Raw genomic sequence first — 144,179 nt, 5'->3', positions numbered from 1 at the left:
CTTCAATATATCCACATAATTTTCTGAAGTGCACTAGTCCCTCCTGGAGCAAAGCACCCCCACAACATGATGCTGCCACCCTCGTGCTTTGCGGTTGGGATGGTGTTTTTCGGCCTGCAATACTCCCCCTTTTTCCTCCAAACATAACGATGGTCATTATGGCCAAACAGTTATATTTTTGTTTCATCAGACCAGAGGACATTTCTCCAAAAAGCACGATCTTTGTCCCCATGTGCAGTTGCAAACCGTAGTCTGGCTTTTTTATGGCGGTTTTGGGTCAGTGGCATCTTCCTTGCTGAGTGGCCTTTCAGGTTATGTCCATATAGGACTTGTTTTACTGTGGATATAGATACTTTTGTACCTGTTTCCTCCAGCATCTTCACAAGGTCCTTTGCTGTTGTTCTGGGATTGATTTCCACTTTTCGCACTAAAGTACGTTCATCTCTAGGAGACAGAACGTGTCTCCTTCCTGAGCGGTATGACGGCTGCGTGGTCCCATGGTGTTTATACTTGTGTACTATTGTTTGTACAGATGAACGTGGCACCTTCAGCCGTTTGGAAATTGCTCCCAAGGATGAACCAGACTTGTGGAGGTTTACAATATATTTTCTGAGGTCTTGGCTGATTTCTTTTGATTTCCCCATGATGTCAAGCAAAGAGGCACTGAGTTTGAAGGTAGGCCTTTTAATACATCCACAGGTACACCTCCAATTGACTCAAATAATGTCTATTAGCCTATCAGAAGCTTCTAAAGCCATGACATCATTTTCTGGAATTGTCCAAGCTGTTTAAAGGCACAGTCAACTTAGTGTATGTAAACTTCTGACCCACTGGAATTGTGATACAGTGAATTATAAGTGAAATAATCTGTCTGTAAACAATTGTTGGAAAAATTACTTGTGTCATGCACAAAGTAGATGTCCTAACCGACTTCCCAAAACTATAGTTTGTTCACAAGAAATTTGTGGAGTGGTTGAAAAACAAGTTTTAATGACTCCACCTAAATGTATGTAAACTTCCGACTTCAACTGTATGTTTCTAACTCTGCTTTGCTCGACACCAAACAGTGCCCATTGATATGACTAAATGCATGATGATATCAGTACATCTAACTCCGAACTGTCTGCAATAGATCCTTATTTTAATCTAACGTGACAACCATATTTTTGTAACTACGAGGCAGATGACAAACTCCAGAAAAAAGAGCAGTAAATAGAAGCGTATCATTCAGTCTGTAGATAAGCTAGCAGGTCTGACACAGATAAGGAAACAGAGAAGAGCAGCAACACTGACGCTTCTCAAACTAATCCGCCATCATGGCTGATAGCAACCATGTTCGATGAAGAGAGGAGGGTTTAAAAAAAATCGGAAAAGCTTTCTGTCAATGTTACAAAACCCTGAGGGAAATACCTTCACTTCATACAGCAGCCTTCATGGTCATCCTCCACCACATACTGCAGCCTTCATGGTCATCCTCCACCTCATACTGCAGCCTTCATGGTCATCCTCCACCACATACTGCAGCCTTCCTGGTCATCCTCCACCACATACTGCAGCCTTCATGGTCATCCTCCACCTCCACCTCATACTGCAGCCTTCATGGTCATCCTCCACTTCATACTGCAGCCTTCATGGTCATCCTCCACCTCATATTGCAGCCTTCATGGTCATCCTCCACCACATACTGCATCCTTCATGGTCATCCTCCACCTCATACTGCAGCCTTCATGGTCATCCTCCACCTCCACTCATACTGCAGCCTTCATGGTCATCCTCCACCATCATACTGCAGCCTTCATGGTCATCCTCCACCACATACTGCAGCCTTCATGGTCATCCTCCACCTCCACCTCATACTGCAGCCTTCATGGTCATCCTCCACCACATACTGCAGCCTTCATGGTCATCCTCCACCTCCACCTCATACTGCAGCCTTCATGGTCATCCTCCACCACATACTGCAGCCTTCATGGTCATCCTCCACCACATACTGCAGCCTTCATGGTCATCCTCCACCACATACTGCAGCCTTCATGGTCATCCTCCACCTCCACCTCATACTGCAGCCTTCACGGTCATCCTCCACCACATACTGCAGCCTTCATGGTCATCCTCTCCCTCCACCACATACTGCAGCCTTCATGGTCATCCTCCACCTCATACTGCAGCCTTCATGGTCATCCTCCACCTCCACCTCATACTGCAGCCTTCATGGTCATCCTCCACCACATACTGCAGCCTTCATGGTCATCCTCCACCTCCACCTCATACTGCAGCCTTCATGGTCATCCTCCACCACATACTGCAGCCTTCATGGTCATCCTCCACCACATACTGCAGTCTTCATGGTCATCCTCCACCTCATACTGCAGCCTTCATGGTCATCCTCCACCACATACTGCATCCTTCATGGTCATCCTCCACCTCATACTGCAGCCTTCATGGTCATCCTCCACCTCATACTGCAGCCTTCATGGTCATCCTCCACCACATACTGCAGCCTTCATGGTCATCCTCCACCTCATATTGCAGCCTTCATGGTCATCCTCCACCTCCACCACATACTTCAGCCTTCCTGGTCATCCTCCACCTCCACCTCATACTGCAGCCTTCATGGTCATCCTCCACCTCATACTGCAGCCTTCATGGTCATCCTCCACCACACTGCAGCCTTCATGGTCATCCTCCACCTCCACCACATACTTCAGCCTTCCTGGTCATCCTCCACCTCCACCTCATACTGCAGCCTTCATGGTCATCCCCCACCTCATACTGCAGCCTTCATGGTCATCCTCCACCTCCACCTCATACTACAGCCTTCATGGTCATCCTCCACCACATACTGCAGCCTTCATGGTCATCCTCCACCACATACTGCAGTCTTCAAGGTCATCCTCCACCTCATACTGCAGCCTTCATGGTCATCCTCCACCTCATACTGCAGCCTTCATGGTCATCCTCCACCTCATACTGCAGCCTTCATGGTCATCCTCCACCACATACTGCAGCCTTCATGGTCATCCTCCACCTCATATTGCAGCCTTCATGGTCATCCTCCACCACATACTGCAGCCTTCATGGTCATCCTCCACCTCATATTGCAGCCTTCATGGTCATCCTCCACCTCCACCACATACTTCAGCCTTCCTGGTCATCCTCCACCTCCACCTCATACTGCAGCCTTCATGGTCATCCTCCACCTCATACTGCAGCCTTCATGGTCATCCTCCACCACACTGCAGCCTTCATGGTCATCCTCCACCACATACTGCAGCCTTCGTCTCCTGGAGATTAATGTATTTTGGTGCGAAAAGTGCAAATCAATCCCAGAACAACAGCAAAGGACCTTGTGAAGATGCTGGAGGAAACGGGTACAAAAGTATCTGTATCCACAGTAAAACGAGACCTATATCGACATAACCTGAAAGGCCGCTCAGCAAGGAAGAAGCCACTGCTCCAAAACCGCCATACAAAAGCCAGACTACGGTTTGCAACTGCACATGGGGACAAAGATCGTACTTTTTGGAGAAATGTCCTCTGGTCTGATGAAACAAAAATAGAACTGTTTGGCCATAATAACCATCGTTATGTTTGGAGGAAAAAGGGGGAGGCTTGCAAGCGAAGAACACCATGCCAACCGTGAAGCACGGGGGTGGCAGCATCATGTTGTGGGGATGCTTTTCTGCAGGAGGGACTGGTGCACTTCACAAAATAGATGGCATTATGAGGACAGAAAATTATGTGGATATATTACAATGCAAGATCTCAAGACATCAGTCAGGAAGTTAAAGCTTGGTCGCAAATGGGTCTTCCAAATGGACAATGACCCCAAGCATACTTCCAAAGTTGTGGAAAAATGGCTTAAGGACAACAAAGTCAAGGTATTGGAGTGGCCATCACAAAGCCCTGACCTCAATCCTATAGAAAATGTGTGGGCAGAACTGGAAAAGCGTGTGCGAGCAAGGAGGCCTACAAACCTGACTCAGTTACACCAGCTCTGTCGGGAGGAATGGGCCACAATTCACCCAACTTATTGTGGGAAGCTTGTGGAAGGCTACCCGAAACGTTTGACCCAAGTTAAACAATTTAAAGGCAATGGTTCCAAATACTAATTGAGTGTATGTAAACTTCTGACCCACTGGGAATGTGATGAAAGAAATAAAAGCTGAAATAAATCATTCTCTCTACTATTATTTTGACATTTCACATTCTTAAAATAAAGTGGTGATCCCAACTGATCTAAGACAGGGAATTTTTACTAGGATTAAATGTCAGGAATTGTGAAAAACTGAGTTTAAATGTATTTGGCTAAGGTGTATGTTAACTTCCGACTTCAACTGCATCCGCAGGGACTGCGGGTTATGAGTCAACCCGCGCATCACTAATCTGCACAGTCAGCAGTACAGGAAGTAAATATAGAAAGGGAACAACAGTACTCCTGACGCATTGTTTGGCAAACAGTCAGTCACAAAAACAACTTCCTGAAATACACACCACCAATGAACACACACTGTTCATTTTGAAATGAGGATCTCAAAGTGGCTAATACTGAGCTACCAATACAGGGGAGAGAGAGAGAGAGGTATACATTTTAAATGGCATGCAAATTACAGGGCGCTTTTGAGATTTGAATAAGACGAGCTTACAAGCTGACTGTTATGTGCGTACCGTTGTTGTTAACCCACCACTGAACCTGCATTGCTGCTGTCTACACATCACATCACCCACACACGGATGACAGCCATTGTAATGAGCTATATCACATACTGCTCTCCCTACAGCTCAATAATAGGACTATACTGGTAATATGGTTTAATAAGCAACAGCACAGTAGTTAGACTTTTTATGTGGTGTGTTGTGGTGGTGTGGTGTGTTGTGGTGGTGTGTTGTGTTGTGGTGGTGTGTTGTGTTGTGGTGGTGTGTTGTGTTGTGGTGGTGTGTTGTGGTGGTGTGGTGTGTTGTGGTGGTGTGTTGTGGTGGTGTGTTGTGGTGGTGTGTTGTGTTGTTGTGTTGTGGTGTGTTGTGGTGTGTTGTGGTGTGTTGTGGTGTGGTGGTGTTGTGTGGTGTGTTGTGTTGTGGTGTGTTGTGGTGGTGTTGTGTGGTGTGTTGTGGTGGTGTGTTGTGTTGTGGTGTGTTGTGGTGTTGTGTGTTGTTGTGTTGTGGTGTGTTGTGGTGTGTTGTGGTGGTGTGTTGTGGTGTGGTGTGTTGTTGTGTGGTGGTGTTGTGTGGTGTGTTGTGGTGGTGTGTTGTGTTGTGGTGTGTTGTGGTGTTGTGTGGTGTGTTGTGGTGTGGTGTTGTGTGGTGTGTGGTGGTGTTGTGTGGTGTGTTGTGGTGTGGTGTGTTTTGTGTTGTGGTGTGTTGTGATGTGTTGTTGTGTGGTGGTGTGTGGTTTTGTGGTGTTGTGTGGTGTTGTGGTGTGGTGTGGTGTGTTGTGGTGTTGTGTGGTGTGGTGTGTTGTGTGGTGTGTTGTGTGGTGGTGTTGTGTGGTGTGGTGTGTTGTTGTGTGTTGTGTGGTGTGGTGTGTTGTGTGGTGTGTTGTGTGGTGGTGTTGTGTGGTGTGGTGTAGTGGTGTGTTGTGGTGGTGTGGTGTGTTGTGTTGTGTTGTGGTGGTGTGGTGTGTTGTGTGGTGTGTTGTGTGGTGTGTTGTGTGGTGTGTGTGTTGTGGTGTGTTGTGGTGTGTTGTGGTGTGTTGTGTTGTGGTGGTGTGTTGTGGTGGTGTGGTGTGTTGTGGTGGTGTGGTGTGTTGTGTGTTGTGTGGTGTGTTGTGTGGTGTGGTGGGGTGTGTGGTGTGTTGTGGTGGTGTGTTGTGTTGTGGTGGTGTGGTGTGTTGTGTGTTGTGTGGTGTGGTGTGTGGTGGTGTGTGGTGTGTTGTGTGGTGTGTTGTGTTGTGTGGTGTGGTGTGTTGTGGTGTGTGGTGTGTGGTGTGTGGTGTGTTGTGGTGTGGTGTGTGGTGGTGTGTGGTGTGTTGTGTTGTGGTGGTGTGTTGTGTGGTGTGTTGTGTGGTGTGTTGTGGTGTGTGGTGGTGTGTGGTGTGTTGCGCTTTATAAATGCTTTATCATTTATAAGCATTTGTTATGATGAATGAATATTGAAAATAATGTCTATGGGGACAGGGGTTTGACTAGGTGTTAAAGGCTACAGCTACGACAGGAAGGGACCTTTTCATAGCAGGTTAGGAAAATAAGGTTAAGGTTAGGAAAATGGTTAGTGTCAGCTAAAATGCTCTCTGAATCTGCGACGAAAAGTAACTTCCAGCCATAGCTGCAGTGTTGCCATGTTTGTGGTTTTCCTGCTAATTGGGCTACTTTGAAAAGGATGTCACGGGTAAATATGTATTGGTCGCTGGTTGTGGGTTTTTGGGCTATTTCTAAGTCGCACCCCGGCCGCCATGGCATTTCAATTAAAATATATATACGTCACTGTGACCTGCTGCTGATTGTCAGGCAGTGAGGCAGTCTATTACCGAGTGAGTGGTGGGGAGGACCGGAGGGGTGTGTGTGTGTGTGTGTGTGTGTGTGTGTGTGTGTGTGTGTGTGTGTGTGTGTGTGTGTGTGTGTGTGTGTGTGTGTGTGTGTGTGTTGAAAGAGCGTGAGGAGAAGGAACTTTTGCCCATTTGCAGGTAGGCTATTTAGATTGTCATTATGGAGACACCGGTTCCCAAACCTTTTTCCGTATAACATATTAATATGTTGGAACTGATGCACATCAAGAAATAATGGAGACAAAGCACTGGAAAAGCACTCTGGGCGCACCAGAGCGAATTACACAAATTAGCTCGGAGGTGGTTTTGACTTTGCTTAAAGAAAATGGTATCAAGAGAAGTGCTTTATGCATGCTCAGTTCTTGGGTCTCGGGGGCTGCCCGAGTATGAATTTGAAATGGAAGTTATGGAACTACCCTCGCTTGGTTCTTTTTAATGGGGGAAAAGTCCTCAATGAAACTGACATTAAATGTGGAGAATGATACATTTGCCTCCGTTGGCCATCAAATACCCTATTCATTTATATGCCATTGAGGCCTTACATTTGATACAATACATATGTTGAAATGACGATATCACTGGAGTCATTGCAAATTAATTTGTGCCACTTGTGTAGCCTACCTGGAGCTGGCAAATAATAAATAGCCTGTAACTTCAGTTTATTGTTGTTGTAGCCTTGTGTTATTATGCAATTATTAATGGACATGTTTAGTTAATTCAATTGGGAGTTATCAAAGCTCTGTCGCAATTACCGATCAGTCGTTGGAACGCAATAGATTGACGGTAACATTTGTCAGATTAGGCTACAGGTAATTAATATTTAATATATTTCATTCTACATCTTGTCTAGGTGACTGTAGACTATCTGAAATGATATGTAGGCCTGTCAGGGGCTATAGACTACCTGCCTTTATCCAAGCAAACCATGACAAAGTTGAATTACAATCATAAATCCAGATTTGAGTCTGTAGCCAATTGAAATGACATGTCAATCTTGCAAATGGGCCATTTATAACGGTTTGTAGTCTTAATATCTGGCACATAATAACAGCACAGTTGCCAGAAAATAGCCTAACATTAGTTTATGCTCTTCCAAGTGTTTCTTGCTCAGAGATTTCGAGATCCTCTGTCCAACTTTCATCACTCAAACTCTCCTGTCGGATTTATCTAGTTATGCACATGCCCAAAGGGGATTTATTTACAATTATAAACCTGGTTTGAGCCCTGAATGCTGCTTGGCTATTAGCCGTGGTATATCAGACTATAGCAATAAGGCATACTGGGGGTTTGTGGTATATGGCCTATATACCCAGTGGCGGTTCTAGACCATTTCAACTGGGGGGGCCAAGCTGGGGCCAGTTGTACTGTTAGAGGGGGCCAGTTACATTAGACGTTATTGTTGTCATATCGTTTTCTTCACTGCATTGCAGGCATTAGCAGGCAAAATACCATGTTCATAATCATCATCGTTGCCACTGTCTAATAACGGATGTAAAAAAAAAGAACGATAGCAAAAATTAGTTATGTTAAAATTATTTCATTCTCCACATTTAGGGGAGTATTAAACCGCCCCTGTATATACCACGGATAACGGCTGTATCCAGGCACATTGTGTTGTGTCATGCTTAAAAACAGCCCTTAGCCGTGGTAAATCGGCCATATACCATACGCCCGTGTGCCTTATTGCTTAATCATACCAGTAAAACGAGTTAAATTGACATCCATTGATGGACAATTGTCTGGCGAGTTTAATGAGGGCGAATTATCTTTTCTCCTGCGACATATTCAAATTCCTTCATTATGTCATCTCACAATAATTATGTTGATGAAAACCGAATTTTGCTCCTAACGTCGTTACAAGTTACTACGATATTCGTTTTTAATTTACTCGATAATGTTATGGGAAAAGGGTTTATTATATAAATACGTCAACTCCTCTTTCGCTGTAAAAAGAAGAAAAAACGTCTAGTTTTAAGGCCTTTTGTTTGGGTTTTGAGTGGTCAATCGGCTAGAAATGTCAGTAAACCCTGGCAACCCTGTTTAGCTGTACCCCATCTAGTCACAACAGAGTCCATCTACGTTGGATCATTATAGGCTAGGCTACTGCACAAAGTGCACATCATACCAGCTACATCACTGTGTGAGCATGGACGCGGACAGACAATGCATTGGGGGAGTATGCTGCTTTAGCATACTGAATAACATTATCTTACCTTGATACGCCAACATTGTGAGAGCGATCTAATAACGGGCGTGTGTATGGCAATGATCACACGTCATAGATCGTAGCATACACATCAATTGCCTCTCAAGGCGCTACTACGGTACATTGTAACAAAGGGCCGGCGTGTTCGTCCGCTATAAACGTTGTTTTGACATTTCAGACAGAGAATAAATGTGTCAAGAACAGACGACAGCATAGGAAACCGGTACAGTGCCCTGCACATGGTATAGGTAGCCTACTGATAATGAATGATGACCCAGGTTCTTTTGTTCCGAATGCTGCAATACACATGTGTCCATACCTAAGCCCGCAAAAGAGTAGGAAAGCTTTGACATGACATTGTGGGTGAAGAAATATGTCCAATGCTATTTCAAAAAGTTTCACTCACCGGAATAGGAAGTCTGCCTGGACCAATGTTTTGGAGAGCCCGCGAGCACTAGATTGATGTCCCGGGTGGAACCGTGGAAAATACTGTTACTGTCACAGCGTTCAATCACTACATTAAACACAGAATAATAATACAACAACTGACAAGTACTCTCTGTCGGACAACCCCTTTTATAAATCCACCCTGAAACACACCCGCATCATTCCATAAACACGCCTCGTCCCTAGCGATCTATAGAGCGTTGAAATGTGTCCCATCGTTCACACCCTCTCTTCCGCAATACACTGTATGTGGTACACATTGGCGACAGCGCTTCCTTCCACTTGCTTTCACTTTAAAGTCCCTCTGTACAAATAGCCTACAGTAGGCTATCCTACACATATTTGTGTTAGAATATGGAGTCAGTCTTTAGAACGGATAGGACCTTTGCTGACCTTGGTACGCGGTTCGCATGTCGACAGTAGCCTACACGCATAGAAATAATACAACGAACTTTTATGATTCGTCAAACATTTCTGTAGGATAGTTGTCATGTTGGGTCCTATGAACCGTCATATTACGGTATGCGGAGTTTATTCGTTCACATTGTATCAGACTTAAACAGCTGTTTCTGTAGGTTTTTGTAGGCTATCAACCATAGAGAAACAGTGTGTGGCCAAATGCTTTCGGAATTGTGGGAAAGAAAGCTCCATTTGCAATATCACAAATATTAGGTTAAACGTCTGACATGTAAAGGATTATGGGTAGGAATAACTTATTCGGCATCTATGGCTCTACTCAATCAAAACCTGAAAGTGGACTTTCCAGATATGTAAGACAGTAACTTCGTTGAATTGTGATGTGTAAAGTAGGAGGCTAGTTAAAAATCAAAGGTCCAATGCAGCCGTTTCTATCTCAATATCAAATCATTTCTGGGTAACAATGAAGTACCTTCCTGTGATTGGTTTAAATTAAAATGGTCAAAAAGAAACAAAAATAGCTTCTTATCAAAGAACAACGTTTCAAGCAAAAATGTTGCTTCGACTGTCTGGGAGTGGTCTGAGTGGGGAGGGGAAAACTGAAAACTGTCTGTTATTGGCAGAGAGGTTTGGAACTCTCTTTCTCATTGGTCTATTAACTAATTTACTGCCTGGTGATGTCACCAAAACTCCACCCACCAAAACAAGCTGACATTTCAGGTGTCCTTTTCAAACAGCTCTTACACTAAAAGGGCATTATCATCATTTTCACATTTCAACAGTATTATTCCAACCACATTGTGGATACATATATATGTGTGTGTGTGTGTGTGTGTGTGTGTGTGTGTGTGTGTGTGTGTGTAACTCAGGTAAATCATGTGTTTGACTGCACTGGGCCTTTAGTACTTATTGAAACTGTCAGTGCGGGAAGAATGACCTTGCTGGCGTCACCTGCTCTGAAATGTATATATACTGTATACTGTGTTTGATTGAACATCGCCCAGGGCCATGAGTCTGTAGCTGGCTACACGATTCAGCTAATCTATTGGGATGAATCACGTAGCATTGAATGACATGCAGAGACTGTGTTATTATGAAGGAGATCTAGCAGCCTCCTCTGCTCTCCTGCATCAATAGGATGTTACCTCAGCAGCTTGAGTCACAGGTGCATTTCTTTGTTCATCAGTCTGAATAACGGGTTTGGCCGGACACAGCGAGCACTCAGACACACACGCGCACTCGCACACACACACACACACACACACACACACACACACACACACACACACACACACACACACACACACACACACACACACACACACACACACACACACACACACACACACACACACACACACACACACACACACACACACACACACACACACACACACACACACAGACTAGAGAATCAACAATGCAACAAGGGACTGAAGTCAGAAAGTGCAGGAAGTAAGTTTGATGTTGGTCAGAACTTTCTCTGTCGTTGCCGACCATCACCATGAGGGAAGTTCATACAGAGTTCACCTTGGTTCCTTGGCAACAACCCTGGCTTCAGAGAACACAGCTCAAGGACTGACATCATGGGTTGGATGGAGAGAAAACTGACTGGCCCTCCTTGTAGCAAGAGATTTGTATCTCCCACCTTTGAACACACACAAACACACATCCGGGCACACTGACGCACACATGCCATGCACCCACACAGTCTCTCACACAGAGCTGGAGAACTTCAACTGTCAGCTTGTCTTTGGAAACTGGCCTCCACACACAGGCCCAAGCCCTACACAGTGGGCCTAGAAATAGCCTGTTTACTTATGTGAGTCATCGCGTCAATAATTTACTTCACAGCTTCCTCTGTACTGCCTAAAGTCTGAGGCGGAGGTCTAGGCAGAAATTACAGTGTGGCTGGGCCTGAATAACAGTGACTGGGACATTTTCCAGCAAAAATACCCAGACATCAGTGGTGCAGTCCTGGTGCATGGAGAAGTGGGTATACTCTAATTTAGCCGAACATGTCCTAAACGGCTTGCCTGGCAAATGAAAGGCGCCCTGTGTGAAAAAATTATATGAGAAACAGATGTAATTTTACATTTCTTTATTTAACTATGCAAGTCAGTTAAGAACAAATTCTTATTTACAATGACGGCCTACCGGGGAACAGTGGGTTAACTGCCTTGTTCAGGGGCAGAAAGACATATTTTTACATTGTCAGCTCTGGGATTCGATCTTGCAACCTTTCGGTTACTGGCCCAATGCTCTTACCACTAGGCTACCTGCCGCCCCAACTAGGCTACTCTGAATGACCTAAAATCATGGCAATGCGAATTACATCCACCATGATATCCAGAATTAGATAACAGGGCTGATATGTTAGGCTACGAGACCAGATAAGCGTGGCGGTAAGACATGGAACAGCTTTATGTGGTGTTGCTTTACATGACAACAGGATAGTGAGGATATCCTACACTTCACAGCAGCTATTCGCTGCTTATTCATCTCTATAATTGTGCGTTTTGCTAGAGGAGATTTATGGGTTACCAAAAAAAGGCCTTGGCTACATTCAATTCCATACACCATGGTTTCCATACATTTTTACCCTAATATTACTATTCTTGTATAACTTTTCTAGACTGTAGACTTTTCCACATGTAGGCCTAGGCTATATCGTCTATAGGGGAAATGGTGATCGCTACCGGATCGAGGCAGGGCCTAAACCTCATAACCTGTCCCTAAACCTCATAACCTGTCACTAAAGCTCATAACCTGTCCCTAAACCTCATAACCTATCCCTAAAGCTCATAACCTCTCCCTAAAGCTCATAACCTGTCCCTAAACCTCATAACCTGTCCCTAAAGCTCATAACCTGTCCCTAAAGCTCATAACCTCTCCCTAAAACTCATAACCTGTCCCTAAACCTCATAACCTGTCCCTAAACCTCATAACCTGTCCCTAAAGCTCATAACCTGTCCCTAAACCTCACAACCTGTCCCTAAACCTCATAACCTGTCCCTAAAGCTCATAACCTGTCCCTAAACCTCATAACCTCATAACCTGTCCCTAAAGCTCATAGCCTGTCGCTAAAGCTCATAACCTGTCCCTAATTCTCATAACCTGTCCCTAAAGCTCTTCTGTCGAGAAGCAAAACAAAGATGATAGGCTAAACTGTAGAACTCACCAGACCTGAATAAATCCACAATTCTCCTTGTCTATCAGGAGTTAGCGAACAGAGCAGAGCTGTCCGGTGCTGAAATCTTTGATCCCGACATTCGCCGGGCTTAGCCAGCGCCAGCTGTAATGAATGTAATTCACTGGATGTAACCTAATGTACTTGAAAGCACACAGTCATATCAGGTTCAAGCTGTTTACTGAACTAAACAGGTTACCATACATTACGTTGCATTTCATGACACCGGCCAAGCTGCATTAACAGCCTGTGGTGCTGAATATTACAGGCCTATGCTATGGTTTACTTTTCAAACCCATATTGTCAAATATTTCACATGATTTGTGTTTGTATACGTTACTTTGTGCATGATCTCTATTGTGCTATATAACCGATACGGCCGTCTCTACCTCCACTACACTACTTTGATCCGCATCAGTGGGGATTAAGATGTGAGTACATGCAATGCACACTGAAAAAAGTTTATAACCTCCAGTACACCACTACCCGAAATATTTAAGTGAAAATTAGTGCAATCATTTAACACATGACGCAGGATAAATGTGACTAACAACAACAAATTTACCTTGACAAACAAGGCCGTTATTATTACCAAGTAGGCAGCGCAAGAGCGCAACTACACAACTGCTTACAACAACGCTGACAAAAAAAAAGGCCGACTGTCCAAGTCAGACAGTAAACAAACATAATGAAATACACAGCGTCTATCACCTAGCGACTAGGTCCTAGTCAACAAATATTCAGATCAAAAGAGAAAGAGAGATTCTACAGCGGCAGACAAGTGCAGTGATAAAAATACCGTCACAAAATATGTGTTTAGTACGTCAGACCAACCTTTATGAAATAATCGTAATGTCCACAATAACTTAAGTTGATAAAAAAAGATCTAACACATCATTAGGTGATAATATATGTATCATTATGGATTTATAATCAGCTATAATGCAGTGGTCATTTTGGAGCGGGAACACAGAATGAATTAACATGAAACGAACACAACAGGAGGGTTAACGGGAGGATCTTCATGTTCTTTCTGAATGCGTAACGGACTGTGTTAACTTCTGTACTGACGATGTGGTGCCAAGCAAAACTGTGAAATGCTATGCAAATAATAAGCCATGGGTCACAAAATAAATCAAGGAGGCACTGAACAGGAAAAAAGAAGGCTTTTGAAAATGGAGATGGGATGAGTTGAGAGGAGTATAGAATGAGATTAAAGGGCTGATCAGGAAAGGCAAACATGAATACAAACTGAAGCTAGAACGTAAACTGCAAACGAATAACATGGAGGATGTCTGGGAAGGTATGAAGAAGATAACAGATATATCACCAGGGGACAACTACAGAGTGATGAGGCAAGGGACAGAGCTGCAGAGTTTAACCAGTCTACCAGATTCAATAATACGATTTCTCAGCAGAGCAACAGCAGATAGGAGAGGTGCTGGACTCTGATCTGGGAAGCACTGAGCCCATGAGCTTGTTAGCTAGCTCGCGCTCCCGCTAGTGTTAGCACTACCGTTAGCATTTTTGCATTGGCATTAACATTTTAGCACGACCTCAACGGTTTGGGATGAGTTGGACCGCAGAGTGAAGGAAAAGCAGCTAACACGTGCTCAGCATATGAGGGAACTCCTTCAAGACTGTTGGAAAAGCATTCCAGGTGCAGCTGGTTGAGAGAATGCCAAGAGTGTGCAAAGCTGTCATCAAGGCAAAGGCTGGCTACTTTGAAGAATCTAAAATATATTTTGATAAATATTTTGGGGGTTACTACATGAATCCATATGTGTTAATTCAGAGTTCTGATGTCTTCACTATTATCCTACAATGTAGAAAATAGTACAAATAAACTCTTGAATGAGTAGGTGAGTCCAAACTTTTGACTGGTACTGTATATCGTTCATTGTATTTATATTATGTATGCATTTCAACAATACTGTAATGTTTATTTGAGCACATTTGCCTGAGTTTCATGTGTACAAGTCCAACAAGCTGTTTAGTCTATTGCCATGTGTCTAGACCTTATGCCTGCTGTAGTGTGAAGCCCTTGCTGTTACAGACTTACCTGTGCTAGCTTATACAGCCATGCCATTCCTATTAATTCAGTGCTATAGTCTAAGTTCTTTCTCGTCTTTCCTTTCAGAATCACATAGTTAATGTCAGTTTCCACTGGACATGATTCTCCGTTATCTAAACCATGAGTGGTCAGGTGTGTGTGTGTGTGTGTGCGTGTGTGGATATCTTCCATCTTAACCTGGACATCTGCCTCATCCTTGTTCTGACCAGACATTCTGTAGTGGTTACTACCGACCTCAAGCCAGCACCTAAGGTTTCTTATTATATTCATGGTCCTTTGATTCTCTGCAACCCTACCCCTTATATTTCATGTGGTGAAGTAGCTGAAGAGGATCAATCCCAGTAAGTCTGCAGGGCCTGATGAGGTTTTAAAGCCAGAGCTAATCAACTGGCTTTCATACTGCAGGATATTTTCAACCTGTCCCCCTAATACTGTCAGATATTCCTACTAAATGGAAAACATCATGCATAGTGTCCATCTCAAAGAATACAGGAGGGACTGCACTGATAGACTTTAGACCACTGGATTTGACATCACAAGTGAGGAAAACCTTAAGGGTATTAAAACCCGCTCTAAGACGAGGTGTAGGCCTAACTGCATCCTGGTGGTGAAGACGATCTACCTCCACAGAGCATACTGTATGAGCACCTGGAGAAGCCCGGCTGCGTGGTGAAAACAAATGTTCTTTGACTTCTTCAGTGCTTTCAATACCACACAACCCCACCTGCTGGCCCAGAAGCTAAAGGACATTCACGTAAACCCAAACAAAATCAAAAGGATTGTGAACTACCTGAGCAATAGACCACAGTTGGTAAGACTGAACCAGGAAGTATCAGATCGGATATGTACAAACACGGGGGACGCCGCAGGGGATGATCCTGTCACCTTTTCTGTTTACCCTCTACTCACATGATTTCACACACAACAATGAACTGAGCCACTTACAGAAATTCTCTGACAACTCTGCTATTAGTCACCTGTGTGATGAGAGGAGACTCTGCTGTAGTCAGCTGTGTGATGAGAGGAGACTCTGCTATTAGTCAGCTGTGTGATGAGAGGAGACTGCTATAGTCAGCTGTGTGATGAGAGGAGACTCTGCTGTAGTCAGCTGTGTGATGAGAGGAGACTCTGCTGTAGTCAGCTGTGTGATGAGAGGAGGTTTGTACACATCCACAGAGTCTCCTCTCATCACACAGCTGACTAATAGCAGAGTCTCCTCTCATCACACAGCTGACTACAGCAGAGTCTCCTCTCATCACACAGGTGACTAATAGCAGAGTTGTCAGAGAATTTCTGTAAGTGGCTCAGTTCATTGTTGTGTGTGAAATCATGTGAGTAGAGGGTAAACAGCTGTGTGATGAGAGGAGACTCTGCTGTAGTCAGCTGTGTGATGAGAGGAGACTGCTATAGTCAGCTGTGTGATGAGAGGAGACTCTGCTATAGTCAGCTGTGTGATGAGAGGAGACTGCTATTAGTCAGCTGTGTGATGAGAGGAGACTCTGCTATAATCAGCTGTGTGATGAGAGGAGACTGCTATAGTCAGCTGTGTGATGAGAGGAGACTGCTATAGTCAACTGTGTGATGAGAGGAGACTCTGCTGTAGTCAGCTGTGTGATGAGAGAAGACTCTGCTATTAGTCAGCTGTGTGATGAGAGGAGACTGCTATAGTCAGCTGTGTGATGAGAGGAGACTCTGCTGTAGTCAGCTGTGTGATGAAAGGAGACTCTGCTGTAGTCAGCTGTGTGATGAAAGGAGACTCTGCTGTAGTCAGCTGTGTGATGAGAGGAGACTGCTATAGTCAGCTGTGTGATGAGAGGAGACTCTGCTATTAGTCAGCTGTGTGATGAGAGGAGACTGCTGTAGTCAGCTGTGTGATGAGAGGGGACTGCTATAATCAGCTGTGTGATGAGAGGAGACTCTGCTGTAGTCAGCTGTGTGATGAGTGGAGACTGCTATAGTCAGCTGTGTGATGAGAGGAGACTGCTATAGTCAGCTGTGTGATGAGAGGAGACTGCTATAGCCAGCTGTGTGATGAGAGGAGACTCTGCTGTAATCAGCTGTGTGATGAGAGGAAACTCTGCTATAGTCAGCTGTGTAATGAGAGGAGACTCTGCTATTAGTCAGCTGTGTGATGAGAGGAGACTCTGCTGTAGTCAGCTGTGTGATGAGAGGAGACTCTGCTGTAGTCAGCTGTGTGATGAGAGGAGACTGCTATAATCAGCTGTGTGATGAGAGGAGACTCTGCTGTAGTCAGCTGTGTGATGAGAGGAGACTGCTATAGTCAGCTGTGTGATGAGAGGAGACTGCTATAGTCAGCTGTGTGATGAGAGGAGACTCTGCTGTAGTCAGCTGTGTGATGAGAGGAGACTCTGCTGTAGTCAGCTGTGTGATGAGAGGAGAGTCTGCTGTAGTCAGCTGTGTGATGAGAGGAGACTGCTGTAGTCAGCTGTGTGATGAGAGGAGACTCTGCTGTAGTCAGCTGTGTGATGAGAGGAGATTGCTATTAGTCAGCTGTGTGATGAGAGGAGATTGCTATTAGTCAGCTGTGTGATGAGAGGAGACTCTGCTATTAGTCAGCTGTGTGATGAGAGGAGACTCTGCTATAGTCAGCTGTGTGATGAGAGGAGACTGCTATAGTCAGCTGTGTGATGAGAGGAGACTGCTATAGTCAGCTGTGTGATGAGAGGAGACTCTGCTATAGTCAGCTGTGTCGTGAGAGGAGATGATGCTCATCACAGGGATATAAAAGAGTCATTTGTAAAATGGTGTGATTTCAATTACTTTGACCTGAATGTACTGAAGACCAAGGAGCTCGTGGTATATTTTAGGTTAAAGAAAGATGTTTTTAATTCCATTTCTATGAATTGTGAAGAGATAGTAATAGCGGACAACAAACTGAACTTGAAGGAGAATTTTCACAGTGTCTACAAAAAAAGCAAGATCAAGACTGTACTTTTTAAGGAAGCTTAGATTTTTTTTTTTACTGTACAGTATGTGGCAAAATGCTTCGTATGTTCTGTAGCAGTATCGTGGCGAGTGTAGTGACCTAAGCCATTGTGTGCTGGAAAGGGAATTTAGCCTAGGAAGACAAACACGCTAACAAAGCCAGTGCTACAATTGGCTGCAGCCTGGAATCAATGTCGGACATGTTCATGAAAAGACTGCAAGTAAAAACACACATGATCATAGACAATGACACATACCCACTCCACAAGGCTCTGATGACACATACCCACTCCACAAGGCTCTGATGAAACATACCCACTCCACAGGGCTCTGATGAAACATACCCACCCCACAAGGCTCTGATGAAACATACCCACTCCACAGGGCTCTGATGAAACATACCCACTCCACAGGGCTCTGATGAAATATACCCACTCCACAGGGCTGTAATGAAACATACCCACTCCACAGGGCTCTGATGAAACATACCCACTCCACAGGGCTCTGATGAAACATACCCACTCCACAGGGCTCTGATGAAACATACCCACTCCACAGGGCTCTGATGAAACATACCCACTCCACAGGGCTCTGATGAAACATACCCACTCCACAGGGCTCTGATGAAACACACCCACTCCACAGGGCTCTGATGAAACATACCTACTCCACAGGGCTCTAATGAAAAACAGGAGTAGCTTCAGTAGCAGGTACATCCTGCCCAGATGTTCCACAGAGAGGTTTAGACGATCATATTTACCCACAGACATGAGGTTTTTTAATGAGTGTAATTCATTAAGTGTTTTATGAGATCTTTCTATTGTAAAATGTTGTTGCCTGTTTTCCTCAGAGTAAGATAGAAAAGAACACTTAAATCAGACTAATATTTTAGGGATACTGGGATATTTGTGTCAATGTGTTATAATTGTATTTTTTATCATGTGTTGGTTGTTGAGTGTTCTGTCATTGTAAGTAATTGATGATGCATGCTATGATAAAACAATTTCCCATATAGGGATTAATAAAGTAATACTTTACTCTATATCCATCTCTAACAAATTAACCTTCCATAGTGGCCTCGAGGAAATGTCTACAAGTTTGACAAAAAACAGCGTCCCTTGTTGAACAGTATTCCGACCAATAAAACTGTCCATACCACTTCCATGATAAACACAACGATTTTCCATTGATCAAAGTACTGGGGGAACCTGGAGCGCACTGGAGCCCTGGGTGGAACTAACTACCTCACACTGGTCCTGATGAATAAGGGACCCACTTCCTCCCTCCTCTCTCTCTCCCCAGGAACAGTGACGCCGGCTGGGCATTGGGACGGAATAGTAATACCCTGGGACGGTGGTGTGTGGTGTGTGTTTAACACGGCATGACAGAGCATATGCACGCACACACACACACACACACACACACACACACACACACACACACACACACACACACACACACACACACACACACACACACACACACACACACACACACACACACACACACACACACACACACACACACACACACACACACACACACACACACACACACACACACACACACACACACACACACACACACATACACATACACATACACATACACACACACGTCAAAAAAGTCATTTCCTACCAAATCTGAAAGAAGAGTTTACATTAAAAAACCCAATTGGAGCCATAAGCCTAAATGCACAGCATCATATCAGTAATTTTATATAAGCAGCGTTTAAGTTCTTGGCAGCTGCAGCAGGTGAAAATATCCACCAGTCCTTGAACTTGGAAGTGTTTATAAGACTGAGCACTGAGGGGGAAGACACGTTGCCATGGGGAGGGGGAAGACACGTTGCCATGGGGAGGGGGGAAGACACGTTGCCATGGGGAGGGGGAAGACAAGTTGCCATGGGGAGGGGGAAGACACGTTGCCATGGGGAGGGGGAAGACACGTTGCCATGGGGAGGGGGAAGACACGTTGCCATGGGGAGGGGGAAGACAAGTTGCCATGGGAAGGGGGAAGACACGTTGCCATGGGGAGGGGGAAGACACGTTGCCATGGGGAGGGGGAAGACACGTTGCCATGGGGAGGGGGAAGACACGTTGCCATGGGGAGGGGGAAGACACGTTGCCATGGGGAGGGGGAAGACAAGTTGCCATGGGGAGGGAGTCTCAAACATATCACATGCAAATAATGGGATGAAGAGAGAAGAGTAAACAAACGGAGACGAGAGAGGATTTAAACCACATGAATAAAACCAGCCAGCCACCATGAAACACACAGACAAGCTTCAGCTTCTATATAATATCAAGCCAGATGCACGTTCAGTTGAACAAACTGAGAAGAGCCATCAAGTGAAAGTACACAAACTGTGATGAGAGAGGAAACATACAGACATCCTTGTCTATACCAAGTATAAGAGACTCTCTTTACACTAAACTAGTTCCAGCACACATATTTTGTTGTTGTTGTTGTGTAAACCTCGTAGGACACTTCTACCACATACTGTCCTCCCCTCTGATTGGTCTAGTCTAAAGCACGTGTCAAAATTAATCCACAGAGGGCTGAGCATCAGCGTGTTTTGGCTCCTCTCTTGTACTTGATTGATTAATTAAATCAAAATCAAATTGTATTTGTCACATGCGCCGAATAAAACAGGTGCAGACCTTACTGTGAAATGCTTACTTACAAGCCTTTAAGCAGCAATGCAGTTAAGAAAATAGAGTTAGGAAAATATTTACTAAATAAACTAAAATAAGATTAAAAAAAAATAAGAAACACAATAAAATAACAATATTGAGGCTATCTACAGGGGGTATTAGTACTGAGTCAATGTAAAAACAAAGGGGGGGGACTTAATGATGGTGTTGGAGTCGTGCTTGGCCACACAGTTCTGGGTGAACAAGGAGTACAGGGGGGACTATGTACACACCCCTAAGGGGCCCCCATGTTGAGGATCAGCATGGCAGATGTGTTGTTGCCTACCCTTACCACCTGGGGGCGGCCCATCAGGAAGTCCAGGATCCAGTTGCAGAGGGAGGTGTTTAATCCAAGGGTTCTTAGCTTAGTGATGAGCTTTGTGGGCACTATGGTGTTGAACACTGAGCTGTAGTCAATGAACATCATTCTCACATAGGTGTTCCTTTTGTGCAGGTGGGAAAGGGCAGTGTGGAGTGCGATTGAGATTGTGTCATCTGTGGATCTGTTGGGGCAGTATGCGATTTGGAGTGGGTCTAGGGTTTCCGGGATGATGGTGTTGATGTGAGCCATGACCAGCCTTTCAAAGCACTTCATGGCTACGTGAGTGCTACGGGGCGGTAGTCATTTAGGAAGGCTACCTTCTCTTTCTTGGGCACAGGGACTATGGTGGTCTGCTTAAAACATGTTGGTATTACAGACTCAGACAGGGAGAGGTTAAAAATGTCAGTAAAGACACTTGTCAGTTGGTCCGTGCATTCTCTGAGTACACGTCCTGGTAATCCATCTGGCCCACAGCCTTGTGAATATTGACCCGTTTAAAGGTCTTGCTCACATCGGCTACCGAGAGCATGATCACACAGTTGTCCGGAACAGCTGGTGCTCTCATGCATGCTTCAGTGTTGCTTGCCTCGAAGTGAGCATAAAAGGCATTTAGCCCATCTGGTTGGCTCGCTTCACTGGGCAGCTCACTGCTGGGTTTCCCTTTGTAGTCCGTAATAGTTTGCAAGCCCTGCCACATCTGACGAGCGTCAGAGCCGGTGTAGTAGGATTCAATCTTAGTCCTGTATTGCCGGTTTTCCTGTTTAATGGTTCATCTAAGGGCAAAGCGGGATTTCTTATAAGCTTCCCGATTAGTGTCCCGCTCCTTGAAAGCGGTAGCTCTAGCCTTTAGCTCAGTGCGGATGTTGCCTGTAATCCATGGCTTCTGGTTGGGATATGTACAGTACGTACTGTCACTGTAGGGACGATGTCGTGCACTTATTGATGAAGCCGGTGACTGAGGTGGTATACTCCTCAATGTCATTGGATGAATTCTGGAACATATTCCAGTCTGTGCTAGCAAAACAGTCCTGTAGTGTGCTATCCACGTCATCTGACCACTTCCGTATTGAGCGAGTCACTGGTACTTCCTACTTAGTTTTTGCTTGTAAACAGGAATCGGGAGGATAGAATTGCGGTCAGATTTGCCAAATGGAGGGCGAGGGAGAGCTTTGTACGTGTCTCTGTGTGTGGAGTAAAGGTAGTCTAGAGTTTTTTACCCTCTAGTTGCACATGCGACATGCTGGTAGAAATGAGGTAAAATAGATTTAAGTTTGCCTGCATTAAAGTCCCCGGCCACTAGGAGCACAGCTTCTGGATGAGCATTTTCTTGTTTTCTTAGGGCCTTATACAGCTCGTTGAGTTCGGTCTTAGTGCAAGTTTGTGGTGGTAAATAGACAGCTACGAATAATCCACATGAGAACTCTCTTGGTAGATAGTGTGGTCTACAGCTTATCATGAGGTATTCTACCTCAGGTGAGCAATACCTTGAAACGACCTTAATATTAGACATTGCGCACCAACTGTTATTGACAAATAGACACACACCCCCACCCCTCGTCTTACTGGACGTAGATGTCCTGTCCTGCCGATGCACGGAAAACCCAGCCAACTGTATATTATCTGTGTCGTCGTTCAGCCACGACTTGGTGAAACATAAGATACTACAGTTTTTAGTGTCCCGTTGGTAGGATAGTCTTGAACGGAGCACATCCAGTTTATTCTCCAGTGATTGCGTATTTCCTTCTTTTCTTCATGCGAATGACGGGGATTTGGGCCTAGTCCGGGAGCACCATTATATCCTTTGTGCCAGTCATTAAATAAAAATTATTTGTCCAGTTCAAACTGAGTAATCACTGTTCTGATATCCAGAAGTTATTTTCGGTCATAAGAGATAGTAGCGTCAACATTACGTACAATATAAGTTACAAACAATGTGAAAAAACACACAAAATAGCACAATTGGTTAGGAGCCCATAAAACGGCAGCCATCCCTTCCGACGCCATTCTTCACTGATTAGTAAGGAACGCCCCTCACTTGGTTCTCTAGGTCTTAATTGAAAGGAAAAAACAAAAACCAGCAGACGCTAGGTTGTCCATGGAATGAGTTTGACACCCCTAGTTTAAAGACAACGGCTCTCTGATACCACATGCCCCCTGCAAGAATTACCTTAATTACCCTAATACCGCTGGACAGCATTTTTGTTGTTAGTCAAATGGAAAATTATAGGCTTTTTAAAATGTCCCAATATTAGTGAATTTTTGCATTAATAAAGTGTGCAATATTATGTGCAATATGGTTTAGATGAGAAGCTCTTGTATAGTTTGAAAAGATTTCCTTATTTTGTTTGTGTATATACTATGGTATTTACGGTAAGATAATAGCTGCACACACACAAAGCAGGAATGTGGCCACATCACATCCAAGGCTAATGGAAGGATAGTGTAAAACAGAAAAGTTGCAAATCTGAAGAAAAAAAATTAACTAATGGAAAGATGCACTTTCAGTTGAAGTTTCGTGTGAATGAAAAGAGTAACGCTTCAGTGAAGTACTTCATTCTCTCATGTACTGTCCTCACTGTCGTCTCTCTAGTGGAGGCAGAAGTGGATCCTCTATCATTATGAGTCCCCTTTCTTTAATAGAGCGCAATGATCCTTTTCTAAAGACACCATACATTCACTTAGGGCTAATGAAAATGATGTCAAATTCTAATCGAGAGGTTTTCTTGTGGGGGGGGGGAGTTTGTAGTTTGGGGCAACAAAAATAAAAATCACCTGAACTTGCTAATTTAATTGAGAATTGACAGCGTAAGAACTATGTTTTGCATACCTTGTTTCTCAGGGGAAAGCTATTACTGGTGACCAGGGGGGAAATGTATAAACACACCATACAGAATAAAAGAGGCCTCTAGTGGCCAAAAGGCCATTTAGCATGGGCAGCACCATTGAGGGACCACAACCATTTAAATGTAGGAAACCGGGTGGGACTTCCAACTTCATTGGCTGATTCCTCCTGATGACCCTGTTGGAGTCATGTCCAACCGGGTCATCAGGAGGACTCAGCCAATCGTGATGAAGAAAATGGACTACTTCAAAATGGAGATTGCCTCAATGGTGCTGGCCATGCGTCACAGACGCTGTAAAGACGAGTCATCTATCTATCTCTATGAAACACACCCACAAGGCCTGTTGATAGAAAGCAAAGATTATGGATATACTGACAAGATACATGTCTCTCCGCCCTAAAAATGAGAGTCGTCCACGAAGCGGCACTGCGGTTTGTCTAGCTCCCGCCAATCCTTTCTTTTGATTGGTAGATACATCTCATTATTTGAATATTAGAAGAGGGTTGTTGACGTCAACCACCTGTATTCAATGGAGATGCTATGCTACTAGCCTCGTGCTATGAATGTGCATAGCCATCTCGAGACAACTCTGATATAAAGTGTTTTTTCTCAAAGTTGCTAGGATGGCACGTGTCCTACTTATATCAATACACTCCTAACAACTTAAGCATTACGAAACTTATATTCAATCAAATTAACTTCACATAGCAAATAACTCATTCTAGTTTTCCTGACAAAATTCGAGACCCATTGACCTCCATACAAAAACTCATTGCTTGGTGGGCGAAACAACAGGCAAAACGCCACCTGCTGGAGGGAGACAGATTTTCCACTGAGTCGGGCCTCTCTCTTCCTCTCCTCTATGTAGAGAGGTCCATCTCTAGTCTGTTCACCGTGCTGTAATGCTGGTTTGATGTGTGTTTAGGGCAACCATTTTATGCAGTCTGGTTGAAGATAAATATTTGGCGTGGTCAGAAAGAGAAGTAAGTGTATGGAGGGAGAATAGTATTGGGTGTTTTGTTTGATAATTGGAGATTGTGACAGTTAGCTGGCACCGTCAGAGTGGTCGACTTCTCTCAAGCTATACCGAGTACAATAGGATACAGGTGCTAACCAACCCTCAGTCATCACACACAATAACCCCTCCCCCCCACTTGAAAGTACAAAATGTTTGGAAGTCCGTAAAGCTACACAAACAAGTCGTGGTCTCTGGATGACACAAACACTCCAATGTCGAATTTTCCAGCGCCTCTTTCAGCTAAAGATGTCACTGTCTGCTATTATTCGATCCCTGTCCAGTGGTGCATTCAAAAGTACTGATTGATTGGTTAAAATGGGCAGTAGTGTGAAGGCTGATTGACAGGTGATTGGGGTGAGCAGAAACTAGCATCAAGTTAGGTGGAGAGGGCTGGGCCTTTTTAACAATGTTTGACAAAATTCCAAATGTGTGTAAAGTTATACACTACAAAAGTATGTGAACACCTGCTTGTCCAACATCTCAGTCCAAAATCATGGGCGTTAATGTGGAGTTGGTCCCCCCTAACAGCCTCCACTCTTCTGGGAAGGCTTTCCATCAGCTGTTGGAACATTGCTGCAGGGACTTGCTTCCATTCAGCCACAAGAGCCTTACATGAACCCAAACCGGCTGCGCCATCGTGTGTCATCGTGCATAAATGTATTTTGTCCCACCACACCAAACGCGATCATGACACGCAGGTTAAAATTTCAAAACCAACTCTGAACCAATTACATTAATTTGGGGACAGGTCAAAAAGCATTAAACATTTATGGTAATTTAGCTAGCTAGCTTGCATTTGCTAGCTAATTTGTCCTATTTAGCTAGCATGCTGTTGCTAGCTGATTTGTCCTGGGATATAAACATTGAGTTGTTATTTTACCTTAAATGCACAAGGTCCTCTACTCTGACAATTAATCCACACATAAAACGGTAAACCGAATCGTTTCTAGTCATCTCTCTTCCTTCCAGGCTTTTTCTTCTCTGGACTTTATATTGCGATTGGCAACTTTCATAAATTAGGTGCATTACCGCCACTGACCTCGTTCGTCTTTCAGTCACCCACATGGGTATAACCAATGAGGAGATGACACGTGGGTACCTGCTTCTATAAACCAATGAGGACATGGGAGAGGCAGGACTTGCAGCGCAATCTGTGTCACAAATAGAACTAACTTCTATTTTAACCCTTGGCAACGCAGACGCTCATTGGCGTGCACGAACAGTGTAGCGGTGTTGTCAGGGTATTAGTGAGGTCGGGCGCTGATGTTAGGTGATTAGGCCTGGTTTGCAGTCTGCGTTCCAATTCATCCCAAAGGTGTTCGATGGGGTTGAGGTCAGGGGTTGAGGTCATAAGTGAAATTATTACACACCGATCTCGACAAACTATTTCTGTATGGACCTCGCTTTGTGCACGGGGGCATTGTCATGCTGAAACAGGAAAGGGCCATCCCCAAACTGTTGCCACAAAGTTGGAAGCACAGAATCGTCTAGAATGTCATTGTTTTATTTTTATTTTTATTTCACCTTTATTTAACCATGTAGGCTTGTTGAGAACAAGTTCTCATTTGCAACTGCGACCTGGCCAAGATAAAGCATAGCAATTCGACACATACAACAACACAGAGTTACACATGGAATAAACAAAACATACAGTCAATAATACAGTAGAAAAAAGAAAAGAAAAAGTCTATATACAGTGAGTGCAAATGAGGTATTGTATGCTGTAGCATTATGATTTCCCTTCACTGGAACAAAGGGGCCTAGCCCGAACAATGAAAAATAGCCTCAGACCATTACTCCTCCTCCACCAAACTTTACAGTTGGCACTATGCATATGGGCAGGTAGCATTCCCAGATTCGTCCGTCGGATTCGTCACTCCAGAGAACGTGTTTCCCTGCTCCAGAGTCCAATGGGGGCGAGCTTTACATCATTCCAGCTGACGCTTGGCATTGCGCATCGTGATCTTAGGCTTGTGTGCGGCAGCTCGGCCATGGAAACCCATTTCATGAAGCTCCCGACAAATAGTTATTGTGCTGACGTTGCTTCCAGAGGCAGTTTGTAACTCGGTAGTGAGTGTTGCAACTGAGGACAGACACTTTTACTCTTTATTTTTTTAGCTAAACTTAGTACGCATTGTAATGAAGTTTTTCCATGGTAAATGTTGACTTATTAAAGATGTTTGTTCTTAACAAGAAAGTTTATTAAATAATGACGGCATAGCCTAAACAAAATACTGTTTTATTATTGACAGATTTATCATTGACTGTGTAGCCAGTTCTCATGTAACTTGTCTTTGTGAAAACATTACAAATCTAAATGAAATAAGTGCAAGTGGCTGATTGACTGTGTAGTGGAATTACCTTATCAAACCTAAAGAGAGACATTTGAATGTTTCTCCAGAATAATAATGTCCCATTATCCTCTTCCGTGACTTGAGGCAGCCTAGCGTATGAAATGCTATGATGGGGGGGGGGGGGATGATGAGAATTTTTTCTCTTTTTTTTGCCTAAAGATGTGGGCCTCCTCTCACTCCTCAGAGGGGAATAGAATGTTAAGCTATTTAGTGGTTTTCAAAATGGTGAACTTAATTCTGTGCCCTGCACCACAGCATAGTAATTGTAAACCAGCCTGAGCAAATGAAGTGCAACTGACTTTGGTTGTGTGTCAAATCTCTGATTAATGATCTGACCTCTGGGATGTCATTTATCGTCGCTGTCAGTCAGAAATCATAGATCTTTCACAGTAGGATTTACAGGTGCACTTGTGTCCGAGTAATACTCAGGCTTAATTCCACACTTCATGCTCAGTGTGTGTGTGTGTGTGTGTTTACCTTCTAATCTGGTCCTCAGAAGACAGCTCAGGTAGTGATTCATCTTTATCTTCCATGTAACACACTCCGTTCTCCTCATTATAAAACACCTATTATGACCTGACATCTCTACCTAGTATATGGTTCCATTGGCTCTTCTAGTGACGCGTCAGAGACATTTGGCTCCTCTAGTGAAGTGATGCGAGTCACAGACATCTTCAGCGATGGGAAAATGATACAATCCCTCCCTCTGCTGGTAAGATTTAATACAGGCTCTATCACATTGATAAACACAGGAAATATTGAAGAACCAAACTTATACTGAACAGATAGCGTACAGATCTTGTTTGTCTCCCCATCAAATGTTCTTTAACAACCAAATCCAACCCACCGCATTGAACATATAGTATTACAAAATAAAAGGAAACACAAACCTCTGAATAAATAAGATAAATAATCTTTATTTCCATGTATTTGTCACATATAAAATTGTGTCCACATTTAATATTAACAAGGCAATAAAGATAATCCTATATTTCTGAGTGGTGGGATTCAGGCTCCAGAGGCTTGTGAATGTTTCCTATTGGTTGACAGGGAGAATGGTCCAATGGGAGCAGAGCCAACTCTAGATTGGTGACTGCCTGATTGATAATACGCACATGGGTGGCTATTTTATCAGAGCACAAGATGCCAACCATTAGCCTGACGGTCCCAGATCTGTGTCTACGGTCAAGTCAACCGTTATGGTCGTTATCAATTGGAAACTTGGCAAGACAGCGCAAACAGATCTAGGACCAGGCTATCCAAGCGTACCATGGTTAGAAGAGGACCACCTTCCTAACTGTGACCCAAATGTCTAATGGGGGGGGGGGGGGGGGGTCTCTGGAGCCTGTAGTCACACCAAGCCTTTCAACACACATAAAACTTAATTACCCAAGATTCCTCCCTGCTCATCACTCTGTGTAAAGACAATTCATTTAGAAATGCTCAAACATTCTCAAACCAGATTACTATCACTGAAATTAATTATTTAATCATCAAAATTATTATTCTCATTATGATTATTTTTGTTTATTTTAGTCAGTTTTTTCTCTCCTAGCAACCGTTAAAAACAACAGCAATGATAAATAAAACAACCTTTTTCTAGTCTACAAGAAAATGGAGATCCTTAGATGAAAAACTGAAATTGTTTCTTGCAGTTGGTTCTCTTGCTGTTGGTAAGTAAGTAGGTTTCATTGATGTCATGTAAGTTATCAGAAAAAGTAATATAATATACAGCATAGGGTATTAATTACACTGACAAAGTATCCATGCGATCGTTCTTCCTCGTTTTTTCTGTACAAAGTTCAAGGATTCAGTAGTAAATAAGGTACTGTACAAACCCACATCACTGCTGGACAGCCCGAGTACCATCGTGATCTGGGGCTGAGGACCAGCTAGGAAGCACACCGGCGGTCCCAAAGCCTTCTGCCACTGTTAGCCAATAGATACACTAGCTAGATCTTCTGCATCACCTTGGTATATATTTCCTTGATAGAAACCAAGCATGGCTACAGTGTTCTAGATCTTGGCTCTCTACACTAAGCTGAAAGCTGTGTTGTGTGTAACAGATGAGCTAAAGAGTTAACTGGATGTCTAACCTTTAAAGAGCCGGTCTTTCTTTGCACGTTACAACGGAAGGCTATGCTGTTCCTTGATGAAATCAAAACTAACGTGGTCAGAAGTCGCCTGATCTGGAGTGATAGGACTGACCCAAGACCAGTCCAGTAGTTCTACTGGTTGGTGCTCTAACCAAGGATGACCTATAAAAAGGTGTCAGGAGGCTCAGTATGGACGAGACACTGATTAGAGTCTTCTTCCCTCCAGCTATCCCACACAGCACGGCTCCACAGCGACCCCCCCAAAAAGCTAAAGACACAATCCAAAACCTCCTGGGTTCATTCAGTCAAATATGTCATTATTACTAGTTTTCAAAACAATACACAATAGTTAACCTGTAAGGCAAAAACGCATTGGCAGTAGCATGGAGAGCAGCACAAAGATCAGAGATGAGCTGGAGTCAACGTGCCTTACTGGACATTCTTTAAGGATACTGATGGGGTGTTATTATTACTCATTAATATCAAAACTAAAAGGGATAGACTGGGTTAATAGTGTAAACAAGTGTTTGGAGGGGTATGGCCTGGAAGTAGAGTGGGATTGGTTGGGGGGGTCTATGGGAAAAAAATACATGAATTATTTGACCTTACTAGGTCCAAATGGAAGTACATCATGTTGGGAGTGTTAGAGTCTTGATATGATTGACATGTGTGCATGTTCTTATGGGTGGGAGACAAAGGTCTCTGATATACCTCTATGAAGGCTAGCCAATTCAGCTGCCTTGCTTGTTAATTCTCCTCCTCACCCTCCTCTAAGCATCCTTTCCAAAGCAGAAGTATATTTTGTGCAGCTACAGCTGTGATTAAGGTAAAGAGTTCTTCTAGAATGGACATGGGATGAGGGATGCACTGAAGGTTGGCTGTGAGGCTGGATGGGCTTGTCACAACAGTCTGGCCAGAGTGGGTTTGAACTCAGTGGGTGGAGTCATCATTTCATCTTGGTTGGCTTGTCTCTGGGCTGACCCCGGCTCCCCCAGCAGCAGCTAAGCAGCAGAAAGCTATTCACACATTCAGGAGATAGAGGCCTACACTACACAACACTGCCCAAGGCTGAATGAGTCACAACTCAGGCCCAATGATGCCTACCTGCCTCTTCAACAGAGAGAAGGGAGAAAGGGAGAGAAGAGAGTTAGAGAAGAGAGGGAAAGAAGAGAGGGAGAGCGATATAAGAGAGAGGAGAGGACAAAATCAGAGCCAAAGAGCAGAAATCAGCTCAATATACAGCAAGCAGACGTCCATGTGGAAAAAAAGAGGGATGGAAGGAAAAGGAGGAAGAGAGGAATGTGGTGATCCAGTTAAAGGAGAGTAGTTACATCACCCTGGCAGAGCAGCACAGACCACTGACAATACTGTGGATCTGAAAGACAGAAGCCTTGGCAGACCGAGGGGTTCATATGGTGTGGGATGGACACATGAGTACTGGATACACCCAGAACAGTCTGCCACAGATATCTGGCCTGGGGGTGGGCAGACACCTCAGGACGAGCAGTGTGGTTCTTCTTGCTGCCCGTTGGTAGCATCTTCTCCTGCATGCCAGTCTCTGTCTGTTGTTGGTACCATCAAGTCTGTCTGTAGCCTCCAGGTGTTCTCTCTCTCTCTCTCTCTCTCTCTCTCTCTCTCTCTCTCTCTCTCTCTCTCTCTCTCTCTCTCTCTCTCTCTCTCTCTCTCTCTCTCTCTCTCTCTCTCTCTCTCTCTCTCTCTCTCTCTCTCTCTCTCTCTCTCTCTCTCTCTCTCTCTCTCTCTCTCTCTCTCTCTCTCTCTCTCTCTCTCTCTCTCTCTCTCTCTCTCTCTCTCTCTCTCTCTCTCTCTCTCTCTCTCTCTCTCTCTCTCTCTCTCTCTCTCTCTCTCTCTGTGTGTGTGTAGATAATCCCCCACTCTCCTCCTACCTCTCTCTCTCTCCATGGTCTACCTATTGCACCACTATGTTACTGTACAGAGTCAAAAGCGATGAGTGGAAAGTTTAAGTCCTGGATGTGTTTTGTAGTTTTCATCACGCTTTCCTGGGCCTACGTGAACGTGTGTGTGTGTGTGTGTGTGTGTGTGTGTGTGTGTGTGTGTGTGTGTGTGTGTGTGTGTGTATGTATGCGTGTGTGTATGTGTGTGGGAGTCTTAATATTTTAGCTGCCTGTTCCTGTACTTCTTGTCGTCGTTGTCTGTTGAGGAGGAGAAACAACACATCAATAATAATAATACCACATGAACGTCTACAGTACATGGATGTCTCCATGCATAGGGCTTAACCCAGAGCCAGAAAAACTCATGGAAACTAACTAAAATATAGTCCACAAAACCTAGCAGGTTTTAGATAAATATGTATGTTCCGAGAGGTGGAAGGAGGAAGCAGAGGGGGAGAAAAGACAAAGGAAAGAATACATTTTCTAGAAGAAGAGAGGAGAGAGTTTAGGCTGAATAAAGAAGGCAGAAAAAGAGGGCAAAGCAAGAAACCGTCACTTTGGGAGATTTTTCCAGTAAGCCCTAAAAGAGAAGCTATCCTTAACTCTGTTGTCTCACCAAAGCCCCGTTACAGTCTCTATGGAAACCAAACAATCACATTCCTCTACAGGAAGCTCATTTTAGAAACTGTGAGTTGTACCGTCTAAGTGGTTGCGGGAGATGTACTTGAGGGCCTCGTCCAATAGGATGACAGGGAATGATATCTTTAGGACCACGATCCACTGGCACCAGGTCAGAGGGGTCACCTGGAAGATCAGCTAGATAAAGAGAGAGGTCAGAGAGAGGTCAGAGAGAGGTCAGAGAGAGCGGTGAGAGAGAGAGAGAGAGGTCAGAGAGAGAGAGCGGTCAGAGAGAGAGAGAGAGAGCGGTCAGAGAGAGAGAGCGGTCAGAGAGAGAGAGAGAGCGGTCAGAGAGAGAGAGCGAGAGAGAGAGAGAAAGAGAGGTCACAGAGAGAGAAAGAGAGGTAACAGAGAGAGAAAGAGAAGTCACAGAGAGAGAAAGAGAGGTCACAGAGAGAGAGCGGTCAGAGAGAGAGAGAGAGAGAGAGCGGTCAGAGAGAGAGCGGTCAGAGAGAGAAAGAGAGAGGTCACAGAGAGAGAGAGAGAGGTCACAGAGAGAGAGAGAGCGGTCAGAGAGAGAGAGAGAGCGGTCAGAGAGAGATCACAGAGAGAGAGAGAGGTCACAGAGAGAGAAAAAGAGAGGTCAGAGAGAGATCACAGAGAGAGAGAGAGAGGTCACAGAGAGAGAAAGAGAGAGGTCAGAGAGAGAAAGAGAGAGGTCAGAGAGAGGCCAGAGAGAGGTCAGAGAGAAAGAGAGAAAGAGAGAAAGAGAGAGAGAAAGAGAGCGGTCAGAGAGAGAGAGAAAGAGAGGTCACAGAGAGAGAGAGAGGTCACAGAGAGAGAGAGAGCGGTCAGAGTGAGAGAGAGCGGTCAGAGAGAGAGAGAGAGAGGTCACAGAGAGAGAGAGCGGTCAGAGAGAGAGAGCGGTCAGAGAGAGAGAGCGGTCAGAGAGAGAAAGAGAGCGGTCAGAGAGAGAGAGAGAGAGGTCACAGAGAGAAAGAGAGAGGTCAGAGAGAGGTCAGAGAGAGGTCAGAGAGAGAGAGAGAGAGAGAAAGAGAGAGAAAGAGAAAGAGAGAGAGAGGGATACACAATAAGTCATACTCTTGCTGACAGACAGAGATAGCCATCCAGATGGACAGACTGTATATATACACACTGTACTCACAGGCAACGGCTCAACATAGAGGATGAGGAAGTGGAGGGACATGGAGAGGACGATTGCACCCAGCAGCCAGAGGTTGACCCACGGAGGCATCCTGATCATGGACTGGTTCTCTGACAGACTAGGGTCCAGAGGAGGAAGAGCCACATTAGAACAAAAAAACACACCAACTGTAACGCCCTGGCCATAGAGAGGGTTTTTTGTTCTTTATTTTGGTTAGGCCAGGGTGTTACATTGGGTGGGCGTTCTACGTTCATTTTGTTTATTTTATAGTGTTCATGCGATTCATTAAATCCTTTATGATGAACACATCCTCCGCTGCACCTTGGTCTCTTTCTGACGACGGCCGTTACAGCAACACTGTGTTCACTGTATTAATATTCAAAACAACTACTGATCCCAGACCTGGGCAGCAAAACATGGTCTGACATGCTGGTCCCGTGTGGCTCAGTTGGTAGAGCATGGCACCAGCAACACCAGGGTTGTAGGTTTGATTCCAGGGACCACCCAGGTGTAAAACTTAATGCACCCATTAATGGGTGTCACTTTGGATAATAGTATCTGCTAAATGGCAAATATGAATGATATTACCGTAGTTATTCTATACTTTACCCAAACGTCTCTTCCATGGACGTGTTCCTTCCTCATCTGTTAACGCGGTTACATCATATGGATGGAGTTCTAACCAAATGAAAACAGGCTTCCTGAGCCAACTTAACCTAATGTGCTCCATCGGTCAATTATACACTGTCTAATTTTGGCTTGGAGAAATGAACCACAATTTACTTTTTTACTGACCCTAGTACTATTAATAATAATATTTCCTTCCCAAAGAAATGTTTCCTACTCATGAGAGAGAGAGAGATTAGGCCTATGGGTTTGTGGGGAGCTTCTGACAGGGTTACTCCATGGGAAACCCTGGCAGAGAGAGAGTCAGACTTTTCCCTACCTCCCTCCATCACAAAATACCACGATGACATCTCTCCATGTTCGAGATGTGGAAATAGGCCTGATGCCATCCAGCAACCCAGAAATAACACGCTGACGCTGGGGAAATGGTGGGAAAACAGTCATAACCATAGTAACATGGATGTGACTGACTATCGTTAAGCAAATAGAATCATCTGTACTTATAAAAGGCTTTTAAAGTTGAAGTGGGAAGTTTACATACACTTAGGTTGGAGTCATTAAAACTCGTTTTTAAACCACTCCACAAATTTCTTGTTAACAAACTATAGTTTTGGCAAGTCGGTTAGGACATCTACTTTGTCCATGACACAAGTCATTTTTCCAATAATTGTTTACAGACAGATTATTTGAATTATAATTCACTGTATCACAATTCCAGTGGGTCAGAAGTTTACATACACTAAGTTGACTGTGCCTTTAAACAGCTTGGAAAATTCCAGAAAATGATGTCATGGCTTTAGAAGCTTCTGATAGGCTAATTGACATCATTTGAGTCAAATGGAGGTATATCTGTGGATGTATTTCAAGGCCTACCTTCAAACTCAGTGCCTCTTTGCTTGACATCATGGGAAAATCAAAAGAAATCAGCCAAATATTGTAGACCTCCACAAGTCTGGTTCATCCTTGGGAGCAATTTCCAAACTCCTGAAGGTACCACGTTCATCTGTACAAACAATAGTACGCAAGTATAAACACCATGGGACCACGCAGCCGTCATACTGCTCAGGAAGGAGAAACCTTCTGTCTCCTAGAGATGAACGTACTTTGGAGCGAAAAGTGCAAATCAATCCCAGAACAACAGCAAAGGACCTTGTGAAGATGCTGGAGGAATCAGGAACGAAAGTATCTATATCCACAGTAAAACAAGTCCTATATCAACATAACCTGAAAGGCCGCCCAGCAAGGAAGAAGCCACTGCTCCAAAACCTCCATAAAAAGCCAGACTACGGTTTGCAACTGCACATGGGGACAAAGATCGTACTTTTTGGAGAAATGTCCTCTGGTCTGATGAAACAAAAATAGCACTGTTTGGCCATAATGACCATCGTTATGTTTGGAGGAAAAAGGGGGAGGCTTGCAAGCCGAAGAACACCATCCCAACTGTGAAGCACGGGGGTGGCAGCATCATGTTGTGGGGTTGATTTGCTGCAGGAGGGACTGGTGCACTTTACAAAATAGATGGCATCATGAGGCAGGAAAATTTGGTGGATATATTGAAGCAACATCTCAAGACATCGGTCAGGAAGTTAAAGCATGATCGCAAATGGCTCTTCCAAATGGACAATGACCCCAAGCATACTTCTAAAGTTGTGGAAAAATGGCTTAAGGACAACAAAGTCAAGGTATTGGAGTGGCCATCACAAAGCCCTGACCTCAATCCTATAGAAAATGTGTGGGCAGAACTGAAAAAGTGTGTGCAAGGAAGGACGCCTACAAACCTGACTCAGTTACACCAGCTCTGTCAGGAGGACCCACTGGGAAATAAAAGCTGAAATAAATCATTCTCTACTATTATTCTGACATTTCACATTCTTAAAATAAAGTGGTGATCGTAACTGACCTAAGACAGGGAATTTTTACTAGGATTAAATGTCAGGAATTGTGAAAAACTAAGTTTAAATGTATTTGGCTAAGGTGTATGTAAACTTCCGACTTCGACTTGAAATACATCCACAGGTACACCTCCAATTGACTCAAATGATGTCAATTAGCCCATCAGAAGTTTCTAAAACCATGACATCATTTTCTGGAATTTTCCAAGCTGTTTAAAGGCACAGTCAACTTAGTGTATGTAAACTTCTGACCCACTGGAATTGTGATACAGTGAAATATAAGTGAAATAATCTGGTCTAAACCAGATTGTTAACAAACTATAGTTTGTTAACAATAAATTTGTGGAGTGGTTTAAAAACGAGTTTTAATGACTCCATCCTAAGTGTATGTAAACCTCCGACTTCAACTGTACATATAATCATATAGCTATGTCCCCTCTAAGTAGGAGAGGCTGCTGATTGACCTGTTGAGGGAGTTGAACATCTCTATGGTGACCAGCACGGAGAGGGCCATGGTGGTGGGGAAACGAGACTCAAACACCTCACAGTCGATGCCCTGGAACATGGGGTTGTCCTCTGAGCACTGCATAAAGTGTCTCTGTGAGGAGAGAGGACAGGGGTGAGCAGGCTTCACAGCATATAGACAACAGAAAAATACATGATAGCACAGTGGAATGGGCTTTGTGCTGCCCCATTCAACTTCATTCTCTTAAATTCTATATACGGTGCATTCGGAAAGTATTCAGACCTCTTCATTTTTTCCCCACATGTTGTTATCCTAAAATTGATTCAATTAAAACATGTTCCTCATCAATATCCCATAATGACAAAGCGAAAATAGGTTTTTAGAAATTCTTGCAAATGTATATAAAAAAAAAAAGCAGACATACCTTATTTACACAAGTATTCAGACCCTTTGCTATGAAACTGGAAATTGAGCTCAGGTGCATCCTGTTTCCATTGATCATCCTTGAGATGTTTCTACAACTTGGAGTCCACCTGTGGTAAAATGTAATTGATTGGACATGATTTGGAAAGGCACACACCAGTCTATAAAAGGTCCCACAGTTGACAGTGCATGTCAGAGCAAAAACCAAGCCATGAGGTCGAAGGATTTGTTCGTAGAGCTCCGAGACAGGATTATGTCAAAGCACAGATCTGGGAAAGGGTACCAAAACATTTCTGCAGCATTGAAGGTCCAAGAACACAGTGGCCTCCTGGCCAAACTGAGCAATCGGTTTGGCCAAGAATCCGATGGTCACTCTGAATGAGCGCCAGAGTACCTCAGTGGAGACGGGAGAACCTTCCAGAAGGACAACCATCTCTGCAGCATTCCACCAATCAGGCCTTTATGGTAGAGTGGTCAGACGGAAGCCACTGTTCAGTAAAAAGGCACATGACAGCCTGCTTGAAGTTTGCCAAAAGGCACCTAAAGGACTCTCAGACCATGAGAAACAAGATTCTCTGGTCTGATGAAACCAAGATTGAACTCTTGGGCGTGAATGCTAAGCGTCACATCTGGAGGAAACCTGGCACCATCTCTACGGTGAAGCACGGTGGTGGCAGCATCAAGCTGTGGGGATGTTTTTCAGTGGCAGAGACTGGGAGACTAGTCAGGGTCGAGGGACAGATGAACGGACAAAGTACAGAGAGATCCTTGATGAAATCTGCTCCAGAGGGCTCAGAACCTCATACTGGGGTTAAGGGTCATCTTCCAACAGGACAACAACCCTCAGCACACAGCGTAGACAACACGGGAGTGTCTTCTGGACAAGTCTCAATGTCCTTGAGTGGCCCAGCCAGAGCCTGGACTTGAACCCGATTGAACATCTCTGGAGAGACCTGAAAACAGCTGTGCAGCAACGCTCCCCATCCAACCTGACAGAGCTTGAGAGGATCTGCAGAGAAGAATGGGAGAAACTCACCAAATACAGGTGTGCCAAGCTTGTAGCGTCATACCCAAGAAGGCTTCAGGCTGTAATCGCTGCCAAAGGTGCTTCAACAAAGTTCTGAGTAAAGGGTCTGAATAATTATGTAAATGTGATATTTCCGTTTTATTTATTTTTATTTTTAAACATTTGCCATTATGGAGTATTGTGTGTAGATCGAGGGGGAAAAAACGATTTAATATATTTTAGAATAAGGCTTTAATTTAACAAAATGTGGAAAAAGTCAAGGAGTCTGAATATCTTTCAGATGCACTGTAGATACATTCATTATATTTTTCAGTATTATTCCAAAGCTTCTTACACAGTCTTAGATGAACTTGACTGACTTCCACAAGTAAATGATCAGAACATTCAGAGAACACAGTGTGTGTGAATGTGTGCTGTGTCCACAGGAAGTGACCTAACCCCCCTGAGACAGGCTGTGTTCACAGATCATATCCGACCCCACAGCAGCTGCAGGAGAGCCTTGGACTCAGTTCCTGTCATCCTCCTCTGTCCCCCCCCCCCCCCTTTCCTTCTCTGACATTTCTCTTTCTGTGGACCCTTGGACTCAGTTCCTGTCATCCTCCTCTGTCCCCCCCCCCCTTTCCTTCTCTGACATTTCTCTTTCTGTGGACCCTTGGACTCAGTTCCTGTCATCCTCCTCTGTCCCCCCCCCTTTCCTTCTCTGACATTTCTCTTTCTGTGGACCCTTGGACTCAGTTCCTGTCATCCTCCTCTGTCCCCCCCCCTTTCCTTCTCTGACATTTCTTTCTGTGGACCCTTGGACTCAGTTCCTGTCATCCTCCTCTGTCCCCCCCCTTTCCTTCTCTGACATTTCTCTTTCTGTGGACCCTTGGACTCAGTTCCTGTCATCCTCCTCTGTCCCCCCCCCTTTCCTTCTCTGACATTTCTTTCTGTGGACCCTTGGACTCAGTTCCTGTCATCCTCCTCTGTCCCCCCCCCTTTCCTTCTCTGACATTTCTCTTTCTGTGGACCCTTGGACTCAGTTCCTGTCATCCTCCTCTGTCCCCCCCCTTTCCTTCTCTGACATTTCTCTTTCTGTGGACCCTTGGACTCAGTTCCTGTCATCCTCCTCTGTCCCCCCCCTTTCCTTCTCTGACATTTCTTTCTGTGGACCCTTGGACTCAGTTCCTGTCATCCTCCTCTGTCCCCCCCCTTTCCTTCTCTGACATTTCTCTTTCTGTGGACCCTTGGACTCAGTTCCTGTCATCCTCCTCTGTCCCCCCCCTTTCCTTCTCTGACATTTCTTTCTGTGGACCCTTGGACTCAGTTCCTGTCATCCTCCTCTGTCCCCCCCCTTTCCTTCTCTGACATTTCTCTTTCTGTGGACCCTTGGACTCAGTTCCTGTCATCCTCCTCTGTCCCCCCCCCTTTCCTTCTCTGACATTTCTCTTTCTGTGGACCCTTGGACTCAGTTCCTGTCATCCTCCTCTGTCCCCCCCTTTCCTTCTCTGACATTTCTCTTTCTGTGGACCCTTGGACTCAGTTCCTGTCATCCTCCTCTGTCCCCCCCCTTTCCTTCTCTGACATTTCTCTTTCTGTGGACCCTTGGACTCAGTTCCTGTCATCCTCCTCTGTCCCCCCCCCTTTCCTTCTCTGACATTTCTCTTTCTGTGGACCCTTGGACTCAGTTCCTGTCATCCTCCTCTGTCCCCCCCCTTTCCTTCTCTGACATTTCTTTCTGTGGACCCTTGGACTCAGTTCCTGTCATCCTCCTCTGTCCCCCCCCCCTTTCCTTCTCTGACATTTCTCTTTCTGTGGACCCTTGGACTCAGTTCCTGTCATCCTCCTCTGTCCCCCCCCCTTTCCTTCTCTGACATTTCTTTCTGTGGACCCTTGGACTCAGTTCCTGTCATCCTCCTCTGTCCCCCCCCCCTTTCCTTCTCTGACATTTCTCTTTCTGTGGACCCTTGGACTCAGTTCCTGTCATCCTCCTCTGTCCCCCCCCTTTCCTTCTCTGACATTTCTCTTTCTGTGGACCCTTGGACTCAGTTCCTGTCATCCTCCTCTGTCCCCCCCCTTTCCTTCTCTGACATTTCTCTTTCTGTGGACCCTTGGACTCAGTTCCTGTCATCCTCCTCTGTCCCCCCCCCTTTCCTTCTCTGACATTTCTCTTTCTGTGGACCCTTGGACTCAGTTCCTGTCATCCTCCTCTGTCCCCCCCCTTTCCTTCTCTGACATTTCTCTTTCTGTGGACCCTTGGACTCAGTTCCTGTCATCCTCCTCTGTCCCCCCCTTTCCTTCTCTGACATTTCTCTTTCTGTGGACCCTTGGACTCAGTTCACTCTAACTTCTCCTCTCCTGTTCTTCCTGTTTCTCTGACATTCTTCCTGTTTCTCAGACCACGTGTCTCATTCTCCTCCAATTCTATTGCTCTGTTTGTATGACCCCAGAGACCGTCGTCACAGCAAACAGCTGATGGGGTAACCTGGGGCTGACCATAAGAACAACCAAATGCAGTCCAGATCAGCCCTACGTAATAAAGCACTATGGTCTGAAAACAGACACACACACGAGGTGATTGAAAAGTGACTTTTCAACATAACATTTCTAGGATCAGCAGAGATAAAAGGTGGACTGTACAGTACCTTATAAAGCCATGACTTCATGGAACTCTTCCACATCAAGTAACTCAAGCTGTCAGTAAAATCAGATTTTAAAAAACAACAAAACGGTATAACGCGGACCGTGAAGAGAGACAATCTCTCAATGTTATATTGTTACTTTGTAATAGAGTTAATGTAATAATGACTTTATAATGTTAAGTTTATATTTATGTAGGCTGCTGTTTTGTTGCGATGTCATTGTTTTAACCCTGTTTGGACCCTAGGAAGCCTAATTGGGATCCTAATACATATTCAATACCAGGTCTTACTGTACTCATTAGGACACACTGTAGCAAAACATTGTTTCTTATTGGACAGTCCCTCCCTGTTTCAGTCTGTTTTCTTCCACTTGGTGTCTAATGAATAAGGCCCTAATGAAGTCTTTGTAATGGTGTGTTTGTTTCCACTCACCAGCTGGTAGAAGGACACGTGAGGGCCTTCATCATCAAACAAGTACCACCAGGTGGCAGCACCCACCGTGCCCAGACCAACATACCCTGCAAGGACACAGTCAGACAGAAACCCAGCAGCAGTGAGATCCAAGTCCATCATGATTTAATCCCCAACGAAATGGATAATCTTTAAGTAGCTAGCGTGAAACTTTGATTATAGCTCGCAAGAATACATTATGGATAGAAAGAGTGTGAATGAGCTGCCGATGGGTAACTTCCTGTTGTATTCTAACCAGTGTCCAGTGGACCAGACAGTGTCTCACCTCCGATGGCCAGGTATCTGAAGAACAGCCATCCAGAGATGAGTGGCTCCTTGGGGTTGCGGGGCGGCTTGTCCATGATGTCCAGGTCTGGAGGGTTGAAGCCCAGGGCAGTCGCAGGGAGACCATCTGTCACCAGGTTGACCCACAGCAACTGGACCGGGATCAGAGCCTCAGGAAGACCCAAGATGGCAGTCAAGAAGATGCTTCAGACAGCGAGGGAAAAAACATCAGAAATACATAAAGACAAGAGTCAGCATTCCTGAGAACTCTGGTCAGGAGACTGGACAATGTGTGTGTCTGTCTGATGTGGTGGGCTTGCATTACTATCGTCATGGGTACTGGAAATCCCCCAGTCCCCACAAGGATAGTAAAACAAGGACATTTCTGCCTCGTGGGGACATTTCCCAGGTCCTCACGAGGACAAAGGCTATTTTAGGGGCTAGGTTCAGGGTAAAATTTTATTTTTATTTTATTTAACAAGGCAAGTCTTATTTTCAATGACGGCCTAGGAACAGGCCTCCTACGGGGACGGGGACTGGGATTAAAAAAATAAATACAATATAAATATAGGACAAAACACACATCACAACAAGAGACACAACCCTACATGGTTATTGTTAGGGAAAATAGCATTTTGAATGGATATCAGTTTTAGGTCCCCACAAGATTAGTAAAACCTACGTTCTGTGTGTGTATGTGTGTGTGTGTGTGTGTGTGTGTGTGTGCAGTGCATGCGTCGGTGCTTACCAGACGACCTCTCCCACGTTGGAGGAGATGAGGTATCGTATGAACTGTTTCATGTTGTTGTAGATGGCCCTGCCCTCCTCCACAGCCGCCACGATGGTAGAGAAGTTATCGTCAGACAGAACCATCTCAGATGCTGACTTGGCCACAGCTGTGCCCGAGCCCATGGCAATGCCAATCTCTGCCTTCTTCAGGGCTGGCGCGTCGTTCACCCCGTCGCCAGTCTGTGGAGAGAAGGAAGAATAGTGAATCATTTCTTTATTTAATAGGGTTAGACTTATGGGTTAATAAGGTGTTATACAGACATGAGATGGGAAAGTTGACCTATTACAGAACTCTTTCATTGTCAAGGCAAATCAGAATAGATTGGCCCAGAAGTGAATTAGCTCGAACATATCTATGGATTAATTTATTCATTTGCACACCAATGAAATAAAGGTCAATATGAATCTAGATCAAGTCAGGATTATAATGAAATAAAGTCTATATTAATCTAGATCAAATCAGGATTATAATGAAATAAGGTCAATATTAATCTAGATCAAGTCAGGATTAATGAAATAAGGTCAATATTAATCTAGATCAAGTCAGGATTATAATGAAATAAGGTGAATATTAATCTAGATTAAGTCAGGATTATAATGAAATAAGGTGAATATTAATCTAGATCAAGTCAGGATTATAATGAAATAAGGTCCATATTAATCTAGACCAAGTCAGGATTATAATGAAATAAGGTCCATATTAATCTAGACCAAGTCAGGATTATAATGAAATAAGGTCCATATTAATCTAGATCAAGTCAGGATTATAATGAAATAAGGTCCATATTAATCTAGATCAAGTCAGGATTATAATGAAATGAGGCACTGAGCCCCCACAGCCATGCAGTTAAAGGACTCCAAGGGGAGGAGCTGTGTGTCAACCCTCTTCTCACCATGGCAGTGATCTCATCAAACGACTGCAGGTAGCCCACAATCTTAGACTTGTGGGCAGGCTCCACGCGGGCAAAGCACCGTGCCCGCTTCACAGCATCTCTCTGGGAGTCTATGGGCAGGTCATCAAACTCCCGGCCCGTGTAGGCCTTGCCCGCTACATCCTCATCCTCGCCGAAGATACCGATGCGTCGGCAGATGGCCACGGCCGTGCCCTTGTTGTCCCCGGTGATCATGATGACACGGATGCCCGCCTCGGCGCACAGCTGGATGGAACCAATCACCTCCTTCCTGGGTGGGTCCAGCATACCCACACAGCCAACGAACGTTAGGCCCGTCTGGGGAGGTAGAGAGAGAGACACAGAGGAGGAGAGAGAGACAGAGACAGGAGACGAGGAGGAGCAGCGAGCGACAGAGACAGAGGAGACGAGGAGGAGAGAGAGACAGAGGAGGACGAGGAGGAGAGAGAGAGAGGAGGACGAGGAGGAGAGAGAGAGAGGAGGACGAGGAGGAGAGAGAGAGACAGAGGAGGACGAGGAGGAGCAGCGTGCGACAGAGACAGAGGAGACGAGGAGGAGAGAGAGAGGAGGACGAGGAGGAGAGAGAGACAGAGGAGGACGAGGAGGAGAGAGAGACAGAGGAGGACGAGGAGGAGCAGCGAGCGACAGAGAGAGGAGGACGAGCGAGAGAGCAAGAGCGGAGGAGGGAAGGGTAGAGAGGAAAGACAGTAGAATGAACCAGTAAGCACAAGATGGATGAACGTCAAACCCCCAGTCAAGCATTCAAATACAACCTGGATGTAGCGAAAGGATCGATGACAGGCGTCACCGTAGAACTAAACCATTTCAAATATGGTGATCGTTATCATTTCTTTCAATGTGGATGGTCTTTCCCAACAGTAACCAGTTCAACTTAAAAAATAAAAAAAACATTCTTTGCTTTTTGAGAGAGTAATCTCCTTGCCTAGTCTGTCCACAAGTCTGCCATTCACCCAGCTTCTTGTTCATCTCTGACTGACCTCATACTCAGCAAACTTGGTGGAGTTCTCCAGATCCATGTCCTGTTGTTTAGGTGGCGAGTCCCGTGTGGCCATGCCCAGGCATCTCAGCGTGTCCCTGCCCGTGCCCCAGTCCCTGATCAGGGAGGTGAGCTGCTCTTTCAGCGGCATGGTCAGTGCCACCTTCCCTGTGCCAACACGCAGATACTGGCAACGCTCCATCACACTCTCTGGGGCACCCTGTGGCAGTGGAGGGCGGGATATAGATTTAGTGTGAGAGAGAGAGAGAGAGAGAGAGAGAGAGAGAGAGAGAGAGAGAGAGAGAGAGAGAGAGAGAGAGAGAGAGAGAGAGAGAGAGAGAGAGAGAGAGAGAGAGAGAGAGAGAGAGAGAGAGAGAGAGAGAGAGAGAGAGAGAGAGAGAGAGAGAGAGAGAGAGAGAGAGAGAGAGAGAGAGAGAGAGAGTGAGAGAGTGAGAGAGAGAGAGAGAGAGAGAGAGGGGTCAAAAGGTCACAATGGACATCCAAGCTCCTCTCCCACTCTGGCTTATAGAGAAAATGCATAGAGTCAGACTCTGTAGTATTACAGCGTGTGAAAGATCTGTTGATTGAGGTGTCTGTCTGTCTGTCTGTGTGTGTGTCTGTATGTCTGTACCTTGATGAACATCTTGCACCCAGAGCCTGGTTTGTTGGTGGGGGTACAGTACACAGACATGGACTTGCGGTCACGAGAGAACTCCAGAGTAAACTCTTTCTTCATCAGCTGTCTGATCACCTGGTAGGAGAGAGAAAGAGGGAGGGCGAGAGAGCACCAGATGAGATGGAGGGCGAGAGAGCACCAGATGAGATGGAGGGCGAGAGAGCGCCAGATGAGATGGAGGGCGAGAGAGCGGGGCAGATGAGATGGAGGGTGAGAGAGGGTTAGATGAGATGGAGGGTGAGAGAGGGTTAGATGAGATGGAGGGTGAGAGAGCGGGCCAGATGAGATGGAGGGTGAGAGAGGGTTAGATGAGATGGAGGGTGAGAGAGCGGGCCAGATGAGATGGAGGGTGAAGAGGGTTAGATGAGATGGAGGGTGAGAGAGGGTTAGATGAGATGGAGGGTGAGAGAGCGGGCCAGATGAGATGGAGGGTGAGAGAGGGTTAGATGAGATGGAGGGTGAGAGAGCGGGCCAGATGAGATGGAGGGTGAGAGAGGGTTAGATGAGAGTGAGAGAGGGTTAGATGAGAGTGAGAGAGGGTTAGATGAGAGTGAGAGAGGGTTAGATGAGAGTGAGAGAGGGTTAGATGAGATGGAGGGTGAGAGAGGGTTAGATGAGATGGAGGGTGAGAGAGGGTTAGATGAGATGGAGGGTGAGAGAGGGTTAGATGAGATGGAGGGTGAGAGAGGGTTAGATGAGATGGAGGGTGAGAGAGGGTTAGATGAGGGTGAGAGAGGGTTAGATGAGGGTGAGAGAGGGTTAGATGATATGGAGGGTGAGAGAGGGTTAGATGATATGGAGGGCCAGAGAGGGTTAGATGAGATGGAGGGCCAGAGAGGGTTAGATGAGATGGAGGGCCAGAGAGGGTTAGATGAGATGGAGGGCCAGAGAGGGTTAGATGAGATGGAGGGTGAGAGAGGGTTAGATGAGATGGAGGGTGAGAGAGGGTTAGATGAGATGGAGGGTGAGAGAGGGTTAGATGAGATGGAGGGTGAGAGAGGGTTAGATGAGATGGAGGGTGAGAGAGGGTTAGATGAGATGGAGGGTGAGAGACCGGGCCAGATGAGATGGAGGGTGAGAGAGGGTTAGATGAGATGGAGGGTGAGAGAGGGTTAGATGAGATGGAGGGTGAGAGAGGGTTAGATGAGATGGAGGGTGAGAGAGGGTTAGATGAGATGGAGGGTGAGAGAGGGTTAGATGAGATGGAGGGTGAGAGAACGGGCCAGATGAGATGGAGGGTCAGAGAGGGTTAGATGAGATGGAGGGTGAGAGAGCGTTAGATGAGATGGAGGGTGAGAGAGGGTTAGATGAAATGGAGGGTGAGAGAACGGGCCAGATGAGATGGAGGGTGAGAGAGGGTTAAGTGGGTTTGTTAGTGGAGCTGTCAGTGTAAGCCGGTGCCCAAGATGTTTATTCCAGACAGGCATGTTAGTGGGCAGCTGTGGGAGACTGGGGGGGGCTTGACTCTGGCTTGGCTGTGTTGTTGTTGTGATAAAGGGGGCTCTTATGGGCCAGCTGGGAGACAGAGTGGGAGGTTTCTCTGGCTGCTGACACCTAATGGATAGGGCTCAATAAGAGGGTGATGGCCGGGGGAGGGAGTCTTGGCTGGGCTGCTGACACCTAATGGATAGGGCCCAATAAGAGGGTGATGGCCGGGGGAGGGAGTCTTGGCTGGGCTGCTGACACATGAGCTGCGGTTCAGTATGACAGAATGGCGTGCAGCGTTGAATTCAACGGAAAACGGTACTGTACTGAACGACCAGATGAAAAACTTGATTATGGTGGCACCAGAGGGCAATTAACATATGGTGTGGCTGCACGAGTTTTGCGATTTCAGACAGTCACACCCACATTGGTCCGGCCACACCCACATTGGTCCGGCCACACCCACATTGGTCCGGCCACACCCACATTGGTCCGGCCACACCCACATTGGTCCGGCCACACTCACCAAACAGGAGCACATGTACCACAAGGCTGTTGAAGAATGGTGTGCACCATTTTGGGGGAAACGTGTCATTCAGTACAGAGTGTCACGCAATGTAGCGAACAATGAACCCAACTGAACCTACCCATGAAGGATGAGACACCAAACACCATTTCTACTCTTGACTGGGAGGTTTGACTGTGTTGTTGTGATGGAGGGAGGGGTCTATCAGACCAGGTGGGGGACTAGGACTGGGAGGTTGGACTGTGTTGTTGTGATGGAGGGAGGGGTCTATCAGACCAGGTGGGGGACTAGGACTGGGAGGTTGGACTGTGTTGTTGTGATGGAGGGAGGGGTCTATCAGACCAGGTGGGGGACTAGGACTGGGAGGTTGGACTGTGTTGTTGTGATGGAGGGAGGGGTCTATCAGACCAGGTGGGGGGACTAGGACTGGGAGGTTGGACTGTGTTGTTGTGATGGAGGGAGGGGTCTATCAGACCAGGTGGGGGACTAGGACTGGGAGGTTGGACTGTGTTGTTGTGATGGAGGGAGGGGTCTATCAGACCAGGTGGGGGACTAGGACTGGGAGGTTTGTTGTTGACACCTGGGGTGTAATCATTAGTCTACACCGTAGCTAACTGCCTCGCAACATAAATCAATTTGCAACAAAACCAAGAGTTTCTATTGGACAAATTAAGGTAGGCCCTTCCCTGTTTGGTTCCGTTTGGTTCCTAGTGAAAACACCCTGATGGTGCTCCAACATCCTGTCTGAACAGTCAGCCAACTGCACCAGACGGACATTTTTACATTTTACATTTTAGTCATTTAGCAGACGCTCTTATCCAGAGCGACTTACAGTAGTGAATGCATACATTTCATTTCATGCATTTTTTTTATTCAATTTTTTGTACTGGCCCCCCGTGGGAATCGAACCCACAACCCTGGCGTTGCACAAACCATGCTGGCGTTGCAAACACCATGCTCTACCAACTGAGCCACAGGGAAGGCCGATTGGGCAAGTGTGTATATATGAAGTACCAGAATCAATGTGGGCCAGACGGGACCCTCCCAGGACCCTCCGGCTGTGAAGCTCCAGTGACAACAGATGATACAGCAGTAAAGGGACTGTGATGTCACAGAGGACCCTGACACCACTTAGGCTTTACAAAAGTAGCCCAATTATTGGCAAAAGAGCTGATCCGATTGGTCAAAAGACCAATTAGTTAAAGAAATATATATATCAGAATTAGGCTGCCTGTGTAAACACACCCTTGAAAAGGTACAACTCAACTTGGCCTTAATTAAGCTTGTAGTGAAGTGTATAGTTACCAGGGAATGTATACAGCCCTGCGTTCACACCCTTCAAAATCTGCCAAATAAAAACTGCTATAAATACATGAGAATATACCATGTTAGTCTTAAATGGCTGTATGGTATAGTGGCTTCTGATAGAGCATTAACAGTAGGGGTCACCTGAGCTCCAGTTACACAGCTCTGAGTTATCAGGCTGGTAGTCAGGTAGAAACAATATCATCCACTGCTCCTCTCCCAGCATCTCCATCTCCCTGTGTCCCTCCTCTCCCACTCCCTTCTCTTCATCCCATAGCATCTCCCTGTGTCCCTCCTCTCCCACTCCCTTCTCTTCATCCCATACCATCTCCCTGTGTCCCTCCTCTCCCATTCCCTTCTCTTCATCCCATACCATCTCCCTGTGTCCCTCCTCTCCCATTCCCTTCTCTTCATCCCATACCATCTCCCTGTCTCCCTCCTCTCCCACTCCCTTCTCTTCATCCCATAGCATCTCCCTGTCTCCCTCCTCTCCCATTCCCTTCTCTTCATCCCATAGCATCTCCCTGTGTCCCTCCTCTCCCATTCCCTTCTCTTCATCCCATACCATCTCCCTGTGTCCCTCCTCTCCCACTCCCTTCTCTTCATCCCATAGCATCTCCCTGTCTCCCTCCTCTCCCATTCCCATTCCCTTCTCTTCATCCCATAGCATCTCCCTGTCTCCCTCCTCTCCCATTCCCTTCTCTTCATCCCATACCATCTCCCTGTCTCCCTCCTCTCCCATTCCCTTCTCTTCATCCCATAGCATCTCCCTGTCTCCCTCCTCTCCCATTCCCTTCTCTTCATCCCATAGCATCTCCCTGTCTCCCTCCTCTCCCATTCCCTTCTCTTCATCCCATACCATCTCCCTGTGTCCCTCCTCTCCCATTCCCTTCTCTTCATCCCATAGCATCTCCCTGTCTCCCTCCTCTCCCATTCCCTTCTCTTCATCCCATAGCATCTCCCTGTCTCCCTCCTCTCCCATTCCCTTCTCTTCATCCCATAGCATCTCCCTGTGTCCCTCCTCTCCCATTCCCTTCTCTTCATCCCATAGCATCTCCCTGTCTCCCTCCTCTCCCATTCCCTTCTCTTCATCCCATAGCATCTCCCTGTGTCCCTCCTCTCCCATTCCCTTCTCTTCATCCCATAGCATCTCCCTGTCTCCCTCCTCTCCCATTCCCTTCTCTTCATCCCATACCATCTCCCTGTCTCCCTCCTCTCCCATTCCCTTCTCTTCATCCCATACCGTCGCCTCTCTCCCTCCCACTCACCCCCACAGCCTCCCTCCCAACATCCCTTCTCCCCAGCCTCCCTCCCTCCCTTCTCTCTCTCTCCCCTCCCTCCCTCTCCCTTCATCCCATACGTCACCTCTCTCCCTCCCACTCACCCCTTCATCCCTACCGTCGCCTCTCTCCCTCCCACTCACCCCTTCATCCCATACCGTCGCTTCTCTCCCTCCCACTCACCCCTTCATCCCTACCTTCTCCGCTCTCCCTCACACCCTCCTCCACAGCCTCCCTCCCAACATCCCTTCTCCCCAGCCTCCCTCCCTTCTCTCTCTCTCCCCCTCCCTCCCTCTCCCTTCATCCCTACCTTCTCCTCTCCCTCCCAGCTCCGACAGTTATGTCCTGGAGACATGATGCCAGGGGACTCAGACACTTGACAGATGTCCTCACAGAAAGACAGACACTGAGCCAAAATTCCTCTTCGTCCCATCACAAAAACCAAAAGACAAGGAATGTGAGTACAAGTCGATCTAGTGATGGCAGAACATAGTTACACACACTTTCACCTCAAAATCCTTCACCGTCAACTAGTGCATTAGTAGGAAACATCTTCCTTTTTCCCCCCTGTTGAAAGCCCTAACAGAGAGCTGGAAAGTTCAGCTAACCTCCTCATAAACCCCCGGCTTGTCTAAATATTATCTTCTCTAGCCTCTGAGGACAGGACTTGTGACAGGTTTTTATTCTCTTGTCATTGTGGGACTGTTGGGGATATGAATGGAGTTCAGTGGAAAAACCCACTGGTCATTGACAAGAAAACAGGGAGTTTGTCTCTCACTCTCATGTCTTCCTGTCACAGTGTCATTGGTCAAGCACCGAGAGAAGGACAGACGCACCACTTCTCATTGACAGAGCCAGAGCGGGGGGGGGTTTGATTAGTTGTTCAGTAGTCTCATGGTTTGGGGAAAGAAGCTGTTAAGGAGCCTTTTTGGACCTAGACTTGGAGCTCCGGTACCGCTTGCCGTGCGGTAGCAGAGAGAACAGTCTATGACTTGGGAGACTGTAGTCTGACCATTTTTTGGGGCCTTCCTCTTTATGTATCTATGTGGAAGCAGCAGCACACTCCATTGTCCATGTCAAATTTCCCCTCAGGGACAATAGAGTGTATCATACTATAGAGGTTGAGGTAATCTAGGTGGAGATTGTCCCATGCGTTGAAAGCCAATAGGTACCTGCTACCATACTTTCTTTGAACGTGTTGTCCAGTTGTTTAAATCACTTTATGACAACATACACCATTAAATACTGTATCTGAATAATGCAAGCAGTATGTTGTATGTTTAATACACCCTGGACATCCATGGATAGTGGTGTTGTATACATTCCATCCCCTCAGTGTTTCCCCTAGTTGCTTACTGAGTTACAGGCGCCGGCGCGCTCCACCTTGCTGAGGCCTGACATGTCAGTCTTGAACACGTTCATCTTCTCCACCAATGTAGTGAGGGCCGTCTCTGTCGCCTCACCCACCTTCTCATACACTCCTTTGACCTGGGACAGGAGAGAGGATAGGTAAGTCGAAAGCTTTGAAACACACCGTCATTCAGAAAGACAGAGACATAAGAACAAACACCATTGTAAATACAACTCATATTTATGTTTATTTATTTTCCCATCTGTCTGTCCACCTAGCTGAACCACACCACATGTAAACTCAGCAAAAAAAGAAATGTCCTCTCACTGTCAACTGTGTTTATTTTCAGAAAACTTCACATGTGTAAATGTTTGTATGAACATAAGATTCAACAACTGAGACATAAACTGAACAAGTTCCACAGACATGTGTCTAACAGAAATGGATTAATGTGTCCCTGAACAAAGGGGGGGGGGCAAATGAAAAGTAACTGTCAGTATCTGGTGTGGCCACCAGCTGCATTAAGTTCAGCAGTGCATCTCCTCCTCATGGACTGCACCAGATTTGCCCGTTCTTGCTGTAAAATGTTACTCCATTCTTCCACCAAGGCACCTGCAAGTTCCCTGACATTTCTGGGGAGAATGGCCCTGGCCCTCACCCTCCGATCCAACAGGTCCCAAGCGTGTTCAATGGGATTGAGATCCGGGCTCTTCGCTGGCCATGGCAGAACACTGACATACGAGCCGTATGGCTGGTGGCATTGTCATGCTGGAGGGTCATGTCAGGATGAGCCTGCAGGAAGGGTACCACATGAGAGAGGAGGATATCTTCCCTGTAACGCACAGTGTTGAGATTGCCTGCAATGACAACAAGCTCAGTCCGATGATGCTGTGACACACCACCCCAGACCATGACGGACCCTCCACCTCGATCCCGCTCCAGAGTACAGGTCTTCGGTGTAACGCTCATTCCTTCGACAATAAACGCGAATCTGACCATCACCCCTGGTGAGACAAAACTGCAACTCGTCACTGAAGAGCACTTTTTGCCAGTCCTGTCTGGTCCAGCGACGATGGGTTGGTGCCTATAGGCGACATTGTTGCCGGTGATGTCTGGTGAGGACCTGCCTTACAACAGGCCTACAAGTCCTCAGTCCAGCCTCTCTCAGCTTATTGCAGACAGTCTGAGCACTGATGGAGGGATTGTGCGTTCCTGGTGTAACTCGGGCATTGTTGTTGCCATCCTGTACCTGTCCCGCAGGTGTGATGTTCGGATGTACCGATCCTGTGCAGGTGTTGTTACACGTGGTCTGCCACTGCGAGGACGATCAGCTGTCCGTCCTGTCTCCCTGTAGCGCTGTCTTAGGCGTCTCACAGTATGGACATTGCAATGTATTGCCCTGGCCACATCTGCAGTCCTCATGCCTCCTTGCAGCATGCCTAAGGCACGTTCACGCTGATGAGCAGGGACCCTGGGCATCTTTCTTTTAGTGTTTTTCCAGAGTCAGTAGAAAGGCCTCTTTAATGTCCTAAGTCTTCATAACTGTGACCTTAATTGTCTACCGTCTGTAAGCTGTTAGTGTCTTAACGACCGTTCCACAGGTGCATGTTCATTAATTGTTTATGGTTTATTGAACAAGCATGGGAAACAGTGTTTAAATCCTTTACAATGAAGATCTGTGAAGTAATTTGGATTTTTACCAACTATCGTTGAAAGACAGAGTCCTGAAAAAGGGACGTTTCTTTTTTTGCTGAGCTTATAAACCCCCAGGCTCCTCCACCTCCAACATCAGGGTCCACCACTCTCCCTCTCCACACAGCTGCTCTACCTCCATCCCCTAAATGCCTTTCTCCATCATGTCTAGTTGGGAAAGCCAGGGTTTCATTCTACTGGTTAACTGTCACAAAATGGCATTACATACTAATTCAGTTATACTAGGCTTCATCTCAGCGTTTGAGCGTCATGCAATTAGACTGCCATGTCTTCAGCTTCCCTTTACACACAGCATGGTTACCATAGCACCATGGTGATGACAGAGAGGTGAGAAAACAGAATCACACATCAGAGTAAAATTGGATTGGCAATTGTAGAAGACTCCTGTGTGTGTGTGTGTGTGTGTGTGTGTGTGTGTGTGTGTGCCTTGGTCATGATTCATGCATTCAGGGCAATGTAATAGGTGGTTTGTATACATAGCTAAGTCCATGAAGACATTTGCCAGCTTGTCTTACTGGCACAAAGCCCCGTCTCTAAGAGACAAGTCTGATTTGCTTAGCAACCACACTCATTTGTTAGTCCAACTCCACATTGATGACGATATCAGTCAAACATAGGAGAAAGCAACAACAGATGTGCAGCCATGTCTCTGTGTGTGTGTGTGTGTGTGTGTGTGTGTGTGTGTGTGTGTGTGTGTGTGTGTGTGTGTGTGTGTGTGTGCGCGCGCATAAATAGGGGATGCTTATATTTGTCCTGTTTCACTCATCTACAACTGTGTAACCTGTACAATTGTATGGTTTGAATTGGAAATGTGTTTCATTTGCATATCCAACTCCCCCTGAGACTCTCAGAGAGTAGGGTCACGACAAGGGTCACCATATCCCAACTCCTCCTGATACACCCTCAGAGAGTAGGGTCACGACAAGGGTCACCATATCCCAACTCCCCCTGAGACCCTCAGAGAGTAGGGTCACGACAAGGGTCACCATATCCCAACTCCTCCTGATACACCCTCAGAGAGTAGGGTCACGACAAGGGTCACCATATCCCAACTCCTCCTGATACACCCTCAGAGAGTAGGGTCACGACAAGGGTCACCATATCCCAACTCCCCCTGAGACCCTCAGAGAGTAGGGTCACGACAAGGGTCACCATATCCCAACCCCCCCTGAGACTCTCAGAGAGTAGGGTCACGACAAGGGTCACCATATCCCAACTCCTCCTGATACACCCTCAGAGAGTAGGGTCACGACAAGGGTCACCATATCCCAACTCCCCCTGAGACTCTCAGAGAGTAGGGTCACGACAAGGGTCACCATATCCCAACTCCTCCTGAGACTCTCAGAGAGTAGGGTCACGACAAGGGTCACCATATCCCAACTCCCCCTGAGACCCTCAGAGAGTAGGGTCACGACAAGGGTCACCATATCCCAACTCCTCCTGATACACCCTCAGAGAGTAGGGTCACGACCAGAGATCAGGCATTATTGACGGCGACCCTGGAGCAGATTTTTCACCTAGTCAGCTCAGGATTCAAACTTGCTTTCGGTTAATGGCCCAACGCTCTCACTGCTAGTCTACCTGCTGCACAGGTAGCCTAGCACGCACGCGTGTGCCACAGCTGCTTAAAAAAAAGGGAAGGCTTTTTATTGCTGAGGAAAACAGGATTAAAGGATAGGGACAGAGAGGATCAGGCTGAAGTGACAGAACAGTCCCATAATGACTTACAAGACCATAGTGTGTGTGTTGTCAGTACTGACCTCATTGTAGTCCAGTGAAGAGTCGTTGCACATGGAACAGACAGTGGCCAGCTCCACAAGTCCATCATAATCTCCACACTGCACCACCTTGTCCCCTTTCAACCTGGAAGACCGAACACACACACACACACACACACACACACACACAATATTTTTTTTTAAATTTAACTAGGCAAGTCAGTTAAGAACACACTCTTATTTAAAATGACGGCCTACCCCGGCCAAACCCGGACGATGCTGGGCCAATTGTGCGCCGCCCTATGGGACTTCCAATCATGGCAGGTTGTGAAACAGCCTTGAATTGAACCACGGACTGTAGTGGCGCCTCTTGCACTGAGATGCAGTGCTTTAGACCGCTGAGCCACTCAGGAGCCCCACATACACGGACTGGACTTTTTTTTTCATCATCTCAAGTGGCGTAATTGACTCTCATAACAAATAATGGAATACTGCCACTGTTTTTCCTGTGAAACACACACACACACACACACACACACACACACACACACACACACACACACACACACACACACACACACACACACACACACACACACAAGCTACGTCTATGTGTTACAACTAGTGTCTTAAGATGTCTCATAAATAAATGTTCAAAACATTCAATACAGCTGGCAGGTTGGAGAAGTTGCCAGTCAGTGTGTTGTTTGTGGGAGCTCAGTGCTCAGGGGGTAGTTGTTGTGTGTGTGTGTGGCACTCTTACTCTGAGATGCTTTGTGGATACGAGCCCTGAATAGTGATTAACACATCATCATCACTTGGCATTACATTGGATATAATGATGGGGTTTTCATCAACTTCAGTAGGGAAAATATATGAGCCTAATCTTGTATAGACTGAGCTGACTGAAGGGGAACATTAAGACATCATGAGAGCATTGTAGTTAACAATAAATAACTCAGCCGTTCGATGTCACAACACAGGTTGTTATTGACTAGTCAATGTAAAGATCATCTTTTACCTGGTAGAATAAAAGCCATGTAAAGATCATCTTTTACCTGGTAGAATAAAGGCCATGTAAAGAGACTACAGCACTTTTCCTCAGAGGAGAACAACACTGTAATAGATCTGTGTCTGTCCCCAGTCTGGGCAGGTGTACTGTAGTAGATCTGGGTCTGTCCCCAGTCTGGGCAGGTGTACTGTAGTAGATCTGGGTAGGTGTACTGTAGTAGATCTGGGTCTGTCCCCATCTGGGCAGGTGTACTGTAGTAGATCTGGGTCTGTCCCCAGTCTGGGCAGGTGTACTGTAGTAGTTCTGGGTAGGTGTACTGTAGTAGATCTGGGTAGGTGTACTGTAGTAGATCTGGATCTGTCCCCAGTCTGGGCAGGTGTACTGTAGTAGATCTGGGTAGGTGTACTGTAGTAGATCTGGGTCTGTCCCCAGTCTGGGCAGGTGTACGGTAGTAGATCTGTGTCTGTCCCTAGTCTGGGCAGGTGTACTGTAGTAGATCTGGGTAGGTGTACTGTAGTAGATCTGGGTCTGTCCCCAGTCTGGGCAGGTGTACAGTAGTAGATCTGTGTCTGTCCCTAGTCTGGGCAGGTGTACGGTAGTAGATCTGTGTCTGTCCCTAGTCTGGGCAGGTGTACTGTAGTAGATCTGGGTAGGTGTACTGTAGTAGATCTGTGTCTGTCCCTAGTCTGGGCAGGTGTACAGTAGTAGATCTGTGTCTGTCCCTAGTCTGGGCAGGTGTACTGTAGTAGATCTGGGTAGGTGTACAGTAGTAGATCTGTGTCTGTCCCTAGTCTGGGCAGGTGTACGGTAGTAGATCTGTGTCTGTCCCTAGTCTGGGCAGGTGTACTGTAGTAGATCTGGGTAGGTGTACTGTAGTAGATCTGGGTCTGTCCCCAGTCTGGGCAGGTGTACGGTAGTAGATCTGTGTCTGTCCCTAGTCTGGGCAGGTACAGTCAGGTCCATAAATATTTGGACATTGACCAAGTTATTATTATTTTAGCTTATTGGAGTTGAAATTAAATAATGAATATGAGCTGAAAGTGCAGACTTGGAGCTTTAATTTGAGGGTATTTACATCCAAATCAGAGGAACGGTGTAGGAATTACAGCACTTTTTATATGCAGCCCCCCTAAACAAACATCAGAGAGAGAGGAAAAACATTAGGTGTGTCCAAATCAACTATTTGGTACATTCTTAAAAATAAAAAAACGCACTGGTGAGCTCAGGAACACAAAAATGCCCAGAAGACCACAGAAAACAACTGTGGTGGATGACAAGAATTATTTCCCTGGTGAAGAAAAAACCCTTCACAACAGTTGGGAGACCAAGAACACCTTCCGGGAGGTAGGCGTATCTGTGTCAAAGTCAACATTCAAGAGAAGTCTTCACCAGTTTAAATACCAGAGGGTTTACCACAATATGTAAACCATTGGTAAGCCTCAAAAACAGGAAGACCAGATTAGAGTTTGCCACAAAAACGAATCTAAAAAAGCCTGTACAGTTCTGGAACAACATCCTATGGTCAGATGAGACAAAGATCCACTTGTACCAGAATGATGGGAAAAGAAGTGTATGGAGAAGGGCAGGAACTGCTTATGATCAGAAGCATACCACTTCATCTGTGAAGCATGGTGGAGGTAGTGTTATGGCGTGGGCATGTATGGCTGCCAAGGGAACTGGTTCCCTTGTATTTGCTGACAGAAGCAGCAGGGTGGATTCTGAAGCATTTAGGGCTTCATTGTCTGCTCAGATTCAGACAAATGTTTCAAAACTCATTGGACGGAACTTCACAGTGCAAGTTGGACAATGACCCGAAGCATACTGCGAAAGCAACCCAATACTTTAAGGTAAAGAAGTGGAATGTTATGCAATGGCCAAGTCAATCACCTGACCTGAATCCAATTGAGCATGAATTTCACTTAATGAAGGCAAACTGAAGGCGAAAGGCCCCAAGAACAAGCAGGAAGTGAAGACAGCTGCAGTAAAGGCCTGGCAGAGCATCACCAGGGAAGAAACACAGCATCTGGGGATGCCAATGGGTTCTAGACTTCAGGCAGTCATTGTATTAAGTATTAAAACTCACAATTTAAATGTATGATTGTTAGTTTGTCCAATTACTTTTGAGCCCCTAAAATTGGAGGGCTATGTATAAAAATGGTTGTAATACCGAGACAGTTCTTACAATAATTTTGACAAAACCCTTCAATTAAAGTCTACACATCTTGGTTGTATTCTTTCAAATCCATTGTGGTGGCATAGAACCAAAATGATGTAAATTGTGTCACTGTCTAAATGCTAATGGAACTGACTGTATACTGTAGCACCCTCAAACTCAACTCTGGACTTTGAAGTCAGTTCCACTGATTTAAAAAAAAACGGATCCCCTCTAAATTAGGGACTGATTTAGACCTGGGACACCAGGTGTGTGCAATTAATTATCAGGTAGAACAGAAAACCAGCAGGCTCCGGACCTCGTATGGTAAGAGTTGAAAACCCCTGATGTAACAGATCTGGGTCTGCCTCTGACTAGGCAGATATACTGTAACAGATCTGGCTCTGCCTCTGACTAGGCAGATATACTGTAACAGATCTGGCTCTGCCTCTGACTAGGCAGATATACTGTAACAGATCTGCCTCTGGCTAGGCAGATATACTGTAACAGATCTGGCTCTGCCTCTGACTAGGCAGGTAGTCATTTGAGGCATTAGACTACAGTGGGCACTCCAGAGAGCAAGAGATGAGGTTATACTAACAGAAAGGACAGATCTACTGCAGATCCTATCCACGCTACTGTAGGTCCAGAACTGGGACACCAGGACTTTGGCCAAACTACACCACATGACCAAAAGTATGAGGACACCTGCCTGTTAAATATCACATTCCAAAATCATTGGTATTAATATGGAGTTGGTCCCCCCTCTGCTGCTTTAACAGCCTCCTCTCTTCTGGGAAGGCTTTCCACTAGATGTTGGAACATTGCTGCTATAACAGCCTCCTCTCTTCTGGGAAGGCTTTCCACTAGATGTTGGAACATTGCTGCAGGGACTTGCTTCCATTCGGCCACAAGAGCATTAGTGAGGTCGGACACTGACGATGGGCGATTAGGTCTGGCTTACAGTCGGCGTTCCAATTCATCCCAAAGGTGTTCGATGGGTTTGCGGTTGGGGCTCTGTGCAGGCTCGACAAACCATTTCTGTATGAACCTCGCTTTGTGCACAGGGACATTGGCAAAAAAAAATAGGTCCTTTCCTGCATGACAAAGTCGGAAGCACAGAATCGTCTAGAATGTCATTGTATCCTGTAGCATTAAAATTTCCCTTCACTGGAACAACGGGGCCTAGCCCGAATCATGAAAAACAGCCATAGACCATTATTCCTTCTCCACCAAACTTTACAGTTGGCACTATTCATTGGGACAGGTATCGTTCTCCTGGAATCCGTCAAACCCAGATTCGTCCGTCGGACTGCCAGATGGTGAAGCGTGATTCATCACTCCAGAGAACGCATTTCCACTGTTCCAGAGTCCAATGGCGGCGAGCTTTACACCACTCCATCCCATCCAACGCTTGGCATTGCGCATGGTGATCTTAGGCTTGTGTGCGGTTCCTCGGCCATGGAAACCCATTTCATGAAGCTCCTGACGAACAGTTATGGTGCTGACATTGCTTCCAGAGGTAGTTTGGAACTCGGTTGTGAGTGTTGCAACCAAGAACAGACGATATTTACGTGTTTCAGCACTCGGCGGTCACATTCTGTGAGCTTGTGTGGCCTACCACTTCGCGGCTGAGCCGTTGTTGCTCCTAGACTTTTCCACTTCACAATAACAGCACTTACAGTTGACCGGGGTAGCTCTAGCAGGGCAGAAATGACAAACTGACTTGTTAGAAAGGTGGCATCCTATGACGGTGCCATGTTGAATGTCACTGAGCTCCTCGGTAAAGCCATTCTAGTACCAATGTTTGTCTATGGAGATTGCATGTCTGTGTGCTCAATTTTATACACCTTTCAGCAACTGGTGTCGCTGAAAAATGAGAATCCACTAATTTGAAGGGGTGTCCACATACTTTTGTTCGCTCGCTCTCCTATTCCTTGAAGACAGTAAGACTATTTTAGTTCTTGTCACATTTGTGTCCTTTCCTCCCTGCCCTCTCTGTGCTATGTGTTATCATGGAAGAAGTTCACATGCTTCAGGAAAACATAATTGCCATTCTTTCTAAACTTCCCAAGAGCCATTAACCACAGTGAAGAACAGAGTAAACCTTTGGGGAGCGGGTAAGGAAAGAGACTTCAAATAAACACTTTACATCAAATGGAAAAAAAAGGAGGTTAGGGGCTTTTAACAGCCGGCCGGCCGCTGGAGAGTGGTGGTGGTGTGACCAAGGCTTTTCCACTGCCGCCTGTAAAAATAGTTGTCTGTCTGGAGCCAGGGAAGGTTAACACAATGGCTGGCCATTACTTTCCTCTGAAGGTCAGTGTGTTAACAGTATGGACCACGCTCAACACAACACTTACTGGGAGGTGGGGGAGATAATAGTGTGTTTCACACTGTGATTCCACAGTCAGAGAAACTACGAATTGTAACCTGAAATCACACTACATTTGCACTCTGTAGACTAATCCCCTAGAGTCTAAGGGCACAGAGCTGGGTTTCTACTAAGCTAACATATGTGATTGTTTTAAGGTCATACCAAGGAACATTTAGCTATTTGATGTAGAATTTTAGGACCCCTTTAGGTATCAAAAAATATATTCAACAATTTGATAAAACATTGAATTTGGCCTATAGAAATGCATTGAATAACAGATTCATACATTGGGAAAAAAACAGAGTCAAAAGGAATGTTTTGAAGCATCTGTACTTTATCCGAGAGATACAAGAATGCAAAAAAATATATAAAAAAGTAATAAATCTTTTACCGTGGGATTATCCGTATACCTTTGACGTAGAAATGCTTTATCCACTTCCATTCATTTCTCGCACCCAGTACCAGGTTACCTTCAGACGAGTCCCTAAACTGTTCGGACGCTACAGATGTTTTAGTGAGAAGACCGATTTTCAGGATGTCTCATGGTCTGACAAACAGCACTGTAGCTCTGAAACCTTCCACCGCAGATGCAGAAGGCCGACGCAGGCGGGTGAGGCGGCTTGAGACGCAGGCGGGTGAGGCGGCTTGAGACGCAGGCGGGTGCGGCGGCTTGAGACGCAGGCGGGTGCGGCGGCTTGAGACGCAGGCGGGTGCGGCGGCTTGAGACGCAGGCGGGTGCGGCGGCTTGAGACGCAGGCGGGTGCGGCGGCTTGAGACGCAGGCGGGTGCGGCGGCTTGAGACGCAGGCGGGTGCGGCGGCTTGAGACGCAGGCGGGTGCGGCGGTTTGAGACGCAGGCGGGTGCGGCGGGTTGTTTAAACAGAGGGATTTTGATGGGGGTTGTATATATTATGCTAATTCAATTTCCGGAGGGGCACTGACATGGAGCTAACAGAAAGGTGGTAGGATGGGACACTCACACTTGTCCTTCAGGGGCGTAGGTTGAGCCAGTTATAGAGAACTCATGGACAGCACAGCTGGAATCCTCCACCTTGTCCACCACAAACATCTGGAGAGGGAAGAGAAAGAGAGTTGGGATAGTTAAAGCAGGGTCAAGTAGACTAGGCTATCAGCAAAGCCCCAGGGTAGGAGTAGGCTAGGCTATCAGCAAAGCCCCAGGGTAGGAGTAGGCTAGGCTATCAGCAAAGTTCTTACAGTGCTTTCAATGGGAGGCCCAGGGTTTCCCAGGGTTCTCTACAGGGCCATGGGAGAGGTGAATGTGGCCCACCGGCCACCGACGCAGAGGGAAACACACACACCCTCCCGCACTGCCTAGCCCACAAAACACAGGGATTTCCCACCACATACAGCCAATCACTGGCTTCACGTCACAGCTGTTTACGAGAGATTGTTGATTTTCTATTTAACTTGCTTTGGCAATGTAAATAATGTTAACCATGCCAACAGAGACAGACAGAAAGACTATAAATCATACTCTTGCTGAGACAGACAGACCAACAGACAGATAGACAGAGCTTGTATATATACACTGTAGTGGATGAGTATATGGGCCAAGTTGTTGCCCAAGTCGTGTTGACGTTGGTCTGTCCTTCCCTGTGCTCAGAACTCCTGTGTTGCCAAGAGTTTTGTTTTGTCTGTGCGTCTGGCCTTGTGTTAATGTACTGATTTCCTGCGTGGAGAGGCCGTCCCAGAACAATTAGGGTTTGGCCACACTGGTAGGTATTTTAGGCTGACAGGTCTGTTAGGCTGGCAGCCCAGCAGTGGATGGTGAGGGTCCTAGCCATTTCTCTCCTGTGAGTTTGTGTGAGTTGGTCTGTGATCTGGCCCTTCTCTCCTTTGTGTTGTTCATCCTGCAGCAGTGATGAAACAGGTGGAATGGCTCTGCTCTAGTTCATTTGTGGGAGTGCATTGATTGGTTCACCACAGGAGGGGGTCTGTTGTTTAATGCACACTGAAGTGGAACGCCAAGGAGAGGATAGATGGGGTCTGGAGAAGAACAAGCTGTTCAGAACACTAGGATAATATGGCGAGGAAACAAAGTACCAAGGGTTTATGTAATTGACCTGTTCACCATTTAGGGTATTGAGTAGTCAAAGCCCTACTTCGGTGCACGATTCTTCAAAAACAGAGAACGATAAGAGGTTAACCCTCCTGCTGTGTTCCGGTCGAATTGGAACGATTTACAAGTTCTCTCTCTGAAATTGAGTTCATTTAATCTGATTGTCAGGAGGTTCCATGACTTTGTCCACACAGGGCGTCTGAACACACAAAATACATCAATGATTTTCATTACATTTTGGGTGTTTTATTTAAGTTTTGTACACCTGTGGTGTTCCAAGTCAAAAATGACCGGTCATTAGAAATGAATGGGTGAGACTACAATTAGTGTATAAAATTGAGTTCAGGCACATGCCCATTCATCAGATGGACACACTTTCTCTCCCAGACCCACACATGCATGTGTGTTTGAGCGAACACACACACCTCACTCCCCTTCCATGGCAACACCCACGGGAACCTTTCCCCAATAGAATCTTTCCCCCACGTGAACCACACCTGTTGGCATTCTCACAAACAATCACAACATTGTTTCAATAATATATAGAACTTTTCTTGCAGTTCTGGTATATAAAGCTTTTTTGAGGCCCTGCTCACAATTCATTCTGTGGCGGCACAATGACCAAACGATAAAGTATGTGAGGCTCTTGATCATATCTTTGATCATGAAACTGGTGAGGAGGAGAGAGTCCTTGTTAAACTTTGACATAAAGTAGTCTGTGATAAATAGCACAATATGTTTCATCTGAGTATTTGTTATAGTCAAAATAATCCACATTCTGCTTTTTTTTTTAACTCAAAAACTAGTTGTATGAGCTCAGGTCAATGAGGCCTACAGGCCATAAATACAAAATAAAAGTTCCAAATGCGTAATGTTCCCAATAACTTAAGTTGATTAAAAAAATGATCTAACACATCATTAGGTGATAATATATGTATCATTATGGATTTATAATCAGCTATAATGCAGTGGTCATTTTGGAGCGGGAACACAGAATGAATTAACATGAAACGAACACAACAGGAGGGTTAAACAGGCAGTGTCCGATTAAAAGAAAAAAGGGGCAATCAGCCGTTTAAAACAATAAAGCGTACTCTGCCTGTTCCGGTCAAAATGCTGAGGAATTAGGCTGGAGGAATGGAATTACTCTCAAATTCATAGACCAAGATATGGATGCAAGGACTAACCATCCATGATATCAAAACGTTTCATTTTAAGCATGGTTTAAGGCTATAAAGTGTTTGTTTACATTTACTTTGTTTAAAAACATTGGAGTAAAACAAGCTTATATATTTTGGGTTCTGTTGGGGTACGACAGTTGAACTCAGCTCACGAGACATTTATAAAGTTTTATTCTTTAAGAATCAATGGGTTCATCTCATTAATTTAAAGGGGTGCACCTGCAGATTGCCCCTTTAAAGAACGAATGCAGTCAGACAACTTCTCCCTTCAGTATATTGTGGTATTTTGAAATTGTATTAGGATCTCCATTAGCTGTTGTGAAAGCCGCAGCTACTCTTCCTGGGGTCCACACAGAACATGACATACTACAGAACACTGATAAACAAACACAGCACAAGGACAGAACCACACACACATACACGTTAAATACTTGGTTAGAAGGGCATTCTAGAATGGCCATCCAAACCAGATAACGGGACAGTTTGCAATAATGACGCAATATGCACCTACACAAGCAGCCTGTATTTTTATTTAATCTAACCTTTATTTAACTAGGCAAGTCAGTTAACACTCTAACCACTAGGCTACCTGCCGCCCACAAGGCTACCTGTACTGACTACAAAGTGACAAGAAGCTAAACCACAAACAGAAATTGGATACATTGTAAACGAAGGTCCAATGGGGGGAAAAAACATAGCTAGCATTGATTTCTTGCTGCAGAGAGATTTTTTGAGGCGCATCTGATGACCTAACGTGGTGGTGAATGAGGAACATAACATTTCTCCCGTCCCTCTATGCTGCAGTCATGATGCAAATGACACTATGCTGTCAAATCCTCCCACATGTTTGTAGTTTGACCAGCAACTGGTATTTTTGAATTCAGTTTTCATATTTTCATATTGGCAGGTTTGCTAGCAACAAACTATTTAGCTAGTTTCTAGCCTAGTGTTTGATATGCAATGTGATCTCCTCCTAATGAAAAAAGTGTTGTGTCCTGATATGGCAAACATTTCTAGCTATGCCAGGCAAAAATCGGGCATCAGCTCATTTTTATGGATCTATGTAAATGAATGTCAATAGAAACAACAAATGCATAAGCAGCTACTTCGCTGTTATTCTGGCTGCGGAGGTCGTGACTGTGTTAGCTGTAACTAGTTGGCTAGCTAGCAAGCAAAGGACAAGAACAACGGAACATATACTGTAGAATAAAGAAATGGGTCACGTCCATAAATATCGAACTAAATGGAACAAACGGCTCGCGTCTCTATCAACCAAAAGATGAGAAAGTATTAATTCTCTTATAAAAAAAAGTGTATATGTAAATGTGTTCATTAGTATTGTTTTCTTTGGCAACTGTGGTACATGCAGGATAAAAACACCTCCTTTCTGTACATTACCTAGGAAAAATGAACTCTGAAAATGGACTCTGCCTTGTCCTGCTGTATCGTCCATTATTTACAAGGTAATGTACAGAACGTCTGCATTTAGTCATTACATAACCAAACTGCAGAACGACAATACAACATTAATAGATGCTCAATATTCACAAAATATCCAGGTCAAATAGGGGAGAGGCATTGTGTCTTGAGGTTTTTCTATCGTTTACATTTTTTAAATAAATATAACCAGGTTTGTTGTTCACTTGACCAATCTGAGATGGAGGTCCATGTAATCATGGCTCTATATAATACAGTACATTTTCTGGAATTTGGGGGACTGTGAAAAGACTCCTGGCTGCACATCTGGTAAGTGTGTGTCAGAGCTGTGTAAACTGACTATGCAAATACATTTGGAATTATCAACATATGTCTCTTATAAGAAGAAGAAGTGATGCAGTCAGTCTCTCCTCTACTTTTAATGTTTATATTAGCCCTCTGGTTACAGTGAGGAGCAAGACGTGCCACTCTGTTCTGGGCCAGCTGCGGTTCTGGGCCAGCTGTGGTTCTGGGCCAGCTGTGGTTCTGGGCCAGCTGTGGTTCTGGGCCAGCTGCGGTTTTTCTAGGTCCTTCTTTGCAGCACCTGACCAAATGACTGGGCAATAATCAAGATAAGATAAAACTAGAGCCTGCAGGACTCGCTTTGTGGAGTGTCAAACACAGCAGAGCATCTCTTTATCACAGACATACCTTTTCTTTACAACCATTGAATCAATACGTTTTGACCATGACAGTTTACAATTCAAGGTAACACCAAGTAATTTAGTCTCCTTCACTTGCTCAACAGCCACATTATTTAATATCAGATTCAGCTGAGGTCTAGAACTTAGGGATGATTTGTAGCGGTCGTTAAGACACGGTCGTTAAGACACTAACAGCTTACAGACGGTAGGCAATTAAGGTCACAGTTATGAAAACTTAGGACACTAAAAGAGGCCTTTCTACGGACTCTGAAAAACACCAAAAGAAAGATGCCCAAGGTCCCTGCTCATCTGGGTGAATGTGCCTTAGGCATGCTGCAAGGAGGCATGAGGACTGCAGATGTGGCCAGGGAAATAAATGGAAATGTCCGTACTGTAAGACCCCCAAGACGGCGCTACAGGGAGACAGGATGGACAGCTGATCGTCCTCGCAGTGGCAGACCACGTGTAACAACACCTGCACAGGATCGGTACATCCGAACATCACACCTGCGGGACAGGTACAGGATGGCAACAATAACTGCCCGAGTAACACCAGGAATGCACAATCCCTCCATCAGTGCTCAGACTGTCCGCAATAGGCTGAGAGAGGCTGGACTGAGGGCTTGTAGGCCTGTTGTAAGGCAGGTCCTCACCAGACATCACCGGCAACAATGTCGCCTATGGGGACAAACCCACCGTCGCTGGACCAGACAGGACTGGCAAAAAGTGCTCTTCACTGACGAGTCGCGGTTTTGTCTCAACAGGGGTGATGGTCGGATTCGTGTTTATTGTCGAAGGAATGAGCGTTACACCGAGGCCTGTACTCTGGAGCGGGATCGTTTTGGAGGTGGAGGGTCCGCCATGGTCTGGGGCGGTGTGTCACAGCATCATCGGACTGAGCTTGGTGTCATTGCAGGCAATCTCAATGTTGTGCGTTACAGGGAAGACATCCTCCTCCCTCATGTGGTACCCTTCCTGCAGGCTCATCCTGACATGACCCTCCAACATGACAATGCCACCAGCCATACTGCTCATTCTGTGCTTGATTCCCTGCAAGAGAGGAATGTCAGTGTTCTGCCATGGCCAGCGAAGAGCCCGGATCTCAATCCCATTGATCACGTCTGGGACCTGTTGGATCGGAGGGTGAGGGCCAGGGCCATTCGCCCCAGAAATGTCCGGGAACTTGCAGGTGCCTTGGTGGAAGAGTGGGGTAACATCTCACAGCAAGAACTGGCAAATCTGGTGCAGTCCATGAGGAGGAGATGCACTTAATGCAGCTGGTGGCCACACCAGATACTGACTGTTACTTTTGATTTTGACCCCCCTTTGTTCAGGGACACATTCCATTTCTGTTAGTCACATGTCTGTGGAACTTGTTCAGTTTATGTCTCAGTTGTTGAATCTTGTTATATTCATACAAATATTTACACGTTAAGTTTGCTTTAAATAAACGCAGTTGACAGTGAGAGGATGTTTCTTTTTTTGCTGAGTTTCGAAGCTTCCATTAAAGAAACCCCTCTGTTCTATTAGATAGATAACATCTGCCAAATCGTGGATGCAGAGCTGAAAAACCATAACACATACGTTTTTTTTCAACAGGTTATGGCCAATAATATCAAGGGCTGCACTGAAATCAGTATAGATCCCACAATATTGTTATTATCAACTTATTTCAACCAATCATCAGTCATTTGTGTCAGTCCAGTACATGTTGAGTGCCCTTCTCTATAAGCATGCTGAAAGTATGTTGTTAATTTGTTCACAGAGAAATAGATTCTGGTTCAACAATTTTTCCCCCCCATCTAAGTTGTCAATACCTGGTGTTTTCTCATTATTGACGGACAAGAATTTTTCCACCTGACCCACACTAACGTCACAGAATTCAAAGTTACAATGCTTTTCATTCATTATGTCACGTTCGTGTGTATAGACCGACGACATCTTTATTAGATTGTGAAACTTAGCAAAATGCAAAACAATAAAGAATAAATGAACCGTGACGACAATGCAGTGCTAACAGGCAACTAACATAAACAATATCCCATAACCCACAGTTGGGAAAAAAATGCTACTTAAGTATGATCCCCAATTAGAGACAACGATAACCAACTGCCTCTAATTGTGAATCATACACAATCACCAACATAGAAACTAAACCTAGAACCCCACATAGAAAATATGAACTAGAACAACCCCCAGTCACGCCCTGATCTACTCTATGGTCAGGATGTGACACATTATTAGGTATTTTCTGCACAAATATGATAGCTCACAGTTTGTTGTTGGCATTTCATGCCTAAGTTTGCCAATTCAATATTTATTAAAAGGAATTGGCAACATCAAAAGGTTGCGTGATAAATTAACCATCTGATTCAATGAAAGATCGTTGAATTTGTCTTTCATTTAGTGTATTCCAAAGCTTTTTTCAATTATACCTTGTAATTTATCTTCATAATACAATCTTATTTGTCTTCATTTTAGTCACATAATTTCTCAAATGTACAATAAAGTTTGCCAATCAGATGTGCAGTCAGACTCGCTCACCACTCCTTTGGCCTCGTCTCGCTCAACCATACAGCTTTTCAATTCCTCATCGATCCACAGGGCCTTAACAGTTCTAACAGTAAGAAGTGTTGAATGCACCAAGGTGTCTGTTTAAACTACTAGCACACAGCTCAGACACTCATGCCTACCCCACAAGACATGTCACCAGAGGTGTCTTCACAATCCCCAAGTCCAGAACAGACTATGGGAGGCGCACAGTGCTACATAGAACCGTGACTACATGGAACTGTATTCCACATCAGGTAACTGACGCAAGCAGTAGAATCAGATAGGTAGCTAATATGGGGTTAGATTTGTGCATAAGTAAGTAGCCTTGGCTTGTGCGAGCCGAAATGGCTCATAGGAACAGGAGCCCCTCTGATGTTTCTGTAGTGTCATCGGTAACAAATAAGCTAATAACATAAAATACAATATTCTTCACTAATATACCAAGATAGTGGTTTACTACATGACCTATTAGCTAATATTTATTATCTGCCATTTTAGTGTTCTGTTTGTCACTACACATTAATCTCACTATCTGAGATGGTCTCCATGGAAACAAGCCACTGCATGATTCATATGAACCAAAAGGTGCATGGCTGTAGCAGTTGAAACAACTCAAATCGGACGCGGTCCGTACTGTGGTTATTATGTTGTGATGGCAGCAGTAACATAGTGAGGGTGTGCCTCCACACTGTGTGTAATGGAAGTGCAATGGTATGACGTCAGAGGGGATTCCCTCCACTGTGTGTCTTTGACCGCACCCTGGGATATCCCCTAGGCTGGGAAAGCAGGATATGACCAGGCTAGTGGACATGGATGTTCTTATCAGAACCATATGGAGTAGCTAGACCCATCTCAAGGTTAAGAGCCAGGGACAGGCCGCTGTCACAGACACACATGTTTACAAGCATTGCGCTACACTTGCATTTACATCTGCTAACAATGTGTATGTGACCAATACAATTTGATACGCATACACATAACTAACAAGCAAAAAGGAAAAATGTGAGTATGACTACAACTTATGTAAAAAAAATGTCAAACATATTGCAAATTAATGGTCCCTGCCTCTGTGATTCAGCAAACAAACCCAATCCCTCCCCTGGCTGAGAATTAATGTAACCACTCAAATTCATAGACGGAGATATGAATGCAAGGACTAACCATACATGATATCAAAACCACAGTTTTAACCATGTTAAAGATATATAGTGTTAGTTTACATTTACTTGGTTATTAACAAACATTGGAGTAAAACAAGCTTATATGTTGGGTTCTGATGGGGTACGACAGCTGAACTAATCTCACGAGGCATTTATTAGTTATACTTTTCAAGAATCAATGGGTATATATAGATACATACACAAAGTCAGAAGTGTACATACACTTTAGCCAAATACATTTAAACTCAGTTCACAATTCCTGACATTTAATCTTAGTAAAAATTCCCTGTCTTAGGTCAGTTAGGATCTCCACTTTATTTTAAGAATGTGAAATGTCAGAATAATAGTAGAGAGAATGATTTATTTCAGCTTTTATTTCTTTCATCACATTGCCGGTGGGTCAGAAGTTTGCATACACTCAATTAGTATTTGGTAGCATTGCCATTAAATTGTTTAACTTGGGTCAAACGTTTCAGGTAGCCTTCCACAAGCTTCCCCACAATAAGTCGGGTGACTTTTGGCCTATTCCTTCTGACAGAGCTGGTGTAACTGAGTCAGGTTTGTAGGCCTTCTTACTCGCACACGCTTTTTCAGTTCTGCCCACAATTTTACTATAGGAATGAGGTCAGGGCTTTGTGATGGCCACATGTCTTGAGATGTTGCTTCAATATATCCACATAATTTTCTGTCCTCATGATGCCATCTATTTTGTGAAGTGTACCAGTCCATCCTGCAGCAAAGCACCCCCACAACATGATGCTGCCACCCCCGTGCTTCACGGTTGGGATGGTGTTCTTCAGCTTACAAGCATCCCCCCTATTCCTCCAAACATAACGATGGTCATTATGGTCAAACAGTTCTATTTTTGTTTCATCAGACCAGAGGACATTCCTCCAAAAAGTACCATCTTTGTCGCCACGTGCGGTTGAAAACCGTAGTCTGGCTTTTTTATGGCGGTTTTAGAGCAGTGGCTTTTTCCTTGCTGAGCAGCCTTTCAGGTTATGTCGATATAGGACTAGTTTCCAGCGGATATAGATACGTTTGTACCTGTTTCCTCCAGCATCTTCATAAGGTCCTTTGCTGTTGTTCTGGGATTGATTTGCATTTTTGCACCAAAGTACGTTAATCTCTAGGAAACAGAATGCATCTCCTTCCTGAGTGGTATGACGGCTGCGTGTTCCCATGGTGTTTATACTTGCGTACTATTGTTTGTACAGATGAACGTGGTACCTTCAGGCGTTTGGAAATTGCTCCCAAGGATGAAGCAGACTTGTGGAGGTCTACAATTTTTTTTCTGAGGTCTTGGCTGATTTCTTTTGATTTTCCCATGATGTCAAGCAAAGAGGCACTGAGTTTGAAGGTAGGCCTTGAAATACATCCATAGGTACACCTCCAATTCACTCAAATGATGTCAATTAGCCTATCAGAAGCTTCTAAAGCCATGACATCATTTTCTGGAATTTTCCAAGCTGTTTAAAGGCACAGTCAACTTAGTGTATGTAAACTTCTGACCAAGTGGAATTGTGATACAGTGAAATGTAAGTGAAGTAATCTGTCTGTAAACAATTGTTGGAAAAATTACTTGGGTCATGTGCAAAGTAGATGTCCTAACAGACCTGCCAAAACTACAGTTTGTTAACAAGAAATTTGTGGAGTGGTTTAAAAACAAGTTTTAAATGACTCCAACCTAAGTGTATGTAAACTTCAACTGTACACACACACACACACACACACACACACACACACACACACACACACACACACACACACACACACACACACACACACACACACACACACACACACACACACACACACACACACACACACACACCACAACATATATATATATTAATTTAAAAGTTCAAAAATGGATGTAACAACTGCAGATTGCCCCTTTAAAGAATGCAGTCATCCAATAAAATACTACTTTTCCGTTCAGTTCATCTGCTGCTTCTAGAGGACGTGTGTGCGCGCTCAGAGGACCGGAGCCCTAGGACCATGCCTCAGGACTACCTGGCCTGATGACTCCTTGCTGTCCCCAGTCCACCTGGTCGTGCTACTGCTCCAGTTTCAACTGTTCTGCCTGCGGCTATGGAACCCTGACCGGTTTATTAAACATGCTACCTTGTCCCAGACCTGCTGTTTTCGACTCTCTCTCTACCGCATCTGCTGTCTCTAACTCTGAATGATCGGCTAAGAGAAGCCAACTGACATTTACTCCTGAGGTGCTGACCTGTTGCACCCTCTACAACCACTGTGATTATTATTATTTGACCCTGCTGGTCATCTATGAATGTTTGAACTAGAGGTCGACCGATTATGATTTTTCAACGCCGATACCGATTATTGGAGGGCCAAAATGCCGATACCCCATAGGGATATCCAAAGTCAAACCAATTTTACCATGGGCATTAACAATCAGGTTGCATACAGCTGTGCTCTGAATTGATGATTACATGTGTGCTGCCACACACAGATAATTAATAAGCCAAGGAAAATGGGAGTATCATTAATTAGACTGAAATAGAAAAGGCAAACATTTTGCAAACTAAAGCTCTACAATTTCATGTCTGATCCTTGCCACTAGGACTGCAGTCTTAGAAACCCTGAAAATGCCCATCACTCCAAAACACAATGGAAAAACCCCACTGGCCAACTGCTAGAACTGTGGAGAGAGAATGACTTTCATTTATTTCAGATACAACTTCATTTATACAGGTCAGTCTCACTGAGAGCAAATCTCTTTTGCAAGAGCGACTTGTACAGAATGGCAGCAGTAAGTCAGGGTCCGTTTCCCCTGGTGTTTCCTATCATTCCAAAACTTCAAATGGGAAAAACACTGCCCCACGGTGAGGACTGAGGAGGGAGAGTGGCTCTTTGTTAGAGGTCTTCACGGATCCACCTCTACACTAATACCCAAGAGCCAATCGGAGCGGGTCCAGATCCAGAATTCTAAATTAAGTCACAAGTCTGGGTCAGATCTGATTGTCACGGGTCTTGGGTTTGTGTAATTTTAACGGACTTATCCGGAAGGGCCGTACAGACGGGCCCGTACAGAGTGAGAAAAATATTATTTATGCTGCTGCGCTTGCTTTTCATGAGAGTGGAGCATAGCTTGTTGTTGTTGGCCAATCACACAGTACCAGTCAAAAGTTTGGACACACCTACTCATTCCAGGATTTTTCTTTATTTTTACAATTTTCTACATTGTAGAATAATAGTGAAGACGTCAAAACTATGAAATAACACATATGAAATTATGTAGTAACCAAAAAAAAGTGTTAAACAAGTAGAAACCCTTTGTCTTGATGACAGCTTTGCACACTCTTGGCATTCTCTCAACCAGCTTCATGAGGTAGTCACCTGGAATGCATTTCATTTAACAGGTGTGCCTTGTTAAAAGTTAAATGGTGGAATTTATTTCCTTCTTAATGCGTTTGAGCCAATCAGTTGTGTTGTGACAAGGTAGGGGTGGTATACCAAATCCATATTATGGCAAGAACAGCTCAAATAAGCAAAGAGAAATGACAGTCCATCATTAATTTAAGGAACATTTCAAAAACTTTGAAAGTTTCTTCATGTTCAGTTGCAAAAAACATCAAGCGCTATGATGAAACTGGCTCTCATGAGGACCGCCACAAGAAAGGAAGAACCAGAGTTACCTCTGCTGCAGAGGATAAGTTAGTTACCAGCCTCAGAAATTGCATCCCAAATAAATGCTTCACAGAGTTCAAGTAACAGACACATATCAACTGTTCAGAGACTGCGTGAATCAAACCTTTATGGACGAATTGCTGCAAAGAAACCACTACCAAAAGACACCGTGACGGCCCCTCCCTGCTCTGTCTACTGGGTTTTGCTGTGCCTACTTCCTGCAGGAGATTGGTGGGCGGAGCTGGGAGGGTCGTCAGTGCTGATGGGGCACACCTGTGAAAGCTCAGCTGCTTGGGTCAAGACTTGTTTGGGCCAAGAAACGAGCAATGGACATTACACAGGTAGAAATCTGTCCTTTGGTCTGAGGAGTCCAAATTTGAGATTTTTGGTTTCAACTGCCGTGTCTTTGTGAATGGAAAATCTATGCATGTGTGATTCCCACCGTGAAGCATGGAGGAGGTGGTGTGATGGTGTGGTGATGCTTTGTTGGTGATTTAACTAGAATTCAAGGCACAGCATTCTGCAACAATACACCATCCCATCTAGTTTGTGCTTATTGGGACTATAATTTGTTTTCAACAGAACAATGACCCAAAACACACCTCCAAGCTATGTAAGGGCTTTTTGACGAAGAAGGAGAGTTGAGGTGCTGCATCAGATGACCTGGCCTCCACAATCATCCGACCTCAACCCAATTGAGATAGTTTGGGATGAGTTGGACCGCAGAGTGAAGGAAAAGCAGCCAACAAGTGGTCAGCAAACGTGGGAACTCCTTCATTCCAAGGGAAGCTGGTTGAGAGAAAGCCAAGAGTGTGCAAAGCTGTCATCGTGGCAAAGGGGGGGTACTTCGAAGAATCTAAAATATATTTAGATTTGTTTAACACTTCCATGTGTTATTTCATAGTTTTGATGACTAATATTCTACAATGTAGAAAATGATCAGCTTAATAAAGTAACAGTACAGTAACTTAAAATTATTTTTGTGACGCTTTCCTCATTCGGCAAAGCTCGAGTTGTCCCCAGGTCCGTTCGGAACAGGTCTCTATATTTAAAAGAATATGCATATCGGGTCCGGGTGGGAAAGCCCAAGGTCCATTTCAAAACAGAGGAGCTCTACTCTGTGTTCCCTTGGTGTTTCCCTGTATCTCCCAGCTGCACTAAGAAAATATAGCCTGGGCCCAGAGAGTAAATATTTACCAGAGAGAGCAGAGTAGGGTTGAGTCCCAAATGGATCCCTATATAGTGCACTACTTTTGATCAGAGCCAATAGGGTCAAAACAAAAGTAGTGCACTATATAGGGAATAGGGAGCCATTTGGGATCCAAACCCAGCATCCAGGCAGCCATGTTCCCAGGCAGGCAGGGAGGGACCAGGGATAGCTGTTAGCTCAGCTCAGGGAGATATGTTCTGATCTACTCTCACAGGAGAGGAGGGAACTCCCTCTCTCACTCCATGCTGCTGATGATGACAGTTGGTACACTATGTCAACAGCATGTCAACACTTCTTACAAAAACAAGTAGTGATGAAGTCAATCTCTCCTCTACTTTCAGCCATGAGCGATTTCCAAATCAAATTTTATTTCTACACCTGTTGTATTTGCGCCAAATACAACAGGTGTAGACCTTACTGTGAAATGCTTACTTACAAGCCCTTAACCAACAATGCATTTTAAATAAACTATAAGTAAAAAATAAAATAAAAAACAAAATAACAATAACGAGGCTATAAACAGGTGGTACCAAGTCAATGTGTGGGGGTACAGGTTAGTCGAGGTACATGCACATTGTGTGGTCTTGTTATTAATGTTAGCTCTCTGTGTATATTTAAGGTCCAGCCATGCTGCCCTGTTCTGATCCAATTGTAATTTTCCAAGGTCCCTCTTTGTGGCACCTGACCACACGACTGAACAGTAGTCCAGGTGCGACAAAACAAGGGCATGTTGGACCTGCCTTGTTGATAGTGTTGCTAAAAAGGCAGAGGGGCGCTTTATTATGGACAGACTTCTCCCCATCTTAGCTACTGTTGTATCAACATGTTGTTTCAACCATGACAGTTTACAATCCAGGGTTACTCCAAGCAGTTTAGTCTCCTAAACTTGCTCAATAACCACATTATTCATTACAAGATTTAGTTGAGGTTTAGTGAATGATTTGTGCCAAATACTATGCTTATAGTTTTTGAAATATTTAGGACTAACTTATTCCTTGGCACCCATTCTGAAACTAACTGCAGCTCTTTGTTAAGTGTTGCAGTGATTTCACTCGCTGTAGTAGCTGATGTGTATAGTGTTGAGTCATCCTCAAACATAGACACACTGGCTTTACTCAAGGCCAGTGGTAGGAAAAGATTGAAGAAAGGGGCCTGGACGGCTGCCCTGGGGAATTCCTGATTCTACCTGGATTATGTTGGATAGGCTTCCATTAAAGAACACCCTCTGTGTTATGTTAGACAGCTAACTCTTTATCCACAATATAGCAAGGAGTGTAAAGCCATAACACATACGTTTTTCCATCAGCAGTCTATGATCGATAATGTCAAAAGCCGCACCGAAGTCTAACAAAACAGCTCCCAATCTTGTCATCATCAATTTCTCTCAGCCAATCAGTCATTTGTGTAAGTGCCATGCTTGTTGAATGCCCTTCCCTAAAAGCATGCTGAAAGTCTTGTCAATGTTTACAGTAAAATACTTTTTTCCAAAAGTTTGGCTGATTGGTCGGCTATTTGAGCCAGTAAAGGGGGCTTTACTATTCTTGGGTGGCGGAATGACTTTGCTTCCCTAAAGGCCTGGGGGCAGACACTTTCTATCAGGCTTAGATTGAAGATATGGCAAATAGGAGTGGTAATATCATCTGCTATTATCCTCAGTAATTTTCCATCCAAGTAAATTTCCATCCAAGTAGTCAGTCCCCGGTGGCTTGTCATTGTTGATTGACAAAAAAAATTCACCTCTTCCACACTCACTTTATGGAAATCAAAATTACAATGCTTGTCTTTCATAATTTGATCAGTTACATTTGTATGTGCAGTGGCAGCGTTTGCTTCTGGCATGTCATGCCCAAGTTTTCTAATCTTGCCAATGACTTCTGGCCAGCATGTTCAGTTGAGATGTTCAAAAAGGTTAAATGAGAAACACAGTTTGGCCCTTCTCAGAGTTGAAAGGTCAGGTGTGAGTGTAAGAGTGTGTGTGTTAGGTAGGGTGTCAGCCAGATCCTGCTCCAGAGGCTAAATGGAAGCCAAGACCAACATTGATCCTGGCATTTCCTCTATGGTGGAGCACACACACACACACACACACAGAGAGACACACACACACAGACAGTGTGGAGGGGAACGTGATGGGCTGGAGGATTCCACAAGAGTGGCAATATGGGTGTCAGAGTGTGTGGCATTAGTTTCTATACGTAAAGGTGTCTCTAAGGGTATTCAGCAGCAGCTTCCTGCCTGCCGGCTGTCTGTGCATGACTCTCTCAGGGTGAGCGAGAGGGCCATGTACAACTGTTGTCTACAGCTCAGAGTGGTGCTGCCAGCCTGCCCTGGCTAGCTATCAAAAGGCTGGCTGAGGACGGGAAACATTACAACACCACAGGGATTTTCCATTACAACTAACCCCACCTGTTCTCCGTCCAAAACCTGTCAGTGTGTGTGTGTGTGTGTGTGTGTGCGTGTGCGTGTGTATACATATACACATGTGTGTCTAGGTGTGTGTGACTGGAGGCTTTCCAAGGAAACTCCCAGTATGAAGGAAGTGTTAATCCTGTATGACGATATGAAGGTATAGTACAATGCTTTGGGTTCTCTATGGACTGGAACTAAATATACTGGACCGACACAACAACAAAAACGGACACAACATCCACTACAACGACATGTAGCCTAGAGGTTAGATATGTCTGCAACCGAAGGGTTGTTGGCTCGAATCCAAAGACCGATAGAAAAAAAAAGTGTGGGTATCCTAGGTGCCATCTCCTGCTTTTGTGCCCTTGAGAAAGACACTTAACCCTTCACCTTCTTATTGATGTACGTGCACAGCAGTCAGTCACACTAATATTACAGTCCACAGGAAACCATTCCCAGACATTCCCAGGTTACCTTGCAGACAGACATCTGGTTAGTGGTGAGGGTGCCGGTCTTGTCGGAACAGATGACGGAGGTGCAGCCCAGGGTCTCCACCGAGGGCAGGCTGCGGACGATGGCGTTCTTCTTGGCCATGCGGCGGGTCCCCAGCGCCAGGCAAGTGGTGATCACAGCAGGTAGACCTGAGGACGACAGTTGTAGTAAAGAGAGGCTTGATTGGATCGGGTGGAGAGACATGAACAGCATAAGATAATTCATTATATTGTTTATATGGAATTTGGAGTGAGTGAGAGAGAGTGGCAGAGGGATGGATAAAACTGCTCCCACATACCCTCAGGGATGGCAGCCACGGCCAGGGCCACAGCGATCTTGAAGTAGTAGATGGCCCCCCGCATCCAGGACCCCCCGTGAACCGGGTCACTAAAATGGCCGATGTTAATGATCCAGACGGCCACGCAGATCAGGGAGATGACCTTGGAGTGTTCAAAGTTCAAAACTTTTTTGTTCGTTTTTTTGGGTAAAAAAAATGTGACTTTTGTTTTGGGCTTGCAGTCATATGGCTCATACACAGCACAGAAAACACAGACCAAAAACAGAAAACAGACAGAAAAAAAATCTAACACAAAACAGTGTAGATATGATAGCACAAAGCATAAATACATTTCAATTATCATCATCCTAAAACCCACCTTGGAGAGCTGCTCCCCGAACTCGTCCAGTTTCTGCTGCAGGGGGGTCTTCTCCTGCTCCGTGGCTGCCATCTGGTTCCTGATCTTACCGATCTCCGTGGATACACCGGTGGAGACCACGATGCCGATGGCTCGCCCCGCAGCGATGTTGGTGCCCTGAGGAGGAGGAGCAAGAGTATGAGGGAGAAGTCAGTGCAGGGTTAATATTGAAATCAAACCATGCATTCTGCATCCATATAGGACCAGCAATTGCTACTTTCAACTAACTCTTGTTCGGGTTTGACATTTAAAGAGTAGGTCTACAGACGTCACCAAGATTATATCTGCTGACCACATCTTAAAGGCACAGTGCAGTCAGAAATGTGATTTTCCTGTGTTTTATATACATTTATACACTGAGGTTGGAATAATACTGTGAAATTGAGAAAATGATAATAATGCCCTTTTAGTGTAAGAGCTTCACACACCCCCCTTCCCCCTCCTGAGGAATGCAGCAGGCTGAGACCAGAACAGAGCCATATGTGTATCTGTGTGAGAGTGAGAAGTGCAAGCAGAGCTGGCGCCAAACAGGAAGTATAGTTCTTACAGAAAACATCATGTTCTTCTTGTCTTGATTGACAGCTCTGGGGTCAGGGACGGGGTCGGTGTGTTTGATCACTGACACAGACTCGCCTGTAGAGATGGATTAGTACACACTTACATAAGATCCTACAAGCCATTAACACTAGGAGGATGTTGGTCTTCATAGCAGATTTTGAAAAGGCGTTTGATAAAGTACGATTAGAATTTATATATAAATGCCTGGATTACTTTAATTTTGGTGAATCTCTTATACAATGGGTTAAAGTTATGTACAGCAACCCCAGATGTAAAATAGTAAATAATGGTTACTTCTCAGAAAGTATTGAGCTTTTAAGCTGAGTAAAACAAGGTTGTCCGCTGTCTCCATATCTATTTATTATGGCCATTGAAATGCTAGCTATTAAAATTAGATCCAACAAGAATATCAAGGGGTTAGAAATCCAGGGGATAAAAACAGTGTCAATGTATGCCGATGACGCAAATTTTCTCAAGTCCGCAATCTGGATCCCTGCGGAGTATCATTGAAGATACTGATCACTTTTCTAGCCTCTCTGGATTAAAACCGAATTATGACAAGTGAACCATATAAAAATGGGTGGATGGTGAAGTAGACATACTGTGTATTCACATCTCAAAAAATATAAATCAACTTACCACAATTTCAATAGAAAGTTAGCAAAAATAGACAAGATTCTACAACCATGGAGGTAAATGCTTGTCTATTTATGGAAGAAAAAATCACATTGATTAACTCTTTGGTTTACTTACTAATGGCATTGCCTCCAAATGACTCGTTTTTTAAATCATGAGCAAAAAAATAAATGTTCATTTTATTTGGAATGCTAAGCCAGACAAAAATTAAAATGTGCCTATTTATATAATGAATGAGTTTGGGGGGCTAAAATGATTAAATATTAAAGCTTTAAACCACTCACTAAAAGCTTCACTCATAAATAATTTATACTTGAACCCAAAATAGTTCTCTAGTAGATTATTAAGATTATTAAGAATGGCTCATCCTTCGTTCAAAAACTGCCTTTATACAGATTAACTTCTCCTTTCCGAGTAATTGAAAATGACATTTTATTTAAAGTATTGCCCTTTCTTAAACAAGCCATACAAAGCTTGTTAAAATTTCAGTTTTATTCTCCAGAAAAGACAGAACAAATATTATGGTTAACTTCTTGGTGACAGGGGGCAGTATTCGGAAATTCAGATGAATAATGTGCCCAGATTAAACTGGCTGCTACTCGGGCCCAGAAGGAAGGATATGCATATTATTAGTAGATTTGGATAGAAAACACTCTGAAGTTTCTAAAACCGTTTGAATGATGTCTGTGAGTATAACAGAACTCATATGGCAGGCAGAAATCTGAGAAACAATCCAACCAGGAAGTGGTTTGTAGTTTTTCAAGTGATTGCCTTTCCAAACTACAGTATCTGTGGGGTCTTTTTGCACTTCCTAAGGCTTCCACTGGATGCCAACAGTCTTTAGAACCTTGTTTCATGCTTCTACTGTTACTGGGGAGAGAATAAGAGCGGTCTCAAGCCTGAGACCAACGAGTTGAACAATGTGCTTTCGCCATAAAGCTATTTTGAAATCTGACACAGCGGTTGCATTAAGGAGAAGTGTATCTATAACTCTTTCAATAACTGTTGTAAATTTTATCAACGTTTATGATGAGTATTTTTGTAAATTGATGTGCTCATTCACCAGTAGTTTTGGAGGCAATACATTTTCTGAACATCACGCGCCAATGTAAAATGGGGGTTTTGGATATAAATATGAACTTTATCGGACAAAACATACATGTATTGTGTAACATTGAGTCCTGGGAGTGTCATCTGATGAAGATCATCAAAGGTTAGTGATTAATTTTAGCTGTATTTCTGGTTTTTGTGACGCCTCTCCTTGCTTGGAAAATGGCTGTGTGGTTTTTCTTGTTTAGGCGCTGTCCTAACATAACCTAATGTTATGCTTTCGCCGTAAAGCCTTTTTGAAATCGGACAATGTCCCACATGTCCCAGAGAGGTTAAACTGAAATTATACTGATTAATAAAAAAATGTTTATGGAAAAAATGTTTAATTGTATTAGATTTACAGTTGAAGTCGGAAGTTTACATACACTTAGGTTGGAGTCATTAAAACTCGTTTTCAACCACTCCACAAATTTCTTGTGAACAAACTATAGTTTTGGCAAGTCGGTTAGGACATCTACTTTGTGCATGACAAGTAATTTTTCCAAACAATTGTTTACAGACAGATTATTTCACTTATAATTCACTGTATCACAATTCCAGTGGGTCAGAAGTTTACATACACTAAGTTGACTGTGCCTTTAAACGGCTTGGAAAATTCCAGAAAATGATGTCATGGCTTTAGAAGCTTCTGATAGGCTAATTGACATAATTTGAGTGAATTGGAGGTGTACCTGTGGATGTATTTCAAGGCCTACCTTCAAACTCAGTGCCTCTTTGCTTGACATCATGGGAAAATCAAAAGAAATCAGCTAAGACCTCAGAAAAAAAATTGTAGACCTCCACAAGTCTGGTTCATCTTTGGGAGCAATTTCCAAATGCCTGAAGGTACCACGTTCATCTGTACAAACAATAGTACGCAAGTATAAACACCATGGGAACACGCAGCCATCATACCGCTCAGGAAGAAGACGCGTTCTGTCTCCGAGAGATGAACGTACTTTGGTGTGAAAAGTGCAAATCAATCCCAGAACAACAGCAAAGCACCTTGTGAAGATGCTGGAGGAAACAGGAACAAAAGTATCTATATTCACAGTAAAACGAGTCCTATATTGACATAACCTGAAAGGCTGCTCAGCAAGGAAGAAGCCACTGCTCCAAAACCGGCATAAAAAAGCCAGACTACGGTTTGCAACTGCACATGGGGACAAAGATCGTGTTTTTTGGAGAAATGTCCTCTGGTCTGATGAAACAAAAATAGAACTGTTTGGCCATAATGACAATCTTTATTTTTGGAGGAAAAAGGGTGAGGCTTGCAAGCCAAAGAACACCATCCCAACCGTGAAGCATGTGGGTGGCAGCATCATGTTGTGGGGGGTGCTTTGCTGCAGGAGGGACTGGTGCACTTCACAAAATAGATGGCATCATGAGGACAGAAAATTATGTGGATATATTACGAAGCAACATCTCAAGACATCAGTCAGGAAGTTAAAGCTTGGTCGCAAATGGGTCTTCCAAATGGACAATGACCCCAAGCATGCTTCCAAAGTTGTGGCAAAATGGCTTAAGGACAACAAAGTCAAGGTATTGTAGTGGCCATCAAAGCCCTGACCTCAATCCTATAGAAAATTAGTGGGCAGAACTGAAAAAGCATGTGCGAGCAAGGAGGCCTACAATCCTGACTCAGTTCCACCAGCTCTGTCAGGAGGAATGGGACAAAATTTACCCAACTTATTGTGGGAAGCTTGTGGAAGGCTACCCGAAACGTTTGACCCAAGTTAAACAATTTAAAAGGCAATGCTACCAAATACTAATTGAGTGTATGTAAACTTCTGACCCACTGGGAATGTCATGAAAGAAATAAAAGCTGAAATAAATAATTCTCTCCTATTATTCTGACATTTCAAATTCTTAAAACAAAGTGATGATCCTAACTGACCTAAGACAAGGAATTTTTACTAGGATTAAATGTCAGGAATTGTGAAAAACTGAGTTTAAATGTATTTGGCTAAGGTTTATGTAAACTTATGACTTCAACTGTATTAATGATGTTATGAATAGAAACGGAGGAGTTGTCAAATGCAGCTTTCAAAAATATATGGGAATATTTGCTCAATCCAAATTTACAACCAAGTGATTGCAGCACAACCACAACAACAGAGGAGGCAAGTGGAAATGAGAGAAGGTAGGGAACTTGTTTGCAGATAGAAATTGGCTGAAAGGAACTGGCATAAACAGAAAAATATACCAGTTTCATCTGAAGACAAATGTTGACAGCTACGCCATACAGGTTGCAAGATTTGCGATGTACCAATTTCATGGAATATGTTTTGCGATGTACCAATTGGTACAAAAAAAAACTACACTTGATTCGACACAGTTTTCAAATTTAAATTATATAAAATTATTGCCACCAACAGAATGCGAGATCGATAGATCGATATATATATATCTCTCTATGGCATAGAACAATCTCAGCTCTGCTGTGATCAATAGATCATTTATTCTGGGATTGCCCCTATGTAGCTGGTTTCTGGTCACAGGTTCAGGAATGGTAAAAAAAACCAATTAGAACACACTTAAAATGAACCTTACAAATAGCAGTGTCGGGCGATTTGGAAAGCCATAGCCAATAAATAATCCTAGTAGGAATCGGTTTTCATCTATCTCACAATCTGTGGATAATATACGAGTAGAAAGGTAACAAAAAAATGTTGTAAAACATCACAGCACAATTGAAAAATATATGGCACATGGAAACCAAACGAGGGTGGGATGGGCTGAGAGTGGCTGAGGGTTTGGATTAAAGAGTTTATGTTTGGTAATGTATTATGGTTGTGACTGCTTTATATAAAAGTACCATGTATGCATGTATGTATGTATGTATGTATGTATGTATGTAGCAAAAAAGCTGTAAAAATCGAAGATATTTGTCCTCCGAAGAGGTGGTGGAGGAGTAAAAAAAAGGATGTTGTAGGTACGAGCATGTTGTAGGTAACACTAAGAGGCTGTTGTAGGTAACAGTACGAGCATGTTGTAGGTAACACCAAGAGGCTGTTGTACGTATGTGCACGTCGTAGGTAACAGTATGAGCACGTCATAGGTACGAGCATGTTGTAGGTAACATTAAGAGGAACAGAGGTTTAATCTCAGCCAGCCAGCCAACCAACCCAGCCAAGTCAACCAGCTAACCAGTCAGTATGTAGCGTTGCAGCCTACCTGTAAGAATAGACTGGTCCACTCTCAGGGTGGTAGACTTAATGGAGGTGATCCTGATGTCAGCAGGGACCTTGTCACCAACTAGACAAAACAAAAACAGGCTGGGGTTAGAAGAGCAGACAGTTATTTTATAACTGTCATTTGATGAAAGTATTGGGTTAACATTCTACAGAGGGAGAAAGAAGAAGAGAGAGGGAGGAAGAGACAATGTCTACTGTTTGCTGATGATCTGGTGCTTCTGTCACCAACCAAGGAGGGCCTACAGCAGCACCAAGATCTTCTGCACAGATTCTGCCAGACCTGGGCACTGACAGTAAATAGCAGTAAGACAAAAATAATGGTGTTTCAACAACAAAAAAGGTCCAGTCGCCAGGACCGCAAATACAAATTCCATCTAGACACTGTTTCCCTAGAACAGTGGTTCCCAAACATTCTATAGTCCCGTACCCCTTCAAACATGCCAGCAGCATACCACCTTGCATCCCACTGGTGGCTTGCTTCTGAAGCTAAGCAGGGTTGGTCCTGGTCAGTCCCTGGATGGGAGACCAGATGCTGCTGGAAGTGGTGTTGGAGAGCTGGTAGGAGGCACTCTTTCCTCTGGTCTAAAAAAAAATATCCCAGGGCAGTGATATTGCCCTGTGTAGGGTACTGCCTTTCAGATGGGATGTTAAATGGGTGTCCTGACTGTGGTCACTAAAGATCCCATGGCACTTATTGTAAGAGTAGGGGTGTCCTGGCTAAATTCCCAATATGGCTACCTAATCATCCCCAGCTTACAATTGGCTCATTCATCCCCCTGTAACTATTGGTTGGACCAAGGTGCAGAGACAAGAAATCAGCGGTCTATACTTCCTGTTTCCGGTCACAACTTGTTTACGTGCTGCTGTGCGTTTTGTTGCCGATCTTACTTTGCTACCTGACTACTTCACGGTTTTTACTTTTTCATTACCGTATATTTTTAGTTTTTCCCTCAACTTTTTTCATTCAACTTTTTCACCCCGGAGGTTTTATCTGGACGTGGTTCGTCAGGACCTCCACCAGCCGAAGCTAAGTAACATTAACATGATGCCTTCTAATTGCAGTCGTTGTACATATAATATACAGGAGAACGATCGCCTTACGGCGAGGATAGCTGTGCTGCAAGCCCAGCTTCAGACGCAATCGTTAGGCAAGGGCAATTTCAGTGTAGGAAAGGATGAAACAGCGTCTGTGGCACCAGTAAGTACAGATAATAACGTTAGTATAAACCCCCTCGCACGGTCCCTGCAGCCGGACAACTTTCTCATGACTTCTGGAGGGAAACGCTGTAGGAATGCTCAACCGGTGTCGCTTATTCAGCCGACAGAATCTTTCAACCGGTTCTCCCCATTAAGCGAGTCGGAGTCGGAGGCCGAAACTTCTCTGGTCTCTGCTCCTTGTGGGGTCTGAGACGCCGAAGCCACTTACCATTAGCTCTGACAAATTGAAAACCCTAGTCATTGGCGTCTCCATTACCCGCAGTATTAGACTAAAAACGAATCATCCAGCGATCATACACTGTTTACCAGGGGGCAGGGCTACCGACGTTAAGGCTAATCTGAAGATGGTGCTGGCTAAAGCTAAAACTGGCGAGTGTAGAGAGTATAGAGATATTGTTATCCACGTCGGCACCAACGATGTTCGGATGAAACAGTCAGAGGTCACCAAGCTCAACATAGCTTCAGCGTGTAAATCAGCTAGAAAGATGTGTTGGCATCGATTGTCTCTGGACCCCTCCCAGTTAGGGGGAGTGATGAGCTCTACAGCAGAGTCTCACAACTCAATCGCTGGTTGAAAACTGTTTTCTGCCCCTCCCAAAAGATAGAATTTGTAGATAATTGGCCCTCTTTCTGGGACTCACCCACAAACAGGACCAAGCCTGGCCTGCTGAGGAGTGACGGACTCCATCCTAGCTGGAGGGGTGCTCTCATCTTATCTACGAACATAGACAGGGCTCTAACTCCCCTAGCTCCACAATGAAATAGGGTGCAGGCCAGGCAGCAGGCTGTTAGCCAGCCTGCCAGCTTAGTGGAGTCTGCCACTAGCACAGTCAGTGTAGTCAGCTCAGCTATCCCCATTGAGACCGTGTCTGTGCCTCGATCTAGGTTGGGCAAAATTAAAGATGGCGGTGTTTGCTTTAGCAATCTCACTAGTATAAAGACCTCCTCCATCCCTGCCATTATTGAAAGAGATTGTGATACCTCACATCTCAAAATAGGGCTACTTAATGTTAGATCCCTCACTTCAAAGGCAGTTATAGTCAATGAACTAATCACTGATCATAATCTTGATGTGATTGGCCTGACTGAAACATGGCTTAAGCCTGATGAATTTACTGTGTTAAATGAGGCCTCACCCCCTGGTTACACTAGTGACCATATCCCCCGCGCATCCCGCAAAGGCGGAGGTGTTGCTAACATTTATGATAGCAAATTTAAATTTACCCCAAAAAAAACCATCAACGACGTTTTCGTCTTTTGAGCTTCTAGTCATGAAATCTATGCAGCCTACTCACTCACTTTTTATAGCTACTGTTTACAGGCCTCCTGGGCCATATGCAGCGTTCCTCACTGAGTTCCCTGAATTCCTATCGGACCTTGTAGTCATCGCAGATAATATTCTAATTTTTGGTGACTTTAATATTCACATGGAAAAGTCCAAAGACCCACTCCAAAAGGCTTTCGGAGCCATCATCGACTCAGTGGGTTTTGTCCAACATGTCTCTGGACCTACTCACTGCCACAGTCATACTCTGGACCTAGTTTTGTCCCATGGAATAAATGTTGTGGATCTTAATGTTGTTTTTCCTCATAACCCTGGACTATCGGACCACCATTTTATTACGTTCGCAATCGCAACAAATAATCTGCTCAGACCCCAACCAAGAAGCATTAAAAGTCGTGCTATAAATTCTCAGACAACCCAAAGATTCCTTGATGCCCTTCCAGACTACCTCTGCCTACCCAAGTACGTCAGAGGACAAAAATCAGTTAACCACCTAACCGAGGAACTCAATTTAACCTTGCGCAATACCCTAGATGCAGTTGCACCCCTAAAAACATTTGTCATAAGAAACTAGCTCCCTGGTATACAGAAAATACACGAGCTCTGAAGCAAGCTTCCAGAAAATTGGAACGGAAATGGCGCCACACCAAACGAAGTCTTCCAACTAGCTTGGAAAGGACAGTACTGTGCAGTATCGAAGAGCCCTCACTGCTGCTCGATCATCCTATTTTTCCAACTTAATTGAGGAAAATAAGAACAATCCAAAATGTATTTTTGATACTGTCGCAAAGTCAGCTAAAAAGCAGCATTTCCCAAGAGAGGATGGCTCTCACTTCAGCAGTGATGAATTCATGAACTTCTTTGAGGAAAAGATCATGATCATTAGAAAGCAAATTACGGACTCCTCTTTAAATCTGCGTATTCCTCCAAAGCTCCGTTGTCCTGAGTCTGCACAACCCTGCCAGGACCTTAGGATCAAGGGATCTCTTGACACAATGATGAAAATAATCATGGCCTCTAAACCTTCAAGCTGCATACTGGACCCTATTCCAACTAAACTACTGAAAGAGCTGCTTTCTGTACTTGGCCCTCCTATGTTGAACATAATAAACGGCTCTCTATCCACCGGATGTTTACCAAACTCACAAAAAGTGGCAGTAATAAAGCCTCTCTTGAAAAAGCCGAGTCTTGACCCAGAAATTATAAAAAAACGAATCGGCCTATATCGAATCTTCCATTCCTCTCAAAATATTTAGAAAGAGCTGTTGCGCAGCAACTCACTGCCTTCCTGAAGACAAACAATGTACACAAAACGCTTCAGTCTGGTTTTAGACCCCATCATACTACTGAGACTGCACTTGTGAAGGTGGACCTTTTAATGACGTCAGACCGAGGTTCTGCATCTGTCCTCGTGTTCCTAGATCTTAGTGCTGCTTTTGATACCATCGATCACCACATTCTTTTGGAGAGATTGGAAACCCAAATTGGTCTACATGGACAAGTTCTGGCCTGGTTTAGGTCTTATCTGTCGGAAAGATATCAGTTTGTCTCTGTGAATGGTTTGTCCTCTGACAAATCAACTGTAAATTTCGGTGTTCCTCAAGGTTCCATTTTAGGACCACTATTGTTTTCACTATATATTTTACCTCTTGGGGATGTCATTCGAAAACATAATGTTAAATTTCACTGCTATGCGGATGACACACAGCTGTACATTTCAATGAAACATGGTGAAGCCCCAAAATTGCCCTCGCTAGAAGCCTGTGTCTCAGACATAAGGAAGTGGATGGCTGCAAACTTTCTACTCTTAAACTCGGACAAAACAGAGATGCTTGTTCTAGGTCCCAAGAAACAAAGAGATCTTCTGTTGAATCTGACAATTAATCTGGATGGTTGTACAGTCGTCTAAAATGAAACTGTGAAGGTCCTCGGCGTTACTCTGAACCCTGATCTCTCTTTTGAAGAACATATCAAGACTGTTTCAAGGACAGCTTTTTTCCATCTACGTAACATTGCAAAAATCAGAAACTTTCTGTCCAAAAATGACGCAGAAAAATGTATCCATGCCTTTGTTACTTCTGGGTTGGACTACTGCAATGCTCTACTTTCCGGCTACCCGGATAAAGCACTAAATAAACTTCAGTTAGTGCTAAATACGGCTGCTAGAATCCTGACTAGAACCAAAAAATTTGACCATATTACTCCAGTGCTAGCCTCCCTACACTGGCTTCCTGTTAAGGCAAGGGCTGATTTCAAGGTTTTACTGCTAACCTACAAAGCATTACATGGGCTTGCTCCTACCCATCTTTCCGATTTGGTCCTGCCGTACATACCTACACGTACGCTACGGTCACAAGACGCGGGCCTCCTAATTGTTCCTAGAATTTCTAAGCAAACAGCTGGAGGCAGGGCTTTCTCCTATAGAGCTCAATTTTTATGGAATAGTCTGCCTATCCATGTGAGAGATGCAGACTCAGTCTCAACCTTTAAGTCTTTACTGAAGACACATCTCTTCAGTAGGTCCTATGATTAAGTGTAGTCTGGCCCAGGGGTGTGAAGGTGAACGGAAAGGCTGGAGCAACGAACCACCCTTGCTGACTCTGCCTGGCCGGTTTCCCCTCTTTCCACTGGGATTCTCTGCCTCTACCCCTATTACGGGGGCTGAGTCACTGGCTTACTGGTGTTCTTCCATGCCGTCCCTGGGAGGGGTGCGTCACTTGAGTGGGTTGAGTCACTGACGTGGTCTTCCTGTCTGGGTTGGTGCCCCCCCTTGGGCTGTGCCGTGGCGGAGATACTTGTGGGCTATACTCGGCCTTGGTATGTTGGTGGTTGGAGATATCCCTCCAGTGGTGTGGAGGCTGTGCTTTGGCAAAGTGGGTGGGGTTATATCCTACCTGTTTGGCCCTGTCCGGGGGTTTCATCGGATGGGGCCACAGTGTCTCCTGACCCCTCCTGTCTCAGCCTCCAGTATTTATGCTGCAGTAGTTTATGTGTTGGGGGGCTAGGGTCAGTCTGTCACATCTGGAGTATTTCTCTTGTCTTTTCCGGTGTCCTGTGTGAATTTAAATATGCTCTCTCTAATTCTCTCTTTCTCTTTCTTTCTTTCTCTCTCGCTCGGAGGACCTGAGCCCTAGGACCATGCCTCAGGACTACCTGGCTTGATGACTCCTTGCTGTCCCCAGTTCACCTGGCCGTGCTGCTGCTCCAGTTCCAACTGTTCTGCCTGCAGCTATGGAACCCTGACCTGTTCACCGGACGTGCTACCTGTCCCAGACCTGCTGGAACCCTGACCTATTCACCGGACGTGCTACCTGTCCCAGACCTGCTGTTTTCAACTCTCTAGAGACAGCAGGAGCGGTAGAGATACTCTCAAAGATCGGCTATGAAAAAGCCAACTGACACTTACTCTTGTGTTGCTGACTTGTTGCACCCTCGACAACTACTATGATAATTATTATTTGACAATGCTGGTCATTTATGAACATTTGTACATCTAGGCCATGTGATGTTATAATCTCCACCCGGCACAGCCAGAAGAGGACTGGCCACCCCTCATAGCCTGGTTCCTCTCTAGGTTTCTTCCTAGGTTTTGGCCTTTCTAGGGAGTTTTTCCTAGCCACCGTGCTTCTACACCTGCATTGCTTGCCGTTTGGGGTTTTAGGCTGGGTTTCTGTACAGCACTTTGAGATATCAGCTGATGTAAGAAGGGCTATATAAATACATTTGATTTGATTTATTCCCTAGGTCATTGCTGTAAATGAGAATGTGTGCTCAGCCAACTTAATTGGCTAAATAAAATTCAACCTCCAGCTGCATATTGTCTCTAGCACAAGGGTCATTGCACTCAAATGTTTTATTTGCCATCATTGTAAGCCTGCCACACACACACAAAGAATGAGTGTGAGTTTGTCACTTCCCACAAGCCGGGTTGTGACAAAGAGCTCTTATAGGACCAGGGTACAAATAATCAATCATTTTGCTCTTTAATTAGCCATCTGACATATAAAACCTTATTTCTTCATCGATAACTCACAAATCAAAATCACCAGAGGTTAATGAGAAGGGTGTGGTGGAAGGATCCACATAACTCTGCAACGTTGGGTTGTATTGGAGAGAGTCTCAGTCTTAAATCATTTTTCACACACAGTCTGTGCCTGTATTTAGTTTTCATGCTAGTAAGGGCCGAGAATCCACTCTCACATAGGTACGTGGTTGCAAAGGGCATCAGTGTCTTAACAGAGCAAATTGCCAAGGCAGGATACTCTGAGCGCAGCCCAATCCAGAGATCTGGCAGTGGCTTCTGATTAAATTCAATTTTCACAGAACCGCTTGTTGCGATTTCTATGAGGCTCTCTTGTTCAGATATCGGTAAGTGGACTGGAGGTAGGGCATGAAAGGGATTACAAATCCAATTGTTTGTGTGGTCCGTTTCTGGACATTACCTGCGTAATTGCGCACCCAGCTCACTCAGGTGCTTCGCTATATCACATTTGACATTGTCCGTAAGCTTGAGTTCATTTGCACACAAAAAAATCATACAATGATGGAAAGACCTGTGTGTTGTCCTTGTTAAAGCAGACAGAAGAGCTCCAACTTCTTAATCATGGCCGCATATTGAATATAGTTGCGGAGAGTCCCTGTAATCCTAGATTCAGATCATTCAGGTGAGAAAAAGCAATCAATCACTCAGATAGGCCAGTCGTGTGAGAAACTCGTCATCATGCAAGCGGGTCAGACAACTGAAAATGATGGTCAGTAAAGAAAACTTTAAGCTCGTCTCTCAATAAATAAATAAATAAAGATTGTCAAAGGTTAGTGCATCATTTTAGCTGGTTTTCTGCTTTTGGTGACGCCTGTCCTTGCATTGAAAATGGCTGTGTGTAATTTTTTGTCTATGTACTCTCCTAACATAATCTAACTTTATGCTTTCGCCGTAAAGCCTCTTTGAAATCGGACAATGTGGTTGGATTAAGGAGATGTTTATCTTTTAAATGGTGTAAAATAGTTGATTGTTTGAGAAATTGAAATTATTAGATTTTTGCTGTTTTGAATTTCGCGCCATGCCATCTTGTCAAGCAATCCCGTTACCGGGATGAGAACGGGAAGGGTCCCATAGAGGTTAACAAAGTTACCCATTTTCACTGTCGTGTCCAAAACGTCTTTCAAGCTGGCATTCCCTTGGCAGCAAGAGCCTCTCCGGTGGCTGCTGCAATGTACCCAAGCGGCGTCGGGAGCAATTGCTTGCATGCGCATTACCACTCCACTATGTCTCCCGGTCATGGCTTTTGCGCCATCAGTACAGATACCAACACATCCTGAACACCAAATCCATTTGATGTCACATTTTTTTATTTTACCTTTGTTTAACAAGGCAAGTCAGTCAAGAACAAATTCCTATTTACAATGGATGGCCTACCCCAGCCAAACCCGGATGACGCTGGTCCAAATTGTGCACCGTCATATGGGACTCCAAATCACAGCTGGATGTGATTCAGCCTGGAATTGAAACAGGGACTGTAATGTCACCTCTTGCACTGAGATGCAGTGCCTTAGACCAGTAGTTCTCAATTTTGGTCCTGGGGACACAAAGGGGTGCACATTTTTGTTTTTGCCATAGCACTATACACCTGATTCAAATCAAAGCTTTTTGATGAGTTGATCATTTGAAATCAGCTGTGTAGTGCTAGGGCAAAAACAAAAAATGTGCGCCCCTTTGGGTCCCCAGGACCAGGATTGAGAACCAGTGCCTTAGACCGTTGCGCCACTAGCCGCCCAGTACTTTAAAAATATCCTCTCCTGTTGTCCTGGATTACAGTGGTTTACAGAAGAGGATGTCTTCCTTAAATTGACCCCCATAAAACATAAATATGTCTGTTAACTAGGCAAGTCAGTTAAGAACAAATTCTGCCTTGTTCAGGGGCAGAACGGCAGATTTTTACCTTGTCAGCTCGGGGATTCGATCGGGCAACCTTTCGGTTACTGGCCCAACGCTCTAACTACTAGGCTACCTGCCGCCCCATATACCAGGAGCTATGCCAGGCCCGCCACGTCTGTTGACTCATCCATCTGTAACGCATAGAATTCACTGGCTTGTATACAAAGCAGTAATTGTTTCAAAACATCTTTTGCCATGTCACTGATGCGTTGTGAAACAGTGTTGTTTGATGAAGGCATTGTCTGTATAGTTTTTGTTGCCTTTTCTCCCAGCATTGTCCCAGCCATATCCGCGGCAGCAGGAAGAATTAAGTCCTCACCTATAGTATGGGGCTTGCCTGTCCTAGCTACTCGATAGCTCACCATATAAGACGCTTCTAGCCCCTTCTTATTAATGGTATCTGTTGCTTTTATACATGTCTTACTACTCGAAAGTTGTCTTAATTCTCGCTCAAAAAACCCCCGTGAGGTATTTTTTAAATTGTCATGTTTCGTTTCTAAATGTCTGCACAAGGTCTCCCGCGAGAGAGTAAGAGTTAACGTGCTTGGATGTTAAGTATTTGACTAGGCTACCTGTATTTGACATTGTATTGTTATTTCACTGAACACTAGATGGTTTAATTGTATTTTTGGCAGTGTAACGAGGCTACTCAGGCGTGAAAAAAAAACATCACCCAAATGCATAGCCCCGTTGGAAAATCTAAATGGACTGTTTAAAAATTTGAGTCACATTTATATTTGGCGTACACCTGACGGCATTGGGAATAGCACAAAAACAACGATACATACCTCGGCCTAAACATCAGCGCAACAAGTAACTTCCACAAAGCTGTGAACGAGCTGAGAGACAAGGCAAGGAGAGCCTTCTATGCAGTCAAAAGGAACCTAAAATTCAACATACCCATTAGGATCTGGCTTAAGATACTTGAATCAGTTATAGAACCCATTGCCCTTTATGGTTGTGAGGTCTTGGGTCCGTACACCAACCAAGAATTCACAAAAATGGGACAAACACCAAACTGACTGCATGCAGAAGTCTGAAAAAATATCCTCAGTGTAAAATGTAAAACACCAAATAATGTATGCAGAGCAGAATTAGGCCGATACCCGCTAATTATCAAAATCCAGAAAAGAGCCATTAAATTCTACAACCACCTAAAAGGAAGTGATTCCCAAACCTTCTATAACAAAGCCATCACCTACAGAGAGATGAACCTGGAGAAGAGTCCCCTAAGCATGCTGGTCCTGGGGCTCTGTTCACAAAAACACACCCCACAGAACCCCAGGACAGCAACACAATTAGACCCAACCAAATCATGAGAAAACAAAAAGATTATTCTTTCCAATGTGTCAAGTAATTAACAAAAAAAACAGAGCAAACTAGAATGTTATTTGGCCCTAAACAGAGAGTACACAGTGGCAGAATACTTGACCACTGTGATTGACCCAAACTTAAGGAAAGCTTTGACTATGTACAGACTCCGTGAGCATAGCCTTGCTATTGAAAAAGGCTGCCGTAGGCAGACTATGTGCACACTGCCCACAAAATGAGGTGGAAACTGAGCTGCACTTCCTAATCTCCTGCCAAATATATGACCATATTAGAGACCCATATTTCCCTCAGAATACACAGATCCAAAGAATTCAAAAGCAAATCCAATTTTGATCAACTCCCATATCTACTGCGTGAAATACCACAGTGTGCCATCACAGCAGCCAGATTTGTGACCTGTTGCCACAAGGGCAATCAGTAAAGAACAAACCCAATGTAAATATGTTTATTTATTTTCCCTTTTGTACTTTAACTATTTGCACATCGTTACAACACTGTATATAGAAATGACATTTGAAATTTCTTTATTCTTTTGTAAATTCTGTGAGTGTAATGTTTACTGTAAATGTTTGTTTATTTCACTTTTGTTTATCATCTACTTCACTTGCTTTGGCAATGTTAACATATGTTTCCCATGCCAATAAAGTCCTTAAATTGAAATTGAGACGAGAGAATAGGTGAGTGAAGAGAGACAAGAGAAAAGGTGTGTGAGATTTTAAATGAGGATCTTTGCCCTCTGTAGTGACCTGTGAGGTTGTGAGTCCAGCGGGCCAGGAAGTGTAATCACAAAGGAAATGAGAAGATGGAAGCCTAGCTGTGAAAGTGCCGGCAACCACCCACGTTCCCCAGGTGACCACTCAATTGCAACCTATCGAATCGCAGCATTAAAAAAACAAAGCCTTTAGCAAAGTAACTTCAGCCAGCGAGCTTAGCCTTGCAAGTCAACAACATGCATCCAACCATATACCAAAAAATAAAAAAAATACCTTGATGCAACTCTGATCGAGTCACGATGCCATCCCTATAAAATTGATTCCACACTCGGCATCTGAGAAAGCACTCAGCTCCCTCATCACAGAGGGATGAACCCATAAACAAGCAGCTTGGATTAATACCTCTAATCTATTTCTCTCCTCTCTGGCTGTATATTAAAGTCATCTTTCATGACAGAGTTTAGGTGTCGTGGGCATGTGGCACTTAATGTCCTTTGAACCATGCTCATTGCTTCCACTGCACACATTTATCACAGCTTCACATTCAACAGTTTTGGGGCTCGTTGGTGGGTCACACCAGGACAGTGATGATGGAATTGCTTCATCCAGACAAAAACTTTTTTTTTTAAGTAAAAACTTCTAGAATATGAAGATATCCTTACAGTAAGAGGTTTACAAGTCAGAAGACAGGAAGCAGACATCCTCATAACTGAAAGCTATGTTGCAACTGATGTTGACGACCACACAACGAATATGCCATTCTGCAATGGTTTGAAGTTGTGTGGTTTACAGAGGTAAATACATACATCAACACAGTTCTGTACTATATGTTATCCAGATGGGTCCAACCCTGTCCTCAGACATCAGCCTACATAATTCAGATGGGTCCAACCCTGTCCTCAGACATCAGCCTACATAATTCAGATGGGTCCAACCCTGTCCTCAGATATCAGCCTACATAATTCAGATGGGTCCAACCCTGTCCTCAGACATCAGCCTAATCCACTACTATTCACTAAAACAAGGCTAGTAACAGAATGCACCAATTAGGCTTTTCAAGGTGATCCCTCATGAAAAGTCTCTGTCTTGTCCATTGCCTTATCTGGTGGTGCAGAATGATCATTATTACGCAAGGCAAACTGACAGTGATTAGCTATGTTCCATGATTTAGTGTTTGTGGGAGCGTTATTTGGCCTCCCCTCCAACTCTAATCAGGAAGTGAACCACTGACCAAACCTAAGGTATTGATTAAAAACCTTTCATCACATTCATCGGTAGGACTATGGCAAACCACTAGTTTGATGATTTCAGAAAACCTCCTGTGTTCCCCCCCCCCATCATGGCATTTTCCTGCATTGCCCTTGGAGTTCTCATTTTCCTACGTTATCACGAGTACTCAATCTCTCACATTATATCTGACAATCCACTTCTCTCTTCAACAACCAGAAAGAGCGAGGAAAGAAAAAGAGGTGTATGTGTGGGAACTGCAAAAAGAGGCTTTTGAAACTCCCACTCCCAGCATCCTCCTCACCTACTGTAGCCCTATCGCCTCCAACTCACCCATCGCTCTTCTCCAATCACCTCCCACAGACTGAGTCTCGCTCGCTCCTCTCCCATCTAAATGCTAATACTAGGAGCTTGGGATCAGTAAGTTCTATTTGACAGTGAATACTTATCTTAACATAATGCAGCCTACGCCATTACTGAGTGCAAACTGTCAACTGTTTGGAGGGAACCTTTGGAGAATCATCCAGTAGTGTGTGCTTAACTTAACGTTCACCCCTGGCTGGAACTTACTATCCATTAGACCAAACTCTAGTTGATGTGATGTTCTGATATTCACTCCTGGAACTTAGGATCAATCAGACCAAAACACTGGTTGATGTGATTTGTGATGGTCTGAGATTGCTGATTTAATTGAAACATGCTACAGCAATTAGCACACTGACAGAGCTTGTTGCGGTCTTAAGGTCATACTACTGATAGGTTCACAGTTCCAGTTCTCTTGATGATAGACAGCAGGCAAAATACACTACTGCATAGCTTCTTCAACTCTGATCTTATTACCACCTAAATCCATCTCTAGTTCCCTAACTAAAGGAGGTTAGGCATTGGTTATTCATTAGACTGGAACCCAAAAATCATGCGTAGTAGTGAACTGGCTACATGGCACCCATTCCTGTATGGGACGATCTTCACTCCCTTCTTTTTCCACGGGAGGTCTTCCCAGGTTTCAATTTATTCAGGCCCTCAAAGTCTGTATGTTTGTAGTTCCAACAACCCTGTCTGTCTCAAGTGTACAGAGCGTTTCTATCTGTAAAAAAAACAGGGAATGTTCCACACCCATAACTGTGGCGTAACGCTGGCACTGGGGACAATGTGAAACCAGCCAGACAGGCAGCAGAGAGGAGGGTGGAAACTTGTGTAAATCTACTGCATTGAAGGCACTGTAGTTGAGTATCCATTTCCATTCCTTTCAGATCGCTAGTTCCCATGGAAACAACTTGAACTGACACAAATCCAACATACAGGAGAGAAAATACTCTTAAAACAAACAAATGTTTTTGGAGAAGAAATAAGTAAAAAAAAAAAAAAAAAGAAGAATTAAAAGTAGTGTTTGCTTTGTCACCCATTCTGATAACGCTTTTAGACACTTTGAGAAATAAATAACAGTGGTTTTACCTACTGAGTGTTTACTAGTGTTAAATAGCACTAAGCAACCAGATTAAGTCAGAGATATATTCCTCTGCTCAGGCAATACCGTACATACAGAACACTATGCCAAGCTGGAAGCCTCTCTATCCAGTATCTGCTATGGAAGGAAATGGCATCTTTCCTCTGTGGGCCACTCACATCCTGACAGACTAGCATCTTTCCTCTGTCTGTGTGTTACAGTGTGGCTGTGTGTTACAGTGTGTTACAGTGTGGCTGTGTGTTACAGTGTGGCTGTGTGTTACAGTGTGGCTGTGTGTTACAGTGTGGCTGTGTGTTACAGTGTGGCTGTGTGTTACAGTGGGAGTGCTCTGCCCTCCATTCAGCAGATACTAGACTAACTAAAACCCATCATTCATTTATATAGAGCTGCTGACAGAGAGGAGTGATACTCGGACTCACTGTCCACAGAGGAGACCCTGATTACAGAGACAGATGGGGGGGGGTCATGTCCCATTTCAACAGAAAACACTTCCCTCTCCACCTCAGCTCAAAGACGTCAGATAACCATGGAGACAATAAAGAGGATTGGAGTGGCTAGATCTCATTGGTTCCTCTTATACAGTAGTGTCAGACTGGGGTTGTATTATATGTCCCAGAAAGTGTTGAGTTCTTACTCTGATCATTAGAACCTAACGGACACTATGAAAGCTTTAAAACCAAGTTTATTCTTCCCTAAAGGATGGAACAGCTGAACAGACAAAGACATGGTTACAATACTGGTGGTATATGTACCCCACTTTGGGTGGAGTCTCCTCCTTCTCGCTAAATATTGTATCTTTATTGCTAGGCAGGAAACTAAGTGATACAGGCAATAAACGGTCCATTTTCCTTTAACGTGACCTGACCTCCACCCGCTCCGTCACTAATCCATGACTCTCTCCCCCCTTATCAATGCCTGTCACATGTGATCGTTTTCCCTGCATTCCAAGCTGAATTGACCCCCACCATATACCTTCCTCCTACAGATACCCATTAACTTCTGGTGTAGATCCTCTAAACCCTAGCACTCAATATTTCAACAGGATACCTGATAGCTAACACTATTTCAAGTTTAGTGGCGATTGTGCTGCTTCTTCTCAATGTTCTAAGAGGTGCTGTCGAACCTCGAACATTTCTGTGCTTCAGTAGAGGTGGAGCTAGTCTGAGGGTGGTTGCCGTGGAGACAACACTATCAACAAGGCAGGTCCTACAGGCCCTAGTTTCTACCTTCTTAACAACACTATCAACAAGGCAGGTCCTACAGGCCCTAGTTTCTACCTTCTCAACAACACTATCAACAAGGCAGGTCCTACAGGCCCTAGTTTCTACCTTCTCAACAACACTATCAACAAGGCAGGTCCTACAGGCCCTAGTTTCTACCTTCTTAACAACACTATCAACAAGGCAGGTCCTACAGGCCCTAGTTTCTACCTTCTTAACAACAAGGCAGGTCCTACATGCTCAAGTTGTCACACATGGTCTACTTTTCAGTCGTGTGGTCAGGTGCCACAAAGAGGGACGTTGGCAAGAACAGGGCAGCACGGCTGGACCCTTGGATGTACAGAGAGTAAACAATAATATGCATGTCAATCTCTCCTGGCTCAAAGTAGAGGAGAGATTGACTTCACCACTACTTGTATTTGTCAGAGGTATTGACATGTTGAAAGCACAGAGGTGTCTGTTTAAACGACTAGCACACAGCTCAGACACCAATACATACCCCACAGGACGTGCCACCAGAGGTCTCTACACAGTCAAAGTCCAGAACAGACTATGGGAGGCGCACAGTACTACATAGAGTCATGACTACATGGAACTCTATTCCACATCAGGTAACTGTTGTGAATTCTGTAATGAATGTATTGTAATGTTTTTCAAATTGTATAACTGCCTTAAATTTTGCCAGACCCCAGGAAGAGTAGCTGCTTCCTTGGCAGCATCTAATGTGATTCCATAATAAAATACATGTCTGGTCGGGGGAGGGAGGGTGTCACAGCCAAGCCCGGTCAACACACTCACCCTGCTGAACAAAGTTTCCTACGACACTGGGTCAGGTTATCTACACCTCCACCGCTCTCTCACTCTTCTTCCACCAGATAACAACCCTCCAGACGAGCTTCAATGCCATACAACTCTCCTTCCGTGGCCTCCAACTGCTCTTAAATACAAGTAAAACTAAATGCATGCTCTTCAACCGATCGCTGCCTGCACCTGCCCGCCCGTCCAGCATCACTACTCTGGACGGTTCTGACTTAGAATTTGTGGACAACTACAAATACCTAGGTGTCTGGTTAGACTGTAAACTCTCCTTCCAGACTCACATCAAACATCTCCAATCCAAAGTTAAATCTAGAATTGGCTTCCTATTTCGCAACAAAGCATCCTTTCACTCATGCTGCCAAACATACCCTCGTAAAACTGACCATCTTGCGGATCCTCGACTTTGTCGATGTCATTTACAAAATAGCCTCCAACACTCTACTCAACAAATTGGATGCAGTCTATCACAGTGCCATCCATTTTGTCACCAATGCCCCATATACTACCCACCACTGCGACCTGTACGCTCTCGTTGGCTGGCCCTCGCTTCATACTCGTCGCCAAACCCACTGGCTCCAGGTCATCTATAAGTCTTTGCTAGGTAAAGCACTGCCTTATCTCCGCTCACTGGTCACCATAGCAGCACCCACCCGTAGCACGCGCTCCAGCAGGTATATCTCTCTGGTCACCCCCAAAGCCAATTCCTCATTTGGCCGCCTCTCCTTCCAGTTCTCTGCTGCCAATGACTGGAACGAACTACAAAAATCTCTCAAACTGGAAACACTTATCTCCCTCACTAGCTTTAAGCACCAGCTGTCAGAGCAGCTCACAGATCACTGCACCTGTACATAGCCCATCTATAATTTAGCCCAAACAACTACCTCTTCCCCTACTGTATTTATTTATTTAGCTCCTTCGCACCCCAATACTTCTACTTTACACACTCATCTACTGTCAAATCTACCATTCCAGTGTTTTAATTGCTATATTGTATTAACTTTGCCACCATGGCCTATTTATCTCCCTCATCTCACCTCATTTGCTCACATTGTATATAGACTTATTTTTCGACTGTATTATTGACTATAGGTTTGTTTTACTCCATGTGTAACTCTGTGTTGTTGTATGTGTCGAACTGCTTTGCTTTATTCTTGGCCATGTCGCAGTTGTAAATGAGAACTTGTTCTCAACTTGCCTACCTGGTTAAATAAAAGTGAAATAAAAAAGAAAGATAAACATACACACCATGGAGAAAAGGAAAAGAAATTGCCTGTGTCTTCAGTCTGTTTCATTCTTAAATACATGCTACCTAACCATAACACTGAGTCGTCATTCTGGCTAGCTAGTACATTACCCATTGAAGGCACACAATCCCTTTCACTTGTCTAGTGACTGCCTTAGGAGGCATGCAGTGACTATGAATGAAAGCTGTGGTCCCTCTCTCCCTCCCGTTTCCTTCCCATCACTCTGCTGCTGATACTGAGAGAGTAGCACGGCAAAGCCAAGTTTTACACACTAATTACGTTGATGATGAGAACTTCTCTGCACCGTGTGTGTGTGCGCATGCGTGCGCGATACACATATGTTCTGGAACCAGTGACAAGACTATTTTTAGATGAGCCGTGTCTGTGTGTCTGACAAATACCCAGCAGCAGTAACCAGGTGGTGAGACTGAGAGCAAGGGAAACGTTTTGGAAATTTACAGTCCCTTAAATACAGGGACGACCGCAGCCAAAAACAGTCAATTGAAATAAATTCATTATGCCCTAATCTATGGATTTCACATGACTGAGCAGGGGCGCAGCCATAGGTGAGCCTGGGAGGCCATAGGCCCACCCACTTGGGAGCCAGACCCAGCCAATCCAAAATATACTGCTCAAAAAAATAAAGGGAACAGTTAAACAACACAATGTAACTCCAAGTCAATCACACTTCTGTGAAATCAAACTGTCCACTTAGGAAGCAACACTGATTGACAATAAATTTCACATGCTGTTGTGCAAATGGAATAGACAACAGGTGGAAATTATAGGCAATTAGCAAGACACCCCCAATAAAGGAGTGGTTCTGCAGGTGGTAACCACAGACCACTTCTCAGTTCCTATGCTTCCTGGCTGATGTTTTGGTCACTATTGAATGCTGGCGGTGCGTTCACTCTAGTGGTAGCATGAGACGGAGTCTACAACCCACACAAGTGGCTCAGGTAGTGCAGCTCATCCAGGATGGCACATCAATGCGAGCTGTGGCAAGAAGGTTTGCTGTGTCTGTCAGCGTAGTGTCCAGAGCATGGAGGCGCTACCAGGAGACAGGCCAGTACATCAGGAGACGTGGAGGACGCCGTTGGAGGGCAACAACCCAGCAGCAGGACCGCTACCTCCGCCTGTGCAAGAAGGAGCCCTGCAGAGCCCTGCAAAATGACCTCCAGCAGGCCACAAATGTGCATGTGTCTGCTCAAACGGTCAGAAACAGACTCCATGAGGGTGGTATGAGGGCCCGACGTCCACAGGTGGGGGTTGTGCTTACAGCCCAACACCGTGCAGGACGTTTGGCATTTGCCAGAGAACACCAAGATTGGCAAATTCGCCACTGGCGCCCTGTGCTCTTCACAGATGAAAGCAGGTTCACACTGAGCACATGTGACAGTCGTGACAGTCTGGAGACGCCTTGGAGAACGTTCTGCTGCCTGCAACATCCTCCAGCATGACCGGTTTGGCAGTGGGTCAGTCATGGTGTGGGGTGGCATTTCTTTGGGGGGCCGCACAGCCCCCCATGTGCTCGCCAGAGGTAGCCTGACTGCCATTAGGTACCGAGATGAGATCCTCAGACCCCTTGTGAGACCATATGCTGGTGCGGTTGGCCCTGGGTTCCTCCTAATGCAAGACAATGCTAGACCTCATGTGGCTGGAGTGTGTCAGCAGTTCCTGCAAGAGGAAGGCATTGATGCTATGGACTGGCCCGCCCGTTCCCCAGACCTGAATCCAATTGAGCACATCTGGGACATCATGTCTCGCTCCATCCACCAACGCCACGTTGCACCACAGACTGTCCAGGAGTTGGCGGATGCTTTAGTCCAGGTCTGGGAGGAGATCCCTCAGGAGACCATCCGCCACCTCATCAGGAGCATGCCCAGGCATTGTAGGGAGGTCATACAGGCACGTGGAGGCCACAAACACTACTGAGCCTCATTTTGACTTGTTTTAAGGACATTACATCAAAGTTGGATCAGCCTGTAGTGTGGTTTTCCACTTTAATTTTGAGTGTGACTCCAAATCCAGACCTCCATGGGTTGATAAATTGGATTTCCATTGATTATTTTTGTGTGATTTTGTTGTCAGCACATTCAACTATGAAAAGATAAAAGTATTTAATAAGATTATTTCATTCATTCAGATCTAGGATGTGTTATTTTAGTGTTCCCTTTATTTTTTTGAGCACTGTATTTTTCCCCCACAAAAGGGCTTTATTACAGACAGAAATACTCCTCAGCTGCAAGAATGAGGCTCTCCACTACCGGTTGTTCTTGCAGTAATGATTCTTCAGAATGTATCTGTAGATAGTAGCCAAATAGCCTACGTCTCGAAATTAACATTAAATTATCAGGTAACAGCACTGGTGGACATTCCTGCAGTGAGCATGCTAAAAGTGCGCAAAGCTGTCTTCATTTATTTTGATTCGTTTAACACTTTTTTGGTTACTACATGACTCCATATATGTCATTTCATAGTTTTGATGACTTCACTACTATTCTACAATGTAGAAAATAGTACAAATAAAGAAAAACCCTTTAATGAGTAGGTGTGTCCAAACTTTTGACTGGTACTGTATATGTGTGGGATACAGAGATGAGGTAGTTGTTCAAAAATCATGTTAAACAATATTATTGCACACAGAGTGAGTCCATGCAACTTTAATATGTGACTTTAAGCCACTTTCTACTCCTGAACTTATTTAAGCTTGCCATAACAAAGGGGTTGATCAGTTACTTATCGATTCAAGACATTATGGAGTATTGTGTGTAGGTCAGTGACAAAAAACAACAACATTTAATCCATTTAAAAATCAGGCTGTAATACAACAAAATGTGGGAGAAAGGGGTGTGAACACTTTCTAAAGGCACTGTGTGTGTGTGTGTGTGTGTGTGTGTGTGTAAAACTTAGCTTTGATTGACATTTCCAGCACTGGAAATAGGGCATAAGGCCATATACCTGTGTGTGTGTGTGTGTGTGTGTGTGTGTGTGTGTGTGTGTGTGTGTGTGTGTGTGTGTGTGTGTGTGTGTGTGTGTGTGTATTTTTGGTATGGGCCAGAATGCAGGGTGAACAAAGAAAAATACTTTTACACTGAAAAAAACCCTGTCTGTCCCTCGTCCTGAACTCACCAGCAATCTCCACAATGTCCCCAGGCACTATTTCCCGGGCTTTGACCCTCTGCACAGCCTTGCGGTTCATGCGGTACACCTTGGCTATCTCTGGCTCGTACTCCTTCAGTGCCTCGATGGCGTTCTCCGCATTCCTCTCCTGGACCACACAGAGAGACAGAGACGGGTTCAGTTCCAACACAGAGGCCAAAAGGTCCAAGCTTTATTTCAGCCCCATTTCGTACCACGCTGAAGAGTTTGTGTATTTCTGTCACTTTGGAATGAACACCTACTAGAAAGGCAATGGCTTTAAACTGAACATTCAACCCATAGACTGACCTTACCCAGTGCTCGCTCACTCAGCTGTCAATGTGTCCTCCAAACCCCACTTTATCTATCCCTCCCCCTCACTCTACCCATCCCTCCCTCCCCCCTCGCTCTAGCCGTCCCTCCCTCCCCCCCTCACTCTACCCGTCCCTCCCTCCCCCCTCACTCTACCCGTCCCTCCCTCCCCCCTCACTCTACCCATCCCTCCCTCCCCCCTCACTCTACCCGTCCCTCCCTCCCACCTCACTCTACCCGTCCCTCCCCCCTCATTCTACCCATCCCTCCCTCCCCCCTCACTCTACCCATCCCTCCCTCCCCCCTCACTCTACCCATCCCTCCCCCTCACTCTACCCATCCCTCCCCCTCACTCTACCCATCCCTCCCCCTCACTCTACCCATCCCTCCCCCTCACTCTACCCATCCCTCCCCCCTCATTCTACCCATCCCTCCAAGGTCAAAGTGCTCTATTCAGAGACCAATTCTGATTAGGCTGCAGTTCATGGTCTTCAATTAACACGGAACCGTTTCTGTCTACAGAGTGAAATGAACAAAGACAGTCAGTGATCACTCTGACTGAAATACCTCCAGAACAAGCATTTAGATCATCAGCGGCTTGTTGTACTGGCGCCTCTAGAAGCACCATGTACATTGCCACGTGTAAACACACCGGGCAATTTAAAAGCTTGGCCTTGGCTCTATGGTTTCCATGTTTCAGTTGATACGGCTTTACTATCCTACCCATCAATAAAAGCCCTGCTGGCACGTATGAAGGTCGAAAGCAGAACAACAAGTTATGGTTCTGTATAGATGACTCGTTACAGAACGTCTTCACCCTAAGCTGACACACCGTAAAATATCCTGCATGTCAACACCATCTCCTGACATGTGATCAGCTGAACACGCGAGCGAGACAGAGAGACTCACCTGCCAGACTCCGATCACAGCGTTAGCGATGAGGATAAGCAGGATGACGATAGGTTCCACGAAGGCTGTGATGGTCTCCTCCCCCTCCTCAAACAGAGCTAGCACCTGGGGGGGGAGCACATAATACAGAGTTAATAGAACAGATCCTAGTAGAAGTGTTTTCTCCTCCACAGTGAGTATTGAACAGTGAGAAGGATCGGAGCAGAGCAGGGCACAGCAGATCAGCGGCTCAAGCCCTGGTCGATAGCTCATCATTCACGACCCGTTTGGGTCCCGCAAATCTACCCTTCACTCCACTCTGCTCTGTGTAGAGAATATTGAAGGAGAGCAACTCGTTCTGATCTGTCCTTTCCTTTCATTCAGCCTAGCTAGCCAGTTGACACTGTTTTCCATTAGCGCCGTCTGTCGGCTAATCGGCCGGTTACAGACTAATTTTCAGCCGGATACTTCTTCCACTTCATATAAAAAAAATGTTTTTTAAAAGACTACTTTTCATGTAAAAGTATCAATTCGCAAGTCCATCGAGCTCTCTCCCACTAGAATGAATGATATGGATCTTCTAGCAATCTATTGATAGGATAGGCGCCCGTCAGTCACAAAGGGAACCCTTTTGTTACGGCCATCTGTCGCCACAATTTGTCGAGACAATGTGTGGTTGCTGTCAAATGTCACAGTAGGCCATTTACTGTGCTTTAATTGACAACTGAACAGCAAGTTTATAAAATGTGTTGAAGTGACTGAATAAAGTCAAACAATCAGAAGTCATGCAACGTTGTTATATGACCATGGTATCGCGTCGGGACAAATTAACCAAAGGATTTTCTAGGTTTTCCTTCCCTAGGATGTCAGGGCCAGACGGTGACGCTAAAGTGAGTAACTTACCTCGTCAGTCAGTGTAGCCTACCGAATCGCATCAGTGAGAGCCCTTCATTTGGCGCCCTAATTTTAATAGACTACTAGTAGACCTAGGCTTTTTGGCAATTATCTACAAATAAATTATGAAAACATTCGATTAAGAATCATTACTGCAGGAACAACAGTTAGTGGTCAATCTGGTCAAAGTTTGATAATTAGGGCCTTCACCAAATCAATACATTAAAATGGAATTCAACAATATTAAAACATTTATTGAATCACCTAAATGTATTGAACATTTATTAATTAGTCCTGATCACATAGGCCTAGGGGTAGGCAGCTCCAGTCCTCGAGGGCCTGATTTTTGTCACACTTTCTCCATCCATAGAAAAACAGCTGATTTAATCACATTGCATTCTAAACCAAAGATGTGTTAGCTGGGGCAAAACTGTGACACTAATCAGGCCCTCGAGGACTGGAATTGCCCACATTTAGGCCCCACCATATCCAAAACAATACACTTAATTCATACATGCTCAGTAATTTTAATTGAAAAGTTATATCTTTCTGCACAATACCACAACAACAAAAATTCTATCAGAGGTAAACTTGATAAAATCTTCAATAATTATGCTGTAAATTTCAGATGGAGTGAAGGCGTTACAATGTACCTGAGGCCACCAAAATCGAGCTCCTTCGGCAAGACATTCTAACCCATGGGTGCTTCCGGCACCTGGCCTGCAACTCTGTACTTGTGACTGACACACACTTCCGTGGTATTTCTGACAATTAGCGAGTGTTCTTAGTTTTCGCAGACGGGAGTTAGAGCAGGGATTTCCAACAGGTCGATCGTGAGTTACCAGTAGCTCGCAGACCACCTATGAGTAGCTCACCAAACAAACATTGACATCGACTCAGAACATCCAATTTCGTTTTCAGGCCCCCCCCCCCCCATACAAATATGGTTTTCTGATACGATTTAAACATTGACATCGACTCAGAACATCCAATTAGTTTTTTTCTCTATGAACAATTGTAATTGATAGTGAACAACCCCCCAAAAAAGTGAAAATCAGGAAAATCTCAAACAGAATTTGGGAAACAAAATTGATTTTGTAGGGCCCCCCCCTCAGAGTTTTTATTAAACATTATTTAACCAGGAATATTGACAGAATACATAATGTACAAGAGAAAGTAGTGCACTAAGGACCTGGGGAAGAGAATGTGCTTTTTTGAAAGCTATAAAAAAAATATTTAAAAAATGAGTAGCTCATGACATTTTTTTGAAAGTAGCTCTCGTGCTAGAAAAGGTTGGAGACCCTTGAGAGGAGGATGATAAGTGTTTTTAGTTTCAGCAGACAGGAGTTACGCTTCACTTCCAGTTCCAACATCACGTTAAAACCAAAACACAGCTTTAACAAATGGAAGGAAAAACTTAAATTTTTTAAAAAAGGATTAAAATACTGTTTACGAAGACATGCACGACAACAAGCGAAGCATCAGGGCCCAATTCAATGGCCACTTAACTTTTTCACTCTCTTCCTGCACAAACCAAAACTTTGACCTATACTCCCCCTCTCACATAACGCCGTGGAAAATGAAATAAAAGGAAGCCAACCTTTCCTCCTTCCTCAGAATAAAATGGAGGAAGTGTTTATTTCATAATTAGGAAGTGTATTCATTGTTTCAGGTGATCGATGTTGCCAGTTGTCATCGCCTGGTGTCATGGGTCAGCCTGACTATAACCCCTATTCTCATAGATGGATGGGAGTGATCAAATTGTCTCAACTAAACAACAAATCTTAGTAAAAAGATGATCGAATTAAATTGTAAAAAAAAAAAGTTGCCTACAATATGATAAATTACAGTAAGCATTGTGTCCAGTGTAACAGTTATTGAGGCTGTAGTGGTAGACTTGAGCATTGCTTCTCCTCTACAACTTCCATCCATAAATAAATAGTCATGTATAATGATATCATATCGGACACCACTTTAAAAACAACAGCTTTGTCCTGTGTTCCTCTCTCGTTGCCTGGTTACAAGGCTCTATTCTCATGTCATGCAGAGTCAGAGCAGCTCAACGTCTTCATTTACATATTATTCAAATAGGCACACAAATTAGTAGTTCCCCCATTGAGGTTTGACCCTTATACTTTAGGATAGCCTTTCCTTCAGGTACTTCTGTAGGTCACTTTCACCAACTCTTCTAGCACCAGTAGGCTGAGCACATGTTGCTGTAATTCATTAAAGCAGCAACGTTGGTCACTAAAACTGCATTGTTGTAATAAAAAAAAATAAGTGTTTATTTAACTAACTAAATCCATTTGATGTCACTTTTTTATTTTCCCTTTGTTTAACTAGGCAAGTCAATTAAGAACTAATTCTTATTTACAATGACAGCCTACCCTGGCCAAACCCGGACAACGCTGGGCCAATTGTGCGCAGCTCTATGGGACTCACAATCACGGCCGGTTGTGATACAGCCTGGAATCGAACCAGGGTGTCTGTAGTGACACCTCAAGCACTGAGATGCAGTGCCTTAGACCGCTGCGCCACTCGGGAGCCCCAAAGCCCAGTAGCACCGACTGACCCGTAAGGAATACATCAGCATCAAGTCTCAAAGGATGTGCGGGAGGTTAAACCAGCCTAGGTAGCTCAGTCTGCTTGGTGTATAGTAAAGGATGTGCGGGAGGTTAAACCAGCCTAGGTAGCTCAGTCTGCTTGGTGTATAGTAAAGGATGTGCGGGAGGTTAAACCAGCCTAGGTAGCTCAGTCTGCTTGGTGTATAGTAAAGGATGTGCGGGAGGTTAAACCAGCCTAGGTAGCTCAGTCTGCTTGGTGTATAGTAAAGGATGTGCGGGAGGTTAAACCAGCCTAGGTAGTTCAGTCTGCTTGGTGTATAGTAAAGGATGTGCGGGAGCTAAACCAGCCTAGGTGACTCAGTCTGCTTGGTGTATAGTAAAGCTGTGGGAGGTTAAACCAGCCTTGGTAACTCAGTCTGCTTGGTGTATAGTAAAGGATGTACCGGAGGTTAAACCAGCCTAGGTAGCTCAGTCTGCTTGGTGTATAGTAAAGGATGTGCGGGAGGTTAAACCAGCCTAGGTAGCTCAGTCTGCTTGATGTATAGTAAAGGATGTGCGGGAGATTAAACCAGCCTAGGTAGCTCAGTCTGCTTGGTGTATAGTAAAGGATGTGCAGGAGGATAAACCAGCCTAGGTAGCTCAGTCTGCTTGGTGTATAGTAAAGCTGTGGGAGGATAAACCAGCCTAGGTAGCTCAGTCTGCTTGGTGTATAGTAAAGGATGTGTGGGAGATTAAACCAGCCTAGGTAGCTCAGTCTGCTTGGTGTATAGTAAAGCTGTGGGAGGTTAAACCAGCCTAGGTAGCTCAGTCTGCTTGGTGTATAGTAAAGCTGTGGGAGCTGTAAATCAGTGGAACAAAACAGGGTCTTGTTACAGTGTTAACACATTTAAATGACAAGTAAGGGCAGGCCAATTTACATTAGGAAAAACAAACAGCCTCCCACTTAGAAACACCAGGATCAACACAAAGGCAATTAGTGTAGATATATTTGTATCATATACATTTTAATACTTATTTTCCTACCGCTGCCCAGAATAGCCCTGTAATTCCATCCCATTGCTCTGGGGACTGTAATAGAGGGAAATAAAATCATTATACAGGCAGGGTTCCCCTGGCCGTGCCACATACTCCACCCTACCACCTGGCCCAAAAACAGGGTCACTATTTAAGGAATTGTATGAGTCAGAATATTGGAAATACTGAAGTAAAGAGAAATGCTTTGAGGGGAAAAATCTAGGGAGTGAAGGGTCTGAACCTTCCACCATCGGCAGGCCAGTATTATTGTAAATACGGAGGTGGTATGCAAAGCAATGCCTGCAGATAGAGTATTACAGATACATTCTGTCCACTGTCAAGGCAGAGTATTACAGACACATGATGTCCACTGTCAAGGCAGAGTATTACAGACACATTCTGTCCACTGTCAAGTCAGGGTATTACAGACACATTCTGTCCACTGTCAAGTCAGGGTATTACAGACACATTCTGTCCACTGTCAAGGCAGGGTATTACAGACACATGATGTCCACTGTCAAGGCAGAGTATTACAGACACATTCTGTCCACTGTCAAGTCAGGGTATTACAGACACATTCTGTCCACTGTCAAGTCAGGGTATTACAGACACATTCTGTCCACAGTCAAGGCAGGGTATTACAGACACATGATGTCCACTGTCAAGGCAGAGTATTACAGACACATTCTGTCCACTGTCAAGTCAGGGTATTACAGACACATTCTGTCCACTGTCAAGTCAGGGTATTACAGACACATTCTGTCCACTGTCAAGGCAGAGTATTACAGACACATTCTGTCCACTGTCAAGGCAGGGTATAACAGACACATTCTGTCCACTGTCAAGGCAGGGTATTACAGACTCATGATGTCCACTGTCAAGGCAGGGTATTACAGACACATTCTGTCCACTGTCAAGGCAGGGTATTACAGACACATGATGTCCACTGTCAGGGCAGGGTATTACAGACACATTCTGTCCACTGTCAAGGCATTACAGACACATTCTGTCCACTGTCAAGGCAGGGTATTACAGACACATGATGTCCACTGTCAGGGCAGGGTATTACAGACACATGATGTCCACTGTCAAGGCAGGGCATTACAGACACATTCTGTCCACTGTCAAGGCAGGGTATTACAGACTCATGATGTCCACTGTCAGGGCAGGGTATTACAGACATATGATGTCCACTGTCAGGGCAGGGTATTACAGACTCATGATGTCCACTGTCAAGGCAGGGTATTACAGACATATGATGTCCACTGTCAGGGCAGGGTAGCCTGGTTGTCACTATTGGGCTAAGCTGCAAAGCTAGACGTAAAACTTTCAAGCCAATGTAGAAAAAGGTCAAAACATAGGACTCATATGAATGAGTGGAGAGAAGTGAACAAAGGAGAATGTGATGAGCAGCAGGGTATTGGTTTAAATCGTTACTTACTAAGGAGAATGTAATGAGCAGCAGAGTATTGGTTTCAATAGTTACTTACTAAGGAGAATGTGATGAGCAGCAGGGTATTGGTTTCAATAGTTACTTACTAAGGAGAATGTAATGAGCAGCAGGGTATTGGTTTCAATAGTTACTTACTAAGGAGAATGTGATGAGCAGCAGAGTATTGGTTTCAATAGTTACTTACTAAGGAGAATGTGATGAGCAGCAGGGTATTGGTTTCAATAGTTACTTACTAAGGAGAATGTAATGAGCAGCAGGGTATTGGTTTCAATAGTTACTTACTAAGGAGAATGTGATGAGCAGCAGGGTATTGGTTTCAATAGTTACTTACAAAGGAGAATGTGATGAGCAGCAGGGTATTGGTTTCAATAGTTACTAAGGAGAATGTAATGAGCAGCAGGGTATTGGTTTCAATAGTTACTTACTAAGGAGAATGTGATGAGCAGCAGGGTATTGGTTTCAATAGTTACTTACTAAGGAGAATGTAATGAGCAGCAGGGTATTGGTTTCAATAGTTACTTACTAAGGAGAATGTAATGAGCAGCAGGGTATTGGTTTCAATAGTTACTTACTAAGGAGAATGTAATGAGCAGCAGAGTATTGGTTTCAATAGTTACTTACTAAGGAGAATATGATGAGCAGCAGGGTATTGGTTTCAATAGTTACTAAGGAGAATGTGATGAGCAGCAGGGTATTGGTTTCAATAGTTACTTACTAAGGAGAATGTGATGAGCAGCAGGGTATTGGTTTCAATAGTTACTTACTAAGGAGAATGTGATGAGCAGCAGGGTATTGGTTTCAATAGTTACTTACTAAGGAGAATGTAATGAGCAGCAGGGTATTGGTTTCAATAGTTACTTACTAAGGAGAATGTGATGAGCAGCAGGGTATTGGTTTCAATAGTTACTTACTAAGGAGAATGTAATGAGCAGCAGAGTATTGGTTTCAATAGTTACTTACTAAGGAGAATATAATGAGCAGCAGAGTATTGGTTTCAATAGTTACTTACTAAGGAGAATGTGATGAGCAGCAGGGTATTGGTTTCAATAGTTACTTACTAAGGAGAATGTAATGAGCAGCAGAGTATTGGTTTCAATAGTTACTTACTAAGGAGAATATGATGAGCAGCAGGGTATTGGTTTCAATAATTACTAAGGAGAATGTAATGAGCAGCAGGGTATTGGTTTCAATAGTTACTTACTAAGGAGAATATGATGAGCAGCAGGGTATTGGTTTCAATAATTACTAAGGAGAATGTAATGAGCAGCAGGGTATTGGTTTCAATAGTTACTTACTAAGGAGAATGTAATGAGCAGCAGAGTATTGGTTTCAATAGTTACTTACTAAGGAGAATGTGATGAGCAGCAGAGTATTGGTTTCAATAATTACTAAGGAGAATGTAATGAGCAGCAGGGTATTGGTTTCAATAGTTACTTACTAAGGAGAATGTAATGAGCAGCAGAGTATTGGTTTCAATAGTTACTTACTAAGGAGAATGTGATGAGCAGCAGGGTATTGGTTTAAATCGTTACTTACTAAGGAGAATGTGATGAGCAGCAGAGTATTGGTTTCAATAGTTACTTACTAAGGAGAATGTGATGAGCAGCAGGGTATTGGTTTCAATAGTTACTTACTAAGGAGAATGTGATGAGCAGCAGGGTATTGGTTTCAATAGTTACTTACTAAGGAGAATGTGATGAGCAGCAGGGTATTGGTTTAAATCGTTACTTACTAAGGAGAATGTGATGAGCAGCAGAGTATTGGTTTCAATAGTTACTTACTAAGGAGAATGTGATGAGCAGCAGAGTATTGGTTTCAATCGTTACTTACTAAGGAGAATGTGATGAGCAGCAGGGTATTGGTTTCAATAGTTACTTACTAAGGAGAATGTGATGAGCAGCAGGGTATTGGTTTCAATAGTTACTTACTAAGGAGAATGTAATGAGCAGCAGGGTATTGGTTTAAATCGTTACTTACTAAGGAGAATGTGATGAGCAGCAGGGTATTGGTTTCAATCGTTACTTACTAAGGAGAATGTGATGAGCAGCAGGGTATTGGTTTCAATAGTTACTTACTAAGGAGAATGTAATGAGCAGCAGAGTATTGGTTTCAATAGTTACTTACTAAGGAGAATGTGATGAGCAGCAGGGTATTGGTTTCAATAGTTACTTACTAAGGAGAATGTGATGAGCAGCAGGGTATTGGTTTCAATAGTTACTTACTAAGGAGAATGTGATGAGCAGCAGGGTATTGGTTTCAATAGTTACTTACTAAGGAGAATGTGATGAGCAGCAGGGTATTGGTTTCAATAGTTACTTACAAAGGAGAATGTGATGAGCAGCAGGGTATTGGTTTCAATAGTTACTTACAAAGGAGACGCAGGCAGCTAACAACAGGATTCTGACCAGGAGGTCTTCAAACTGCTCCACCACCAGCTCCCATAGGGACTTGCCTACAACACACACACACACACACACACACACACACACACACACACACACACACACACACAGTGCCTTCAGAAAGTATTCATACCCCTTGACTTATTCCACATTTTGTAGTGTTACAGCCTGAATTTAAAAGTGGATTACATTTAGGTTCTCATCCAACTACACAAAATACCCCATAATGACAAAAGTGAAAACCTGTTCAGAAATTTTGCCAAATTTATTGAAAAATACATAAATATCTAACTTACATAAGTATTTATACCCTTGAGTGAATACATGTTAGAATCACCTTTGGTAGCGATTACAGCTGTGAGTGTTTCTAGGTAAGTTGCTAAGAGCTTTGCACACCCGAATTCTTCAAGCTCTGTCAAGTTGGTTGTTGATCATTGCAAGACAGCCATTTAAGTCTTGCCATAGTTTTAAGAAGATTTAAGTCAAAACTGTAACTAGGCCACTCAGGAACATACAATGTTGTCTTGTCAAGCAACTTCAGTGTACATTTGGCCTTGTGTTTTAGCTTAGTGTCCTACTGAAAGGTAAATGTCAGGTTTTCCTCTGCTTGGCTCTATTCAGTTTCTTTTTATCCTAAAAACGCCCTAGTCCTTGCAGATGACAAGCGCCCCCATGACATGATGCAGCCACCACCATACTTGAAAATATGAAGAGTGGTACTCAGTGATGCGTTTGCCCCAAATATAATGCTTTGTAGTCAGACATGTTAATTTCAGATTTACTTTAGTGCCTTAGTGCAAACAGGATGCATGTTTTGAAATATTATTATTCTGTACAGGCTTCCTTCTTTTCACTCTACCAATTAGGTTAGTTTTGTGGAGTAACTACAATGTTGTAGATCCATGCTCAGTTTACTCCCATCACAGCCATTAAACTCTGGAACTGTTTCTAAGTCACTATTGGCCTCATGGTGAAATCCCTGAGCGGTTTCCTTCCTGTCTGGTAACTGAGTTGGGAAGGACGCCTGTATCTTTGTAGTGACTGGGTGTTTGATACACCATCCAAAGTGTAATTAATAACTTCACCGTGCTCAAAGGGATAGTCGATGTCTGCTTTTTTTTTAACCCATCTACCAATAGGTGCCCTTCTTTGTGAGGCACTGGAAAACCTCCCTGGTCTTTGTGGTTAAATCTGTGTTTGAAATTCACTGCTCGACTCGGTAACCTTATGGATAATTGTATGTGTGGGGTACAGAGATGAGGTAGTCATTCAAAAATCATGTTAAACACTATTATTGCAAAATTATTGCAACTTACGTGACTTAAGCAAATTCTTACTCTTGATCTTATTTAGGCTTGCCATAACAAAGGGGTTGCATACTTAATGACTCAAGAAATTTCAGCTTTTCATTTTTTATTAATTTGTAAAACAAATGTCTAAAAACATTATCCCACTTTAACATTATGGGGTATTGTGTGTAGGCCAGTGACACAAAATCTAAATGTAATCCATTTAAAATTCTGTCTGTAAGAAACAGAAATGTGGAGAAAGTCAAGAGGTGCGACTACTTTCTGAAGGCCCTGTACATATAGTCAAGTCATAAGACTGTCCGGCTATACATCATCTTGTCACACATACTGTACCTATAAAAACTCTTAGTCCAGGCCTGAAAGTATATCATGAGAATTGAAACCGCAGTTAAACAGCACTACCCATCCGTTGGTAATATGGGACTTCTATAGGTCTATACTTCTGTTCTGCCAGTCATGAATCCCTCTTCTATTGACAGTGTATCTATATGGGTGGTGCTTCAAGTCAGTGTGTAGTCTGAGGATTCACACACACAATCCTAGGCTAAAGGGCTAATCATCAGCTTGTAAAGGAGGGGGCACTAGAATCTCACTGGAAATATCAATATTTACCTTCTTCAGCCGGAAGCTCTGTCAGTGTCGCACCACCATCACGCCATCCGTGGAGGGATGGAAGGGGGAGATGGATGAAGAGAGGAGAGAGGGGGTGCAGCGAGAGAGGGGGGTGCAGCGAGAGAGGGGGGGACAGCGAGAGAGAGAGAGGACAGCGAGAGAGAGAGAGGACAGCGAGAGAGAGAGAGGACAGCGAGAGAGAGAGAGAGAGAGAGGACAGCGAGAGAGAGAGAGAGAGAGAGGACAGCGAGAGAGAGAGAGAGAGAGGACAGCGAGAGAGAGAGAGAGAGAGAGAGGACAGCAGAGAGAGAGAGAGGAGACAGCGAGAGAGAGAGAGGAGACAGCGAGAGAGGGAGGGGAGACAGCGAGAGAGGGAGGGGAGACAGCGAGAGAGGGAGGGGAGACAGCGAGAGAGGGAGGGGAGACAGCGAGAGAGGGAGGGGAGACAGCGAGAGAGGGAGGGGAGACAGCGAGAGAGGGAGGGAGACAGCGAGAGAGGGAGGGGGAGACAGCGAGAGGAGGGGAGACAGCGAGAGAGGGGAGACAGCGAGAGAGGGAGGGGAGACAGCGAGAGAGAGGGAGGGGAGACAGCGAGAGAGAGGGAGGGGAGACAGCGAGAGAGAGAGGGAGGGGAGACAGCGAGAGAGAGGAGGAGAGAGCGAGAGAGAGGAGGAACAGCACAAAGACATGTTAATGATTAACAGATTAATTTAGAACAGGCTTTGAGATGCTTTTGACATGTGTAAACAATTCCACTTAATCCTGGAGCAGTTGAGTTTAAATGTATGATTACATATGAAATAAAGGAAGGCAGTGTTTGGCAGTGTTTCAGTGTTTCTGAACTAAAGGATTACTGTGTTGTAACAACTCTGATGATTTAAAACAATGTTATTTTTCAGCTCTCACATTATCAGATCTGTGTGGGAGGGGGAGGCGTGGAGGGAGCGGAGTTGGGGTGTAGAGGAGTGAGGGACAGGCAGCACAACACAGCTATAGTACAACACCCACCACAGTGATGAGAACCTCTTTACAGCACCACGTGTCCATCAATACTAGTCAGCATAACACTAAGTCACAGCTCAGGTAATGTGATGTTCTGTGTAGCTCGGTTGGTAAAGCATGGGTCTTACAGGACAGTGGGTTCAATTCCCGGGACCACCCATACGTAAAATGTATGACTAAGTCACTTTGGATAAAAGCGCCTGCTAAATTGTGTGTGTGTGTGTGTGTGTGTGTGTGTGTGTGTGTATGTATATATATATGTGTGTAAATTGTGTGTATGTGTATGTGTATATATATATATATATATATATATACTATATATTATACTATATACTATATACTATATACTATATAGTATATATATATATATACTATATATTATATATTATATATATATATATAATGAAGTGCTGAACATGCTATAGCAATACACTCCCCTGTCAAGCTAGGACCTCCTGTAAGACTGGTCTATATAACCCTACTGAGATCAGGGCAAAACATTCATATTTGATAACACAGAAACTTCTCAATAGCTGCAAATTCCAGTCTTACTCTAAAGCCATAATTAAAATCCTGAAATATAAAAGCATGATGGGCATGTTTGGAAACAAACTACAGTATGACTAGGCACTGGAAGTTTTACAGGGCCATCAAACGTGACCCCACTAAGAGGGCAGAAAAGTAGAGGAACCATGACGTGACTCGCCCGGAGGAGAGCCCTTCCAAAAACATACCCAAGCAAGACACACACCCGCACACCGGGAAATTAAATTCCAGTGGTCCTGAAATAAAATGAATTACACAGAGTTGATCAGGAGCTTTTGAATTCTTCCTACCAACTTTCTGATTAACCAATAGAAAAAGAAAAATAGTCTGATGATTTCAGGTTAAAATATAATTTAATGAAATTGCTTTTTATTGACACGGTACAGTACATGAATAATGTAATAACTTGTAGCAGTACAAAGAGGGGTTATTGTGCTTTGAAGAACACCGTTTCCACTGATCATGTTATCCAAGCAAGAAGTGAGAGAGTAAGAGCAAGACGAAGCAGGAGTAAGAGCAAGATGAAGCAGGAAGTGGGAGAGTAAGGGCAAGATGAAGCAGGAAGTGGGAGAGTAAGGGCAAGATGAAGCAGGAAGTGGGAGAGTAAGGGCAAGATGAAGCGGGAGAGTAAGGGCAAGATGAAGCAGGAAGATAACTCATTGTAAAACTGCCCTATAAATATCAACTAGTGAATGCATTTCAGTCATAACCCTACAGCTTTCTATTCCTTCTTAGTTCTTACCCAATTATCTCATCATCATCATTCTTGCCTCATCCTCACACACAGTAATCTGTATTGCAACGATGATTCATTGGTTAATGAGAATGTATTTAAAGTATTTCAGCAACATGCATATAGAGGCTCTGGTTCCTGTAGGAGCTCTGAGCTGAACATGGGAAATCCTTTGAGGACTGTGTACTGTGTTCGAAGATCCAGAAATGTTTTCCATGCTCTGCCAGTCTGACATAAGCCCTTTTCCCTGTTAGACAAGTGGGGAGGCACACTATTGTTTTTATGGCAGACAGGCTGGCTGCAGCTCCTAGTTCTGCTGGTCTGAGCTGGGAAGAGAGGCTTGCTGGAAGGGAGCGAGGTAGGGAAAGAGGGAGGGAGTGAACGGGTTTCCCCAGCCCTCTCTGTGCCAAGGATTCCCTCCTTACTGTAGTCATCTGGGTTGCGTCAGCCTCCGCTGAAACATTCCAACAAACTGACTTCACCATGCCTCTATTCTTCTCCACTCTCTCTCCCTGGCTCTCAGCTTCTCTATTTCTGCCCCCCCAACTAATCATGCGCTCTGCCCCTGGCTATGAGACAATGAAAACAAAAGCCAGCCTGTTTATACACTACCAGTCCAGAGAGGAACCACTTCCTGGTTACAGTAGCCAACAGAACAAAGAGGTTCCATGTCCAAGTTCATGGCCAGCAAACCTGAGTTTAGGTAGTATTTGAAATAATTTAGGTAGTATTTGAAATAATTTCAAATGCTTTAGCTGGGCTTGATCGAGCTTGCCTGGCACAATGGAATAGTTGCAAAAGTGGAAACCCTGAAAATGCTTAAAGTATTTGAAAGACTTCAAATAGTATTTGAACCCAGATCTGATGGCCAATAACAGATAGCCAGGAGAAGCACCAGGAAACGTAACATCCATCACCACTAGGACATGGGATGTGCTGAGTCAGTAGCGTTCACTACAACTTCTTACCACACACACACACACACACACACACACACACACATTTAACTTTCTCCTTTGCCTTATGATTAGAGCTGTAATGGTTTCAGACTAAAACTACACGTCGTAATATGGGAAGCACAGCAATAGGACTAGATTATTGAGGTCCTCTCAGTCTCAACTGCAAATATGTGAAAGTTTTCAAAACAGTTGCCATGACTACTTGGCTTGTGGAAACTACTGGAAAACAGTGTTTCATTGGGTAACGTCGCCAACGCCTGACGAAAATAACTGTTAAGCAATGCATTTAGGACCTTGATACATCCCGACACTACACACTGGGTCTGGATCACAATGGCACCCTATTCTCAATATAGTGCACTACATTTGACCAGAGCACCATTAAGGGAATAGGTCAAAATGTGGTTCACTAATTATTTTTTTAACTACGCAAGTCAGTTAAGAACAAATTCTTATTTTCCAATGACTGCCTACCCCGGCCAAACCCTAACCCGGGCGACACTGGGCCAATTGTGCGCTGCCCAATGGGACTCCCAATCACTGCTGGTTGTGATACAGCCTGGAATCGAACCATGGTCTGTAGCGACACCTCTAGCACTGAGATGCAGTGCCTTAGACCGCGCCGCCACTCGGAAGCCCTTATAGGGGGTCAGTTGGGATGCGCGCTGGCTCTCTTGGCATCGAACAGCAAGTGCAGCATAGTAACCCCATAGACTAAATAGTTCAAAAGCTAATCTCTGAAACAGAGGAAACTGGTACTGGCTTTTATAGTGGGGTAATAAGCAGGTAGTCAGGTGATGCCCTCCGTTGGCCTACTGCTGCATTCAAGAAAATAGCCAGTGTTAGTCAAATAAATAGCAGCCAGTCAGTAGCTGTGGCAAAAGGCCATAGAGAGCAGAGCAGTCAGCTACCACTTCAACTCTCTCTCGGTCGGTCTGGCTCATCGTTAAAGACCTTGGAGCAGGACTGACACTGTGGCTAAGGTCTCCGAAGACAGGTCAGGTCTAGAAGTGACACAAACGGGTGAACTCTGGTGACCCGCTCCACCTTCCTCTACCCCCACTGTACATCTACATGCATTAACCAGATCATGTATTAGAGGTGAATGGTAAGTGTCAGTCATATCATTGACTGGCAGTCTACGATCGCATCTACTCAGTGGATGTCACTCATTTAATATAAAAATGGAGAATGCACCTTCCTTCCCAGGAGAGGCTGGAGGCTGACTAAGTGTTTAAGGGTATTTGTGTCTGTCTCCCTCCCAGTCTGTGTGTGTGTGTGTGTGTGTGTGTGTGTGTGTGTGTGTGTGTGTGTGAGTGCCTGTCTCTCCGGTTTTGTGTGTGAGAGACACAGCAGAGAGCTCACCCATGGCCTGGAGCGATGTAACGTTACTAGAGTTGTGGTGAGTGGACTGGGAGAGCCTACGTATACCTGGTCCAACTGTGGCTCGCACTACTCACTACTACTCTTGGCATGAGAAGCGGCCATTTTGGATGTTTATAAGTTTGGGTTGTTAAACTCAAGATGTAGATTTATTTCTCTATTAATAGTATCTAAAGTAACAACTTCCCAAATCTGCTGAACAAATTAACCAAACAAAGCATCAGTACCTCAGGCATGGGGGGGTGGGTTCTCTAGAGCTGGGCGGTGTGGGTGTGTGTAGTAAAATACGGTACACACACACACACACACACACACACACACAGGTTTAGGTTTTTTACTTTACCTTCTATAAATGGTATTTGAATGTTTGGTTTGTTAAATGTGATAAGCTGTGTGTAACATCCATTTGTATATAGTTTACTCTGCTACTTGAGTCATCTCTCTCCACACAGACCTAGCCCTGCCCCGTCACTCAAGCAGCGCATGGTTCCTCAACCAGGAGACAATTGCTTTCAGTCTCTGTATGATCAACACAGCACATGCAACAATGTTGATGACAGCGATGCTGTTTTCACTTTGCTTCTTATTATAGCGTGCTATAATGACTGTTAGTTGGTTTCTTACATCTGCAAATGGATAGTTTGTATTTTCTTAGCAAGCTGGGCCTAAATCGTGTTAGCCGCTAATGCTAATTGCTAGTTAGCTGGCTAGCTAATAAATATACGGAGTCAGAGAAAACGTAACTAACAATACAGCCTGATAATACCAGTGATGGTGTAGACCTAAATCAGCATGTTGTTTGTGCAACAGTATCTTCTAAATCAAAGAGGAATATGCGAAGCAAGAATATGTTAGCTACATGAAGTAGACTAAGAGAAAACATTGGCTACATTTTAAAATGTTATAAGGTCCCCTAAGAAACACTGACCATCCCTTTGGTTCCTATCCGGTCACAATAACTGCTCCCTGGCTTTTCAGTTATTCTCATGTCAAACATTGCATTCAAAGTGTCTACTAATATATTCTAATTCTATAAATCATTTCATTTACATGATTCCAACAGTTCACCCAAGTGTTTTGCTCTAATCTCAATTGCAACATTTCGGTTAAAATAAATAAGGCCTAAATTGTTGGCCTATATCATGCAGCCCTCCATGGCAGAGCAGAAATGATATTAAATGAGTGCAGGAAATGCAGAAATGATAAACCAAAAATAATTTCAGTTGAATTGAACAGTATACAACAAATCAGAATGGATAAAGACCCATTGAAATCACTTAGAATATGTGTTGCCACCCTGGGGTCAAGCAATACTCATAAAATTAAAAAAAGTGAAATACCGTGATATCATATTTTGGCCATATCGCCCTGCCCTAACGTCATCAGTTTGACTGATCAAACACTGCAACACACACACACACACACACACACACACACACACACACACTGAGTTGAGATTCATCACCAGAGCCAGCTACCACCTGGGATACCATCAGGTCCCAGCCCCCTCAACAAGACAGCAGTAAGAACCAACCACATTATCAAGTCTAATTCAGTGAAGACTGACTGAGTAGCACTGACAGATAATAGAAAGGTCTGTGTGTAGCTCAGTGCCGCCTCTGCTTAGCTCAGTGACTCAACATCCATCTCCAGAAGGCTTCTGAGCGTGACTGACTTATTTTACCTTTATTTAACCAGGTAGGCCAGTTGAGAACAAGTTCTCATTTACAACCACGACCTGGCCAAGATAAAGCAAAGCGACAAAAAACAGAGTTACATATGGGATAAACAAAACGTACAGTCAATAACGCAAAAGAAAGAAATGTATTTATGTATAGTGTGTGCAAATGTAGAAGAGAAGGTAGCCAATAAATAGGCCCTCGAGGCAAAAATAAATGACAATTTAGCTTTAACACTGGAGTGATTGATGTGCAGATGATGTGCAAGTAGAGATACTGGGGTGCAAAAGAGCAAGAGGGTAAGTAATAATATGGGGATGAGGTACTGTAGAGGTAGGACGTGAGAATAAAAGAAAAAGGGACGAGTTAACAGGATCCCAGATACTTTACACGCAACCAAGCAGGAGAACAGAGAGCCCACTGGAGCCCACTGGAGCCCACTTCCACTCAAAGTAGAAGGAAAAATGATTTAAAAAAAAAAGAAAATTAAATAACTGAAATAGTTGCATAAGTACTCAGTTCCCTGAGTCAATACATGTTAGAAACACCTTTGGAATCGATTACAGCTGTGAGTAATTTGGGTAAGTCTATAAGAGCGTTGCACACCTCGATTGGTGCAACGTTTATCTATTATTCAAGCTCAGGTGTGCAAAGGATCATGGCTAGACAGTAATGTTCACGTCTTGCCATAGATTTTAAAGCAGATTTAAGTGAAAACTACCTTGGCCATGCAGAAACATTCACTCTCTTCTTGGTAAGCAACTCCAGTGTAGATGTGGCCTTGTGTTTAAGGTTATTGTTCTGCTGAAAAGTGAATTCCTCTCCCAGTCTCTGGTGTACAGTAGACTGGAGCAGGTTCTGGGATCAGCTCCATTACATTTCTTTTTTATCCTGAAAAACTCTCCAGTCTTGGCCAATGTCAAGCATACCCATACCATGACGCAGCCACCACCATCCTTGAAAATAAGAAGGCAGTTACTCAGTGATGTGTTGTTGGATTTGCCCCAAACAGAAGGCTTTGCATTTAGGCCAAAAACAGTATTCCTTTGGTGTTTTTTGTTGTTGTTGCAGTATTACTTTAGTGCCTTGTTACATTTTTAGTCTGTATATTTATATTGTTTTCACTCTGTCATTTAGGTCACTATTGAGGTCATTATTGTAGAGTCACTACAATGTTGCTGATCCATCCTCAGTTCTCTCATCACAGCCATTGAACTCTGTAGCCATTTTAAAAAAATCACCAATGGCTTCATGGTAACATGCCTAGGCAGTTTAATTCCGGTCCTGCAGCTCAGTTCAAAAGGACCACTGTATATTTGACGTGTCTGAGTGTTTTAATAAATAATGCACAGCATAATTATTAATGTGACCATGCTTAAAGAGATATTCAATGTCTGATTTGTTATTGTTACCCATCTACCAATCACTGCCCTTCTTTATGAGGCTTTCTAAAAGCTCCCTGGTCTTTGTACTTGAATCTATGCTTGAAATGCAATACTTGACTGAGGGACCTTACAGATGTACAGTAACAGTCAAAAGTTTGGACACGTACTCAGTTCAATAAAATCAAGGGGTTTTATTTTTACATTGTAGAATAGTGAAAACATCACAACTATGAAATAACACACATGGAATCATGTAGCAACCAAAAAACGAATCAAAATCTATTTTAGATTCTTCAAAATAGCCACCCTTTACCTTGATGACAGCTTTGCATACTCTTGGCATTCTCTCAACCAGCTTCATGAGGTAGTCACCTGGAATGCATTTCAATTAAACAGGTGTGCCTTGTTCAAAGTTCATTTGTGGAATTTCGTTCCTTCAAAATGTATTTGAGCCAACTAGTTATGTTGTGACAAGGTACGGGTGGTATACAGAAGATAGCCCTATTTGGTAAAAGTCAATTTGGTAAAAGTCCATATTATGGCAAGAACAGCTCAATTAAGCAAAGAGAAATGACAGTCCATCGTTACTTTAACACATGAAGGTCAGTCAAGCCGGAACATTTCAAGAACTTTGAAAGTTGCGTCAAGTGAGGTTGCAAAAACCATCAAGCGCTATGATGAAACTGGCTCTCATGAGGACCGCCACAGGAAAAGAAGACCCAGAGTTACCTCTGCTGCAGAGGATACGTTCAGTAGAGTTACCCGCCTCAGAAATTGCAGCCCAAATAAATGCTTCACAGAGTTCAAGTAACAGACATCTGAACATCAACTGTTCAACTGTGTGAATCAGGCCTTCATGGTCGAATTGCTGTAAAGAAACCACTACCAAAAGGTCACCAATAAGAAGAGACTTGCTTGGGCCAAGAAACACGAGCAATGGACATTACGCCGGTGGAAATCTGTCCTTTGTTTCTGAAGAGTGCAAATTTAAGATTTTTGCTTCCAACCGCCGTGTCTTTGTGAGACGCACAGTAGGTGAATGGATTATCTCCGCATGGGTAGTTCCCACCGTGAAGCATGGAGGAGGTGTGATGGTGTGGGGGTGCTTTGCTGGTGACCCTGTCGGTGAAATATTTAGAATTCAAGGCACACCTAACCAGCATGGCTACCACAGCATTCTGCAGCGATACGCCACCCTATCTGATTTGAGCATATTGAGACCATCATTTGTTTCCAGGCTGGGTAAGGGCTATTTGCCCAAGAAGGATAGTGATGGAGTGCTGCATCAGATGACCTGGTCTCCACAATCCCTCGACCTCAAACAAATTGAGATGGTGTGGGATGAGTCGGACCACAGAGTGAAGGAAAAGCAGCCAACAAGTGCCCAGCATGTGGGAACTTCTTCAAGACTGTTAGAAAAGCATTCCAGGTGAAGCTGGTTGAGAGAATGCCAAGAGTGTGCAAAGCTGTCAAGGCAAAGGGTGGCTACTTTGAAGAATATCAAATATATTTGGATTTGTTTAACACTTTGATTGCTACTTGATTCCACATGTGTTATTTCATCATTTTGATGTCTTCACTATTACTCTACAATGTAAAACAATAGTAAAAATATAGAAAAACCCTTGAATGAGTAGGCGTGTCCAAACTTGACTGGTACTGAGTGCGTTTATAAATAAGTGCATTGGAGATTCTGTAAAACCTACCCTAACCAGAAACCATGTATGGATGGCGGCATTTGCACAAAAGTGAAAGCGCAATCCACCGCATCAAACCATGGAAAGAGGTCTGGACAAGGTACAGAGACAAGGTGGAGTCGCAATTCAACGGCTCAGACACGAGACGGCTGCTGGCCCAGACGGCATCCCTAGCCGCGTCCTCAGAGCATGCATAGACCAGCTGGCTGGTGTGTTTACGGACATATTTAAAATCGCTCACTATCCCAGTCTGTTGTCCCCACATGCTTCAAGATGGCTACAATTGTTGCTGTACCCAAGAAGGCAAAGATAACTAAATGACTACCGCCCCGTAGCACTTACTTCTGTCATCATGAAGTGCTTTGAGAGGCTAGTCAAGGATTATATCACCGCCACCTTACCGGCCACCCTAGACGCACTTCAGGTTGCATACCGCCCCAACAGGTCCACAGATGACACAACCGCCATTCACTGCCCTCTCTCATCTGGACAAAAAGAATACCTATGTAAGAATGCTGTTCATTGACTACAGCTCAGCATTCAACACCATAGTACCCTCCAAGCTCATCATCAAGCTGGAGGCCCTGGGTCTCAACCCCGCTCTGTGCAACTGGGTCCTGGACTTTGACGGGCCACCCCCAGGTGGTGAAGGTAGGAAACGACTTCTCCACTTAACTGACCCTCAACACTGGGGCCCCACAAGCGTGTGTGCTCAGCCCTCTCCTGTACTCCCTGTTCACCTGACTGCGTGGCCATGCACGCCTCCAACTCAAATCATCAAGTTTGCAGACGACACAACAGTAGTGTGCTTGATTACCAACAACAAGGAGACAGCCTACAGGGAGGAAGTGAGGGCACTTGGTGTGGTGTCAAGAAAACAACCGCTCACTCAATTTCAACAAAACAAAAAGATCGTGGACCTCAGGAAACATCAGAGGGAGCATCCCCCTATCCACATCGAAACGACAGCAGTGAGAAGGTGGAAAGTTGCTGGGCGTACACATCACAGACAAACTGAAATGGTCCTCCCACACAGACAGTGTGGTGAAGGCGCAACAGCGCCTCTTCAACCTCAGGAGGCTGAAGAAATTTGTCGTCACCCAAAACCCTGACAAATCGAGAGCATCCTGTGGGGCTGCATCACATCCTGGTAAGGCAACTGTACTGCCCTCAACCACAAGGCTCTCCAGAGGGTTGTGCGGTATGCACATCACATCACCGGGGGCAACACTAACTGCTCTCCATGACACCTACAGCACCCAAAGGCCAAAAAGATTGTCAAGAACAACAACCACCCGAGCCACTGCCTGTTCACACTGCTATCATCCTGAAGGCACATCAGTACAGGTGCATCAAAGCTGGGACCGAGAGATAGAAGCTGTTTCTCAATCTCAAGGCCATCAGACTGCTAAACAGCAATCACTAACTCAGAGGCTGCTGCCTACATTGAGACATACTCACTGGACACTTCAATAAAATGGATCACTAGCCACTTTATACAATGCTACTTTGATAATGTTTACACATCTTACATTACTCCCATCACAGGTATATACTGTATTTTATACCATCTACGGCACATTGCCTATCCCGCTGGGCCATCGCTCATCCATATACTTATATGTACATATTCTCATTCACCCCTTTAGATGTGTGTATTAGGTAGATGGAGAATTGTTAGATATTACTGCACTGTCGGAACTAGAAGCACAAGCATTTTGCTACACTCGCATTAACATCTGCTAACCATGTGACCAATCAAATTGGATTTGATTTTTGAATAAATAAGGTTACCCCGAAAGCCAGATGGACATGTTTATTCTTTATATTTCACCTTTATCATTTTAATTTTATTTCACCTTTATTTAACCAGGTAGGCCAGTTGACAACAAGTTCTCATTTACAACTGCAACCTGGCCAAGATAAAGCAAAGCGACAAAAACAGAGTTACACATGGAATAAACAAAACGTATAGTCAAGAACACAATAGGAAGAAAAAAAGTCTATATACAGTGTGTGCAAATGAGGTGAGATAAGGGAGGTAAGGCAATAAATAAGCCATAGTGGTGAAATAATTACATTTTAGCAATAAAATACTGGAGTGATAGATGTGCAAGTAGAGATACTGGGGTGCAAAGGAGCAAAAAAATAAATAACAATATGGGGATGAGGTAGTTGGATGGGCTATTTACAGATGGGCTATGTACAGGTGCAGTGAACTGTGAGCGGCTCTGACAGCTGGAGCTTAAAGTTAGTGAGGGAGATATGAGTCTCCAGCTTCAGTGATTTTTGCAGTTCGTTCCAGTCATTGGCAGCAGAGAACTGGAAGGAAAGGCGGCCAAAGGAGGAATTGGCTTTGGGGGTGACCAGTGAAATATACCTGTTGGAGCGCGTGCTTCGTGTGGGTGCTGCTATGGTGACCAGTGAGCTGAGATAAGGCGGGGCTTTACCTAGCAAAGACTTATAGATGACCTGGAGCCAGTGGGTTTGGCGACAAATATGAAGCGAACCAGCATACAGGTCGCAGTGGTGGGTAGTATATGGGGCTTTGGTGACAAAACAGATGGCACTGTGATAGACTGCATCCAATTTGCTGAGTAGAGTGTTGAGGCTATTTTGTAAATGACGTCGCCGAAGTCAAGGATCAGTAGGATAGTTTTACGAGGGTATGTTTGGTGGCATGACTGAAGGAGGCTTTGTTGCAAAATAGGAATTTAATTTTAGATTGGAGATGCTTAATGTGAGCCTGGAAGGAGAGTTTACAGTCTAACCAGACACCTAGGTATTTGTAGATGTCCACAAATTAAGTCGGAACCGTCCAGAGTAGTGATGCTGGACCGGCAGGCAGGTGCTGGTATCGATCGGTTGAAGAGCATGCATTCAGTTTTACTTGCATTTAAGAGCAGTTGGAGGCCACAGAAGGAGAGTTGTATGGCATTGAAGCTCGTCTGGAGGGTTGTTAACACAGTGTCCAAAGAAGGGCCAGAAGTAAACAGAATGGTATCGTCTGCGTAGAGGTGGGTCAGAGAATCACCAGCAGAAAGAGAGACATCATTGATATATACAGAGAAAAGAGTCGGCCCGAGAATTGAACCCTGTGGCACCCCCATAGAGACTGCCAGAGGTCCAGACCACAGGTCCTCCAATTTGACACACTGATCTCTGTCTGAGAAGTAGTGATGAACCAGGCGAAGCAGTCATTTGAGAAACCAAGGCTATTGAGTCTGCCGATAAGAATGTGGTGATTGACAGTGTCGAAATCCTTGGCCAGGTCTATGAATACAGCTGCACAGAATTGTCCCTTGTTGATGGAGGTTATGATATAATTTAGGACCTTGAGCGAGGCTGAGGTGCACCCATGACCAGCTCGGAAACCAGATTGCATTGCGGAGAAGTTACGGTGGGATTCGAAATGGTCAGTGATCTGTTTGTTAACTTGGCTTTCGAAGGTTTTAGTAAGGCAGGGCAGGATAGATGTAGGTCTTTAGCAGTTTGGGTCTATAGAGTGTCTCCCCCTTTGAAGGGGGGGGGGGTGACTGTGGCAGCTTTCCAATCTTTAGGGATTTCAGACGATACGAAAGAGAGGTTGAACAGGCTAGAAATAGGGGTTGCAACAATTGCGGCAGATCATTTTAGAAAGAGAGGGTCCAGAATGTCTAGCCCTGCTGATTTGTAGGGGTCCAGATTTTGCAGCTCTTTCAGAACATCAGCTATCTGGATTTGGGTGAAGAAGAAATGGGGGAGGCAGGGTTGTTGACCAGGGTAGGGGTGGCAAGGTGGAAAGCATGGCCAGCCGTAGAAAAATACTTATTGAAATTCTCAATGATAGTGGATTTATCGGTGGTGACAGTGTTTCTTAGTCTCAGTGCAGTGGGAGGAGGTGCTCTTATTCTCCATGGACTTTACAGTGTCTTAGAACTTTTGTGAGTTTGTGCTGCAGGATGCAAACTTCTGTTTGAAAAAGCTAGCCTTTGCTTTCCTAACTGCCTGTGTATATTGGTTCCTAACTTCCATGAAAAGTTGCATAACGCGGGGGCTATTCGATGCTAATGCAGTTCGCCACAGGATATTTCTGTACTGGTCAAAGGCAGTCAGGTCTGGAGTGAACCACGGGCTATATCTGTTCCTGGGTCTACATTTTTTGAATGGGGCATGTTTATTTAATATTGTGAGAAAAGCACTTTTAAAAGAATACCCAGGCATCTTCTACTGATGGAATGAGGTCAATATCCTTCCAGGATATCTGGGCCATGTCGTTTAGAAATGCCTAATCGTTGAAGTGTTTTAGGGAGCGTTTTGACAGTGATGAGGGGTGGTCGTTTGACCTCTGACCCATTACGGACGCAAGTGATCGCTGAGATCCTGGTTGAAGACAGCAGAGGTGTATTTGGAGGGCAAGTTGGTCAGGATGAGATCTAAGGAGGGTGCCCATGGTTACGGATTTGATCATTTGTGTGAGATTGAGTGCATCAAACTTAAATTGTAGGATGGCTGGGGTGTTAAGCATGTCCCAGTTTAGGTCACCTAACAGCACAAGCTCTGAAGATAGATGGGGGGGCAATCAATTCACATATGGTGTCCAGGGCACAGCTGGGGGCAGAAGGTGGTTTATAGCAAGCGGCAACGGTGAGAGACTTGTTTCTGGAAAGGTGGATTTTTAAAAGTAGAAGCTCAATTGTTTGGCCACAGACCTGGATAGCATGGCAGAACGCTGCAGTAGATTGCAACTCCGCCCCCTTGTAGGCCTACCTACCTGTCACAAGAAAAAAAAGTTACCATGATGAGATGATCTGTCTACGGCCTTATAGCTGAGGTCTGTGCTCCATTTTGAGACGGGCTGTTGGTCCCCACCGTGAACATTGGTGAATCATCATGCAGAGACAAGGCAATAGAGAAGCTACACTTAGACATCAAATATCATTTAACAGTTCTATTCCACTCAAACTCAGCAAAAAAAAGAAACGTCCCTTTTTCAGGACTCTGTCTTTCAAAGATAATTGGTAAAAATCCAAATAATTTCACAGATCTGATAGTAAAGTGTTTAAACACTGTTTCCCATGCTTGTTCAATGAACCATAAACAATGAACTGAACACGCACCTGTGGAACGGTCGTTAAGACACTAAGAGCTTACAGACGGTGGGCAATTAAGGTCAAAGTTATGAAAACTTAGGACACTAAAGCAGCCTAAAGCGGCCCAGGGTTGCTGCTCATCTGCGTGAACGTGCCTTAGGCATGCTGCAAGGAGGCATGAGGACTGCAGATGTGGCCAGGGCAATACATTGCAATGTCCGTACTGAGAGATGCCTAAGACAGCGCTACAGGGAGAGAGGACGGACAGCTGATCGTCCTCGCAGTGGCAGACCACGTGTAACACCACCTGCACAGGATCGGTACATCCGAATATCACACCTACGGGACAGGTACAGGATGGCAACAACAATTGCCCAAGTTACACCAGGAACGCACAATCCCTCCATCAGTGCTCAGACTGTCCACAATAGGCTGGGAGAGGCTGAACTGAGGGCTTGTAGGCCTGTTGTAAGGCAGGTCCTCACCAGACATCACCGGCAACAACGTCGCCTACGGGCACAAACCCACAGTCGCTGGACCAGACAGGACTGGCAAAAAGTGCTCTTCACTGACGAGTCGTGGTTTTGTCTCACCAGGGGTGATGGTCGGATTCGCGTTTATCGTCGAAGGAATGAGCGTTACACCGAGGCCTGTACTCTGGAGCGGGATCGATTTGAAGGTGGAGGGTCGGTCATGGTCTGGGGCGGTGTGTCACAGCATCATCGGACTGAGCTTGTTGTCATTGCAGGCAATCTCAACGCTGTGCGTTACAGGGAAGACATCCTCCTCCCTCATGTGGTACCCTTCCTGCAGGCTCATCCTGACATGACCCTCCAGTATGACAATGCCACCAGCCATACTGCTCGTTCTGTGCGTGATTTCCTGCAAGACAGGAATGTCAGTGTTCTGCCATGGCCAGCGAAGAGCCTGGATCTCAATCCCATTGAGAACGTCTGGGACCTGTTGGATCGGAGGGTGAGGGCCAGGGCCATTCTCCCCAGAAATGTCTGGGAACTTGCAGGTGCCTTGGTGGAAGAGTGGGGTAACATCTCACAGCAAGAACTGGCACATCTGGTACAGTCCATGAGGAGGAGATGCACTGCAGTACTTAATGCAGCTGGTGGCCACACCAGATACTGACTGTTACTTTTGACCCCCCCCGAAAATAAACACAGTGGACAGTGAGAGGACGTTTCTTTTTTTTGCTGAGTTTATAAATAATTTATTAAAATTTACCGGTTTCTCAGTTGTTTATCCTGGGAAAAGGGAGTAGTTTTGGGTCGTAAGTCTTGGTAACCAGGTTTCCGCCACTCAACCCTAGTCTGTTTTACATAGGGCAGGGTCTGTGTTTTACGTAGGGTAAGGGTCTGTGTTTTACGTAGGGTAAGGGTCTGTGTTTTACGTAGGGTAAGGGTCTGTGTTTTACGTAGGGTAAGGGTCTGTGTTTTACGTAGGGTAAGGGTCTGTGTTTTACGTAGGGTAAGGGTCTGTGTTTTACGTAGGGTAAGGGTCTGTGTTTTACGTAGGGTAAGGGTCTGTGTTTTACGTAGGGTAAGGGTCTGTGTTTTACGTAGGGTAAGGGTCTGTGTTTTACGTAGGGTAAGGGTCTGTGTTTTACGTAGGGTAAGGGTCTGTGTTTTACGTAGGGTAAGGGTCTGTGTTTTACAAACATTAAGTCAGCAGCCCCAGCCAGACGACAGAGCCGGCGTGCTGGCTCATTTCTCTTACACAAACACAGGGGTACAAAAAAGCTTTTTTTAAACCACCCTTCATGTGGGTGGGGGGTGCAAGCTGCAAATACAAGTCACCACACACGCACGTTCTCAAAGCAACATCCTTTGTTATAGTACGTTCAGCGTGCAGAGAGGCCTGTGTCTTCTTTCACTACACACACGCTCAGAGTCGCGGTCTTCACAAGTAACACCAGCAGACAAAAAGAGAAGTTGTAAATATTCTTGTGAATGACACACACAGTCCATATTACCGGATGGGTGTGGGTGCGTGTGGTGTGGCCTGAAGTAGCAAGGACACTAAGCGCCAGTCCCAATGGTCTGTGTGGACAGAAGGTTCAAGTCCTCTTAACATGAAGGAAACAACTGAAATATACTCTGCTTGCTTGTGTTTATCACCATTTGTAACATTTAAAACCAACTCATTAAATGACAACCAATGTTTTTGACCATGTTAATGTCATCAACCCCACTCAAATATTCCAGCTTTGAGTATGTAAAACACAGGGTGAAAACTTTTGCTGTCACAAAACAAAATGTTTTCCCCCCCCCCTATCAGTTTCAAAATAAAAGGAGATGTGGCTTCCATAATGATAGCACAGGTTTTGACTAGGGGTAAGACAGACATGACTAAATATATGTGCTATGCTAGGATAACAGTAACACCAAGGCACAACCCAACTCTGACCAACGGTGACAATGTATGGTCTAAAATGGAGGAGTCTCCCCTACAGTGCCCATGGTCGTGATCTGAGAATACTGTAGAAAAAGGTTTTCCCAATAGAAAACGACTATAAATCCAGATAGTCCACTTTAGTTTCCATTTGGTGCCTAATGAACACTCCGTCCAGGAGTTCCAGGGCCAGACAAAGCGTGAAATAGGTCTCCCGTCCTGTACTAACATAGGAATGTTATGTCTGTGTCTAAGAAACTGGCAAACCGATACATCTTCCCCTGTAATGTTGCTAGTACCTGCTATAGCCGAGCAGATCGCTTGAAGGAACAAGGGGCTTCCCTAGTTCATAACCTTTTATTTTCTTCTGAGTTACCCCTAAATACATTAGAAATATTCAGAAATATTCCCTCATGCACAGCAGATTTATTTACCCTTACTTTACCAGGTAAACTGACTGACAACATATTCTCTTTGATAATTAGGCTTATGGCCTTACGAGTTCCCCAAGCCCAAAAGTACTGCCATACAGCAATAACCTACCTAATGGTGTTTGTGTTCACCAGTAAGAGATTAGTTTGCAGGACATGTTTGTTTGTGGTCATGTTGTCTACAGGTGTAATAATAATAATAATAAACCAGATTACAGAACAGCTCCTGTCTTCTCCCTATGAAAACAATCCATCTCGGTGTCAGAGAGCAAGAAGTAATCATGGAGGGTTTGTAACAGAAAAGCATTCCCACACACTTTGAACAGCAGCTCCCTCTCTGCAACCACCAAACTCATTGTCGTGAGTCGTTGTAACCAACTTGGTAATCCAAGTACTGGGAGTCGCTGCTGTCAACTACAAAAGGCAGGCTGTGGCGGGTTTGTCGGCATAGGGGAACGAGCCATTCATTGTGCCACATACACTATTCAGCTGAGACATGTAGCTATTAAAACTTAAAATAACACTTCCTTTTCCTTGTGTTGTTGGCTGTGAGGGATTAGAGAGCGGGACATTGGTCACGTTCAGCAGGAAATATACAGTGGAACGTTGGAGATAGACATTTCATGAACAGACCCGACAAGATTGCTTCTTCTACATGTCCGAGAGGCATGTTTGTTCCACAGAATATATTTATATGTGAATGTTCCACAATGTGGTGCCCTACTGAACGCAACCCTGGTTTACAGCCAAGAGAGGAAAGGGTATTCCCTTAAGCAAACATATCTACGAGCACACACACACACACACGGGAAGTCAGTTCACAGCTAGCAACGAAAGAGACGCTATCTGTAACAAGACGTTTATTTTTCCATGAAGTCGTCACAGCCACACACAGATCTCAGGGTAGGTTCTCGCTCTGTGCAACAAAGGACTGCTGGTTCTCACTAATGATACAGCGCAGCAGCAGCCCTCCTCTATGGCTAAAAAGCACCAGCCACCATGCAAAAATAATCAGGCCGTAGACTCAGGACCATTGTAAAGGTGCCAAGTTCAGTAAAACATCCATTAAGCAGCACCACATCTACATCTGATTAAGGCTTTAGAGGAAGGCTTTGATCCAATAAAACCCACTGAGGAAAAGACGTGAAGCATTATACTGCATCATCAACAGATTGTAGCCTATAAAAACACCCCTTTGAGCACATTGAGGGATGGTCCTGGATATTTGCCGTTGTTCCGCTTTCTCCCAGAAGTAGAAGAAGAGAGTTTCCTCAACGTATGAATGTTATGATTATGGTACTAAGTCTAAAGACCAAATATGTGAGTGTGCTGTGTTAAGCACGTCGCCTTGGCCCCCTCTGTTCCTCAATTGAGCGTGCCATAGTGGAATCCAGAATGATCACTAAATGCCAGTCTCTTCCCCTTGTTACAGTAGCCTACCATGGCATGAGTGTGTAACTTTTAACCAATGTGTAATACAACTAATGAGGTTGAAATGGAAACAGATAAATCAAGTTCTCTCTATCCGTTGTGTATTTTACAGAATATCCCGCAGAAACACTTCCTCCTTATCAACTTGATTGACTGCCTCTCAGGTGAAATATCCATTCACATGGAATGGTAGACTGTCTATAGCAGGAATGACATGTAATAATATGTTATTTATTTATCTTTAAATGAAAGGTGGAATAGTTGTTCTCAAATGAGCTCAAGCCTAAAGTTATTCCATAGTCCAAAGACCTTACATGTTCTGTTTAAAAGGGCGAATTGGCTCTGGAAGTAAAAAACTAAAATAAAATACACCCTCCTCTAAAAACGGGAATCGATTACCAACTGCGGTACGGTTTTAGACACATAAATCCCTGTACTTTAATATCACATGAAAATGATTTTAAAAAAAATGCAAAAAACACACTTACTGTATGTACACTGTTTTAACACAGTTGCAGCCGAAAATCTTTCAGTGACAACACGTTTGTGGCGTCCATCTTTCGTTTACACACAGGTGTTCAGAAGAGCCAGAAAGCTCATTAGCACAGGTAGTCCACGGTCTTCTGTCTGCTTTCCGTAGAAACACGCTGTAACGTGGAAATATGGGGGGGACCCTAACCCTATTTAAAAAAGGTATGTATCACTTTTACCTTTTGTTTTATAATTATGTATCGCTGATATGGAAAGATAAGGTCCTTATGCTTCTATTGCAAGCGATGCATGTTAATGTTCAGACCGAGCATCGAACAAATCCCCCGTATAGAAGATGTGTCATGTAATGGAACAGAGTCATGATCAAAAAGCTAGATGGTACCATAATGTGTAAAGGCTATTCCTATTGTTGACTATAGCCCCAAATTAAATTGTTACTGTATTGCACTATGCAATAAGGCTGGTCTACGCCCCCCCCCCCCAAAAAAACAAAAATACATTCATGAATGCATTACAAAACCGATGCGATAGACGTCCAGCCTAAATACAGGTGTTACAATAATAGCATACTATATTATTAATGTGGTCGAATAATAGTTATCCGTGATAAGGAGCGTTCGTGTTCAGTGCGTTGTTTCCCCACGTACACACAACTTTGTTTAAAGCGATAAACGCAATGTAGCTCGGTGAAGTGTGATTAAAAGAAAATGAAATCACAAAACGGGCAGTAGCGTCAAGCATAAGATCAGTCAACAGATGTAGGGTGGAAGGAACATTTGCAGGATGTATGCGACAGATATTCCTGTTTTTCAATAAGGCGCGGGAAATAATGTAACCAACTTCCCTAAACTGCTCAATGAAATCCGTGACTGTGGAAGAATTACATTTAACACTCAACCAGGTAAACTGAATAACAGTAAACAGCAACAATGTTACTCACCGTTCGGTCCATATTTTTCAAAATTAGATTTCACTTGTTCAAGTGTGAGTCCAGTGTTTTCGTTCACACTGAAGTTCTCTAAAACTTCAGAAGCGGATTTCGTGTGCGCGCTATCCATCTCGGAGAGAGAACTGACTAACTAAACAATTCAATTAAAAGGCATGTAGTTAAATATGGAACATCTATTACGACAATAAAGGTGTCATATACAGTCGTTTTCCGCGGAGGTGGATCTGCCTGCCAGACGGTCACCTGCCTCCTCTTCTGCGAGCTGCGCCGCCGGATTCCTGTTCAAGACAACTGTATTTGCCAATAGATCCTACTGCAGTCAGCGCTTCATCAGAACCACAAGGTGTGATGTGTTGAGACTGCGCAGGGAACGCCTCTCTCCGTCAGCGTGAACACTCCCTTGCCTTCCTATTGGTTCTCATTACCTGAGTGGAAAGCTGTTCTAAACTCCCATCGTTTTGGTAAACCAAATACGGACCGCCCGTGTCTTCTCGGTTTAGGCCTATAGTTCTTATGCACCGCATATGAAAAGTCACAGGAGGTAATAATATGTCATTCTCAAGATACAGATGTTTCATATGTCATTAGTTCATGCTTGTGGTTATGGATCTCTTCCCTTTTGGCACATCATCTTGTGCACAAAGAAAATCTGACTTTTAAAAGCTTATAATCTGTTAACTCATACCCCAAAAATGTGGTAGACTCGTCCTATACTTGTATTTATGACAAAAGCATAAATGAGAGAGAAAAAAAAAACACTTCAAAAATCCCACCTCAAACTTGCTTTCTATTTCCTCATAGAGGATGACGTCATGTTTTTGTGTGAGACGTCTCATTGGCTGAGCTGGCCAATCAGCTGTTTACTTGTCATTAATACTTTTATTGACCAGTATATGCCCAGACCATTCTGTTGTTGTGATATGTATGGCCACACCATTCAAACACAGAAAAGCTGTTTTTATACATACTTCATTACACATACATACATACATACTTATTTCATATTGTAATTCATAATATACTGCTCACAAAAATAAAGGGAACACTTAAACAACACATCCTAGATCTGAATGAAAGAAATAATCTTATTAAATACTTTTTTCTTTACATAGTTGAATGTGCTGACAACAAAATCACACAAAAATAATCAATGGAAATCCAATTTATCAACACATGGAGGTCTGGATTTGGAGTCACACTCAAAATTAAAGTGGAAAACCACACTACAGGCTGATCCAACTTTGATGTAATGTCAATAAAACAAGTCAAAATGAGGCTCAGTAGTGTGTGTGGCCTCCACGTGCCTGTATGACCTCCCTACAACGCCTGGGCATGCTCCTGATGAGGTGGCGGATGGTCTCCTGAGGGATCTCCTCCCAGACCTGGACTAAAGCATCCACCAACTCCTGGACAGTCTGTGGTGCAACGTGGCGTTGGTGGATGGAGCGAGACATGATGTCCAAGATGTGCTCAATTGGATTCAGGTCTGGGGAACGGGCGGGCCAGTCCATAGCATCAATGCCTTCCTCTTGCAGGAACTGCTGACACACTCCAGCCACATGAGGTCTAGCATTGTCTTGCATTAGGAGGAACCCAGGGCCAACCGCACCAGCATATGGTCTCACAAGGGGTCTGAGGATCTCACCTCGGTACCTAATGGCAGTCAGGCTACCTCTGGCGAGCACATGGAGGGCTGTGCGGCCCCCCAAAGAAATGCCACCCCACACCATGACTGACCCACCGCCAAACCGGTCATGCTGGAGGATGTTACAGGCAGCAGAACGTTCTCTACGGCGTCTCAAGACTCTGTCACGTCTGTCACGTGCTCAGTGTGAACCTGCTTTCATCTATGAAGAGCACAAGGCGCCAGTGGCGAATTTGCCAATCTTGGTGTTCTCTGGCAAATGCCAAACGCCCTGCACGGTGTTGGGCTGTAAGTACAACCCCCACCTGTGGACGTCGGGCCCTCATACCACCCTCATGGAGTCTGTTTCAGACAGTTTGAGCAGACACATGCACATTTGTGGCCTGCTGGAGGTCATTTTGCAGGGCTCTGGCAGTGCTTCTCCTGCTCCTCCTTGCACAAAGGCGGAGGTAGCGGTCCTGCTGCTGGGTTGTTGCACTCCTATGGCCTCCTCCACATCTCCTGATGTACTGGCCTGTCTCCTGGTAGCGCCTCCATGCTCTGGACACTACGCTGACAGACACAGCAAACCTTCTTGCCACAGCTCGCATTGATGTGCCATCCTGGATGAGCTGCACTACCTGAGCCACTTGTGTGGGTTGTAGACTCCGTCTCATGCTACCACTAGAGTGAAAGCACCGCCAGCATTCAAAAGTGACCAAAACATCAGCCAGGAAGCATAGGAACTGAGAAGTGGTCTGTGGTCCCCATCTGCAGAACCACTCCTTTATTGGGGGTGTCTTGCTAATTGCGTATAATTTCCACCTGTTGTCTATTCCATTTGCACAACAGCATGTGAAATTTATTGTGAATCAGTGTTGCTTCCTAAGTGGACAGTTTGATTTCACAGAAGTGTGATTGACTTGGAGTTACATTGTGTTGTTTAAGTGTTCCCTTTATTTTTTTGAGCAGTGTATATAATATTTCTGTAAACACTGGACAGCTTATTTAAAAGACTCCTAAAGACAGTTTCATAAAATGAGACTTTCCTGATTTTGTACTTCTCGGAATAGCTGTAGTCTACATCTCTGGAAATAGTTTGCCAATTGAGTGTAATCAAATGTTGACTAATCTAATGCCCCCACGCAACTCCTACACAGCACTTCACGTCACACTATGAGCTAGTTAGGTAAGTGAGTTACTGTCCTTGAATGGTGTGCACCTGGGTCATCCTTGAATCCAGGGCCGGCTCTTGCCTTTTGGGGTCTCTAAGCAATATTTGGATGGGCCCCCCCCCCCACCTTGCGGCAAAACATTTTGTGGCCCCCTTCTTAACAGCAGAGAGAAAAAACAACGTTTTAAAGTTAATTTCCATCAATTCTACACATTTTAACATGGGGTGTAGAGAAAATGTTGCCATTTTAAAGCAAGTTTTATGCAATTCTACACGTTTTGAAATTGGGCAGAGAGAAAATGTAGCAATTTTATAACAAATTTCATGAAATTCTACTATTTCTGCCATGGTGCAGAGAGAAGAAATGTGCAGTTTTACAAGTATTTTCCTGCAATTCTATCCATTTTGCCATGACTTATGCCATGTTAATATGACATCTAAGTAAGAAAGACTAACAAAATCAATAGCGTCCCCCTTGAGGTCAGGGCCCTGGGCACGTGCCCAGCATGCCTGGTGGTTATGCAGCCATGATTATTGTTAGATGACATGGCTAATTGGGTGACTTTCAGTGACTGAATGATGAAAAAAACACATTTCTAAATGGTTCCTGGTTTATTTTACTATTCTTACTCTCAATAGTAAGTTGAGATAAGAAAAATGAAAAATGAAATATATATATACGCTTATGTCGCGTTAGCCTGCAGCTGCTTGATTTATTCTGATACTTTCTCAGTTCTGCACAACTCACAACTGGGGTGAAACTGCAGTAGGAGTAGCCTACAAAAGGAAGGGTATAGGTGTTGGTACAAGTTTGATCTTATCTGAGACTGAGACTCAACAATATGACGTTACTGCAGTAAGATCTCCTTCGTAGCTATGCAGAAGATAAGAAGGCCCCGTACTGTACTGCAGATAGTAGGCAGTGGGCTGGAAGAAGAAAGGGAACAGGGTGCTCTAGTTCTGTCCTATCTCTCACAGCTCAACTTATTTATAACTTAAAGCGCTTACATAACTTTCAGAACTATACTATACAGTGCATTTGGAAAGTATTCAGACCCCTTGACATTTTCCACATGTTGTTACGTTACAGCCTTATCCTAAAATGGATTCAGTCCCCCCCCCCTCAATCTACACACACTAACCCATAATGACAAAGCAAAAACAGGTTTTTAAAAACGGAAATATCACATTTACAGAAGTATTCAGACCCTTTACTTGTTGAAGCACCTTTGGTAGTTATTATAGCCTTGAGTCTTCTTGGATATGACGCTACAAGCTTGGCACACCTGAATTTGGGGAGTTTCTCCCGTTCTTCTCTCTACAAATTTTCTCAAGCTCTGTCAGGTTGGTTGGGGAGTGTCGCTGCACAGCTATTTTCAGGTCTCTCCAGAGATGTTCGATCGGATTCAAGTCCAGGCTCTAGCTGGGCCACTCAAGGACATTCAGAAACTTGTCCCGAAGCAAATCCTGCGTTGTCTTGGCTATGTGCTTAGGGTCGTTGTCCTGTTTGAAGGTGAACCTTCACCCCCATTCTGAGGTCCAAAGCGTTCTGGAGCAGGTTTTCATCAAGGACCTCTCTGTACTTTGCTCCGTTCATCTTTCCATTGATCTTCACAAGTCTCCCAGTCCCTGCCGCTGAAAAACATCCCTACAGCATGATGCTGCCACCACCATGCTTCACCGTAGAGATGGTGCCAGGTTTCCTCCAGATGTGACGCTTGGCATTCAAGCCAAAGAGTTCAATCTTGGTTTCATCATACCAGAGAATCTTGTTTCTCATGGTCTGAGAGTCCTTTAGGTGCCTTTTGGCAAACTCAAAGCGGGCTGTCACGTGCCTTTTACTGAGGAGTGGCTTCCGTCTGGCCACTCTACCATAAAGGCCTGATTGGTGGAGTGCTGCAGAGATGGTTGTCCTTCTGGAAGGATCTCCACAGAGGATCTCTGGATCTCTGTCAGAGTTACAATGGGGTTCTTAGTCACCTCCCTGACCAAGGCTCTTCTCCCCCTTTTGCTCAGTTTGGACAGGTGGCCAGCTATAGGAAGAGTCTTGGTGGTTCTAAACTTTTTCCATTTAAGAATGATGGAGGCAACTATGTTCTTGGGGATGCTGCAGACATTTTTTGGTACCCTTCCCCAGACCTGTGCTTCGATACAGTCCTGTCTCGGAGCTCTACGGACAATTCCTTCAACCTCATGGCTTGGTTTTTGCTCTGACATGCACTGTCAACTGTGGGACCTTATATAGACAGGTGTGTGCCTTTCCAAATCATGTCCAATTGAATATACCCCAGGTGAACTCCAATCAAGCTGTACAAACATCTCAAGGATGATCAATGAAAACAAGATGCACCTGAGCTCAATTTCAAGTCTCATGGCAAAGGGTCTGAACACTACGTTATTTCAGTTTTTTTTATACATTTCCTAACATTTCTAGAAACCTGTTTTAGATTTGTCATTATAGGGTATTATGTATAGATTGATGAGGATATTTTTAATTTAATCCATGTTAGAATAACGCTGTAATGTAACAAAATGTGGAAAAGGGGAAGGGGTCTGAATACTTTAGGAATGCACTGTACATAATAGGCATTGGGCCACTTTGAAAATCGGACTTCTTCTCATGCAGCCATGCCATGACTAGCCCACAGTCAGACACCCATGCAGCGGATAAGACTTATAGATACAGTGACCACAGCTCAATGCTTAAAGGTCCAATGCAGTTTTTTTAATTTTTTTATCTCAATATCAAATCATTTCTGGATAACAATTAAGTACCTTACTGTGATTGTTTTCAATTAAAATGGTAAAAAAAGAAACAAAAATAACTTATTCGGAAAGTGCAATTTCTCAAGCAAGAATTTTGGTGGGAGTGGTCTGAGTGGGAAGGTGAAAACTGAAAGCTAGCTGTTATTGGCAGAGAGGTTTGGAACTGTCTTTCTTATTGGTCTGTTTAACCAATTTACCACCTGGTGATGTCACCAGACAGGCCAAAACTCCATCCCACCAAAACAAGCTGAAATTTCAGGCGGCCTTTTCAGACTGCTCTTACACTAAAAGGGCATTATCATCATTTTCACAATTTAACAGTACTGTTCCAACCTCATTGTGTATAAATGTAAATAAATCACAGGCAAATCATGTTTTTTGACTGCACTGGGCCTTTGAACTAGACTATGCTGTACTATACAATTCAGTACTTTAACATTGTAGCTGGTCTGTCCGTCTGTCCGTCCGTCCGTCCGTCCGTCTGGTGACATTTGTTTGGGGCAAATCTAAAACCAACACATTACTGAGTACAACTCTCCATATTTTCAAGAGTAGTGGAGGCTGCATGTTATGGGTATGCTTGTGGTAGTTAAGGACTGGGGAGTTTTTTAGTATGAAAAATATATGGAATGGAGCTAAGCACAGGCAAAATCCTAGACGAAAACCTGATTCAGTCTGCTTTCCACCAGACTCTGGGAGATTATTTCACCTTTCAGCAGGACAATAACCTAAAACACCCGGCCAAGTCTACACCGAGGTACAGTTTTGACTTAAATCTACTTAAATCTATGGCAAGACCTGAAAATGGTTGTCTAGCAATGATCAACAACCAATTTTGACAGAGCTTGAAGAATTTTGAAAAGAAAAATAGGCAAATGTTGCACCATCCAGGTGTGGAAAGCTCTTAGAGATTTAACCAGAAAGACTCAAAGCTGTAATTGCTGCCAGTGGTGCTTCCACAAAGTGTTGACTCGGGTGTAAATACTTATGTAAATTAGATATTCATTTTCAATAAATTTGCAAGCATTTCTGAACACATGTTTTCACGTTGCCATTATTGGCTATTGTGTGTATACTGTATGTAGATGGGTGAGAGAAAAACATCTATTTAATCCATTTCGAATTCAGTAACACAACAAAATGTGAAGTAAGTCAAGGGGTATGAATACTTTCTGAAGGCACTGTAAGAGAGCCCTTTTGGCTCCACACATTTCAAGGGAACCCCTTGGGTGCCAAAGTTATTACGAAAGGGAAATCCTCCACCTCTCCCTGTACTCTCTATCTCTCCCTTTTTCTCTCTCTTTCTCTCTCTATCTCTCCGTCCTAGCCACCACTCCAGTTACACAACATTTAGTTTGTCTGTCTGTCTGTCTGTCTGTCTGTCTGTCTGTCTGTCTGTCTGTCTGTCTGTCTGTCTGTCTGTCTGTCTGTCTGTCTGTCTGTCTGTCTGTCTGTCTGTCTGTCTGCCTGCCTGCCTGCCTGCCCTCCAGCGGTATTTTTCTTCTTCTCTTTTGGTCACAGCCTTCATTTGCATCATGTAAATAATCAGTGGCATTCCATGTGTGAAGAGATATTTACCTCCCTCTCACATGCCTGAGTGATATGCCACACGATTACCATGTTCAGAGAGAGTCTCCTGCACTTTCTGGATGTCTGTAAAGGTCAGGTTGTCTTTGTACTTATATGGGCATTCTTTCTGATTTATTTAGATGCCTTAAATATCCACAGTTCATTTTGGAATATACACTGTTCATACAAAAGTATGTGGACACCCCTTCAAGTTTGGGGAATCTGCTATTTCAGCCATACCCGTTGCTGACAGGAGTATAAAATCGAGCACACCGCCATGCAATCTCCATAGACAAACACTGGCTGTAGAATGACCTTAATGAAGAGTTCAGTGACTTCAACGTGGCACCTTTCCAACAAGTCAGTTCGTCAAATCTCTACCCTGCTTGAGCTGCCCCGGTCAACTGTAAGCGCTATTATTTTGAAGTGGAAACATCTAGGAGCAACAACGGCTCAGCCACGAAGTGGTAGGCCACACAAGCTCACAGAACAAGACCGCCATGTGCTGAAGCGCGTAGTGCGTGAAAATCGTCTGTCCTCGGTTGCAACATTCACTACTGAGTTCCAAACTGCCTCTGGAAGCAACGTCACCACAAGAACTGTTCATTGGGAGCTTCATGAAATGGGTTTCCATGGCCGAGCAGCCGCACACAAGCCTAAGATCCCCATGCGCAATGCTAAGCATTGGCTGGGGTGACGTAAAGCTCGCCACCATTGTACTCGGGAGCAGGGGAAACGCTTTCTCTGGAGTGATGAATCACGCTTCACCATCTGGCAGTCCGATGGACGAATCTGGGTTTGGCGGATGCCAGGAGAACACTACCTGCCTGAATGCATAGTGCCAACTGTACAGTTTGGTGGAGGAGGAATAATGTCTGGGGTTGATTTTCATTGTTCAGGCTCCTTAGTTCCAGTGAAGGGCAATCTTAACACTACAGAATACACAAGACGATTCTGTGTTTCCAACTTCGAGGCAACAGTTTGGGGAAGGCCCTTTCCTGTTTCAGCATGACAATGCCCCAGTGCACAAAGCGAGGTCCGTACAGAAATGGTTTGTCGAGATTGGTGTGGAAGAACTTGATTGGCCTGCACAGAGCCCTGACCTAAACCCCATATAACACCTTTGGGATGAATTGGAACGCCGACTGAGAGCCAGGCCTAATCGCCCAACACCAGTGCCCGACTTCACTAATGTTCTTGTGGCTGAATGGAAGCAAGTCCCCCGGAGAAATGTTCCAACATCTAGGGGAAAGCCTTCCCAGAAGAGTGGAGGCTGTTATAGCAGGAAAGGGGGGACCAACTCCATATTAATGCCCATGATTTTGAAATTAGATGTTCAACAAGCAGGTGTCCACATACTTTTGGTCATGTAGTGTATGTTTCTGTGCTTATAATTGTTGTATTTGTATTTATTATGGATCCCCATTAGCTGCTGCCAAGGCAGCTACTCTTCCTGGGGTCCAGCAAAAAGTAAGGCAGTAAAATACATTATAATACTATTTTTAAACATTAAAATACATTTTACGACTGATTTCCAAATACATTTTGTGTGTTTCCTCTGTCCACTACTCTACTACAACACTATCCAGGTGTACGTATGTGTATAGTGTGTATGTTATGTGTGTTTGTACTTGTGTGTGTCTCTTCACAGTCCTCACTGTTACATAAGGTGTATTTTTATCTGATTTTTTTAAATCTGATCTTACTGCTTGCGTGAGTTACTTGATGTGGAATAGAGTTCCATGTAGTCATGGCTCTATGTAGTACTGTGCTCTGGACTTGGGGACTGTAAAGAGACGTCTGGTGGCATGTCTTGTGGGGTAGGCATGGATGTCCTAGCTGTGTGCCAGTAGTTTAAACAGACAGCTCAGTGCATTCAACATGTCAATACTTCTTACAAAAACAAGTAGTGATGAAGTCAATCTCAACTCTACTTAGAGCCAGGAGAGATTGACATGCATATTATTGTTAGCTCTCTGTGTACATTTAAGGGCCAGCCGTGCTGCCCTGTTCTGGGACAGTTGTACTTTTCCCAAGTCCCTCTTTGTGTCACTTGACCACACGACTGAACAGTAGTCAAAGTGCGACAAAACTCGGGACTGTAGGACCTGGCTTGTTGATATTGTTGTTAAAAGGCAGAGTAATACTTTATTATGGACAGACCTCTCCCCATCTTAGCTACTGTTGCATCAATATGTTTGGACCATAACAGTTTACAATCCAGGTTTACTCCAAGCAGTTTAGTCTCCTCAACTTGCTCAATTTCCACATTATTCATTACAAGATTTAGCTGAGGTCAAGGGTTTAGCGAATGATTTGTCCCAAATACAATGCTTTTAGTTTTTGAAATATTTAGGACTAACTTATTTATTGCCACTCATTCTGATACTGACTGCAGCCCTTTTTTAAGTGTTGCAGGGATTTTACTTGCTGTAGTAGTTGACGTGTATAGTGTTGAGTCATCCGCATAGACACACAGGCTTCACTCAGAGCCAGGTCATTAGTAAAGATTGAAGAAAGTAAGGGGCCTAGACAGCTGCCCTGAGGAATCCCTGATTCTACCTGGATTATGTTGTAGAGGCTACCATTAAAGAACACCCTTGGTGTTCTTTTAGACAGGTAATTCTCAACCCACAATATAGCAGGGGGTGTAAAGCCGTAACATGTACGTTTTCCCAGCAGCATACTGTGATCAATAATGTCAAAGCCGCACTGAAGTCTAACAAAACAGCTCCCAGAATATTTTTATTGTCAATTTCTCTCAGCCAATCATCAGTCATTTGTGTAAGTTCCGTGGATGTTGAATGCCCTTCCCTATATGCATGCTGAAAGTCTGTTGTTAATTTATTTACTGTAAAATAGCATTGTATCTGGTCAAACACAATTTTTTCCTCTAAAGTTTACTAAGGGTTGGTAACAGGCTAATTGGTCAGCTATTTGAGCCAGTAAAGGGTTCTTTACTTTTCTTGTGTAGAAGAATGACTTTTGCTTCCCTCCAGGCCTGAGGGAACACACTTTCCTGTAGGCTTAGATTGAAGAGATGGCGAATAGGAGTGGTAATATCGTCCACTATCATCCTAACTAATTTACCATCCAAGTTGTCAGAACCAGGTGGCTTGTCATTGTTGATAGACGGAATTCAAAATGACAATGCTTGTCTTTCATAATTTGGTCAGTTATACTTGGATGTGTAGGTTCGGCGTTTGTTGCTGGCATGTCATGCCTAAGTTCGTTAATCTTGCCAATGAAAAAATCATTAAAGTAGTTGGCAATATCAGTGGGTTTTGTGATGAATGAGCCATCTGATTCAATGAATGATGGAGTTTGCTTTTTTGCCCATGTCACGACTTCCACCGAAGGGGGTTCCTCTCCCCATTCGGGCGGTGCTCGGCGGTCGGCGTCGCCGGCCTACTAGCCATCACCGATCCATTTTTCCTTTTCCGTTCCTTTGTCTTTGGTTCTTTTGCACCTGGGTTCATTTGGTTTAATTTCTGTGTGTATAATTACCCCTGTTGCCTGCTTAGGTTTGTGCAGGATTATACGTGTTATGTTGCTCGTTGAGGTTGTGCCTCAGGTTTATTGTAACACCCTGGCCATAGAGAGGGTTTTTTGTTCTCTATTTTTGGTTAGGCCATGGGTGTGACATGGGTGGGCGTTCTATGTTCCGTTTTCTATGTTGGTGTATTTCTTTGTTTCGGCCGTGTATGGCTCTCAATCAGGAACAGCTGTAGATCGTTGTTGCTGATTGAGAGTCATACATAGGCAGCCTGTTTTTCCTTTGGGGTTTGTGGGTGAATGTTTTCTGTTTAGTTTTACAACCTGACAGAACTGTTGCTGGTCGTTTTTTGGTTTATTTTGTAAGTGTTCATTTAGTCCATTAATATCTTTCACGATGAACACATCCTCCGCTGCACCTTGGTCTCATTTTGACGACGGACGTTACATTTATTCACATTTATACTGAGTGTGTATAGTTTAGGAGCATTGTTTTCCT

At 44.3% G+C, this 144,179-nt stretch overlaps 2 protein-coding genes across 3 annotated transcripts in view; both read right to left on the bottom strand.

Annotated features, from left to right (window-relative positions):
- LOC106603934 (calcium/calmodulin-dependent protein kinase kinase 1) overlaps positions 1-9,568 on the bottom strand; it is a 158,675-nt gene extending 149,107 nt beyond the window's left edge. For both annotated transcript variants that reach the window (XM_014198188.2, XM_014198189.2), the window contains exon 1: positions 9,094-9,568. The gene's annotated coding sequence lies outside the window, so the exon portion shown is untranslated. The remainder of the gene's footprint in view (positions 1-9,093) is intronic.
- Positions 9,569-30,921: 21,353 nt separating this feature from the next.
- LOC106603933 (sarcoplasmic/endoplasmic reticulum calcium ATPase 1) lies at positions 30,922-133,395 on the bottom strand. The gene is made up of 23 exons (XM_014198187.2): positions 133,044-133,395; positions 112,891-112,908; positions 110,936-111,018; positions 102,663-102,767; positions 101,433-101,571; positions 81,820-81,900; positions 76,907-76,992; positions 76,321-76,476; positions 75,963-76,104; positions 75,647-75,813; positions 59,786-59,874; positions 53,311-53,413; positions 49,843-49,974; positions 43,906-44,025; positions 43,276-43,494; positions 42,260-42,595; positions 41,326-41,546; positions 40,579-40,781; positions 40,275-40,360; positions 35,770-35,903; positions 32,787-32,904; positions 31,702-31,819; positions 30,922-31,261 (listed from the first exon to the last, which is right to left on the bottom strand). The coding sequence occupies exons 1-23, from the start codon at positions 133,159-133,161 to the stop codon at positions 31,218-31,220; spliced, it is 3,018 nt and encodes a 1,005-aa protein (XP_014053662.1). The 5' UTR covers positions 133,162-133,395; the 3' UTR covers positions 30,922-31,217.
- Positions 133,396-144,179: the final 10,784 nt, after the last annotated feature.

Source organism: Salmo salar, chromosome ssa04 (genome assembly GCF_905237065.1).
Source record: "Salmo salar chromosome ssa04, Ssal_v3.1, whole genome shotgun sequence".
In the NCBI taxonomy this organism is placed as follows: Eukaryota; Metazoa; Chordata; class Actinopteri; order Salmoniformes; family Salmonidae; genus Salmo; species Salmo salar.
This window is presented reverse-complemented; position numbering and strand designations above follow the sequence as displayed.

Bases quoted from the DNA above. Each gene is read 5' to 3' on its own strand.
- LOC106603933 (XM_014198187.2), bottom strand. From the start codon at position 133,161: ATGGATAGCGCGCACACGAAATCCGCTTCTGAAGTTTTAGAGAACTTC. The intron at 53,414-59,785 runs GTGAGTGTCCCA...TCGGTCTTCCAG, and splicing joins TACGCCCCTGAAGGACAAGT to GTTGAAAGGGGACAAGGTGG. The intron at 44,026-49,842 runs GTAAGCAACTAG...CTCTCCTACCAG, and splicing joins GCGCCGGCGCCTGTAACTCA to GTGATCAGACAGCTGATGAA.